A 141,745-nucleotide genomic window follows, 5' to 3' on the forward strand; every position below is an offset into this window, starting at 1 on the left:
GCTCTGAGCCGGATGGAAGGATCACATTTCCCACATGGAGCTGGCATGAGAGCGACACTCTGAGGCACAGCCACAGTGCTCAGAGCTCCAAGCTGCTGCCAAGGATAAATATTCCATGGTGGCATTGCCAGGGCCAAGAAGGAACCCTGCCAGTGCCAGCAGGTCTGGTCCCTTGGCAGATGTGTTCCTCAGGAGGATGCTCAGAGGATGGTTCCAATCAGGTTCTCTACAGACAGACCCCAAGGCTGCTGCAGGGACCTTAGATTTTCTTCCACTCCCAATTGATGCAGCTTTCTGTGGCAGTCCTTGATTCTGATTTTGATACAAGCAACAAAGAATGGTGCAACTGCTATCCCCTTCCTTCAGGCCCGTTCCTGCTCCATCCCATCCCAACAGGCCCATTCCTGCTGTATCCGATCCCATCCAGGCCCATTCCTGCTCCATTCCTGCTCCATCCCATCCCATCCCATCCCATCCCATCCCGTCCCATCCCAACAGGCCATTCCTGCCCTCTGTCCTATCCAGGCCAATTCCTGCTCTGCCCAGGGCAGCTGGCAAAGGGCAGAGGAGCTCTCCTCCCCAAAGGGCTCAGCAGTGGAGCAGCCAGCAGATAATACACCATGAGAGTAAGTGTTAGAGTTTGCTATTCTAATAAAAATGGATTTGATAAGGTATTAGGAATTGGATATTTCACATACTTTGTTCAGAGAAAGTTCAACAAAAAGAAAAACACAGAAAGGACTGAAAGAAGATCTGAGTTTTGCAAAGAACTGAACAGGACTGAAAAAAAAATAATCCTTTAACTCTGTATCCCCTTTCTTCTAGCTAAGCTGCTTAGAACTTCCTCTGAATCCCTAACAAAGATGTGTTTCCAGGCAGGCTGCGGGCTCGGGAGCTGCTCTGTCTCCCCCTAATGCTCCCCTGGTGCCAGCCTGGCTCCCTCACCCTCTGCTGCCAGGGAGGGAAGGAGTCTAGAGCCACAGACACCAAACTGCAGGGACAGAGCAGGAGATGGAACCTTGTTCTTATCATGCCCCCATCAAACATTCAACACCTTTTCCTTCCTCCCCCCTCTGACCTCCTCAAGGGCTGCACGTGGCTGGGATTAAAGCCAATTCCCCGGACTAAAACTTACCCGAGGAACAACTGAGTGTCATTATCCCCCACACCCAAACTTTTCAGAACAGACCAGCTGAAAGGAAGTAAGAGCAAAGAGAAGCACTCAGTAACATTCCTGAGAGGGCAGAGGAGCTCCAGCTGCTCAGGACCTGCCAGGGCTGGTGTCACCCACTTGCAGGGCTGCAGAGAGCCGGCAGAAATACAGGGAACGGCTCTCAGATATTTGGGGTGGAGGCACTGCTGGAGTGCTGGGAAAGCTGAGAATGGAAACATGGAAGTTTTTCCTTCCTTTGGTGATCACTGGGAAATACAAGACTGGGCCAGAGAAGTGGGAACCTCCTTGTTTTCACAGCTAACCTTGACAGGTTGTGTTTCTTCATGGGGTTTTTATTGGTGAATGTCACCCTGTGCAGGAGCTGAGCAGTGCACCCTCTGTAAGCACTCAGTGCCTGGGGACAGCAGCATTCCCCAAGCCCCACAGCACAGAATTCCACACTCCACACAGACAGCAGTGCCCTGCTCGCTTGGCCCAACAGGAAACATACCCTGGTAAACATTAGCTAGGAGGTAGTCAGGCACTTTTGGTGATTTGAATTAAAAGGCTTTTAATTGCTGTATTATATAACTTTATATAATCTTCTCCAGACAGTCAGTGATATGCTCACAGCATGCATATCCAAGAGGGAATTTTTCTCTTGCTGAAGCAAATCAACACATTTCAGCTGTGTGTGGGGGCAAAGGATTTGTTGAAAGGAGAATTCCTTTGTCAACCTGCCTGAAGAGAGGTGTAATTCTTCTGCCTCTTTGATCTGCTCCAGGGTAGCTTAAGCAGGGCTTGTAAAGGAGCCTCAGAAGGGGCCATGGATAATTTAAAGGGGCAGGAGAAGAATGGTGGAGTTTGGGACCTCTTTTCAAGGATCCAGGCTGAGCATCTTGTTCTCAGCTCTTCTGTGGCTATTATCTGTTCAGCTGCATGTCCAGATCCTCACCCAAATTCCAGGAGGTTTCCAGTGGAGGCTGGATCAGAACTGTGACAGTAATTTGTCATGATCCCTGCTGTGAGGACATGGGCAGATCAGAAACCAGAATTCCTCCAGATTTCTCCCCTTCACACCCATTCCCTGAGGTCAGGAGCCCCTTCTGCCTAAGGAGTGCAGGTGCAGCTCATGATGTACAAGGTGAGGCATCCCAAAATTTCACCCTGCCATTCTGGTAAAGCCAATGTTCACATTCCTGCAGAAAATGAACACAAGGGCCAGCTGAAGTTGGATGCTTTTGCACAGTAAGTCTAAACCCTGGAAATTTCATGGAATAATGTGCTGCACAGGAATATTTTATTTCTGTTCAAACTATGCATTAACATGGACATATTAAAAATGCATCAGGAAAATAAAACTTGAGAATTGCTCAGGAAAGTGTGACCTCATTCCCCTTTCCTTGAATACAGGCTTAAAGTTTAACCTCTGTCAGCTCCATATGCAACCAATAAATTCAACAGCAAAAGGGTGAAAAGGTACAGTACAAAGTGACCTTCATTTCTTTCTTTTATTGAGCAGGGGAGGAATGTGATTCAGTCCAAGTGCAGAAAGAAGGCAGCTGTAAGAGACATAGAAATGATTTTATTCTTAGGGCTGCTGATACTAACAAGGACATTAAATAATAGAATTACTTCTGGCTTTACAAAATGCAATTATTTTGTACTTAGTCTCTGTTCTTGATAATTTAATATTTTCTCTTTGCTACTGATTGACACCTGTGAAGGTGTTTTCTGGTGCCTGTGACTGGGTCCAATGGGAGGATTTCTGCTTTAGCCAGCTGAGACATCAGGCAGCTTCTCGAAATTAATATTACAGGGTAAAGGCACTTTGCCAAACAGCAATTCTTGACTTCATAAAGCTGTTGTGGTGGCAACAGCAGGGGACCCTCAGAGGGGCCACTTGGTGCTCCCTGTGTCAGCTGTACAATTGGCACCCACACTTCTCCAGTGTTTAAATGGCTTCAGTTAAATGAGACAAATTTCACAAGGATCTCCCTCCAGTGTCAAACAGCTCACTTGGGATTATCCTCAATTTGGACTTATGAAATTAGAGTTTAGGAGAGGTAAACAGGTCTTGCCACAAATACTTAAGCACATGAAATCAAGCAAAATTTGGGCAGTCCACTTGCCACCAATTTGAGCCCAAGCATTTTGCTGCTGACCAAAAGGAAGCCTGGGTGGGCTGGTGATAGGAGGCAGGGCTTGAGATAAGGGTGTAGCATCTTCAGCTTGCTCTAAAAAAAGTCATCCTTAAGTTGTTTTACTGTCCCTCCCTCTTGGAAGGTAAAGTAACAACAGAAACACAAAGCCCTCAACATCTCCTCATTCCAGGTGCACTCACAAGTTCTCCCAAAGGAAGCATCCCCCGGCAGCTGCAGGAACCCCAAACTCTCACTCTGTGTGCCTGGGGATTCTCCTCCTCTGAGACCCAGCAGGCTCAGAACAACCCTGTGTGAGTCAGCACCGGGAATATTTTCCCTTCAAGTTCTTTCTTTGTTTGGAAGCTGCAGCATTTTGCCCCAGGACATATGATCACAGCACACAGCTCATTCAGGCACTCGAGAAGGATTTTGTTCAACAAAAGCAAGATAAAAAGGCACACATGGGTCCAGGGGAGGCTCACTGTGCACTAATCCAACATCCTCTCTGGCAACCAAACACATTTTATGCTTCAAGAGCGATAAACTCAGAAATCAATTATCTCTAAGAACACTCCTAAGTTTTGGGTCAAAATCAGGCCCTAGGATGGCCCAGGAACACCCGAGGCAGTGTCTGACTCCACAGTGCATCAGCCTCTCCCCACACCTGTGTGTCTGAGGAGCTCCAAGACTGGAATTTTTCAGATGTAGGGTGATCCAAACTCCAGTCTGAACACATCTTTAGCATTTTCTCCATCAATGACTGTTATTCCCTGGGCCTCTTGTTAACATGGTTGGACATACAGGACAAAATAAGAGGGACAGAGAGATACACTTTCCTTTAAAGGATCAGGTTCAGAAACCCATTCTTAGTCTTAGCATCACCTTTGTGGTGAGCAAACACCCAAATTCTCCTGCTGGAGTTTCATCTTTTCTTTTGTTCTCACATAATTATCCTATTTGAGATGCTTGTGTGATTCCAGGGTCTGAATTTCACACCTCCAAACCCATCTCTAACCATGCTAAAAATAATGGTGTATCTGCCTTAATTATGCCTTCTGCATCTGCTCCCCTTTGTCCCTAAATTTCCTACCCACATTTCATCTAGGGTCTCCTAATGTCGAGATTCACACAAAACTGCATCAGCAGACCAGGATTCATCTCCTAAAAGGCAGAAAGTTCTCCAAACCCAGCAGTTTTCCCCACACATGCCCATGATGGAGTTATTGCTGCTCCAGTCTTCACTTAAACAACTGGGCACAGGACAATATTAACACTTGACTGCTCAGAGTTTATTGAGCAAGCCTAAATGATTGGTTTTTGCTGGAATGCTCCTTAGGCAAGGAACTCTTGAGTTTCCTCAGCAGTTTACTGGAACTCTTACCCACCAACTGCGGGAAAATATGCAAATTATATAACTTTGATCTAATCAAGGTCTTGAGCCTGTGTCAGAGTTTCCCCTGGCCTGCAGGCAGAGGTTAAACCCTCCTGGTGGTTGTTTCTCACCCTGCAGAGCCCTGGCAGCAGCAGGGATGTTCAGCTACCTCCGGGAGCGCTTCACCAGCCGCCTCCGGGAGCGCAGCCGGCGCCGGGCCAGGCTCGTCTCCAAGGATGGGAGGTGCAACATCGAGTTTGGCAACGTGGAGCAGTCCAGGTTTGTCTTCCTGATTGACATATGGACAACCATCCTGGACCTCAGGTGGAGGTACAAAATGACCATCTTCATCTCGGCCTTCCTGGGCAGCTGGTTCCTGTTTGGGCTGCTCTGGTATGTTGTGGCCTACATCCACAAAGACCTGCCCGAGTTCAACCCCTCCATCAACCACACCCCCTGCGTGGAGAACATCAACGGCCTCACCTCAGCCTTCCTCTTCTCCCTGGAGACCCAGGTGACCATCGGGTACGGCTTCAGGTGTGTCACAGAGCAGTGCGCCACTGCCATCTTCCTGCTCATCTTCCAGTCCATCCTGGGTGTCATCATCAACTCCTTCATGTGTGGGGCCATCCTGGCCAAGATCTCCAGGTCCAAAAACCGGGCCAAGACCATCACGTTCAGCAAGAACGCTGTCATCAGCAAGCGTGGTGGGAAGCTCTGCCTCCTGATCCGCGTGGCCAACCTCCGCAAGAGCCTGCTGATCGGGAGCCACATCTACGGGAAGCTGCTGAGGACCACCATCACCCCCGAGGGGGAGACGATCATCCTGGACCAGGTCAACATCGAGTTTGTGGTGGATGCCGGCAACGAGAATCTCTTCTTTATCTCGCCCCTCACCATTTACCACATCATAGACAAGAACAGCCCCTTCTTCCACATGGCAGCAGAAACCCTCCTGCAGCAGGACTTTGAGCTGGTGGTGTTTTTGGATGGCACCGTGGAGGCCACCAGTGCCACCTGCCAGGTGAGGACATCCTACATCCCCGAGGAGGTTCTCTGGGGGTACCGCTTCGCTCCCATCGTGTCCAAGACCAAAGAAGGGAAATACAGAGTGGATTTCCAGAACTTCAGCAAGACAGTGGCCGTGGAAACTCCCCACTGTGCTTTCTGTCTCTACAATGAGAAGGAAGCCAAAGCCAAAGAGAAGAAAGGTTATGACAATCCTGGTTTTGTCTTGTCTGAAGTCAATGAAACCAGTGACACAAAAATGTAGTGCCAGGTATTCCTGGGGCTGAGTTTTCAGAGAGAATTCAGTCTTGAGAGGATTAATAAATAATCAGTAAAACAAAACAGAAAGACGGGTTTGGGTTTTCTCTAGCCCAGCATTTGTTTTCTCAAAAGCCTCCAATCAAAGAGGAGCAGCATACCAGTGATCACTATTTAACTATTATATATATATTTCATAGAATTTATATTTTTATATCCATGGGACGTTTAATGAAGCTGCTATGTTGGAATGTCCAACTAGACGAAGTTTTCAGGGGCGTGCAAAGGTGTTAAAAAGCCTGAAAAGGTGGAAAGAAATTTTAGGGCAATTAAGATACACAGCTGCTGGAAGAAGAATGTGAAAAGGAGAGACAGAAGGCAAAGCTAAAGAAACCTAAAGGACTTAGGAGCCAAAACCTCAACAAATTTTCTGGTTGCTGAAGTCCTCTATGAAAACAGAGTCTGTGGCTCTGGAACTTGAGCACCTTTCAAGAATTCCTTCCCTCTTTCTGGAACAATTCCTTCCCTCTTTCTTTAGGGCTGGTACAGCTGCAGGACAGAGCAGTAAAGGATGGGACAAGCCTAGGAAATAGAGAAGACAGGGCTTGGGCCAAGCTGCTGCATCTCCAACTCCAAAATGTGACTTCTCCCCTCTGAAAGCCTTTGACTCCTTTCAGGGAAAAAGAGCCAAATGGAAATGACAACTGAAAAACCAAGGAGAAGCAGAGACCCACTCTGGGACAAAAGGAATTTTGCAGCTTATTCCCAACTGTCCCAGCCTTCATCTGCTTTTCACTGCCCCAGGAGCTGCCTGGATGGGGAATAGGGAACCATTTGAAGACAACTCTTCAGAAAGGTAGGGAGATGGAGAACACATTCATTCCTTCACACCTGGTAAAAAGCACTCCACTGGGAGAAGAGAGGAAGTTCCCAGCTCTGGATGTATCCTTCAAAAAAAAATCCCCAATGCAAACAGAGATTATCTTTCCCTTTGAAGCACAAAGGTCTTGTTCAAACAAAAACACAGCCCAGGAGCCTCCTACCAACATTTAGCTTCAGATTTGGCTCCAAACTGTTCATCCCCCCAGAGCCAGACATGCATCCCTACAGGAAACAACTCCTGCTCAGTGGGAGCTGAGGAGTGCTGAACATTTTCTGGGGGTGATTTCTGACATAAATGCAACAAGAAGCTTCAATACCTTTTTAGTGAATTTCTACTTCCTCACAGTCAGTTTTTTTTTCCCCCAATTCATTCTGTTACTGAGAGTCCTAGTGGCAGACCAAAGAGTTTTTGGGAACTCTTCCCAGCAATGTAACTCAACTCATCAGTTTTCAATGCTGTGGTAAAATGGAAATCCTGTTAAAAGCTGCTGGACTAAGTGGTTTTAAAAGAAGGGGAGAATTCAGCAGGTCAGATGATAAGAGAAATCTGTGCTGCAAATGAGCACAGTGTGAGTATGGAAATCAAACTCTGGGAACCAGGAGTGTCCAGGTCCTGGTCCCAGTGTAGCGTGAGCTTCTTTCTTGGGTCAGAACAAATCACTCTGCTCTGTATCTCCAATTGCCATCTGTAACATGGGACATAAACACTGACTTTGTACAGAGAGCAATGGTATGAACAATTATGTCACTAAAGCACTTTAAAAGCCAATTCTCAGCTGTGTCAATCTTTCCTCTGTGCACCACTGTCACACCCTTCTCCACTCTGGATGGGAAGGTCAGCACACAGAGTTCTGCTCTCATCACACATCAGAGCTACCAACAGTGGCTGTACCAGGGCCGGAACTGAGAATGGAGAAGCAGGAGTGAGACCTTTGAGGTAACTTACAGATACTGCCTGATATTTTAATTGTGCTGCATTGCAACTTTGCAAACCAACAATGTAAAAAATACTTTACAGTCCCAATCACCACAGCACCTTAGTGCCCTTCCTATAATCAGCTTGGAAGGGCAGTTTTGAACCCCCAAAACAAACATCAAGAAATCAGTGGCAAAGCACAGAAATCTCAGAGGGAGCAGGGAAGTGAAATGATGTGTCCAGAGACCCAGAGTGGTCTGAACCAAAAGGCTGCTCCATCCTTCCAGAGCTGCATTTCCTCCCAAGGCTTCCTGTACAGTTCCCTGGGTGTGATGTCTCCAGAAAATGGCACTGTCAGGTCTCAAGGCTCACAAGCTGCACCTCTTACCCCTGGGAGAAGAGATGCATCAAGATGCCTTTAATAGAAGCAGAAAAAGTGTCCCCACTGGACAAAAATAGCAAGTCCAAGGGAAATCCATTTGAAAGGTCAAACCCAGCTGTGCAATGAGGAGTCAGGGAAGATTCCTACCTTAAGTACTGGTTTGGGATGTTAGTGCTAGTGGGAAAAAGAAATCAAATGCTCTGCAGTGCCTGTCCAAAAGGTGGTGTACACCCTCCAAAGCCTAGAGGGTCCCTAAACGGTGCACTTCCAGGTACTGCCCCTGGAAAGGCTCCTCAAGATCCTAAACCTCAATGTTCTTCTGACCCAGCCATGGAACCTTTTGCCCTGTCTCTGCAGCGTGAGCATGAGGAGGTGTTGCTCCATTTCTAGATGCATGAAGTGCTCCCAGAGCTCAAAGAGAAAACACCTTATCCCCCTGTGGGAATGGTTACCTGTGCTGAGAAAACACCTGATCCCCCTGTGGGGGTGGTTGCCTGTGCTCCCTCTGCTGACAGTCACACCTGCCTTGGAGCCTGCAGCACAAGGGAGCTGCACCAGAGGAAGGGTGGCTGTTCTTTTGTGTATTTTGGTGTTACTGGAAGGGATCCAGGAGAAGAGGAAATTCGAGGGGATGGATCCAAAGCTGACAGGGCCATGGCTGAGCTATCAGGCTCCCTTAGAGCGGGATTGTGCTGGGAGCTGACTGGGAATCCCGGAGCGAGCCTCCCGCTGGTGCCACCCCAGGAAGCCCTGGCAGCCCCACAGCAGCAGCAGGAGATAGAGCTGAGGCAGAGCCCAGCAGCAGCACAACAATGAGTGGAATTTCCTCTGGCTGTCCAGGCAGAGCAGTTTGTCACCCTGCAGATAAAGGCCCGGCCAGGAAGGAGGTTATCGGGGACAGGCCACTCGGGACACGCTCCGGAGTAAAGCTATTTTGGGGGCTGTCACCCCTGCTGCCATTAAAAGAAAGTTCAGTTAAGAGGATGAAAATAAATTTAATCTTGCTGAGCAGAAGTGGCTGGAGGGAACCACAGAGCTGATACTGGAAGACAAAGGCTGGGCTCTTCACCCTGGCAGGGCTTCACTCCTCCAGCTCTGCTCAGGTCCCTGCTCCCTCGAGTGCCCTCCTGCCTTTGGGGCTCCCCACTCCATGGGACACCCTATGGAGCTGACAGCCTGGTCCATACCCTGCAAAGCTCTCAGGAGAAAGGCCTGCCCTTCAGGGGAGCAAACCAGACCATTGCTGCTGGATTAAGGCCTAAAGGATTTCACTGGGAAAGCCAAGCAGCCAGGCTTGGGAATAATGTGTCTGCACTAAACTTAATTCATCTTCTCATTTCACAAACAACATGTTTCTTCTACTGTATTTATTTTAAACACTCATTCAAGCTGTGCATAATAATTCAATCATTTTGAAATAGATTTACTTTCCTGCTGGCAAATGAATAAGGCATCCTGCTGACTGCTGGAGAAAGGGCCATGAATTAAAATAACTGCTTTTGGTAAACTGACATGTGCTGGTTTGCTGTCTGTCTGCACACATGCTCTGGAGGAGCTGGTGAAAAGACACCCCTAAATAATAATAACAACAATAATAAGAATAACAAAATCCCCTGGCACATTGTTCAGATGCTCCCACTGACTCGCACTGCTGGATTGTGGCAGACCACTGCTCACAGGCTGCCAGAGAATGCCTGGATAGCTCCTGCCTGGACACAATTCCCTGGAAACTCTGCTGCTCACCACAAACCAGTCAGCAGGGAGCAAAGACACAAGTGATGGCAGCTGGGGTGTCCCATCCCCTTCCCCCTCCCAGGCAAACCCTTGGGAATTCTGCTGGGACCAGTCAGGATTTCCACCTCGTTTCTTCCCCCTAAAATCACCCCTGCTTTGATCCATGGTTGTGGTGCTGGCCCAGCTCCTGCTCCCCACAGGAGCAGGAAGAAAACACAGCACCAGGCCAGGAATGTGAGTAGAGAGAGGGAAGCAGAGAGGGAAAATGTGCAGGTTCCTAAACCCTCTGGTGAATTCTCCTGCTGCAGCTTGGGGAACCTCTGACACCACCAGCTCTGGCCCTAAATCACATTTAACCCTGTGACAGCATCACTGGAACTAGAGTGAGGAAGGCTGAAGCTCTCTCCACGGCTGCTCAAAAGATAATTCCTGAGGCCAGGCTGACATTCCCGCGGTGGAAGCATCTGCCTGGGGACACTTTCACTTGAAAAAACTCACTGCTGCACATAAATTCTTAAATTCTGCCTACTCAGGGGAGGTGGATGAGTGAGGGGAGGCTGGAGATGAGACAGACTCACTTCGTGTCTCCTTTTTTTACACTGCTGGCCATATTTAAGCAAAGAAAGCATTAAGCCCTTGCTCTTCTGAGCAACCACGTCCCAACCAGCTGTGCAAAATCACCAGGTTCATTCATTGTGACAGCCCAGAGGCAGGTCGGGATGCTGGGGACTATCAGGGATGCTGGGGACCACCGAGGATGCAGGGATGCAGCCATACCCGATGTTTTCTGTGCCGCCGCCACAGGATGGCACCGCTCACCTGCGGATCAGCAGCTCCGCAGCCCCCAAACTCCGCATGGCGACCGCGGCAGCCTTGAAAAGCAAAGCAAGAATTTATTGGGACTGTTCCGTGTTTTATTACACAAAGTTCAATGCATTAGTGGCTCGGCTTTGGCACGGGCCGTGCTAGCAGGATGTATTTAGCCCCTTCACAGAAGTGTTGGAAATTCTCGGCGGTGAATTCGGAGCTGATGTGTGAGTGGAGGGCTGGGGGCTGTAAACATCGGCTGCCGCTGCACCCAGTGCAGGGGGGGGGGGGGGGTGTCAGGAAAGGCGAGGTTGGGTCTGGAGAGACCCATATTCCATAGGTAACTCTGCTCTGGAACGCCAGACCAAACACTGCTCCCTACTTTGTGCCTCAGTTTCCCCAGCTGTTAAAACCCAGCAGCACTGTGGTGCTGGGCTAATGCTTGGATTCCACGACCTCAGAGGGCTTTTCCAATCTCACTGATTCCATGATTCCACCACAGACGGCCCCGGGACAGCCCTGAGTCCTCGCTGTGTCAGTTTACAGCAGTGCCCAAGGCTCCTGCTCAGATGAAGCTCCCCCGTGCTCTGAGGTGCTCCTGGTGCAGCAGGGAGCCACCCCCCCAGCCCCCCCCCAAGGAGTCACTGTCACTGTGGCAGGGCCTGCAGAGCCATCACACCCCTTGGGATGGTTCTGGAAGCCCAGATGACACCCCTTTGTGCTGCTGTGCCTGGAGCTCCCCAAACACTGCTATGGAACCAGCCCAGAGTCCCAGGATGGTGTGGGCTGGAAGGGACCTTAAAGCTCATCTCCTTCTACCCCCATGCCAGGCCCCCTGCTCCCCTCTATCCCTCATGGAGAAGGAGGCTGCTTCCCAAATTCCCACAGCAAGGCTGGGGTGCTGGTGCCACTGGGTCTGCAGAGCTTGGAATGTTCTGGCTGAGGATTTGGGGGAGCTGCTCAGCTCCCTGTCAGCCTTGAGCCTCCAGAAATGAAGCATTAAGGGAAGTTTTAAATCCTCCACAGAAACACCTGCCCCAAGCTGAATCCCTTTCTTAATTTGTTTTGCTGTAACACCACAGTAGATTCTTTATATCAGATATGTGTATATATAAACACACACACACACAATATCAACCAGGTGTACATATACACACAATACTATCAAATGTGTGTATATATACACACACGATTGTATCAAACATGCATGTATACATATACTGTTCTATGAAATATACATACATCTATATGGAATCACAGAGGGGTTTAGGTCAGAAGGGACCTTAAAGTTCATCCCATCCCACCCCCTGCCATGGGCACTATCCCACGTTGCTCCAAGCCCTATCCAGCCTGGTCTTGGACACTTCCAGGGGTGTGGTAAGTGTATATATATAATAGATCGATGATAGATGATAGAGATAGATAGATAGACAGATAGACAGACAGACAGACAGACAGATGATAGATAGATGATAGATAGATATGTATATATTGTACATGGGTCCTGAGGCAGACAGAAAACCCAGGGAAGGTGTTCAGGTTTCTACAGGTGCCCTCTGCCAACTCCCCTGCCACAGCCCCCTTCAGCCACTGCTCGGGGACACCGGGAACACCGACCCTGTGCCCAGGGCTGGCCGTGTCCCTGTCCAGCCCGCGCTGGGGACACCGGGACACCGGGAACACCGACCCTGTGCCCAGGCCTGGCCGTGTCCCTGTCCTGCCCGGGCTGGGGACACCGGGAACACCGACCCTGTGCCCAGGCCTGCCGTGTCCCTGTCCTGCCCGGGCTGGGGACACCGGGACACCGGGAACACCGACCCTGTGCCCAGGCCTGGCCGTGTCCCTGTCCAGCCCGAGGGGACCGTGCCGGGCTGAGCGCGGCGCTCGCAGCAGCAGCCGGGGCGGGGCGCCCAGCCCTGGGCTCTCCAGCTCCGGCAGACACAAACTCAGGCAGAAGCCAAAGCAAAGAAGAAGTTTGCAGCAGTTCCTGGAAAGGAAGGAGCCGGCTCTGGTGGTGAAATCGCCCCGAACTGGCAGAGCCCCGGGCTCCTCATCCTCCACCGCTGCGGCTTCACATGAGAACTCCAGGACCGAGTCCTGTTGTGGCCGGCCCGGGTTAGGAGCAGCACGGTCCCTTCACCTGGGAACCTCCCCTGCCCAAAGCTCTTCCCCTGCGGTTATTGTCCGGCTCGGGGTGGCTGCTCGGCTGCAAACCCAGCTGCGCCCATCCCCTGCCCCACAGGGCAGGTCCCCGGGGCAGCTCTCGGTGTCCCCCGTGTGGGGTGCAGGGCTGAGGGGCTTATTGCTGAAATGGCCTCAAAACTGCTCTGCCTTTGGTCTTCACATACTGTGGGTTTGCTATCACACTCTGTTCGCTGCCTGAAGAGCTGATTTTTGCCAAGGATCTCTAATTCTATTCTGATATAACAGAAGAATCTGAGCTTCATGTGCAGGGATTTCTACCTGTGCAGTGGAAGAATCAGAACACATAAGCTAAATTATGTGTTGTCATTCTCCACATGACCTTAATCAGAGGTCTCTCAATTCTCTTCTGATTTGACAGAAAGGTCTGAGCTGTATTTGCAGTGAGTTCTGATTTCACAGATGAAAACTGTCATGTGTGTGTTGTGCTGGATATTGTGAAAAAATATACAAATAAGGTCTTTGAAGTGAATTCATAAACGCCAGCCCTGACGTGCCCCTGGACTGCAGCTCTAATTAACACCAAATGCAGCCACGCTCGTTTGATGTGGGAGAACAGACGTGGGCAGGCGGCAGGCTGAAGTCTCACCAACTAATTTCACAGGAGTTATTAAAAATACCGGATCAGCACAGCAAAGCAGCCTGTAAAAACTCTATTATTGTAATAGGATAATGAAGTGAAGCTGGCTGCTTTCATGCAGCATTTACAGACTGATGGCTCTTTTCTTGTGACACAGAGGTGGGAAACAGCAGCAGGGTCCATCCCTCCTTTGAGCACAAAGCTTCAGGCCCAGGCATTTACTGTCATGCATGTGGATGGAACACTGCAGGGCAACTCCAGCCTCACTTTAAATATTTACATCAACAGAAGTTATGGCAGATTTCCCTCATAATTAATGTCTCGTTTGGGCTGGAGTGTACTTGTTGGGCATGAGTATGAGAAATCTGGCTTTGTCTTAACTAAGGAAAAGTCTTGGCACAGAAAAATCCCTCTCCCCTGTCCTGGCACAGGGAAATCCCTCTCCTTTGCCACAGCACTCTGTTAGAAATCTGCAGCTGTTTGGAAGTTCATCCTCAGGGCTAAAATACAATTTTTAGGTATATAAAGCAGGAAGGCACCAGTGTGCACAGGACGTGGGTTCTGGCATTCAGGGATTGTGGACAGGAGTGATCTCAGGGATTGTGGACAGGAGTGATCTCAGGGATTCTGGACAGGAGTGATCTCAGGTGCTTGGCTCTGGAAGGATTTCTTATCCCCTAGACTAGAGCATCAAACAAATGATTAAGCTGGGAGCTCCTTCTTCCAGTGGGGTTAAAAAGCTTCAAAATCCAGTTCAAAGCAGGTTCTAAACCTGCTGGCTGTAATTAAGCAGGAGGAATTCACACACACAGAGACAGGACCAGCTCAAACAGAGAAAAGCACCACAGAGATCCAGCCAAGAGAGGCAGAGCTCTGAGCCTGTAAAGGCATCACTGATTCTACTCCATGTGCAGGCTGAACTCTCTATAGATGAGGAATGTGGAGTTAATTCCAGTTTGGCATGTCTGATTAGATCCCATTCAGGGTTTGAGGCTGGTGGAACAGAAATCCTGGGGAAATACCAGATCCCTGGAAATCAGCAGCTGAATTCACCCTGAGTGCAATGGGAGCTGGGTTTCCTGGGGAGCTCTGAGTCCTGAACATCAATCCAGGGAAGGTGTTCTGCTGCCTCTGCTGACTCCCAGCTCACAGCCAAGTCATCCCAACAATCTGCCTGTAAACTTTCTGATTTAAGCCTGAAATACTTGAATTCAATCTACCTTGCCCTCCTGGGAAAAGCAAAGAGTAGCAATAGGGCTGTCAAATTCCTTGTTTGCCTTTTCCCAGTGTGCCCTAGAAACTGGGGCTGGGAGGGCAGATCCCCCTGTTCCCATCCCTGCAGCTTCCAACGTGGCAATGCCAGGCTGATTTCGAGGGGTACAAATTAGCAGTCTCTGTCTTATTCCTCTTTCTCTGGGTGAGGAATGTAAATTATTGAGATCCTGTGAAAATGCTCCAAAAGGTGCCTGGGAAGTGCCCCAGTGTGAGGCTGTCTGCCACTCTGGGGGGAGATCGCCTTGCTCTAAGATCTCTGGATTCCATGGGAATGCCCAGAGTAGGAGGCAAAAAATCTGTCTAGAGCTAAATATTAGCAAATACTAGAAAAAAAAATCTTAAGATAAATATTAGTGAATACTAATATTTAGAAAGGATTAATGCCAGCAATGCCTGAAGGGAAGGATGAAAGGGGGCAGAGAAGACCTGAGCTGGGATGCTGCTGATCACCTCCCATCTCAGGAGGGCTCCTTTAACACCCTGAGCAGCCCAGAATCAGATGCTTCTTAAATTGCTAGTTATTTTCAAATGTCTTTTTTTTCCCTGCAAGGTTTCTAGTGGCCAAATTTTGCTATGAGGGACATCTTTGCACTCTGATAACCTTCAGATTCTGCCTTTAGATGCTTTTGTGCAATCTCATCTTCTGATTTTCCTATTACTGGCAGGCGGGCAGGACATGGTATTCAAATAAAATACTTGATATTTCCACTGATGCTGCACAGCCAGAATTAATCTCGCTGGTGCTGCGGTGGAAAACAACGGAGATAAGCAACAAACCACTCGCTCCTGTGACTAAATTGAGCAACTCTGTTGGAATCCAGAGAGGGAGCAGCTCTGGGGTGCTGCAATGGCCCTTTTCCCGAGCCAATCAGGCTTTGTCCCGGCGCTCAGCAACAAAAGGTTGTGTGCAGGAAGGAAGTGCTGTGCTTGTGCAGCCCTGCCTTCCCAAGGCTTTATCAGGTCTGCAGGAGCTCCAGATATCTCTCAGGACCACCATGCAAAAGTGCAGGAAGTGCCTTGGCTTGACCTTTATCCACAATCAGAAGATTCCTTGGCAGAGCTTGTTTTTGCAGCCTCCACCTCAGGAATGCTGTGGAGCACTGGCTTTCCCTGGGGTTTGGGGATAGGTGGGAAACAGGAGCAGGCTGGGCACACACTGACATTCCTGGGGGGCCCTGGGGCACCCCAAGAGCCACCTCGACACTTCAGCTTCTGAGCTCTGGCTACCCTCCCACTTTCTTCGTCTCTCCATGGACAAAAGCCAGAGCCTGGGTTTTAATCCCTTCAATGACCAAATCCAGTCTGACCATCTCTGGCAACAATTTTCTGGAATGAGTGGTCAATACACCAGGGATCAGGATGGGTTGCCACTACTGTGGAGCTGCTTTCTTTCCCTTTTTAGCTAAATTTAATTTCAAGTGCATGCAAGTGTGAGAGGGGAGGGAGAGAGTGGGACAATTTGATGCCTTAGAGAAGAAAACCACCATTTATTTTGTCACTTTTTTTTTACACCATCTTCTTCATACAACTGTTTCATTGTAACATTAATACATTTTTAAAAAAAACAACCCACCAAGATAGCTTGCAAAATTATATATATTTTAATATCCAAAAAGTACATTGCATATATATAGTAGCAAAAGCCCCATTTCCCATGGGTAGTTCCTTCATACTTAAATTTTGCGATTATTGCAGAAATGTTGCTTAAAAACACCCCGAAAGCACTAAGAGCTAACTGTATTAGCTTGATCTTCTCTTCCCACTTTGTTAAATAATGGCATCAGTGCTTGTGTTCAACGTTCTGAGCAGACTCCAATGCTCTGGTTTCAGACTCCCCTCCTGCAATGGGATGCACATGGACCAAATCCCGCCCCCACAGAGTCCCAGGGGTTGGTCTAGACTAGATAGTTGTGATCCTGTTAATTGGCTGCCACTTAATACAAGTCAGCTAATGGGTTGTACATGGAAATCTCACCCCCCAGACATCTGTTCCAAACCCCAAACACTTGTGGTTTACCCTCTGTTTATGGCACCAAACCGCTGCTTGTGCAGCGTCACATTCACATCTGCAAAGCTGGGGGTGGCTCAGAGTTCTGGAAGGGGTCCACAGATTTCCACAGAACCCCCCAGCAGAAGCCATCAAAAAGAGGAATATTTCGTCGTTTTATCTATGAAGTGGTTAAGATCTTCCCAAAGTTCAGGATTTGGGTGAAAAGCGATCACAGAATATTGCAATGGTTGCCTTGAGATGTTGGGCCTGTTTTCAATCAGCCTCAATGCAAACACAGGAGTAAGTGTAGTTAATCTGCAGACAGCTACAACAGACTAATACAGAAAATCCTCTCCTCTAGACAAACCCAGGGCAATCTGGAGGGTTTCTGGCTACTTTGGGGTCAGTCATGGATCCAATTGCAGGACTAAGCCTATCTCCAACAGATACATTACTCGTGTCTTATTTTTTTTTTTTTTTTTTTTAGTAAAAAGTACAAAGCTACAGCCCAAATGTACAGATTGAAAAGATGTACAAATTACATTAAAAAAATAAACAAAAAACAACCGAGCTGATAGTAAAAAACAAACCTGCATTTGTGACCGAGGTCAACTCGTTTTATTTACTCTTTCTTTTAAAACTGTGAGATACAGGGAAAAATAACTCTGCATAATTTATACAGTAATTTGCCTTCTGGTTTGTTGACCCTTGGTTTGACGGTCTGACAAACGCACAGCGTTCGCGAATCGGTGCTTCCAGAGCCCCGCGGCTCGGGCGGAGCCAGGGACCTGCTGTCGTTTATTCACTTCCCTTCTGTTCCCAGGAATGCCTGTGCTTGACTTTGCCTTATGCTTTGTTCAGGTTTCTGCTGCTTGCTGAGTTCACACACAGTCAAATGAAGTTGTACTCTAGAAAAGTTCCTTCAATGCCCTTTACTTCTTAAAATATACATTTACATATATATATATGAATATATATATATATATATTTAATTTCCAGTTGGGTGAAATTCTTCCTCTGCCTTAGAGCTAAGATTCCAGTTGTGGTTCCCTGCAGCCCAACGTCCTCCACTGAATGGTCAAATGGCCAGTGAGAAAAACCCCATTGTGGTCATCTTTTCCTATGACCCACTGCTGGGTCTATGCCTTGTCAAAAGCCTTTGAATCCTTAAAAATTGCTCTCATCCAAAAGCTAATAATCATTCCAGGGAATGGTGAACCATCTTCACTGTCACTTTTTAAAAAAGACACAAGCCTTAAACCCCAAGGAAAATGCAGAGTACTGACCCACAGGAGCTTCCATCTCTCAGTTCAAGACACAAGAGGCAAAGTTACAAAAGTAAAATGTTTGGTCCAGGAATTACAAATATCCAGTTTTAATTCTTCCCCAGAAAGGCCACAATTATCCATTAAGGGTCCCCCCAAAAACCATACAAATCCCAGGAGTAAAGAAAATGTCCAACCAGACTGCTCAAGGCCACTGGCAGATCAAAGCATTTAGTAATAGCTGCCCAAGTGCGGCGTGACGTGGGCATTGGGGTGGCGGGGCACGTTGGGGTTGGGGTAAATGCTTCCTGCAGGGGAGGTCCAATAGGGGGAGGCCGCTCCAAAGAAACTGGATGATGTGACAGGCATGGAGGAGGGGTGTGGGGGCACAAAGTTCACCTTCTGCTGGTGGGCATGGTAGGACGGCATGTAGGATAGATCCGACGGGTACTTGTACATGGAGGACTCGGTGGGGTGGGGCTGCAGGGCCTGGGCGATGCCATGAAAGTCAAATTTGTAGGCGTAGCGCTTGCCATGCACCTTGGTCATAATGTTCTTGTCGTAGTAGTAGCGCAGCGCCCGGCTCAGCTTGTCGTAATTCATGTTGGGTTTGCTCTTCCTCTCGCCCCAGCGCCGCGCCACCTCGTCGGGGTCCGTCATCTTGAACTCGCCGTTGGTGCCCTCCCAGGTGATGCAGCTGGCGTTGGAGCTGTCCGACAGCAGCTCCAGCAGGAACTGCCACAGCTGGATCTGCCCGCTCCCTGCAGACACAGCCAGGGCAAAGGAAATGACTCGGGCCTTCCTGCTCAGGCACACACAAAGGCAGGAAACAGAAGGGCTATCTCGATCTCGACTGGGAACTGCTCCTTCGGGCCTTGGAAAGGCGGCCCTAGCCGGGGATAAACTGTTCCCAGCAAACAAGTTACTCAGCCCTTTGTTCTGGGCCTGGGCCTGAGGTCACGCTGCATTTCATAATGGTTGCCTTTGGCTTAAAATCCTCGGGCTATTCATAAACAGGGCTTTCTGTGAGGACACTGCTCGGCGGCGTTTTCACTGACTGCCTAGCACAGTGTACTTCACCCCTCCACTGCTCCCTGTTTGCCATGGAGATTGTTTTGGATACTTCCAGCTCTCTTTCCAGTGGGTGATCTGAGTTACACGGGATGATTTGTTCCCCAGATGACTCCTGGTTTTACTCAGTGCAGTTGTACAAGTAGTTAAGGGTAAGTTAAGAGCCTTAGGAGTATATTGCCTTACAGGCAGCCCATGTGTACAAGTTTGGTTAGTTCGAGCAGGATTTGCTCCAGGCAAATTACTTACTCCCAAAAATGAGGGATTATTTACTGCAGATGATGTGCTAGGGACAGTTACACGATCACTTTCAGAGATGTTTTCTGCCTTTCTTCTTGTAAACCACAGCAGGCAGTGAAAAATTAATCTGTACTGCAAATCTGAGAGACCAGCACTTAAGCCCCCTATAAAACTTCTCAAGAATTGCTGGGTTTGGGTCAGAACATCCAGAATGGGGATTTTGTCCCAACAGAGATGTTGTTGCACCATTTTCCTCACTTTTCTGTAAGGATTTTGGCAGAAGCCCTTGTGAGGTCACAGCTGCCGAGTTCAGGCTCTCACAGGTCCCCCCAAGGCTGCAGGGGCAGCAGCTGCTCCCCCAGTGCAGGCTGGAGCAGCAGCTCCAAAGGAAAATTCCTCTTTGATAAGGGGGGTCTGAAATGTAAAATGAACTCACCTGGATTGGCAAGACGGCTGCTGGTAGGCCCCAGGATTTGGTAGGGATCTAAAAAATAAAATAAATTAAAGAAAAAAGAAATCACCCAACAAAATTTAAAGGATGTTTCATCAAAAAAAACTCCAGGTCATTATGTTTGTTCTAGAAACCAAATTTTCATTTTCTTTCTTTACTCCTTCTGTCCCTTCTCACAGGGCCTAGAAGTGCTCCTTCTTTCTTTCTTAGCAAACACCACCAGGTGTTTCTGGCATCCAAAATGGCACAGCCACAGTTTCTGGCTCTGCTCTCAGACCTGCCTGCTTTTGCAGTCTGGGATCTCCTTGGACATTCCCTGCACTGTGTGGCAACCACAGCGCATCAAACGTGGCAAAAACCTGTGGGACAGGAGAACAGCCACAAAGCAGAAGCAAATGTATTCCTTGTAACAAAAAAGAGCTCAATAAAAAGGAGAGCAGATGAGATTTTCAGATTCACTGGTTAGCAGCTGAGTTTGCAGCCCTGGGAGGGCAGGAAATGTTCACCCAAGTCTCTCTTTGTGAAGCAAACACAGCACTAGTGAGATGAGAGAAACAGCAGTTTGTGGCTGGCTCCACCAAGGCTGAGTGGTTCTTGAAAACCCCACAAAGCATTTATTAGGAATGAATTCCTTCCCTTTCTGTGGGGCCTCCTCAGCCCTAATCTCTACACTTATGCCTCTCTCTGGTTGTGGTGATTTGGATCTGAGTTTGCTGGTGGATTGAACGGGTTCCAAGAGCACCAAGCCCGGAGCAGGAGAAGGGATGGGGAGCAGCTGTGCCGGGCAGGGAGGGTGGGGAGGCAGCAGGGAACACCCCTGCTCTGCCCCGAGGGGCTGCTTTCCTCCCCGGCTGCTCTGGGCAGGGAAAGCCCTGCTGGGATGGGACAGGCAGGGATGCTCCAAGGGGATCAGCCCGGGGGGACCCTGCAGGTCCTGGCCCAGGGATGGGCAGGGGCAGAGCGGGCACAGTGCTCTGCAGGAGCGACGGGGGTAGGACAGGACAGACGGACGGGGATGAGAGATCTCTGAAGCCAGGTCGTGGAACTTGTGGTTTATTGCAAAGGGCCTGGGTGCAGGGCCCTGCTGGGAGCTGCCAGCCACAGCTCAGAGCAGGGCTGAGAGAAGTAAAGAGAGTGATGAAGAGAGAGAAGACAAGAGCGTGGTAAAGACGATGAGAGAGCGAGGAAGAGTAAAAGAGAGCAAAGTTCCCTTTACAATACCATAAATCTTCTTCTGTGTTGAATATTCTAATTTTCACTAACCAATCTAGTTCAAGATACAAATCCTGTAGCATTTACACACAGCCTATAAGAATCATTACATTACCATACTGTGTTCCATTTGAAACCCTAAAAACTCCTCTTTGGGCCCATCTGCCAAGCCAGCAGGGTCTGCTCTGACCCTTGGAGCTGTCTGCAAGCAGAAGGTGTTGTTTCATCCAAAGGGGATTGCCTTCAGCCAGCCATGCCATTGTTTTCCAGTTGTTCAGTAACTGAGGGATCTCAAGGCTTGCCTTCATTTCAATCTCGCTTACAGTTTCCATATTCTCAAAATCTTTTGCCAGGCAATCATATTTATAAGGTTTTCCTGTCTCATCTTCCCCAACAGAGCCCCTCTGGGAGAGCTGCTGGCACAGCCCAGCCCCCCAAGCCCCCCCCTGCCTGTCCCTGCCCAAGGTCTCAGACTCCACTCTCACCTGGCTGGGGCCGCTGCTGCTCCGTTGTCTTATTCACATTTTGTGTCCCTGCGACAGGAGGGCCTGGAAAGAGAGAAGGGGTTTATAGGGACAGAGAACAGGTACAAAGTACAAACCACATCCCACAGGAATCACAGCAACTGCAAGGGAAAGGCTTCCTCAGACTAAGGGCTGGTATTTTGGGGATTACACTACAAAATAAAGAGATGTCCCTAGAAATTTAAAATTTCAGCATAAAATGAAAATGCACCAATAAGGAAAGCATTACATAGACATTTATAATTTGCCAAATAGTCAGTGAGACTAGGAAAATATTATGTAGATACTTCATTAATTTTCTGTCTTTTACTGCAGCTGAACTTCCATTCTAGTTTGCATCCATGCTGTGAACAAAAAATTGGATTATTCAATGTACAAATGCCAACCTCCTTCCACACTGGAGCTTTTCCCATATTTTTTGTGAATGCAAGTTCTTTTTTAGGCAAAAAAAATTGGGGTTTATCAAACATTTAGTTGATAATATCATGGTGATTTGTATAAATCCCTTCAAGAGGAAGATCTGTTCTAACTCTTTGTATCATTTCTCAGAACAGAAAACTGTGACTCGAAGAATAATTCTCACATTTGGGGTGAGCACAGCTCAGGAAGCTGCAGAGAAAGGGAGGGGACTCTGCCAGGTGCTGCCACATGGATTCACAGCAGGAGAACCTCGCTGAGGGTCAGATGTGCCCACCCTGCCCAGGGAGAAGCCCCAGCAGTGGCACAGGGGACAGGGGACAGTGGCTCAGAGCCAGCAGGCTGGGCCAGCTGCAACACAGATTTTAGGGACAGAGAATTGGTCTGGGATGTCCAGAAATCAAAAATCAAAACTCAAATCAAACCAAACCAAAACCTTTACACCTCCCTATTGGAATCCGAGGCACCCTAAACCCAGCAAGAACAAGGTCTGGGTGTGAGCAGGGCTGGGGCAGAGGGGCCCCATCTGCCTGCTGGACTTTGCCTTTCTGCAAAGTTGGCAGAAGCTCTCAGAATGTGCCTGAACTGTCCAGATCTGTCCCTAAAACCATCACAGCAGGGGACAGGCCCGTGATTAACAGGGTGTCTGTGCAGAGGATTTGCTCCTGGCCCCTTAACCAAACCCCACAATATTACTCTGTCCATAACATCATTCTACTTCTTATCTGTCCCCAGTTCTACCCCTTATCGTCCCCAAATCTTCTGCCCCTCTGACCCAGGCCAGCTGTGCCCAAGTCTCATTTTAACCTTCCATTGCACAGTTTGTGATTCCCACTGGGACAACTTACTTTTGGAGAGACCAGAATTCCCATAACTGCCCCATCCTGCTCTCCTGACTGCATCACAGGAGGGATCTAACAACAAAAGACAACAGGCACACAGGGCTTGAAAAGAACATTTCCTAGGAAAAAACTTGTAAGACTCTGGCTTTGCTTTGTGGTCCCAGCTAGCTTGGCTTCTGTAGGGCTGTGTTTTTTTTCCTCTCCCACATCTCCAATGCTCCCCTAGCCCCTCACAGAAGTGTAAATAGGGCTGTAAATGCAGCAGTGGGGCTCTCTGGGCAATTCCCAACCTGACACATTCTGATCATGAAGTGCTGTCCCTGCACTCAGTGGAATTCAGTGTGACCCATCCCAGCCTAAAGGAGACCCCTTCCTCTCATCCCAAGACCACAGGCAGAGGAGGAGGAGATGAACCCTGTTACTATTTCACAGAAATTCAATTCCGATTTTAAACCTGGTGAGGCTGAGGATTTGAGGTGACAATAAGGAGGCTATTTCAAGGAGATGCCAAAGGGGGAAAAGCATCCTCCAGGGACATCCCAAGTGCTCCTCTACCCAGCACCTCCTGCCTGTGGGGCTGTGCAGCTCCCTGAGGATCCATCCCGGGCACTGGCACATTCCTCCAGCACTGGGAAAGCCACTGAGGCTTTGAAATTACAGCCTTGTAGTTATTGGCATGGAAAGGAAAACACAGAGAGACGAGAGAGGGGAGGGTGGGGGAGCCAGAGGAGGAGGGAAGAGAGAGGAATGGGGAAAAACAGAGCTCGTGTAATCTGCCTGGTTTTATTTTTATTTTACTTGTTTGTTTTTTTCCCTTTTTGCAGAAACCACAAACCCCACTGCAAATAGATCAGACTGGAAAACAAACCACTGTGGTTTCAGCTGGGACAAAGAGTGGGATGGGACAGCTTGGGAAGAGGGAGGTGACAGCTTCATCTACACTGTTCCAGTAGGGAGACCTGTCCCAAGAGGGATTCCTGTCCCCATTAGGGATCCCTGTACCCATTCTGGATCCCTGTCCCCATTAGGGATTCCTGTCCCATTCAGGATCCCTGCCCCATTCCAGATCCCTCTCCCATTCTGGATCTCTGCCCCATTGAGGATCCCTGTCCCCATTCAGGATCCCTGTTCCCATCCCAGATCCCTGTCCCCGTTCCCGTGGCCACACAAGCAGCAGCAGGGCTGTCCCCTGCCCTGGTGCTGTTGGGACCTTTCCCCAGCCCCAGTGTCCTGCAGCTGTCCCTGCTCCACCCCAGGGGCTGTTTGTAGGGGGCGTTTTCCTGCCTGCAATCCCGATGGATCCCAGTGGGACAGAGCTCTCCCAGTGCCCAAGAGCAGGAGAGCAGGGAGGGGTCTGAGGCAGGCCCTGCCTCTTCCATCTCCTCCCTGCAGCCAGCTCTGACTTCCCCTGCTCCCCTGGGATATCCCTCAGAGTTATCACATCATAGCTATCAGAGCCACGTTTGGGGAAACGCTTTGGAAAACCCAAGTTCTGCACTGAGAAAAGCAAACTCCTCAGCAATGTCCACCACCTGAGATGTTAATGTGCATTTTGGTTTGTTCAATCCATAAACAGTTCTGTAATGTAACATTAATGGAAATGTCATATGATGATCTGTTAAAGGAAGGCAGCAATTCTTTTTCAAAAAAAAAAAAAAAATCCTTTTCAAAATAGGGGAAAATTTCCTTCCCAAAAAGTAGTAGTGGAACTCACTGAAAATTTTCAGTTTTCTCTGATTTTTTTGGGGAGCCAGATCATTGACTCAAGGGAATCAACTGTTATAAAGGGTTTGCTTGATCCAGAGTCATCAGCACGCTTTGAGTAAATAAATAGGCCATGATTTGGAGAGATGATATTCCTCCTCCTCCTCCTCTTCCTCCTCAGGTTTAATCCAGGCTGAGTGACTGGATTCAGAGAGACTGAGTCCCTCTGCCTCAGTTTTTCCTCTATAAATATGGATTATGGAGCAAAGTGTGGGGATGTATAGGGGCAGCCTTGTGTTGTAGGATGAGATTCAGCCCTGAGTGTGACTTGGCCATAATAAGAAGGGTTAAATCAGATAATCAGCCCTGCTATTGAAACACCATGTGCACAGCTACTGCAAGTTTCCAACTCTTTCTCTCCCCCTCAAAAAGAAACCCCCCCCCCAAAAAAAAAAAAAAAAAACAAATCCAAATCCAAATGCAGGAAGCTATTTTTATTTCACAAAAATCTCTGCAACGTGAATGAACCCACCAGCCCTCCTGGCTTCCAGGCCCAGGCTCAAAAGCTGATTGTGCTTAAAGCAAAATGGAAAAGGCAGAGCCAGGGAACCCCTCCCGACTTTTGCAGGTTCCTGCAAAAACAGGATCATTCCCAGGACCTGACACCCAGTGGCTCGAAGAGATCCTACAGAACTGCAGCCAGACAGGAACAGGAATAGTCTTATCTGTCATTTAAACCACTCGGATTTTACACCAAAACTTGCCATGGGATGGAAATTCAATTAAAAGACTTGGACTGGGGTTCTCTCCTGGTGTAAATCAGCAAATGGCTACAGCGAAGTGGGGCAAATTTATCCCAGAAAGAATCAGGTCCCTGAGTCTGGTTTAGACTTAAAAGGCCCCGTGGAACAAGAGCCCTATGACAAATGTGTGTTCAATACAAAATGGAATTAAAGAGCAGAAAATAAATCATAGATGCTTTCAAGAACTGTCATTCTGCAGCTGTCTGGTTTATGTCCAGAAATTCCCCAGCATGAATGCTCAGTCTATTAGGAGGAAGGTAAAGGATATTAATAATGCTTTGCACTTTCACAGCACCTTTCAAGCGAGGATCTCGCAGCTTTGCAAACATTCGCACTCACAGCGCGCCTGGCAAGAAGGTTAAATATAATTTTATTTATTCACAGGCATAAATGCACTTTCTACAGGCTTTAGCTGCCTTTCCCAGATGCACTGCCTTCCCCAGCAATCAGGCTGTGTGGGGCAGGCTGCAGCCCTGCTCTCTGTGCCATTTTAGCCCTGCTCTCCACTCTCTCATCCCAAATCTGCCTCGGCTGCTCCCCTGGCACTCTGTGCTCAGCTCTCCAGACAGCCCCTGTCTCCCCTGGAGCTGGGTCCCCTCCCAGCACCTCTGGGGCATATTTAGTCTGAACAGACTGATAGATATAGCTGGGGGCAGATGGACAGACACACAGACTCCCTTCCCAGGAAACCAGCCTGAAAACCCCCAGGTGGATTCCCACACCACCATCCCGAATCCTTGTCGGTCCTGTCAGCCTGAGTGCAGCCCAGCGAGCAAGGCTTCAGGGACTCTGGGTTTGAGATATGATGTATTAGGGAGCAAACCCTTGCTGATAAACTTCAAAAAAGAACCCAAAAAAACTCAACCCTGCTGTTTTGTAAATCTGAGAGTTTGGGACAGAGGGGAGGCAAGGGGGGGTTCAGTGAACAATGGGCTCACAGTGCCTGAGCTTCCTGAGCTGCTGGGAAGTGCTGACAGCCCCTTCATCCTGCTCCCTCTGAGGAGCTTTCTCAGTCAGGCTGAGTCAGGCACCACTTTGTGCTACCAGCCTGATGAGGCTTTCCAGGAGAACAACGAGCTTGGGGTCTGGAACAGACACATTTCTTAGGCATTTATTTTTCTAGGATAGATACAGTGGGGCTGGGTCATTTATGGACTAAATGCTTTATGGCACTACAGGGGAATCCTATTTGGAATGCCACCCATGCTGGCACTACAGGCAAGACTGGGAAGGGATGGAGAGCCCAGGAATCTCTGGAGCGGGCACCTCCAAGGAAATTCAGCAGCTGGAGGGTGGGAAGGGGCTTGTCCTAAGCCATGGAGACAGAGCCAGGAAGGGAGACAGGGGGAAGGCAGACCCAGGTGTCCTGGGGGATCCAGACTTGTGATGTAGCCAAGTGGTCACCTGGGGTCTATTTTGTAGCAGCCACTTTATAGGGAGAGAGGGAAAGGAGGGTCAGGTACCTGGAGAATCTTGTGGATCTCATGGCCCACTTTAGATTTGCAGCCTTCTCCTTCCCCTTCTCCTGATCTGCATCACTGAAATCCCTAAGGCCATGTCCTGCCTGGAAATACCTCTGCTCCCAGTCCAGGTGAGTCAGGTCACCTCAAAACAGTTCCTCCTGCATGCCAGGTTTGGCCCATGGACTCTCCTTGCACAACACAGGCTAGGTTTTGCAAGGTCCTCCTGCTTCAGGAGGAAGAAAAGTCCCTGGCCTGGTGGCTGGAATTTAAATTAGCTTCCCTAAATGGGGAAAGCAGACCCAGGTGTCCTGGGGGTGCAGACCTGTCATTAATCCAAGTGGTCCCTTGGGGTCTATTTTGTGGCAGCCACTTTATGGGGAGAGAGGGAGAGGAGGGCACAGAGCACCAGGGCCTCTCCTGCCCAGGTGAGGCTGGGAGTGGTGGCACCTCCCTGGTGCCCTGGAAAGGTCCCAGCATGGGAACAAACCCAGCCCCCTCTCCTGCTGCCAGCCCAGCCTGTCAGCCAGGCCTGCCCAGGTGTGTGTGCCAAGCCCTCAGGCTGCCCCTTCCCCTCCTCCAGTGAGGAGCTGGGCTGGGCTCAAAGCCAGTGGAGAGCAGAAACCCAGGCTGCAGTTCCTGCAGGGACCAGGGGGCCAAACCCACCCCCAGCTGCTCCTCAAAGCACCCAGGGCACTGCTGTACATGGTGGCAGAAACATTGAACTCTGGGGCCCATACAGTCCCTCCCTGGCTCCAGGAACACACTCTGAGTGCTCCACACACCCCCAGGACATTTCTGACTGCCCCACACACCCCCAGGACATTTCTGACTGCCCCTCTCACACCCAGAACATTTCTGACTGCCCCTCACACCCCCAGGACATTTCTGACTGCCCCTCTCACACCCAGGACATTTCTGACTGCCCCTCTCACACCCAGGACATTTCTGACTGCCCCTCACACCCCCAGGACATTTCTGACTGCCCCTCTCACACCCAGGACATTTCTGACTGCCCCTCTCACACCCAGGACATTTCTGACTGTCCCTCTCACACCCAGGACATTTCTGACTGCCCCACACACCCCCAGGACATTTCTGACTGCCCCTCTCACACCCAGGACATTTCTGACTGCCCCTCTCACACCCAGGACATTTCTGACTGTCCCTCTCACACCCAGGACATTTCTGACTGCCCCTCTCACACCCAGGACATTTCTGACTGCCCCACACACCCCCAGGACATTTCTGACTGCCCCTCTCACACCCAGGACATTTCTGACTGCCCCTCTCACACCCAGGACATTTCTGACTGCCCCTCACACCCCCAGGACATTTCTCACCCCTCACCCAGTGCAAACCTCCCAGGTCAGCAGAGGAGCTCCAGTTCCCCTCAGCACAAAGCTGGGAAGGCTCTGGGCTCTCACCTGTCTCTGGGTGTGGGCAGGGATGGTGGCACAGGGACTGGAGCAGGGCAGGGTCTGGGGACTCCTGTGGCCTTTGCCAAAGGCTCTGCCATCACATTTACCCAGGTGCAGGGACATGTGTCACACTGAGCCTCAAAACCTCACAGCATCACTTGTCCTGCAAGGAACCGCTTGTCAACTTACTATCTCTGCTAATTAAAACAATTAATTAACACATGTGCCACATGTCTGTCATTCCTGGCCAGTGTTACTGTGCCTGTTCCCATGGTTACATGAGACTTCCCAGCCCTTCAGCACCAAACTCTTTCTTTTTCCCTTCAAGACACAATGTACTGTTCCTCGAGCAGAGGAACCACCACTCCCAAGGTCAGGGGAGGAAATCAGTGATTCTAAATCTCTTCACTAAGAGGAAGCAACTCACTGAGTGCAGAATTATTTCAAAATTACTTCTATTTTACATGATCAGGCAATTTGATTATTTCACAATTGAAACATATTATCTAGCCATCTTTTGCATCCATCTGGGTGCACTGTTGGATGATCTCAGAGGCCTTTCAGCCTGAATGATTATGGGATTCTCTGATCTCTACATGGCTGTTTCACAGATCCCAAATCCAGGAACAACACTGGGTTTTGACCTGAAGTCAACTCAAACCAAGTGAGAATGGACTGATTACTGAATGTAGGTGAGAAATCTGCTGCAGAGATGGATGTGAAGGACAGATTTAGCTTGGGGAGTGTCTGAAAGTGGCTATGAATTGCTGCCTTTATAGAAATACAAATCAGAGGGATCAAACCTTTCTGATTGAACTGCTCTAAATCAGTGATGGATCAAAGCCCTGTGGCTGAAGGCCACTCATTTCCAGAGTCAGACAGGATCTGGATGGTGCAGGAATAGAGCTGGGATTAAGGATTGCTGTTCCTGGCAGTGTCCAAAGCCAGGCTGGACAGGGCTTGGAGCAATCTGGGACAGTGGAAGGGGTGGGACAGTGGAAGGGGGGGCACTGGATGGGCTTTAAGGTCCTTCCAAGCCAACCCATCCTGGGACTGTGATTTCCAGAGGGGATTTCCTGAGGTAGGGCATGCTCAGGATAGGTGGCTCTGTTTGAGCCCTGAGCCCTGTCCCTGATCAGGAGTGCAGGGAAGGAGCTCCCACAGGGCAGAGAGCCCAGCTCTGCTCCCCGCTCAGCCCCAGAGTCACTCCCTGCTGCCCCAGCCAGAGACAGCCCCAGTGGTGCCTGGGGCTGGAGAACATCCCCAGCCAGCAGCGCTGGCACCTCCTGAGCCACGTCTGCCTCAGCCCTGCTGGCCTCACAACAACACATTATGGAGAAAAGGAGGAAGTAATGAGAAGATTTTTGTTCTTGTTGTTGCTTTTTAAATATCAGCAGCAGAAATCCCAATGCACAGCGCACAGAGGCTGAAGAATGTGTCCTGAGAACCCTTCCCAGAGCCAGCCTGGAAAAGCAGATGCTCTCCAGCCAGCAGAGATGTTCCTGAGCCACACAGAGCTGCAGGCACAGCCAAGGCACAGCTGCACATCCCCTGCACACCTACAGAGCCACCCAAACACAGCCAGGAGCAGGCAGGAATGTGCCCACGGCACTGTGTGGATGCTACCCCCAGCACAGGGTGTAAAACCAAACATTGACTTACTGCAGGTTGCTCTTGTCAAAAAACACACAAATGCAGAAGTAAAAAAACCCCAGACCTCACATCCATGGAGAAAAAGGCCATGCACACATGAGAGAAAAGGGAAGACACACATGCACAGCCATGGCAGTTTTACAGCTTTTAAGTCATCATCAGGAAACAAATTAACTCTTGTTTTAGGAAACAGCCCAAGCACTTCCAAGGCTTTGGGAAGGAGAGCCTGGCACCCCAGCAAACGTGTGACCCCCCCAGCACAAAAACACTCCTTGCACTGCACTCCAGGCAAAATAATAATGGCTCTTTTGCTGGGAGAAAGGAAGGATAATGGTTACTTAGAAAGTGCTCCAGACAAGCTGTCAGGTTGAATTCAGAGAACTGGAGTCTACTCTGGGACAGCGCTGGCTCGGGGTGATCCCTTGTGAGTTGGGTTTCCTGCCTGCTACAGCTTAAAGACAACGATTCTTTGTTTCCAGTTTTTCTGGTGAAAAAACACACGCCTGCCTCTGAAGAGGGTCAGGGAGAAAGCAGACAAAACACTAACTCTGGAATTTCAAAGGAAAACAATTAAAAAAAAAAAAAGAAAGTATAAAAAGCAAAATCCAAGCGCGCTGGCTACTGTCTCCCCTGAACTCATAAATCCCTGCTTGGCCACACAGCCAAAATGAAAAGAGACCTAAAAAAGCCTCCCCTTTTCTGCTGCCGAGCTAAAAATGGGATATTTCATCACCAGGCACACAAATATCATAGGGAAATGTTTTAGCCAGTACAGACAATTAGGAAGGCACAAAGCTGCAGCTGCTTTTCCTCTGCCACAGCTGAAGCTGGGGAATTTTAAACCTTTGCTGTGAAAAGGGGCTGCACTGACACACTCAGAGGAGAGTTTATTGGACGTGGTCAATATTTTTCACTACAACCTTTTAGATCTGAAAAATGGCCTTTTCAGGAGAAGAGATTTATACAGGAATTTGAGAAGTTTTCCTGTGGGAACTGTGCTTATGCAACCTCATTCCCTGCAGTCTCTGCCCCCCTCTCCCCAGTCCCCCCAAAATCTGAACCTGTTACCCCAAATTGTCACTCAGTTTGACAAGTGGGACAGAAGAGTTTTGAGGAGTTCCTGCCAGTTTAAAGGGAGCAGAGGCTGCAGCCCTGATGGTGAGAAAAGCAGCTGCACAGACTCATATTTTGTGAGGTAACAGGGAATTGGAGTGAGAGAGATTTTAACTGATGGTCCAACACCAGGAAACTCTTTCTTCGGGCCTCGCTATGAACATTGGTACAAAGTCCCAGGAAATCACATTGGATTTCAGAGTTCACTGATTTATTTATCCTCTTAAATTTGCCAACAGGCCCAACAAACACACAAACACACACCTTGTACCCAAACATCCTCATTGTTCATACAACAACTTCTATAATGTGAACATTAATATGGGATAGCCACAGAATAAACCCTTAAAATTCCCCCCTCCATCCCTGCTCATGCATTCACATAGAGATTTCTTCCCTCTTTGAAAGGTACCACATCCCTTTTTTCTCTGCTCTGCTTGAGTTTTGGTTGGATTGCTGAGACTTTGGGCTGGTTTGTCATTGTTCTCAGCCAAATCTGGAAGGCTCAAGAAAGATCAAATCCCTCTCTGCAACTCCCGGCCAGGAGCCGGGAGGGGGGGGGGGGGGGGCGCGGTTTCTCCCAGGAACAACTACAGGACAGGAGGAAACGCCCTCAGGCTGTGCCAGGAGAGGCTCAGGCTGGAATTTCCTCATGGAAAGGGTTAAGTTGGTAAACACTGGGAGGGGCTGCCCAGGGAGGTTTGGAGTCCCCATCCCTGGAGGGGTCCAAGGAACACCGGGAGGTGGCACTCAGTGCCCTGGTCTGGGGACAGGGTGGGGATTGTTCACAGTTTGGTCTGGGAGGATGGTCTGGAAGGGCTTTTCCAATTAATATGATTCTGGGATTCTGGATTCTGTTACCTTGGGCTGAGAATGGTGTGTGCAGAGCATAGACCTGTGTGAATGCAGCTTTTGAACCAGAATCCTGAACGACCTGGAGACAGCCCCAGGAAGCCCTCTGGTTAATTGTCACCTGTGATGCTGAGCCGCCCCTCTGCCACCTCCCTGCACAAACACCACTTCCCTGGGAGCAGCAGTGTTGGACCTGGGGGTGCTCAGCCTGGAGAAAAGGAGACTCAGGGGTGCCCTCAGCATTCTCTCCAGCTGAAAGGTGCCTGTGCTCAGCTGGGGCTGGGCTCTGTCTCCAGGCAGCACTGGCAGAACCAGAGCACACAGCCTTGAGCTGCACCAAGGGAAATACAGATTGGATATTAAGAAGAAAGTTTTTCCAGAAAGGGTGATAAAGTTCTGGAATGTTCTGCCTGGGGAGGTGGTGGAGTCCCCATCCCTGGGTGTGTTTAACAAAGCCTGGATGTGGCACTGGGTGCCAGGGTTTAGGTGAGGTGTTGGGGCTGGGTTGGACTCAATGAGCTTTAAGGTCTCTTCCAACCCAGTGATTCTGTGAATTTAATTCTGTGAATTGGAAAGTACCACACATCCCAGCCCAGGCATTCCCACAGGCTACATGGCCACAGGGAACTTCACACATCCACACACCAGGGTTCTGCCTCTCTGGGAGCCCCCAGCTCTGCCCTGGCCTCAGCTCCTGCACAGCATTCTGCTCCAGTCTTAAACACAGGAATTACACAGACCCTGACACACTAAAAACTTTAAAACTGTGCTGGAGCAAGGCCAGAGAGCTCAGAGCCCTTTGGGGACGTGGCCCTTTGGCCTCCCAATGTTGTTGTACGTGAATATTCTTTCCATTTCCCTGTGGAAAGCTGCTCAAATGACACTGTTCTGCAGGAGAGCAGTTTAAGGTCTCCCTGGACTGGGGCAGACCTGTGGGCTCAGATTCCTCTCCCTGTCTCCAGTACCCACAGCAGATCACTCGTTTCTCCAAACAGTCCCAGAAAATGACCCAGACCATGTCTGCAGTGGGAGGGGGCACAGCTCTTTTCATTCAGCCATGAGAGCAGCCTCATTTAGTTTCCCAGAAAATTGCTCTCCAGCCAAAAACCACTGGTGATTTTCATTAGAGCCATTTACTCCTCTGAGGCAGCTGAAGACAATTTGTCCCAGTGACGCTCAGTCCCATCCTTTGGAGTGTTTATGAGGCTGGCAGGGGGAGAAGCTGAGGCAGCGGGAGCCTTGGAACAGGACAAGGTTCTACCTGTCTGTTGTGAGAACACTCAGCTGCCCTGGGCCCCACTGTGGGACTTCAGAATCTGCTGTGAAGATTCCCAGAATTCCTGCTGCAGAGTTCTGCACTTGAGCTGCCCCAAAGCAGAGCTGCAGCTCCTGTTTGCAGAGCTGGCACTGCAGGGAGGGAGGGGGCAAAAAGTAGAAGGTAAAAAGGGAGTCAGGTCTGCAGCTGCAGCCAGGGCACCAAAGCCAGCCCAGGGACAGCACTGGGACAGGGCCAAGCTCCCTGTGCTCCTGGGGACATTGTCCTGGGGGAGGGAGCAGAGCCTGGGCTGCGTCTGGAACATCTGCAGCTGTCTGTGCTGCAGCTGCACTTTTTTTCTTTGACGTGTGGGTTCTTTTTTCCAGCCGTGGATGGAACGTGTTGTGTAAAGCACAGTGTCAATGTATGCAAAGGGCTCCTGTCTCTCCCTGCAATCTGCACAAGCAGCTTATTTGCACTAGGTCAGTAGAAAAACTACAGGAGGAGTGAGGAAAATGGTATTTTTTTCCTATCTTTGGCATGGTTGGTACTATTTCATTACCTGCTTTTGAACCCTCAAGGGAAGGTGGTTAGAAAAACTTGTCTGTTTTTATTCACAGACGTAGAGAGGAGAAATATTTACAGGATTGGTAGATTCCAGATGCATTGGCATGAAGAAAACTGTTTAATCTTTTGAGAAGTTAAAAAATCATTCCAAAAATCATAATTTTTAACCTGAAATTCCTTTTCCAAAAGAATATCATCTTTTGGAGTGAGAATATCATCTTGAAGTGAGCCCATTAAAAAGGAAACAAGGAAAATCTTGTTTCCTAAAAAAAAACAGACTGAGGAATTCCAAGTCCAGTTTTATGGGCAACAAGAGTTTCTGTTGTGCTATTGGATGAGCCACATCACTCTGCTCCCCCAGTGCTTTATCTGCCAGCCTGTCCTGCTCTCCTGTCCCTTTTTCTGACCTTATCTCAGTAACCTCAGCCAGCTGCAGTGGCTTGGAGTGGGGCAGTTTGTGGTACACCAACACCCAGTGTGGAAGGAATGGTGGAATTTATGCCCTATAGGGAGAAATGGGGGAGGAATAGGTGGGATTTCAACATTTCTATGTAGTTTTTAATTTTTATTTGCCTCTCTCCAGGGTGTGCTTGGTCCTTTATTGACACATGATGAAAGTTCCATGTGAAGCTGAGGGCTCCATGCTGACAGCAGTGAACCCAGAGCTCTGTCAGCTGCACTACAGAGACACCCTCGAGGCCACTAAAAATGCAGGGGGAGGGACACTTTCCCCTCAAATTTCTTTCAGCCTGAGTGACTCAAGGCCCAAGTCACAAAGTGTTTAAAATTTCAGAGGAGTGTAGTTCTACACAGAGATTTTCTCTTGAAGAAAAAAAAAAATCAGACTTTTCTTGGCTTTATTTTTAGCAACTGCCTGGCCTGAGACAGAATGAGCAGAGGTTTGGGTGTAAGGGGAAATTGTGAAGGAGCACATGTCCCTATTTTATTCTTTATTTTATTCCCTTTATCCAAGCAGTGCAAGCCCAACCTGGATGAACTTTAAATAGATTATTGTTAATGTCAAAGCAGCAGTCAGAGCACAGCCTGAGTGGCTCTGTCCCTGTATTGCCCCGGTTTTATCAACTGGGGCTGCCTCAGAGGAGAGAACAGTGCCAGGGAGCTGCAGTGGCATTTACTGCTGGACAAAAGGAGCTGCTGGAGGAGCAGCCCTGATCTCGTGTCCAGCTCTGAGACAGATGTTGGGGATGAAATGCAAGGAGAAAGGAGGGCTCTGAGGGCAGCACACAAAGGAGGCAGCCAGACCCTCCCTGCAGGAGCTGTTAAATGTGGGCTCTGTTTGCTGCAGCCCCTCAGTGCAATGGGAGGTTTTGTCTCTCCTTCTGCCTTTCCCCAATGCTCTTTTAATCCAAACTTGTGGCTTGTCCATGCAGCCATGTTCTCCTGAAGAGCAGAGAGCCGTTTGTGACAGTCAGGGAGCTGGCTCTGGGACAGGCTGACTCCAGGGGGGTGGGCAGGGGTTTCACCCCTCCCCAGAAACTTCTCCAAGGAGGAGCTGAACAGAGCCCAGGGAACAAACCCAATGTTCCTGCAGCAGCACAACGGGAAAGGAAAACCCCATTAGAGGCTCCTGTCCCTACAGAGGAGTTACAGAGCACAGAATGCATTTTTGCTCTTTATCACCCTACTTGGGGGTGATAAATTCACCCAAATATTCTCTATATCAATTCAACTTCTCTATGTAGATAAGGGATGTGCTTCATCCTGTCCCCGCCCATAGCCGTGGACTGGAACCATATGATCTTTAAGGTCCCTTCCAACCCCAACCATTCTGGAATTCTGTGGTCACACCAATACTCACAACTTTTTCCTAACTGAGAGTCCAGTTTGTCAATAAAAATAAGAACAAGGAGCAGGGCTGGAGCTGCAGAGGAAGACCTGAAATACCTGACTGAAGGACCCACAAACAACTCCAAAGCCTGAAAGAGCCTCAAGAGGGTTATTAACTTTTAAACTCCAAGGTTTCTAAGCTATAGCTACATGGTCAGAATTTCTACTAGATTTAAAAAAAAATAAGGGTTATTTGAAACAAAAGAGAAAATCAAACTAGTCCAAAATGAAAGTGTCAAAAAGATACATTTTGTCTTGTTTGCTGGTTGAAACGAGCTACAGATCCATGGATGGGTTTGGAATACCTGAGTGCCCTTTACAGTGGTGAAATTCATTGTGAGAAGATTTGATCCTTTCAGCTGTGAACTCAGAGAGAAACAGAGCCTCAGGCCTTGCTGTCTGTGTGAGAATCCAAACTGTTCCCATCAGGAACACAAAATGTGCCAGCAGTTCACCAGCTCAGCAAAACACCAGTGTGACAGTGACACTTTTGATGCCACGGCGCTGGCTGGACAAGCAGAGATGGCATTTCCAGCCTGGGTGGGGCTGCACAGTGAGAATTATTCCTTTTTAACTGTGCTGTGAGTGCAGCATGGAGCAGAGCATTTTCTGCCAAGGATATTATTATTAACAAGGTCTAGTTTGAACCCAATCAAACAAGGACATTTATATTCAGGACACTGACCTTCTTTGGTGGCAAGACGTGAGGAGTCTGTGTGGGATGGAGTGTTGTAGACCAGCAGTGAGCTACCTGCAAGGCAAAGAAAGGGAGTTAGAGCAGTCTGGGCACACTCTGCCACGGGGAGCCATCAGGGCAGGTAGGAAATGCTGTTAATGGCATGAAAAAAAGCTAATTTTGCTGTTAATTAGGCACACATTTTCTGTGAGACTCATCTAAAAGCTTGGTAGCTGCAGAGCACATGTGCTGCTGTTTCTTCACTTGCAAAAAATAAAGATATTTGTCTCCTTCACTGAGTCCCTTGATGTCTCCCATTGAAAACTGATATTAAGGGGTGAGGTTGTGCAGGTACAGGATCTATCCCAGCACAGCCTCCAGAAATGCCTGTGGCACAGTTTGTATGTCAGGATAAGGAAGAAGCTTTTCTCTCTCTGGCTGTGATAGAGAAATTTCCTGTTTGAGGAACAGGCAGGAGAAAAGACACAAATTGCACTGTCAGGACCTTTTGGGCCATTTTTAGAGTGTCACATGCTTGATTTGGGGCCAGCAGCTGCACAGCTCTCACTGGGATTCCAGCATCTCCCTGCTCTGGGGAATTTGGGAGCAGCTCCCTTGCTTCAGAGAGGCTTTTCCATCCAGCCCCACGTGACACACAAGTGCAGCACAAAAAGAACCTGTTGGAAGGGTCTCTGTTCTGCACAGTCTGTGGGGGAAATGTTCCTTTCTAAGCATTTCCCTCAAGTTCTCCTGTAAACTGTCCTGGAAATGGAGGAGGAGATCCTGGGAGTCCAGGGAAGGCAGCATGAAATACCTATTTCATGACCGTCTGGTTAAGTGTGCCCACATCACTCCTGGACTCACCTTCCTGCAGCTCTTGGAGCAGCTGCTGCCGGGTCAGTGACAGCCCTGACAAGGCACAGGGTCCTGTTTGTGCTGAAGCTGTGGCTGGAGCAGCACCAATCCTGCCCTGGGTGCTTTTACAGCTCTGCAGATCCCCTCCATGAAGGGAATCCTGCCCCTGAGCATCCCCAGCCCCTCAGCAGGCAGGAACCCCTCTCACCAGCTGAGCAGGACAGGCTGGGCCCTGCACTGCCACGTTCCTCCTGCCACGTGCACAGGGTCCCAAATGACCCAGCTGCCCCTCAGTGCTCTCAGAGTGTCTCTCCCATGAGAGCTGGGGCTTGGGCAGGTCCCTGCCAGATTTGAGAGCCATTGCAGGTGCTGGATGCTGCTGGCCCTGGGCTGCAGTGCATTTCTGTCCTCCCCAAGGCAAACATAGCCAGAGACCGCTCGAGCCAGCAGGACATGGAGGCAGGAGGTGCTGGGAAACAAAGCTGCTCGCAGGGAGGGGAGGAGGGATGGTACCAGATGCTGCAAGTCAGGAGATGCTTCCAAAGACCAGGATGGATGGTGAACGAGGAGGTAAAGAGTTCAGGGGGATCCCAAGGGCACCCTGGCTCTGAAAGCGGCCAATGGCCAAAGGGATTGGCTGGAATATTTAGAGAGATTGGCTGCTGGAGGAATTGAAACAACTCTGTCCACGTAACTCATGTTTTCATCGATGGTCTATGGCTCAGGCATTTCTTTCTTGAATATCTGTGGGGAAACTCCTGTCCAGCACTCTCTCCTTTTCAGGTTATTTAAAGCAATCCTGAATGCAACGCCCAGCCCAGCTTCCCCCTGCCAGACAGGGAAGTGCTGGGGAATTCAGAATCGTGGTTTTCTATGACTAAATGGGCTGCAAATGAGTGGCTGGGTCGGTGGGGGTGGGGTGATGAATAGCACTGAGAGAGGAGGATCAACCTACAGCTACTTTAGGGTAAAAAATGCAGCCCAAGCCACTGGAAAGGACCGGCGCCTCCTCCGGTTTAATTGCTCAAAGTTCTCACCTTTGCCCGGCAGTCTGAGGTTTCTGGTGGGAACACCACAGAGAGGGAAATGTGTTTCCTATTAAGGGTTTCAGTGGAGGAGGGAAAGGGAGAAAGGCAAAGACCCAGATCAGGACAGAAGGAAGCAGACAGACAGACACAAGCCAGGCTGCTCCTCCCTCTCTCCTTCGGGGGCAGAGTTTTGGGTGATGAATTTTCATTTTTGTTCCTATTCCCCCTCCCTGGGTGAGCGACATCATGGATGGATCAGCTCTGTGGTATGGTTAATGCAGGGCTGTTCTCCCATAATTAATGTTTAAACACGTTCTTTTATGGCACCCCCACCCTTCTCTTTCTTTTATTTCCCTTGCATTCATTAAAAAATATGGAGAAGGACTGAAAAGCAGGAGAATTTTTTCCCATAAACCCTTCCCTCTCACAAGGCAGCTCATCCTTCAGAGGGGCAGAAACATCTTGGTTCCACAGTCTCAGGTTTATTTAATTTGAAAGTCTTTTTCACCCTCAGCTTCCCCAGGCCCTGCACAGCTCTGCTGGAATCCAGGTCCTGCTGCACTTGGCAGGATGGTTTTGTTGGGCATTAACACATGGCTCAAAACCACTGAACAGTTTTCTACTTCTCACCACAGCCTCATTCTTTCCCCTTTAGGCTCTTCCCATTTGTGCACACCCCACAGCGTGGCCCCACCACCAGGGAGGGAAAGGATGGAGGTGGCAGCTCAGCTTCTTTTGATCTTCATCCCAAACACAGCAGGGATGAATCCAAAACTCCCTTCCCCTGCCCAACAGCTGCCTGGAGAGGATTCACCAGGCAGAATGTGCTGGAGAAAGATCAGTTTGGAGCCCCTAAGTGTGTGGGGATGAACAAAAAGAAGGTGAATCAAGGCATGGCTTCATGATTTTGGAGAGGGAACGAAAAGGAACATGCAAAGAAATATGATTGTTTGAGGGGGTGGGCAGGGAGTTCCCTGAAAGAGCCACTGGGGTGTTTTGGGAGGCTCCAAAGGATGGAGAGTGCTGCAGGACTGGGCTCTGCACTCTGAAATCTCCTGAGGGTCACAGAATCTCTGGAATTCCTGCCAGCTTCCATGGCTCGTGGCAACAGGAAACAACTGCACCATTCTGAGCCAGGCCTAAGCTGGAGACTAAAGGTGCTGTATGATGAGTTTGGGTTACTCTCCTCTGCATTACACAGCTCACCTTGAACCTTCCACTGCTAAAACTGAGACTGAGCTTTTGTTGAGGTCATGCAGATGTTGCCGGTTTATTTTTTCAGTCTTGACTCAGATGTGCCAAAATAATGTATTTCATAGACAGCTTTAAGGAAGTTTTCACCCTGATTAGGAGTGCAAAATGTTGAGAACCTTTTGAGAAAGCTCATTTTCAGGGGCTCTCCTTGTTGGGTGAGGAAACAGCTCAGAAAATTCAGATCAGCTTTGTTTCTTGGAAAACAAACCCCAAAGTTGAGGATTCATAAATCCTCACATATCCAGCTTAACGTCCCGAGACCACAAACACCTTTAGAGAGCCTGGGCAGAGGCAACCCAGCCTGTAGGGCTGCACTGCCCCCAAATCCTCCTGTGCTGGTGGCCATCACCTGTTCCCTACCCTAACCAGGGAATGTCTGTGGGAAAAACACTCTTCCAAAAGGGAAAAACTTGTGAAAATGAAAGCCCAAATCCCCATGGCACTGAGCTCCAGGCTCAGCACTGAACATCCACTGGAAGCTGCTCTGGAAAAGCCATCAGCTCCTCTGGAAGGGGTTTCTGCTTGCGGGAGACGCCCAGCAGTGCCCAGAGCAGCCTGTCCTCAGGCTGGGAGCAGCTGCAGGGAAGCAGGAGTGCTCTGCCCAGCTCCAGCAGCCAGGAGCTGCTCTGATGAGCATGTCTGGGATCAGCACACACAGATCCACCATCCTAAAGTGGCACAGACTGGCACTGAATTCCCTGTGAAACAGGAGTGAGCACTCTGCCTCAGTCCAGCAAAGCTCCTCGGGTTTTGCAGTGGCTTAATAGCACAGAAATCACTGCAGGCACTGCCCTGGCAGGACAGGATGTTCTGATGATCATTATTGCAGCAGCACTTAAATATTGCAGGTGCACCAGGGCTGCAGTGCTGGGCACAGCCAGCACTGTGAAGCACAGCCCCTGCTCCACAGACCCACCATCCTGTGGTAGATGAGGAATGCCATGGCTGACTCTCACTATTAAAAGGCAAATATTAAGTATATGTAAGACAAGTTTAATAAATGTATAGTTATGTTTTACCCTCCTTGCATTGTTATCAGGGGGTGGCCTGGGTTTGGGACATTTGGGAGGGTTGGCTTGTTACTATGGCAACAGCTGACCTCCAATGTGTAAGAAAGTGATCTCAGGGTATCAGGAAGTGATCTCCACCACTGGACACTGAAGAAGGAGTCAATGGACAGAACTTTGGCAGGGGCTAAAGGTTTAAAAAGGCAAAACCTCTATGGTGTGGATGAAGACATGGTGGGAAAAATCCTCTGCTCCCGGCACTGTAATATTTTCTCTATTCACTCTGCTGTTGTATTTTTTTTAATAAGGTTTTAATAAACCTTCTAAACTTTTGGAAGTGAGTATCATTCCTCATAATCCCAATGGAGGGGCCCAGAAAGAAGGCAGGATGGCTGGTGCCACCTTACAGACAGCAAAAACTCCTCATTTCAGGTATTTAAAGGCAGACCCAGGGACTGCTGTACTGAATGTCAGCGTGCCCTGGTGCTGCCTTGCTGGCCATGGAGATCAGTGTGACCAGACCTCAGTGTCCAAGGGATCAAGCAGGAAGCTGCTCCTGAGCAAATGAGCAGCAGCAGATGGTAAAAGTGGCCACTGAACCCAGGTTTTGGGGCTTGTGCCATGAGATCAACCATGCAATTCCCCTGATTCTGCCTTTGGTGAGCCCAAACCATGGGACACAAACACTGGGGATGGTCCTGGAGAATTCCACTCCTCTGCCAAGCTTTCCAAATGCAGCCTGCTCGTGTGCTTTGACTCCATCCAACTCCATCTCTCTGACAATTCTCAAACCTTATCAATAGCACAACTCAAGTGTCTCACTTGGGTGTTTATCTTGTGGGAATTGAGAAATGTTTCCGGTTCCAAAGTGCCCGATTTCCCCAGCCCCAGGCAGCAGGCTTGGCCCAAGCACTGCTGCCTGCACAAAACTGCCTTCCCATTTCCCAGGAAACTGTCTAATTCTACAGGCAATCCTTCAAAAGCTTCCTGTGGGCTAGCAGCTCTTTTCTGATGGAACAGAATTAAATTTGCCAATGAGTTTGGATGGGAAATTATTTTATTGTCCAGTCACAAGGGACAACTGTTCAAATCCAACAGTTTGGGTTTTTTTTTTTCATTGTGAATAATTTCCTTGGCTCGACTTCTCAAGAAAAATAAAGATGGGGCTTCCAAAGGCACCCATTTGTGATCTAACTTCTGTGCCACTGGAATCTATGAAACTCCCACTGATTTTGGGCAGGGAGAGATCAGCTTTGAAGAAACACCCTAAATTCTGTATCTCTGCTTTGCTGGCCAGGGGAGACATATTCAGCTGCCTTTTCATCACAACTGGATTTTCTAGTGGAGAAAATACACTTGCCTTTCTCTCCCTGCCCTTCCACCTTGATTTAAGGCACCCTCTCCTGATTTTTGAGTTCTTAAATAATGATACTACTATAAAAGCTGTTTCACTGGGAAAAACAGCAGAGCATGTGGGGCCCTGCTCCAGTTCTCTGCCTCATCAGAGCACCATTACCCTCAGCACACCTTTGTGGGGGAAAGAAATGCTTTTAGCTCCATTTATAGGTGAAGAGGAAACATTTGGAAGCTGTGGATGTGATCATGATTGCACAGAAGTCTTGGAAAAGCTGAAATCTAAGACTCCCAGCATCAGGTGCATGTGCCATCCCTAAGGTGATCATTCCTGTTTGGGTGCTGGGATAACACTTTTCCAGCCTGCTCACAGCTCCTGGGTTTTTGGGGCTTAATAGAGCAAAAAGGAGGATTGGATCCATCCCATACTTAAGTGTGGGGCAGAAAGGAGCAATAAAGAGCTTCCATAACCTTTTTCTCAGAGTCCTGGGTCATCTGCAAGCAGCAGATTTACATATGGGGAATCACTCTTGGGTTTTGAACTCCCCCACAAACCTGGGCCTGCCGGAGCACAGGAAAGCTCCAGCCCTGGCCAGTTGTGGGTCCTGCTTATGGGGAGGGCACAGCCCTCTAACTGCAGAGCTATCTAATTGTTTGCCTGAGACAAATCAGTTAATGTCAGGTTTAATCTCCATGGCAAATTTGTGTATTTTTATCACATAGCCACAGATGTTGTTATCTGTAAGACTTATCTAATCTCCTCCAGAGCCCTGCTCAGTTCTTCACCTCCCTGATAGCACCAGTAGCTCCATCTGTGTTCATTTGAACTTTCCAAGCCCATTTTACTCCCTGTTTCCCTGTTTGCTCTCTCTGCTTGCCTTTGGCTCATCTCCCTGTGCCTTGCTCCAGGAAGAGCCCTGGGAGCTCACTCCGGGGCGGGGGCTGGGGTGGGCAGGGCAATACTCACTTTCCCTGAGGTAACTGAGGTGAGACAGCAGAATTTCTGTGTTGTAGGGGGAGGTGGTGCGCAGGAAGTCGTCCTTGTTCATTTTGCAGAGCTCCTTGCCATCCATGTTCTGGAAGATGGTGGTGTCGATCTCCATCAAGCCGTACTCCTTGATTGCCCACTCCAGCCACTGGCGCACGTGCTCCTGGGTCCAGAGGGTGGGATCTGCCAGGGGAGAAAATAGGATGGGCACACACACACCTCCAGAGTCCCTGCAGCCCCGTCACAGCACCAGCCATTGTTTCCACAGGCAGAGATATTGAATTTACTGATCCCTGTTCAGGATGAACAGGCACCGTACTGGAGCAGGGCTCAGCATGGACAACCTGGCCTGGTCACTTCTGCCTTCCCCACCTGCCCAAAGCTCCCTCCTCTGCTTGGGAACAGCCCTAGTGACATTGGACTCTTCTCTGTCTGGAAAAAAGCTTCCCGAAGGAAGCTGAGCCCTTTGAGAGGGAGTTCCTGTCCCAGTGTGGCTCTGCAAGGCTGTGCAGGGACATCAGGGCTTTGCGAGTCCCACCGGGGGCATTAGGGAGCCCCAACGCTGGCACAAGAGACCCTGAGCATGGGGTGCTCATGGTCAGCAAAGGGACTCAGAAAATAAAATAAAAATAAAAAAAACATAATAAAATAAAAATTTAAAATTTAATTTAATTTAATTTAAAAAAATAAATAATAACAAAAGAAATAAAATAAAATAAAATAAAATAAAATAAAATAAAATAAAATAAAATAAAATAAAATAAAATAAAATAAAATAAAATAAAATAAAATAAAATAGAACAGAGCAGCTTGCCCTGGGTGTGAGTGGGAGTTGTTCACCCTGGGCAGGAGCACAGTCCTGCCTCCCCAGTCCCTGTAAGGCAGCCAGCTGTGCGAGGGCTGGTGCATTTTGTGCTGTCTGGGCGTCCCCGAGTGCCAGCAGAGCTCCAGCTGTGGGATCGTTATTGCTGCCGCTGACGTAGGAGCTGCTCCAGCCCGGCTGGAGCTCAGCCCCGTGGAGATGAGTGGTTAAAAACAGCAATCAGCCTTTGAATTCTGCAAAGGGCATTAGATCAGAGGGCCCAGCAAGAGCTGGTGCCACAGTGCTTGACAGCCATTTTCAGAGCATATCAGCATTCTCAGATGTTTCCTGTGCTGCTGCTCCCCACGGATCCGATTTCCAAGCTGGAGCTGCACATTCATGTTCTGCTGCAGCTGCACAGGATTGCAGAGGAGTTCAGACTTTGGAGAAGTCTTATGTGTCATTAACAGCTGGCCCAGCTCTGAGACAGACCTCAGACACTCTGATCCCAGGGAGCTGAGAACATGGATCAGGAACATGCCCCGGGCTCTGGGGGTGCTCTGGGCAGAACAAGAAATGCCTCTGCCTGGATTTAGGGGGTATGAAGCAATGCCTTAGCCCAGGGCTGGACATTGGGTGCCCAGGCTGAGGGCAGCCCTGGGCACAAAAGGTCAGGAGGTGCCCACACCTAGCATTCCTGGGCACCTCTGCAATAACAGCACCAAACAGGGAACTGAGACCAAGGGACCTGAAATGTAACTGAGACCTTTAAAACTGAACCCCCAGAAAACCTGGGCTGCTGGAAGCTGAATTCAGAACAGGAATTTACAACCCCACACATTTGCAAGTCTGCTCTGAGAACGACATGGATTTCCTTCAGGTTTTGGCAACAGTTAATTGAAATTCTGCTTTCTAAACACTGGCCAAATGCTGCAAATTTTACAATGCAAGTATTCAGGGAGGATTCTTTTTTTTTTTTTTTTTTTAATTAAAAGACTTATTTGTCTTGAGTTTTGAAAACAACCCAACATCTAGAGGGCAGAGTAAATTTGTGACTTCCCTTTAAACACTGTAAAAGACATTGAATGGTGTCTGAAAATCTGCCTTCTTGAAACATGGCTTAGAGCTCATTATTACTACTATTGTAAGCCTAATGTGACATTATTCTTGCTTATCTTCGCCTTAATGTGCTATAAATCTCCATTCTGGATTAAATTAAAATATCCAAATGCCTTTCTTGGATGACTGGGGCGTCCTCTCCTGCAGCCAGGGATCTGGGATGATGTTCATTATTGTCTTCCAAAGTCTGGTAAATCTCTGCTCTTTCACAAGGATCTCAAGGGTTTGATTTGTGAATGGTCTTAAGGGGGGGAAAAGTCCTTTTCTTCACTTTCCTTTAAAGAGGAGATTCCAAATTTTCTCTTGCACTGAGGGCACTGAAAGTAATTTCCCCTATCTCAACAATGCTAAACTTCAGTTCACCTTTGGTTTTTTTAAACATACAGAATAAATACTGCCCCTGGAACATCTTTAATTACAGGGACTGGCTGGTGCCAGCTGCACCTTTCTAGGCAGGCTGACACTGGACACAACTGTGCTGCTGTCCCCAAGCAGTTCAGCCAGTCTCTCAAACATCAGCCTGAACGGGATTCAGAGGTTTGCCATCAATCCTTTATTGGCTTCTCCTCACTGCATTCAGTTCAAACCTTTCCTTTTCATCCTAAATGGCAAACAAATGCTTGGGAACTGTCATCTGCTCGTGGTCAAGACACACTCAGAGAAAGGAGCTGAATTCCACGAGTGCATTTCCTCCTGCCAGCACTGTCTGCCTGCTCTCCTGCCCTGCTGAAAGCCTCAGAGCTGGGCCACTTCTGGGATGTCACTGGGCCAGCACTTGGCTCCTTTGCTGGAAACTTCCTGGCCCTGGCTGTTTATAAACTTCACAGGGAAACTGCTCCTCATTCCAGGTTCAGGCTTCCCCCCACAGCAACTCTCACCCCTGAGTGTCGAAATGCATCCAGAGCATCCTGCCAACCCCAGGCAGCAGATGTGGATACCAAACACAAACAAAGCTGGACAGCAATGTTTCTGGTGACAATTTTTGGAAGGATAATGCAGTTCCTTCAAAATAGAATTTTTCTGGGTTTCTACTTCTAAGAAAAAAAAAAAAAAAAATGGAAACAAAATAGCTCATTTTGAATCAATCAGTGTGACTTGAAAGTGCAGCTGGATCCTGAGAGCACCAGGGGAGTTATAACTTGGGCCCACTTCATTCCTCTTTGATCATCCCCTGTGTGTCCCAGGAAGCAGATTCTCCTCTAACACATGACAGGAGATGGATTTGGTTCAGCACACCAAAACAACACTTCAATCTGGGAAAAGAAATTTAAAAATAAAATGAAAAAAAAAAAAGAAAAGAAGAAGCACCAGTTATCTGCTGCCTGTCCTGATTCAGATCATGCACTGGAACATGGGAATTGCCACTAGCCAGAAACTCTGATATTTTCCTTATTTTTTGTGTTGTTTGTAAGACAGAAAATTCCTCTGGGAGCGGATAAACAAACCAAACAAAAATCTCCTCCAGGCAGAGCAGGGACAGCTGCCCCGGCCCGTGGCAGTACCTGCAGGGACGATGACCCTCCTCTCGTTGGTAGTCATGTTGGGGGGAGGCCCGTTCTTCTCATCCATGTAGGTGCTGTAGCTCATGGGGCTGGACTCGCTGCCTGCTCCCACCAGCTTGCCACACTTGCTCACGCTGCAGTCCACGGGGGACTCCCTGCAAGGCAAAGCAAAGCTGGGTCAGCATCAGAGCTCCTCCATCCCTGCACACAGGAGGGGCTGGCCCACGGGGTACACTCAGCTGTCCCTCTCCCTTATGGAGAGGCCATCCCTGACCTGTTACTGGGTGTCATAAGGGCTCTGTGGGGCACACAGGGGATCTCTGATAATGCAGCTGGAATCTCCAAGGGAATGACTCCAGACAAGGCCATGTGTGCAGCAGCTCTGAAATACCAACACTCCCAAACCAGGTAAGGAGCCAGTGCCCAGGACAGCAGTCTATGGGTTCCACCCCACTCCCTCACCCCTGGCTGCTCAGTGCACTCCAGCAGTCCTGCTGGCTGCTCCTGGGAGCCCTGCCGGGCTGTTCCACCCTTTGTGGTGCTAAAACACCCCTCGTGTTGCAGTGCAGCCTGGCAGTGGCACACAGGTGCTCTGCTCACCTGCCCTGAGGTGTTTCTGCAGAGCTCACAGGGACACAGAAACAGCCCTTTCATGACATTAACAAAGAACCCAGAACACCCACCCAAAGGGACAGGGCTGTCCCCAGAGAACACCCAATGGCAGCATAGTCTGATCTATCCGGGGCTGAATGGGATGGAGCTTGTCTGTTCTTGGAGCCTCCAGAGCTGCAGGAGCATTTGGATAACACTCAGGGACAGAGTGGGATTGCTGAGGTGTCCTGTGCAGGGACAGAAGATGGACTCGGTGATCCTGTGGGTCCCCTAAACACAGCCTGTTAAATTATTCTATTGTTCAATTAATCTGTTATTCTATTATTCTCTGATTAATAGTGCTACAGTTCACTACCTGGTGAGGAAATCTGGGAATCTTGGATGCCCCAGGCATGAGTCAGGAACTTCAGACCCCAGTACTGGGTGTGAAAAGGGCTCTGGCCCCAGTTTAACTCCTGAGGTGCTGGAGTGACAAAGAGGGGACATCCAGCAGCTCAGGTGGCACCGTGCTAAGGCTTGGCCTACTGCAGAGCCTTGGGAAGACTCTGGGAGAACTGTGAGTCTCCAAAGCCTGAGAGGGAGCAGGGATTCTGCTTTTCTCCAGCTGCAGGAGCAGCTCCTGCTTTTCATCCCTTCAAAGCCCAGCCCCAAGCCTGCCAGGCACACACAGCACATCCCACCTCGAGGGGCTTCCAGGGAAGGGCACATCATTGTCCTCACCTTCCCAAGGGGGGAATTAGTGCACAGCCTCTGCACACAGAAAAGCCCAGGCTTTAATCCCAGAGCCATTTCCAGGGCAGTTTAGGCCATGCTTTAATCCCAGAGCTGTCCTCCTCCTCTGGCAGAACCAAGAGCTTCAGGAGGGAACCATTCCCTGCAGGGTAAGCATGGTGACAGTGCACAAATCCCACCCTCTGAGCTCAGCTGGCAAGAGTTCCAAGCAGGACACTAAACAAATTTGTCTCTTAACCTGAGCTGGGGGGGAGGGAGCAGTGCCTGAAATTCAGTTATCATGGCCAGGAGATAAATGCTCCACCGAGATATTCCAAGGCAGACGGTAATTTTTTCCTCATGTCTGACGAAGGGAATGTTGCTGGAGAATGGAAATAAGATGTATAACTTACACATGTTCGAATTTAAGGGTTTACTAGTTCGCCTACTGTTTTTCCAGGCAGGGAACCAAAATCTGCCTTCAGAGAGGCAACTGCTGAAGGCTGGATGTCCCCGGGGCAACCGGGGAGGCTGAGCAGCTGCGAGGACACGGGGCTTTCACAGGGCGAATCAGGAGGGCTGGGTCCCTGGGGCACTGCTCCTGCCAGGTGGGCAAGTGCCTGTGCTGGCAGGAAATAGCCGTGGGGCAGCAGCAGGGAGCTGGGTGCTGCTGGGCACAGATCTGAGAGCTTGGGCACAGAGCTGAGACCTGCTGGGCACGGAGCTGTGACCTGCTGGGCACAGAGCTGAGACCTGCTGGGCACGGAGCTGAGAGCTTGGGCACAGAGCTGAGACCTGCTGGGCACGGAGCTGAGAGCTTGGGCACAGAGCTGAGTGCTGCTGGGCACAGAGCTGTGATCTGCTGGGCACGGAGCTGTGACCTGCTGGGCACAGAGCTGAGACCTGCTGGGCACAGAGCTGAGAGCTTGGACACAGAGCTGAGTGCTGCTGGGCACAGAGCTGTGATCTGCTGGGCACAGAGCTGAGAGCTGCTGGGCACAGAGCTGAGAGCTTGGACACAGAGCTGGGTGCTGCTGGGCACAGAGCTGGGTGCTGCTGGGCACAGAGCTGAGTGCTGCTGGGCACAGAGCTGAGTGCTGCTGGGCACAGAGCTGAGAGCTTGGGCACAGAGCTGGGTGCTGCTGGGCACAGAGCTGAGTGCTGCTGGGCACAGAGCTGAGACCTGCTGGGCACAGAGCTGGGTGCTGCTGGGCACAGAGCTGAGTGCTGCTGGGCACAGAGCTGAGACCTGCTGGGCACAGAGCTGAGTGCTGCTGGGCACAGAGCTGTGACCTGCTGGGCACAGAGCTGAGAGCTTGGGCACAGAGCTGGGTGCTGCTGGGCACAGAGCTGAGTGCTGCTGGGCACAGAGCTGAGACCTGCTGGGCACAGAGCTGGGTGCTGCTGGGCACAGAGCTGAGTGCTGCTGGGCACAGAGCTGAGACCTGCTGGGCACAGAGCTGAGTGCTGCTAGCACAGAGCTGAGTGCTGCTAGCACAGAGCTGAGAGCTTGGGCACGGAGCTGAGTGCTGCTGGGCACAGAGCTGTGACCTGCTGGGCACAGAGCTGAGAGCTTGGGCACTAGCTGAGTCCTGCTGGGCACAGAGCTGAGTGCTTGGGCACAGAGCTGAGAGCTTGGGCACAGAGCTGAGTGCTGCTGGGCACAGAGCTGAGTGCTGCTGGGCACAGAGCTGAGACCTGCTGGGCACAGAGCTGAGAGCTTGGGCATGGCCTGGGCTGGGGAGGGCCAGGGGGGCATCCGAGATCTGGGTGTGACAGTGTGATCCAGGTGTGACACTGCTCCAGGTGTGACACTGCTCCAGGAGTGCCAGCATGATCCAGGGTGTGACACGATGCTCCGGTGTGATGATCCAGGTGTGACACTGTGAGCCAGGTGTGACACCATGCTCAGGGGTGTGACCCTGTTCTCCCAGGTTTCATACTGTCCTCCAGTGTGTCACATTGTCCTCCAGGGCGTGACAGCGTGATCCAGGTGTGACAGCGTGATCCAGGAGAGACAGAGTGATCCAGGAGAGACAGAGTGATCCAGGTGTGACAGGACGATCTGGGTGTGATGATCCAGGTGTGACACCATGATCCAGGTGTGACCCTGTACTCCAGGGGCTCATACTGTCCTCCAGCATGTCACATTGTCCTCCAGGGTGTGACACCGTGATCCAGGTGTGACACTGTGCTCCAAGGAATCATACCCTGCTCCAGGGTGTCACATGATGCTCCAGGGTGTCACACAGTATCCCAGGGTGAGACACTATGCTCCAGACTGTCAGATCCTGCTCTAGGCTGTCACACTATACTCCAGAATGTTACAGCATGCTCCACGATGTGACACTGTGCTCCATGGTCTCACATTGTGCTCCAGGCTGTCACACTGTGCTCCACGTGTCACACTTTGCTCCATGGTGTGACACTGTGCCCCAGGGTCTCACACTGTTCTCCAGGGGCTCAGACTGTTGTGCTCATAGGTGACTGTCCCTGGTGAGTGACCAGCCTCCTCTCCTGCTCTGCCTGGGGACCAGAGTTCTCTCTCCCATCCTGCTCTGGAGTAAAATTTCCCTGGAAAATGCCCCTGCAGATGGGACAGGCACTATTTATGATCAAATAATTCTATATATTTCTCTCATGCAGCTCCATGGGGAACTGTTCCAGCACAGACCCCACCTGCAGTGCTGGGTCCAGCTCTGGGGCTCCCAACACAAGAAGGTCGTGGAGCTGCTGGGGCAAATCCAGAGGAGAAGATGGAGCTGCTCCAGGGCTGAAGTCCCTCTGCTCTGGAGCCAGGCTGGGAGAGCTGGGGATGCTCACCTGGAGAGGAGAAGGCTCCAGGGAGAGCTCAGAGCCCCTTGCAGGGCCTAAAGGGGCTCCAGGAGAGCTGGAGAGGGACTGGGGACAAGGGATGGAGGGACAGGACACAGGGAATGGCTCCCACTGCCAGAGGGCAGGGATGGATGGGATAGTGGGAATTAGGAATTGCTCCCTGCGAGGGGGGGCAGGTCCTGGCACAGGGTGCCCAGAGCAGCTGGGGCTGCCCCTGGATCCCTGGCAGTGTCCAAGGCCAGGCTGGACAGGGTTTGGAGCAGCCTGGAACAGTGGAAGGTGTCCCTGCCCATGGCAGGGGTTTGGATTTGGATGGTGTCTAAGGTCCCTCCCAGCCCAAACCTCTCAGGATTCTATGACTCTGGGATATCCAGACTCTTGGATACCAACACCTTGTAAAGAGCCTCTCCATGTTTCTGCTGGCTTGGAATGAGCACAGGGACAGAGCAGAGTCTCTGGCTGGCTGTGTTTCCTGCTCACATCATGCACAGTGACCCTCACAGTGAAGCTACCAAAATAACCCCAGGGCTGTGAGATCCCCTCAGGTTTTTGGGGTGATTTTTCATATGACAGACTCTGCTCTCCAGTTCACACCCTGCCCATCCCTTGCTCTGTCTCAGCAGCCCAACCTGGACAGCCAAGTCCCAGAAACCTCTGGCAGAAAGGTCTGAAGGGACTTCAAGGGAATGAGGTGCCCCTGCTGGGCACTGTGGGCAGAGGAGCCACTCCATGAATCCTGCAGGACACTGAATGTGCTCCAGGTGCCTGGCAGGGTCGTGTCCCTGTGCCTGCAGAGCTGCCTCCCTTCCCTCTGGGGAAGTTTTGGGGATGGCTGCACCCAGAGCTGACCCTGTAGGACACACATAACTGGAAATAGCTTCACCCAGCTGGGCAGGAGACTGAGCTGTCCCTGAGAAAGCACCATGGAATCTTCAGTGACAGAAAGGGAGAGGATCCTTAACTTTGTGTCCTCTGGAACCCAGCATTTCCTACCAAACACAGCCTTTTCTTGGGAATTCAGAAGTTCTGCCAGCCTGAGTCACCCCTGCAGCCCCTTCCCTGCCCCGGGTGAGGGATTTACCCCAGCAGGAGGAGGGGTGTAGCTGCGGCCACACACGGGAGGATTCAGCCTGGGGAACAACGACAGTGTCAGAGGAGAGCAGGGAGCTGTGAGCCATGGATGAGTTCATGGAATATCGCTCCTTCCTCAACTCCTGCATCACCCACGGGCAGGCTGGGATTCAAAGAAATATTCCCTCATCATTTGAAAGGGTTTGTGCCAGGGCATTTCAGCTGCCAGATCAATCCCTGGCTTTTCCCAGAGGTTCCAGTGGCTGTCCATGCTGGATTTGCTCAGGCTGTGGATGCCTGAGCAAATCCAGCACAGCTCATTCACAAGCTCCCCAGAGCACAGACCCTGTGGCAGGGGCAGAGTCCAAGGAATGGAAGCACAACTCATTCCCGCTGTCCAGAGGCTCCTTGTTCCAGCAGCTCTCTCTGGGGATGCCAAGAGTTTGCATCTTTTGTTTGGGACAGTTTTTCCTAGACTGGCCAAAATGGACAAACAGCTTCCGTGGCACTGGCCAGTAAATCCTCTGTACAGCTCCAGTCTGGGCTTCAGAGGCGTGGAAATAAAACCATCACTGTCCCAGGTCTCTGGGAACCACCTTTGACTTCTGCTTGAAAGAGCAAAATAATGGATTTCAGGAATTTCTGAACCTGACTCGGGAATATTTCCTCCTTTCTATCCCTCTTTTCCTATCCTCTCATTCCTCCTTTCTTCCACCCCTCTTTTCTTTTGAAATTTGCTGCTTTTTGGTGTAGAGCCCCATTTTTAATTTGTCAAATCTGACTACTGATTAGTTTGACAATAACTTCCCAAGAAAACTCACTCCCTTGTCAACCTATGACACTGGTGTTGAGTGAAGGAAGGAAGGACACTGGGGTTCTGCCTGTGGTCCCCTCTTACAGAGGGAACAGCCAGCTCCTCCAGACTTGCATCTGCCTAGGCTTCAACCCTGCTCTCAGGAATGCCTCGGGAGGAAGGAGACTCCACTGAAAGAGGCTGCAGAATGGCCAGAAGGATGGCAAGGTTCGGGCGGTTTGTCCCAGCCAGGTACAGGCAGACAGGAGGGAGATGCTGGGGCGGAAGGAGCCGGCAGATCCCACTAGAGGGCTCATACGGGGAGCTCCTCCCTGCCGGCACCAGAGCAGGTCCCTTGCCTTGGGCTGACACAGCCCCCGGGCACAAACACCTTGGGGGCCCCGAACCTTGGCGGTTCTGGAGCAAGAGAAACATCAAATCACAGAACGCCAGAGGGGTTTGGACTGGAAGGACCCTTCAAGCTCATCCAGTCCCAGCCCTGCCACGGGCAGGAACACCTCCTGTTATCTCAGGCTGCTCCAAGCCCTGTCCAGCCTGGCCTTGGCACTGCCAGGGATCCAGGGGCAGCCACAGCTGCTCTGAGATGTCTCTGCAGAATGGCTCCAAAGCATTCCCAAATTTCATTATTTCAGCTGGACAAAATCTGTGCCACAGCTGGGATTGTCCAGGAAAGTTTGCCCACATCCCTCAGCACAGGAGAACTTTCTTTCACATTTGAAGATTAGACACATTTGTAATATTTTTAAAAAATCCCTCACTGAGTTTAGCTGCAAATGCAGATTAGGGGAAACTCAGTAAATACAGTCAAGATCTGGAATTAATTTTGAATTTCTGTAAAATATAAGGAAAATTTTATTATTAACATTGGTTATAAATTGGGTTAAACTTTAGCCAGTATTCATCTAAATAATCCTCCTCCTTTATTCAGTAAAATTTCAAATGTGACATTTTTTTTGTTTATTTTGTTTTGTCTTTTAAACATTATTTTAAATGGGTTTTGCTCTGAGCAAGGTGCTGTCTGATGGCAAGGGCAGATTTGAGGCCATAACCTGCCTCAGGGTCTGATAACAGTAGAGGAGTTAATGAAATTTCTACATCTGAATATTGCAATAATACAGAATTCCCATCTTCTCCCCTAAAACATTGATGCCTGCCTCGGCATCCCCTACAGACAGTTAGGATGCACTTATCTGGAAAATTCTTTCCAGTTTGAGGCTAAACCAGGGGATCCTGGCATGGGTAGAGAGCTGGGTGAGCTTTCCATGTTGGCTAGCACTTGGAGAGGTCCTTCAAAGACCCTTCTGCCACCCTGCTGACGACCAAACCCTCACAACACCCTCAGCCCTGCTCCTGGTGTGAGGGAAAGAGCAAAGCCAGGCAGTGTCCCTGCTGTCCCCTGGCTCTGGCAGTCCCTGGAGCTGTCCCTGGCAGAGCACACAAACCCTAGCCCACGGCACTCCCTGAGAGCACAGCCCAGGCTGGCCCTGCTGGGGGGCAGCTGCAGTTCGGGGAGAGGACACTGAGAGCAAGAGAGGTAGGTGCAGAGGGGCACTGGGTGTTGTTCAGCCTGCAGCTGGAATTAGGTGGGATTAGGGTTGGCACTGGCACTGGCACTGGGGCTGGGATTGGCATTGGCATTGGCATTGGCATTGGGGTTGGGATTGGCATTGGCATTGGGGTTGGGATTGGCATTGGCATTGGGATTAGGGCTGGGATTGGCCACTCACACGTGTGTGGGGTTGGCCAGGCAGCTGATGGGCAGGGGAAGGAGTGGATAGAGTTGCCCAGTCCATCCCCACGGACTGGGATGGACAAGCAGGGCAGGGATGAGAGGATGGAGGATGGAGGGAATGTTCTCCTGTCCTGGGTGCCCTGGAGCTCCCATGCTAAGGAGTTATCCAGAGGCAGGCTGGGAGCTCTGGCAGTGCACGGCCCTGACATTCACAGCAGCCTTTTCTTCTCTCCTGACAGGGGGTTACCTCTCTTTAGGGATACTGAGCACATATTTTATGTCGAAGAACCTTGGAGTCTTGAGCAAATCTGTGATGAAGGATTTCCTGTTTGCCAAGAACCAACACAGTCCAGGGGCCTTTTCCATGGCACCCAGGGCTCCTACAGCTGTTCATGATTCAGTTTGTCCAGGCAGAGCTATTTCCCTTTCTTCTGAGCAGAGGAGGAAATGGCTACACAGGAATCACCACAGAAGGATAGCCCAGAATATTTCATTCCAGAGCACATGGAGCACTTGAACAATTTGGGTGTACAAGTACAGATACACTCAGGGTGATACAGAGCATGTGCTTACAGAACCTGCAGAGCCCTGACATGTGTGGTTTATGGCAGCTCAGGGGATGTGGAGGGCTCCTTTTCCTTGCCAGATTTCCCTGGGATAGAGGAGTGGAAAGGGAGGAACCCCTCTGTGTGCATGGGTCTGGCACTGGGGGGAGAGCAACTTCAACAACCACAGAATCCCAGGATTGTTTGGGTTGGGAGGGACCTTAAAGCTCATCCCATACCATCCCATCCCCTGCCATGGACAGGGACACCTCTACTACACCAAGTTGGTCCAAGCCCCAGCCTTGATTTGGGCAGCCTGGCAATGCTGCAAAGGCTCCTTCCTCCTTTTCCTGAGAAAACCATGCTTGGTAGCCAAAGGTAACCCCAGGCACTTTCAAGATCCATCCTTCTCTCTGTGTTCTCTGCTTTTCCCATGTTTCACCCCAGTTCTGAGATTGGCAACACAGTGCAAATACCCATGGGGTTTTCAAGGAGTCAAGAAATGCCACTGAGGTACAGGCAGGGTGAGATGAGTTCAGCCTGCAAATGATCCCCACGAGAGAGCAACTGCCACAAAGGCCTTTATCTGAGGGCAAAACCAGCATCTACTGTACACTCACGAGGGAAAAACACCATGCTGCTGTTTGATGTCTTTAACAGCATCATCTCTCTGTAGAGGTGCAAGGCTGCTTTCTGTTTCCAACTCTGTGCTCTGCTGTGTTCTCAGAAACCAGGAAAATGTGCTGCTAAACTCACCCTAAAGTAGAAAAACCCTTGAGAGTTTCACCATGAAACACTACAATGCAGAGATGTTTGTGACTTAGAAATTCAAATCATGTTTAAAATTAACAGGAGTTAACATGAATTAGCATGAACTCTAAAAGCTTTTGCTAAAACCCAAAAGTGTATCTATATTATATCTATATTTAAAACTGAAAAATTAATTGAAATTTTTGCACTTAAAAATTATGTTCAGGAAGGTAAATTTTGTTTCCAGGCTGTGCTCTTGTAGTAATGTTTCTAAAAGGGGCTACCTGGGCTGCTATAACAAAATGTTGGAACCCTGGATGTGAGAATTTCAGACTTTCTGTGCTGACAGGCACTGACTCCCAAGAGAACACTGCAGTGACCTGAGGCCATGGAGAAGCTTCCAGAATGGAATGATAGCACTGGGATTGTGGGTGTGGGGTTTGGATAGAAGTGTGTGATATCACAGGGTGGAAAACTTAGAGTTTAAGGGTTTAGAATATAGCAATATCTATAAACTGAGATGGAGGTTCTAGGGCAGAGGTTGGTCCTTCTTTTTCTCCTTCTTCTTCACCTTCTTCTCCATGGGTTTGGCTGGTTTTGTGTAATTGGACAGAAAAGTCCACATTGCAGGGCATAGGTGATTAGTTATTGGGTTAAAACTAAAAATAATTTAGGTCTCATTAATTGGACAGTTTATCCTTAAAAGACCTTGTAGAGAAGGATAGTGAGCCATTTTTTACCTTAGAGCAATGTGCTGTAGAACTCACAGCTTGTTAGACTGTAACATAGATAAAAACTAATAAACGTCTGAGTCCAAACAAAAAATACCATCTTGGATTTAATCCCAGCCTTAGCAGAAAAGAAGCAAAGAATCCATTAACAAAATGTTTTCAAGTCATTCAATTTCCCATTGGGCCAGGGAAAGGATTCACCTCTAGGTACAAATGACAGGGGCTGGGCTGTGCTGTGGCTGTGAGCTGGGCAGGTTACACCATCCCCCGGCACCCTCTGGGGGTTCACACAATGAGCCTTCTCCAATGGGTCCTGAATTCCCTGTGTCACCTCTACCCACTCAGAAGGGGTGGGCACAATGATTTTTATTTTTATTTTTATTTATTTATTTTTATTTTTATTTAATTTTTATTTCATTTTAATATAATACCTAATTATTCGAAGTCTGCAATGTGGACTTTTGTGTTTAATTACAAAATACTACTTAAACTTATGAAGAAGAAGGAAGAAGAAGGTGAAGAAGAGTAACTTGTTTTTGTTTTAAAACTTTTATCTTGTTTTATATCTATTACTATATTTTAAAAGTCTAAGTTTTTTACATTGTGATATTATACACTTTTAATTAACGATATACTTGTAATTTTAGTGTTATCAATTAATTTTGGAGGGTTTTTTTACGGCTTCAGGTTAAATGCAGTGTTCTTCTGGGAGTCAGAGTATGCTAGCACAGAAAGTCTAAAATTCTCAGCATCCAGAACTCCAACAGGCACAGGCCCTTGGTTTTGTTGCACCTTGCAGACTCCCATAAAGGACCTCAGTCTCCTCTTTCTCCCTTCTCCACAGAGTTCACAGAATTCACAGAATCACTGGGCTGGAAGAGACCTTCAAGATCATTGAGTCCAACCCAGCCCCAACATCTCAACCAAACCCTGGCACCCAGTGCTACATCCAGGCTTGTTTTAAACACACCCAGGGATGGTGACTCCACAATCTCCCTGGGCAGCCATTCCAGAACTTTATCACCCTTTCTGTAAAAAAACTTCTTCCTAATATCCAACCTATATTTCCCTTGGTGCAGCTTGAGACATCAAAAAGCTTTTCATTTCCAGAAGTTTGCTTATGGCCTGGTAGAGCACAAATAAAAGGTGTCCTTCAGAGAAGCCCTGGCAGCTCAGCGGTGCAGCTTTCAGTGCTTCACTGGCAGAAACTCCAGTTACTGCTGCATGTTCCCTCTGTGAGTCCCTGAAAACACAGCACAGCCATGGGGTGATGAAGTCAGAGGTAAAATGTGAGATTTACAGCAGCATTTGCAGCACAAGCTCTGCCCTGTCAGTCTCATGCCCAGTCTGTGGAGTGTCCATGGAGACTGGGAGGGACACAGCCTGCAGGACTGCACAAGCAGGGTGCTCAGGCTGTTAAAAATGAGTCACAAAAGAAGGAATTGCAGGAGACTGGGACATAGTCCTGCACGGAGAGGTTTGTTGATGTGCAGGACAAGAGCACAAATGGACAGAGTGTGCTTTGCTTTTGTTTGGGCTCGGGGTTTGGATTCAGGAGCTGGGTTCAATGATCCCTGCGGGTCCCTCCCAGCTGGGACATTCTATGATTCCATGGTTAAGACTCTAAGTGTGGAAAGGGTCTTTCCTTACCTGGATCCGTTCATGTGGTCGTACTCCCGTTTGACACTGACCCTCACGGGCTGGTTGATCCACTCCTGCTGGGGGGGCAGGGTGTTGATCTTGTGGGGCTGCCCGAAGTCGGGGCTGCCGGAGGCCGTCATGTCCTTGGGGAGCTGCGCGGCCGCGCCGTACGTGGGGTCAAACAGGGACTGGTCGTCGCTCACCACCGACAGAGCCTCCTGGGGAGAGACAGAACCAGCCCTCAGAGCTGTGACTAAAGCAGGAACTGCCCTCTGGTTCTCCCTCTGAGCTGGGAGCACCTGCAGGGCCCCACAGCTGCCCTGAGCTGGCTGCCACCACCACCTGCCCGAGGAGCAAGAGCCCGGGGTCCAGAAGCCCCTATGCAAACCAGGGGTTACTCTGCTCTGCTTTGCTGGCTGCCATTTCCACCTGCCAGGGGCAATCGGAGTCTTTGGGGTCCAGGAGCCCCTATGCAAACCAGGGGTTACTCTGCTCTGCTTTGCTGGCTGCTGGCTTTGGGTGGGAGCAGCGTTCAGGTTCACTGGAGCTCTGCAAACAGCAGAGGAGCTGCTGGGGCTGTCACCTCACAGGGGCTGTGTCAGCTCATGGGGGCCGTGTCACCTCACGGGGGCTGTCACCTCACTGGGGCTGTGTCACCCCAATGCTCACTGTGAGCAGTTCAGCCCCAGTTCCAGTGACCAACCTGCCCACCTGCTGCACTGCTGCTCCAAAGCCAACTGGAGTGTATGGGAACACCTCTGGAGTGGCATGTGAAGGTCTCTATGTCTCCTTTTGGAGGGTTTGTGTGCTGTTTGTGTTTTGAGGTTGCTGCTGAAGGAGAAGCAGCCAGAGCAGGTCACAGTTATGGGTGTTTGTGGTAGGGGAAAAAATGCATTACTTTACACTTTTTGTTTATTTTGTGGGAAATGAAGGGCTGTGTGTTACCCAACTGTGCATTTCTAGAAATGCTTAAAAACAGGAAATTGTTATCCCCTTTTTTTTTTAAATCCCCCCTCCCTCCCCACCCCTTGCTGAAACTCCAAATATTGACAAAAAGCTTTGGCTATCAATTTCCTTGTGTGGATGTGCTTGGGTTTTCCAAGTGAGGAGTGCCAGGCTCCTGATGGCTTTGGCGCAGCCCTGCCTGACTCAAAGTGCATCTGGCAAGGCTTGCCTGCTCTGGAGGGAGCTCAGCTAACCACACACAACACAACTGCCTTTATGAGTGGCAGGGCAGAAACCGAAGGAGGAACCTCCCGCACTGAAAGCAGCCCCCACTTTCATGTGAGCTGATGGAGCAGACTCCAAAACAAAGCTACAGACTCACCTACTCTGGGCTCTTAGTGCTCAAAAGCCACCCAGCAGTGGTGCGTGGGCTGCAGAGGCTTGCTGAGCACACAGCTGAAACCTAGTGTGTGCTAACCCCAACATTCACAGGGCACAGCCTCAACAGGGAGCTTCTAAAAATAATAATTTATTGCTCTCTATCCGCCCCCTTCCCCCAAGTAGTTGTTTCAGAGGTTTGTTTTGTAAATTCTTCCATAACCAGTGAGGGAAACAGAAATTCTGACAGCTTAGAGAAGTGCAGCTCCTGGAATGATACAAGAATCTAAGCACAAATCAGATACAACCAGGCTCATGATATTGTCACAAAAAAAGTCAGTAATTCAGAGTGTGCTGGGTAAACATGAAAACCCCCCTCAAGTTAACCCATTTAAAGAGAGCCAGGCCTACAAAAACCAGTGCTTTTCTATCTCTGATCTCAGATCATGTAACAAACCCAAACAAGCCGAATTGGCCTAGAATTGGAATGGGCCTGGCTAAGCTTGAATTCAGAGGAACCCTCAAACATCTGCATAAATCCTGCTGAAGTTCCAGCACTTGCTGTACTTTGTGGCCAACCTCTCACACTGGTTAGAGCCACTAAAGAGCAAAAAGGAGTTTTACCCCACACTGCCCAGTGGTGGTTGGTGAAAGGAGCTCACACTGTGTTCAACTTTTCCTGCAGCTTTTCCTTGGTGGATTCACAACCTTTCAAAAATACCCCTCCCTTTTTCAGCTTTAGAGTAAGGGAGGGAGTGGAAAGTGTCCCCGGGAAGGATTGGTGTGAATTGTGTCAGAAACCCCTCAAAGGGCTGGCTTTATCTCCAGGCTGCAAACCTTGCCTGTGCAGGAAGGTACAAGATCAAGAGATGATTCAGGCTTAAAGTGGAGCAAAGCCTTCCCATCAGAGCTCAAGATTTGCTGTTCCTCTGATTCACTGAGGTCAGGATTCACCCTAGGTAGGGGTTTCCAATGACACATTTTCTGAAGGCTTCTACTTCCTCACAGTACAGAAATGTCAGGTTTCCTACCTGAGGAGGTGGATGAACCCCACACTCTGCTGCAGGACTGGCTTTGAGCCCTCTAGACCCAATCTCAGCTGGGCAGAGACAAGGGAAAGATGAATACCACTGCAAATTCATCAGATAAAGATTCTGCATGTTTGGGTTTGGAGATTTCCAGTCTAAAAACATACTCTAAAGCATACAAAAATTGGTTTTTGTTTTAGGGAAACAATATCTGGGAAAATAACGATAATGAGAGTTATTCCATAAAATCAGTGTGAGAGGTTTGGCAGGACTTATGCAGGGATTGGAGGGCTCTTCTGAATTCAAGCTTAGTCAGGCACTCTTAATTCCAGGCTGCTTGTTCTGCCTAAAGACATTTTTCTTTTGAAGAAGTTTTCTGGTGGTAAAGAAGTTGGAAGCAGGGATCTCTCCGGCTGTCACAAAAGCCCCCAAACTTATCAACACTCCACAGAGTAACCCTGGACCAAGACTGGGGCTGCACACAGTACAACTTTACAAATACAAGCAAGTACACACACTGCTCTGTGACACAGAGTATGTGGCAGAGAGCCTCCTCAGATAAGGATCTTCCTTGAAAGACCAAGTGGCTGCTCAGAGTTGCCTGCATGCAACTGGTGTTAACTGGGACAGCAATAACCTCACTGCGGCACTGGGACCGAGCTCTGCCTCGCGCTGCATGAACAGTTTCATCCTGAAAACAGGAGGAGAAATCTGAATGCTCTGGCTGCTCTTGGCAGCTCCTGGGCCAGGAGAGGCTCGAGCTAAACCCGAGCTGGTGGCAGCACAAAGGCTCAGCCCCAGGGGAGCTGAGCCACCAGGCAGATGAGGAGAGATAGGGCTGGTGACACCTGCTCGGCTCCAGGGGCACAGCAGAGCAATTCTGGTGACATGCAAGGCAGGTCGGGTGGCACTGAGCCAGCCCCGCTGCCACCAGCTCAGCCCTGTGCCCACATCCAGCTCAGAAAAAACACGGGGGGTGAGCAGCAGGCAGCCTTGGCTGGTGGGGACCCCTGGGTAGGGCCAGGGTTGCCTGGGACTCGGGCCAGCACTCCTGGAAGGGGCCAGGGCTCGGCCCTAGCTGTGGGGACGTGCACAGCCCTCCCTGTGCTTGCTGTGGGCTGCGCTCCCCGGCAGAGCTGGCCAGGCCCGGCCTGCTCAGGGGCATTGCCTGAGGCACAGAGCGGCAGCTCCCTGAAACACCGAGCTTCTCTCCCCTGGAATCGAGAGCTGCTCAGTGTTTGGAGACTGGGGAAGCACTCCGAGGTGTGCAGTTGCCAACACAGCCTGCCCAGACGGGCACAGCCCGCCAGGTCCCCCCATGGAGCTGCCTCGGCCTGTGGCCTTGGGCCAGCCAGCCTGAGGCCAAGACAGGGGCTGTGTGTGCTACTCTGGCATATATGTTAGCTTATAGTGCCTCCGGGAATAGGCTGGCCTCAGTTTTTCCAGGTTTTAATCACATTCCTGGCATAAATGTTGCCATGGCAGCTCGTCCAGCTCCCTGGGCAGCCCAGCCCCAGTCCCTGCAGGGCAGCCCACCAGTGGCTGCCCCAAAGGACGAGCTGGCACACACTCCTGCATCCCTCAGGCAGGAATCTCTCGTGGGCCTCTTATTTGTACAGCAGTTTCCAGTTGTAAGAGAGTGAATTATCAGGTTTGCCTTTATTTGAATGAGCCATCCTGACCCAGGTCCCAGGTGAGGGGGACATAGCAGGAGCCACAGTTTGGCCTTGGCCCTGAGGGCAGGAACAGCCAGTCTGACATTCTGGGAGGGCTGACAAGCCACCAGTGCTTCAACTAAGTTTTCCTGATCTCCTTGCAAAGGGAGATTACACACACACTTTAGCAAAGGTTTCCATTAGTTAATGAATTGAACAGGACATTTGAGACAGAAGAAAGGCCAGGGGAACAAGGGCTGGTGAGGTGAGTAGTCAGTGCTGTCACCCCAGATGTCCCCAGTAACTGAGGTGTGCAGTGTGTGTGCAATGAGATTTCACCAAACATCAACCTTTAGCTCTCTACAATCACTTTTCTGGCCATAACCACATTTAAAAGGCATTGCTGAAGATCAAAGCTTCATCCTCCTCCACAAAGGCTGCCTTAGAAGAGAAGACAGCGCTGAGTACCTGAACCATTGTGCCATGGAGAGAAAACTCCATCGCTAGAGAGGTGGCTGGTTTTTTTTCCTTTTTCCCCCTTCCCAAAATTCCACCACTCCTGGTCCTGTGAGAAAATCACTCCTGAAATATTTTTGTAAAGAGAATGTTGCCAACACAGACCTGAAGAGCCCAGACCTAACGAGGTAAAGCACCAAAATCCAAGGTCCAGCAGTGTCACACACAGCCCAAGGTTTGCACTGAGGAGCAACCCTGGAGTAGAGATAACTTTGGCACTGCAGTGTTACAAGTCAGCATTTCTGCTGCCAACATCTCATACGAGCACAGAGATAACATCAGACTTACAAGAAAATGAGTCAAATAAGAAATTCAAAAAGGAGCGGGGTCTGTGCTGATTGTGGGGCAGCACATTAGGGAGGATTGGGCACTGAATTGGAAGACAGAGTGTTCTCATCCCTGCCCTCAATCTTTGGGAATATTCCCCTCCTGTGGTGCCCTGTACTGTGCACACTGTGGGGCCCTGAGCCCCGGCCAGTGCTGCCTCTGGGACACACACAGGAATCCTTTGGGCACGCTCTCAGATTTCCACTCTTCCCTTGCTCCCAATCAAACCAAGATTTCCCGCTGCGGCCTTTCCAGACCACTTTTCCTGAGGCTTGTTCCTGCTATTCCACCTTCCTTAGAGGATGTGATTGGGGCAGAGACTCCCCAGAACTCCCCCTAGAAAACTGGAATAATGAACATTTGATTGCCAACAACCACTATCCAGTCTTGTGCCCTTCACAATCCACTGAAGTCTGCTTAGGAGCGTTTCCTGGCTGCAGCTGGAGATCCATCATCCCCCTGGGTGAGTGCAGCAGAATGTCACTTGTCCCTTCAAGATACCCTGTTCTTCCCCCGGTACCTGCCTGCAGCACTGCCCAGTGTCCCCCACTGTGCTGCTCACAGTATTTCCCCACGGAGTTGCTGGTGGGACTGGGACATCCCAGCTGCTGGAATCCCTGCCCAGAGCTGGCCCTCCCCAGGAGAGATGGGATGAGATGCAGGTTGCTGTCACAGTGTCATGGAATGGTTTGGTTGGGAGGGACCTTAAAGCTCCTCCTGCCAAGGACAGGGACACCTTCCCCTCTCCCAGGCTGCTCCAAGCTCCCTTCCCTGCTGCTGCAGCAGCACTCAGGGTTAAGATGGCAGTAAACCTTTAACACTGTGTCCAAGTCTCTGCAGATCTGAGGTTTTCTGTGGGTATAAAGGAGGCGTTTCATTCATTAATTTTAGGGCATCCCACACTGCAGGTTTTTGCCCCAGTCTGCACTGGAGACTTGCTCAGAGCCACTGACCTGGACAAAGAGCCACCCACTCAGCCCAGGCTGCCTTTTCTTCTCTTTCCTCCTCCTTCCTTCTCTTTCCACCCAGGCTACTCCACTCCATCAAAGGGTAGCTTGGCAGCCTTGGAACACACCATAATTCCTTCACAATTCAAATGAATGGGAAACCACAACATGGTAACTCATATTAGGCGGAAACAAAGCAGGAGTAAGAGCAGCAGAAACAGCAAAAACACTGAAAGCCACCAAAATCATGCTGAAATTAGACAGCTCAAAATTGGGGCAAAATGATTTGGCAAAACTCCTCAGAAGGAAAAAAAAATACATATATCTTTATCTTTATCTTTTGGGGGTTATTTTTATGCTCACTATTCCCATGAAATTTTGTATCAAGTGGGTAAAAGAAGGCTGCTAAAATCAATGCTCTATTATTTTCATCTCAGTATCCCCAAAAGCAGACTCAAAAAGGATAAAAATATAAATCATTCCTCTGTACTTCACTTCTCAGAAAAACTCTTTACTTCAGGCACACTTTTATAGGATCTGGACCAAAGACTTTTTTTCCTCCGTCTAGACTTCACATTAATGGTTTCAGGGCCTATTTTGGTTTGTTTCCAGCTGACTGGGAATAACCAGGTGACAGTTTCTCTTTCCCAGCAAGTTGCTGCATTAAGCATAATGATAAGGAGGCTTAAACCAGGCCTGGAACTGTGGGAAATCCCCAGGAAAAGGCTCTGTGAGGTCTCAGTACAGGCCCAGGAATGGAGGTAGAATTTAAAAAGAACCTGCCCAAATTATCTCTGTGGCCCCTTGACCTCTGGAAAGTAAATGTTGTGAAAGCTGAGGCTGGAGGGACTGTCCCATCCCCATCACCCTGAAATCCTGGAGTGTGCTGCAGCTCTTCCCTTGGAACATGAGCAGCAGCAACTGTGCCTGGAGCAGGATCAGCCCTGTCAGCCCCCAGCTGGCTCATCCTATGCCTGGGCTGTGGACAGGGAGCTCCCCAAGCACTCCTGCCCTCCCCAGTGCTCCCCACCCTGCTGGGACTGACACTGGCATGAGATGTGTGTCTGCTGGGACAAAGCACAGCTTCTGGCTGCCCTTCCCAGAGAAGTCCCTGGCTTCTGTTCCCTGCCTGGCTCTGCCAACCAGGACACACGAGACAATTCAGGATGAGGCCAGAGTGAAACCTGTCCTGAGTGCTGGAAGCTTGACCTTTGGCATGGCTTGGGCCAGGTTTCTTACCTTGGCAGGTAATTTCACTGCATCACTGGAAAACTGGCATCTGATAAAAGCCAGAAACTGGCTCTAACTGGGATGGACAGTCCTGAGCTTGAGATTTTCCCAGGAGCCTGAAGTGACACGGAACTCAAAAGGATTCAGCTCTATGGATTAACCAGCCTGACCCTGCTCAGGCTGAGGACTGTTCATGATCTCACAAGATCCTTTCCAAGCCGTGTCATGTTCCCAGAAATCAATCAGCCTTTGCCAGGTATTAACACTCCCCTCAGTCACTTTCCTGTGCTGGTATCTCCACTCTTCTGTGCCCACAGCTTTTCTACTCCAAAGCTGTATCCCCTTCTCACTGAGACTGACACTGTTGGGTGATTGCTTCCCAGGGCTGAGGACTCAAATCCAGCCAGCTCTAGCTCACCTTCCTTCTCATTTAATTTCTCTGTCCCCTCACGCTTTTAAAATAATTGCCATGCTCTGAGCAGATGTGTTTGTAAACAGAGACACATGGACCTAACTGGGAACATGCACCCTTCAGTAAATATTATTGTAGCATTTTTATGGTCTTCTCCGCTGAAGAAACAGGGAGGGAAACTGCAAGATAATTTCAAAGTCTGGCTTGCTGACAAACCCCAAGAATCCCAGAGCAGAAATGCAGAAATGCTGCGCTGACCTCAGCTCTGTCCTGGAGCACCCCATGCCCAGCCCCTCGCCTTGATGTGCTGCCAGAGGCTCTTCCCAGTGGCCAGTGTTCCATCAGGACTTTGCAGACTGACCCAGCACTGTGTCAAGAGAGCTGAGCTCACCCCGAGCTACATCTTCCGCTTCAGTAGTATCACCCTGTCCCTCAAAGCTGAGCTTCTGGGGGGTATTTTTACTCGTGTCAGAAACTGAGACTGTGACAATCCTGCTTGTTTTGTTTCCAACATGCAGAGATAAATTGAAGCTTTTCAATATAAATAATTTGCCCTAGAAAGGAAAACAACAAATGGAGAAACCCAAAAATACTGGGGGTTTGTTATGAGATAAGGTTTGTGCCATCTCTGGGCTTCCTCTCAGGCTGCCCTAGAAAAGGACAGAAAGCAGAGTCTTAAAAGCACGAAGGAATAGGTGCAAGCCATGAAACCTCATCTTTTCTCTTTGGGTTCCTACTGCCAAAGCACTGGAAACTGTAAAAAGAGTGTTCTCCCAGGAATTCAAGAGGTGGGAGGGGGCAGCTTTGGGAGACACAAATATTTCAGGTTGTGACTCAAGGCTCCAGCAGTGCCCATTCATTATTTTTATTCCACTTTGATACCATTGTCCCCGGTACATTCACAAGCCCGTGCCGTATCCTGTTTTGTTCTCTGACACCGTTCCCTGCACAATCGCAGGAAGCCCATCAGGAAGTGGCCATCGGGGGCTGCTTTGTTTCCATCCACAGAGAACAAAACAAGCTCCTGCAGCCTGACATGACTTATCCCAGACTGAGGAAAAACAACAGCATGAAAAGATTCCAGCAGCATCTCCAGGAGCGAGCACAGCCTGCGCTGCTCCCTGGGCCAGGAGCTTGCAGCACCTCAGCAGCTCTTGAGGGAATGCTCAGCTAAAAGGAAGTATAAGGAATAATCCATCACTGACACCTACAGTGCATAGTGAAGGTCTGGACACTCTGTGGGAGCAAACACAAGTCCAACACAATTCTATAGCTGAATCCAAAATGAGATGTGGCTTGGGTTTTCCAGTCTGAGGGCTTGAGTCTATTTGTGTCCTGAGCCCTGAGCCAGGTTTGGATTAAATCTGAGCTCAGGCTCTGGGTGCCCAGGACATCCAGAGTGCAAACTCAGGGTTTGAGGCCAGAGCTGGGTTTGGGTTAAATCTGAGCTCAGGCTCTAGGTGCCCAAGACATTCAGAAGAGAAACTTGGGGTTTGAGCCCAGAGCAGGTTACTTGGGCTGGATCAGGGCCTGCATCCCACAGAGCCCCGAGATAAGAGGAGAGGGGGTAGGTGGTCCAGGACTCACAGGAGCCTGTTTGTTTCCCAAGGAGCAGATGCATGCTCCTGATCCTGCACTGGGAGTCTGATCTCTATCTCTGCAGCAGACAAATAGCTCTGACTGGGATGGACAGGTCCTGACTCCCTGATTCCCAAAGAGCCTGAATTCACCCAAATCACACTCCCATTTACAGGTGCTGGGAGCCGCAGTGCCACAAATGCCTCTGAAATATCAGGTTTAAATCTCGTGACTGGCCCAGGTTTGTATTTCCCTGCCCCTGGGCACACTCAGGTGCCCCTGTTCAGCACTGCAGCATCTGCTGGCTCCTGACCCACACCCCAGCTGCTCTGCTGTGCCTGGCAGTGGAGCTGAGGGCTGCCACCCTGCTGGGATAGCAGAATCTATGTTTTCTTTGTGCAGCGAGCCCAGCCCCTGTGGCTCCAGTGAAGGGATTGTTTCTGCCTACGCCTATAGCAAAAGCAGAGATTTTGAACAAGCCTGCCCATGGCATTCCAAGGAAAACAGCTCGGCAGGATTACACTGAGATATTTTCTTTGTCAATCTCCATCGAAATATTTGAACAGGAAAACCCAGTTTACACCGGTGGAAATTCCCAGGGGCTTTTGATTTCTTTACAAAGGAACACCAATGTTTTAACTTTGGTGCAAGAGGAAAGTCCTGGAAGGATTCAGGTATTGCCATCACACTTACCTCTTGGACAAAAAGGCTGAATCCAATCCTGTCATCTGGGCTGGAGCCCAAAGTTAATATTGCCATACAAAAAGGAGTTGACAAGGTGCTGTTCCTTCTCCTGATATCAAACATGGCAGAGCAAAGACCACCCCACCACCAGGTCCAGGGAGCTGCAGCAGGGAAAGAGCCTCTGCTGTATAAACGTAGTGAAGCTCTTGCTGAGGATAAACATTCCCACTAAATAAACACATCCAAGACCTTCTCTGGTGTTACACCTACATGAACCAGGCTTGAATCAGCAAGAATCTACAAGAACCAGGCAGTGAATATTGGCTGCTGGCTCACCCAACAGTAGATGTGAGAGTAAAAATGAAAAAAGGGCTCTTTCACAGCTGTATTAATATCCCCATGCCTCAGTTTCCCTGTCTGTGTGATGCTGCCCCCCAGAGAGCTCAGATTTTATAAATCCCTTGTCCTTGGAGAAGGAGGCCACAGAACAGCCAAGTGTTATCCCAGGGGTAGGATTGATAGACAAAGCAAAACTGACTTTTTTCTGAGACTGAGCAAAAAACCCTCTTCAAAATTTCTTATCAGTGACCATTAACAGAAAGGCTGTTGGCTTTATCAGCATGGTACTGAGAAGGGCTTTGGGCCTGGCTCAGATAAATGAGGTCCCTTGGCACCTCAAGAAGCCCCAGAATCATTGAATGGTCCAAGTCTGTGCCCAGAGATAGTTTTCCACGCCTGGGAGATCCAGTGTCTGGTGCAGCACGGTCCGTGGGTGAGCCCCTGGCAGGGATTTTGGATGTTCTGCTGCAGGGAGGGCAGACAAGAGCTGCAGCAGAGGCTTCTGGTGAGTTTGGGAGGGGCTGGGAGGCAGGGCTGCCAGGAGGCAAATCCCAGCCCAGAGCTTGCTCAGTGCTGTGGCTTTGGCCAGGTCACTCAGCTCTGCATCCTTCTCCTTCTCTTTCACATTGTTCCCAAGGGCCAGTCTGGGGCTGATTCTGCAGGTTTCTGCCATCCCCAGGACCTCTGCTCAGACCTCATCAGATCCCCACCTGTACAATCAATATAATGGGTCTGTCCTGGTTTATTTTGTTGTATTTTAAATGAAAATCGTTAGCTCTGAGTCAATAACTGAAGTAGGGGCAGTCAAGTTCTGTCACAGCAATGATCCCAAAAAACAAAGCCACCATCTCAGGGGTGCCCTGCAGACACAGATGAGGCTGTTCCAGTAATTTTGCAGCATGGGAATGAACACAAAGCACCCAAACAGCACTCCAAGTCATTGTGTCAGTGTAACTAAACCAAGACTAAACCCCACGTTGCCCTCAAAGTTCTTTCTCCTATAGAGCAGAGGATCTGCCTTTCCCCCTGCACTTTTGGGTGTTTTCTGAGCTGACTGCAAAACAGAGGATCTGCCTTTCCCCCTGCACTTTCGGGTGTTTTCTGAGATGACTGCAGAGCAGTGGATCTGCTTTTCCCCCTGCACTTTTGGGTGTTTTTGGAGCTGACTGCAGAGCAGAGGCTCTGCCTTTCCCCCTGTACTTTGGGGTGTTTTCTGATCTGATTGCAGAGTGTCTTCCTTTTGCTGGACAGTTTCTTACACTCAGCCTGGGCTCAGGAACACAAATAAGAAGCAGAACCCTCGGCACATCTCCATGTTCTCAGCAGAGCTGATAGTGCTGCTCTTATCTCCAGCAGGGCAAGTCCCCTGAGCTGTGTTGAAAAGCCTTTTATCAGATGCAGTGTAAAGAGAGTTCTCTCTGAGATGTAGCTCTGCAGCTTTGGCAGCAAAGTGGGGCTTCTAAATGAACCTTCTCTGGTTTTGTTTAGTGTTGGGGTGAGGGAGCAGGGCAAGGTCCTGTTTGTGGGGCTGGCAAGACAGGGCTGCTCCTTGGCCTTCCCAAACAACTCCCCACTCCCTGAGCCAGAGGAAAGCCCTGTCAGAAATGGCTTAACGATCTTCTAATATTTCCCTGCAATTAAAGGGCACATCTGTCTTGCAGACCTTGTCCTCCTTTGCTAAAGCACAGACATGAACTAAACAGTTTGTGGTGTCGGGCCCGGGGTAACAAAGGGGCCCATTCATAACACAGCACTCAGCCACTTTGTGTATGTGAAGTGAAGGAGAGTTTGCATTTGGAGAATAACCTGTGCTGGAGCACAAGAGACTTCTGCTCTCATAAATCAATCAGCTTTCCCTGCTAATAACCCAGGCTGCTCCCAGCCCTGCCCGCGGCGAGCAACAGCCACCCTGCAGAGAGCCAGCTCTGTGGCAGGGCTTGGGGCAGAGCCTGCAGGCTGCCAAAGCTCTGATTGAAGAGGGCTGGAACAATTGGTACCAACTGGGGTTCCTCAAAGTGTGGGGAGAAGGGGCCATCCCAGCCCAAGGAATTCAGAGGGCACCTCCATGGCCTGAGCTGTGCCAGTCCCTGGGCTGGTATTTCACACTGTCCCTGTGGCTGGGTCACAGCCAGGGGTGGCCCTGCTCTTGTCTTGGCACGAGAATGGGAGCACTGCAGAGCAGACCAAACCAAACCAAACCAAACCAAACCAAACCAAACCAAACCGAACCAGACCAAACCAAACCAAACTAGACCAAACCAAACCAAACTCAACCAAACTGAACTGAACTGACCCGAACCCAACTACACCAAACCAAACCAGACCCAACCAAACCAAACCACACCAAACCAAACCAGACCAAATCAAACTGAACCGAACCAAACCAGACCAAACCAAACCAGACTGAACCAAACCAAACTAGACCAAACCAAACTGAACCAAACCAAAAAAAACCTGAACTAAACCAAACCAGCCCAAACCGAACCAAGCCAGACCAAATGGAACCAAACCAAACTAAACCAAACCAAACCAGACCAAAGCAACAGACAGGCACCCCTCAAAGACCCATTCCTGATTTTAGTGAAACTGAGGGCTTAAACCCAAAGAAAATCAGTTGAGGCACACCTTGGCAGAGTCGTAGGCCAAGGCCAGGTTCTGCCCAGGCTAGAAGCATCAGGAAGTCCCTGCAGGCTAAATCAGGTGCAGTGTTTAACATTCATTTGTAAATGCCTTAGGAATGGGCACTTAGGGGTTTTTTCTCTTTCCTGAGCCCAGCACCTTGGTCATGGGCTGTATCTCTGTCTCTTAGAGCTCTCCCCATACAAACAAACAGAGTTCACACCTCAGCATACCTCATTTCCTCAGCTTTCAAGCAAGCAGGAAATGGCCAGGAAACGGCGGCAAGATGGTCCTGTGGTTTCAGTACTACAGTGACATTTGGGAAATGGGGGCTCATTTACCATCTCGGCAGCAAAGGTGTTTGTTCAGCTCTAGCCAAAGATTTTGTGTACAATGAGGAGTAAAGAGGGTGTCAAGGCCATGGGGTAAGGGATGGAAAAGTCTGGAATGTGGTAGGAGATCCTTGATGTATCCTGAGAAAATTTTGGAGGCTGGGGGAAAATTTTCAATCCTTATGTTGAACAGAAGGTCAAAACAATTATCCAGAGAATTCCACCTGAAATTAACCAAAGTTTATTTTGGATATTCTGAGTGCTTCATTGCAGTTTTAACTGTTTCAGTTTCCTTAAAATATTGATATTGCTTTCCAACTGAAGTGGAGTTTTGAAGGAAGACTTGAAAAACCTGAGAAGGCACCAGCTAGGGCAGCCTGTCAGAACTCAGCCTTTCCAGGGAACAGGAGGGCTTGCATCCATTTGCATCTTTCTGAGGAAAAGACACCATATAGGAAAAGGTCAGACTGTCTCTCACAGGAATCTCCTGTGTCTGTCCCTGGTACAAACACAGTGAATTCTGTCACAGCCTTTGGGGACAGGGCCAAATTAAGGCTCCCCATGCCAGCACAGCCACTGGGAGATTTGCCTTTGCCTTTGGGGTGATGTGGGATCCAGCCTTCCCTGCAACTCTTTTTGTATTGGTGTGCTTTGTGTGAATGCAAGAATGATTTCAACTCACACAGGATCTGTCCTGGAAAACTTCCAATAGCCAAGCAGTTGGTATATGTAGACTTTTAATTATATTTTTAATACTTTATGCAAATACTAAAGAAGCAATTGAATGCTTAGAAATAACTAAGGCTCTGGCTGATGCCATTTGAATGCACAGGTACCTCAATACCACTAACATTTGGCATTTTGATATCATGGTGACTCAAACTACGTCAGATTCTTATCCTGGCCAGACTATGGAGGTCTCAGAGAGACCAAAGGAAAAGTGGATCCTCTCAGGATACCTGGCACAGACTGGTCTCAGCAGCTCTTGCAAACCTGAGTTGAGTTTTCTGGGGGTCTAATTTTCCTCAGCACTCAGGGAGCTCAGTGGGGCCCCTTTGAAGGCACTGGTTCTCCCTGGTTGGGAAGGTCCCACAGGAGCATCCAAGGGAGGAAACAGGAGTGCCTCATGGCAGGTCTTACAGTCACCTTCCTCATCAGCATCCTCTAGGAGTGATATTTCAGCAATTCAGCAGTGCCTCCCTGGGGGCTGCCCTGCCTCTTCCTGGGGGTCTCAGGTGAGCGTGATGATGGAATTTCTCTTCCATGGGGGCAACAAAGAGATCTCAACATCACTTCAGATGATTTTTATAAGGGACTTGCTGACAAAACACCTGATGGAGCTACTGCAAAATAGGAGGAAGAGGGAAAATGGGTAAAGCACTTCAAAATTGGAATTGCAGAGTCACAGCAGGGTTTGGGCTGGAATGTTCTTAAAGCCCATCCAGTCCCACCCCTGCCATGGGCAGGGACACCGTCCACTATCCCAGGGTGCCCCAAGCCATGCCCAACCTGGCCTTGGGCACTGCCAGGGATGTGGAGAGGAATAGGTTGGAAGTAGGAGTCAGCTCCCAGGAGAAGCTGGTGGGGCAAAATGTTCTATTGGTCACATTCTCATTACACAGATAAATGCAGGTTTGGGGGAGCACAGGCTGTGGAGATCAAGATCATTTTACATATCTTACACTGATGTAATCACTGATGCTTTACTGTCTCCTCCTCCTTCTCCATGCCACCCCAGACAGAACATGTTTGGGAATGCCAGGGGACCTCAGAGTTAACCAGGGAGACAACTTTTTCCCTGTCATCAAGGAAAAATGTTGGTGGGGATTGTTAAACATGTCAAAATATTGCCTGCCTCTCTCTCACACACTCAAGGTCACCCTTAGGGGCAGATTTCATGCTGCTTTTCTCATCTCTGAACAACTTTTCTGTAACACAGTCCCAAGAGGCCCAAGAACGTCACTCTCTGGGGGTCACACAGCACAACTGCAGCAAAATTGGGCTGAGAGCACAAGGGTTTGTGCTCCCAGGGCACTGCCTCAGGTGCTGAGCCACAGTGGGATGTGCAAACAAGGAGTTTTCCTCAGGAGCATCTTTGAGGGGGAAAATCTGAACCAGGCAAGCAAATACATTTTATCCTTCATTTAAACCTTCTCAGATCCTAGTCTGTGCCTTCACTCAGCCCATATAAAACAGCACAGAGGTAAAGCCTCAACCAGCCAGAGCAGGGACAGAACATTCTGTCTCTGTTTCATTCATTATGCCTTTTCTCCCCAGCCTTGCCTGCAATTCCCATTTCCTTGCCTCTCATAGCAAACAGCTCCATTGCACACACCCACTCTGCCTCACTGCCTTGCAGTCACAGGGAAACTGGTTTACAATGATTTTTTAAAAGAATATTCTTCTTCTGAGCATTCCTGCCTGATTTTGTGGGCAGGAGCAAAGGGATCAGTGGGGCCCTGGTTCCTTCCCCAGTGGGGCAGTTCCAGTCTGTCCGTGATCTGAAAAATTCCCTTCCCATTTTTTCTTATACACTGAAGGAACAATTTGTAATTTCTGGAGTTTCATAAAGATGGGATTGACCCTCTGGTTAGAACCAACCACAACAACAGGTCCAAGCTTAATAAGTCTGGGCAATGTAAATCCGGGTTTGTTTTTCACTTTGGGGAGGAACTTTTAAAGACTCAAACAGCACAGTATCTTCCTTGGATGTGCCCAAGTTATCTTTAATGTATGACCCTAAGTTTTTAGCTCTATTTAGGTGGAAAGCCTAAGGCAAGTATTTGTAACCTAGGCTTTCAATTCATTCTGTTTAGCAAAAAGAACATTGCCAACACTATTAAAAAAAAAATTTAAAAAATAATTAGTGGTTTGAATGAAACTGCTGAGCTAAAAATTCTGTAGTTGCAGGAACTTTCCATCTGGTTCTCTAAAGACTTAATTCATACATGAGGATCCAGGGCCCTCCCCTCAATTTGTTTCCTTTCTCCTTGAGGTATTTCTGTGATTAACAAGCAGAGGGGAGTGTGACTTTTGCTTCCATTTTCACTGAAATAGCAAATCCACTTAAAACACAAAATTCAGTAAATATCAGGCATAAAACAAGCCAGGAGCAGTTTGTATTTCTGCTTCTCTCAATTCAGGTTTTAATGTGCTCGATTTCCTTTGCCAGTCAAAATTAAGAATGAGTACAAATTGAAATAACCTGAGATAGATATGTGGATGAATGTGACAAACCATGTCATGGGATCCCTGAATGGTTTGAGTTTGGAGACCTTAAAAATCATCTTGTTCTACCCCATGGCAGGGACACCTTCCACTATCCCAGGTTACCCCAAGCCCCATCCAGCCTGGCCTGGGACACTTCCAGGGATGGGAAGTGTATATTAAACTGTAATTAAGTAATGAAGTGTCATTAATTTAACTGTAATTAAGTGCATATAGACATTCAAGTCAACTCATCACAATAGCAGGAGAATGTACCATTTTGCTGCCCTGAATTCCTTCCATAAAGAATATTCCTGGTTCATTGAGGATGAACATTCAGCTCAGTGGCACAAACCCCAGAGCGGCTGATTTTAAGCAGAAAAAGCCATTTTCACTGGAGCACAGAGCAGGGGACATGTATGTGACTGTGTGGATTCAGTCACACCCTCAGCCAGACACAAACCCTGTGCAAGCTGCAGTAAGAACAACAGGAAATGGCCGGGGGTATTTATAGCAGGATTGTGTTTATCCTGAAGTGATGTTTGCACAGATTATGATGAAGCTTTTCGTGGGAGAGGACACAGCTTGTGTCAGCTGGAGGTTCGCATGCACTTCACCCCATATGCTCCTGCCAGACTCCTTCATCCCCCCTCGGCTTTCCTTTGCCTTTTCCAGCTTTGCTGAGCACCAGGAGTTCCCCTCACTCCCCTCTCCCAGTGAGCCCTGGTACCACCGGGGGTAGCCCAAAACTTGGCTTCTGCAGGTTTGCAAATCCCGCCTGAGATGGCACGAGAGGAAAACAACCTCTCACACATCAGTGTCCTGAGTCACTGAGAAATGCAGGCCCTGTTGCAGCCACACAAAAGATCTTCTCACATTTTGGGTCCTATTAACAAAGAAACTGATGGCACAAAATGCCTTTTATCAGAGCTCAGCTCTGCAGCACAGACTCCTCCTTTCCTGCAATTCTCCTGGGGGATAATTTCTGTGTCCTTTATTTTCAGATGGGGGATTGAAACACCTCCCCATGTATCCCTTTCTCGAGGGGAGGCATCTAGCAAGAAGTAATAATTTTCATGGACAGATCATCTCCATATCCCCAGCCTCACCTTTACCATCTCTCTCTGATTTGAACATGTAAAGAGACTTTTTCTAATTCACTCCCATTATCTAAATTTCCCTGAAGAGGCAAAAAAAACCCACCCCAAATATGGGAGGTGGAGTAGATAGGGCAACAACTTAATGTCTCTGTGGGAGAAAGAGCCCTTCACCCTCCCACACAGCCCTGCAAGCACATGTCCATCCCGGCCGAGCAGTTTATCTCAGCCACAGGTATGGAATGGGGAACGCTAAAATAATAATGATAAAAAGTGGAACTTGAGCAGCAAAGAACCTGCTATTACTTCATTGTCAGAACAGTTCTTCCTTATCTGAGTCACATCTCCTGAGGTTTGTTCAACTCATGAGCGCTCAGCTCATTTCTCTGTTTACACCCCATGATATCTGAAAACCTTGATTAAAAGCAATCAGAAAAATCCATCATATGACACTGAGAACGTTTGCAGCCTGTGGCAGTTATTAGCAAATGTTAACCTTTCCTTTGAGAAAACAGAAGGAAATCCTGCTTTAATTTAGCCTTTCAAAGATCACCCTCCTCTATCTCTGCTGTAAATCAGAGCATCTCCACGAGGCCATTGTTTGCAAATATAATAAGTCCCGGGTTTGTGTGTTTAAAACCAAACAGCGAGAGCAAAGCATCAGGAAGTGCCCGTGAATGGGAGCTGCGGCTCGGGATGGGCGCATTAATTACTGCAATTGAGCCAATGCCCCGCGAATGTCGTGCGAGGCATTATCAGTGCTATTAGTGCTTCATTAGGGCTGCAGGAGCGCGGGCAGCTCCCCGGGCTCATTTGCATCCTGCTCTGACAGGTGCTGGTCCAGGTGTCCTATTGTCATCCCGAATTAATAAACATGCTCTGAGCCCTGCTCCTTTCATCGTCTGTGGGAGAGAGGCAAGAATAGAGCCCGAACGGGCTGCCGGGGGGGGGCAGAACAACCTGACCTCATCTCCCAAAAAGGCTTTTACTGGGGCTTTGCCAGCTTTAATTTTGAAGTGATGAGCTCGTACCTGTCAGAGCTCCCATCCCTGCCGGAGTGCCGGCTGAGGCAGGACTGACACCAGCCCCGTGCTCTGCCCCAGGGCTTCTTCCTCCTTCCTACAAATCAGGGGGGCTCGAGGCTCCCCAAGGTGTATCTGCTTTGGGTCCTCTCAGATCGCCTTTATAAACTCATCCTTGTCCATCCCTGACCTCCCAGGTTCTACCTAACCCTCCCTTGCCAGTTCACCACTCACAGAAAATTGGACTCCTAAAGCCCTCCTGCTGTTGGTTTTTACACTTTTATTCATGGCAGGTGCTGATGATCCTTAGTAGGATGCACACAGCAAGCCACAAGGGGCTTTAATTCAGCATAACCTTAATTGAACTTGGAATTGTATTTATAACTGGCTTTTCAAACTTTTTAGGATATCATTTCAAGCTCTTCCCTGCAATCTTAAGAAATTCAGTCCTATTAAATAAAAGGTGATATTCTTATGCAGTTGGAGCAGAAATCAGCCTTTCCAGATGAAAACCAAATCCCACAAGAGCTGGCAGCAGCACAGCCATGTCACCCAGCGTCCCTCTTTCCATCCTTCTGCAGCAGCCTGTTGGCTCCACACTGTCCCTTCTCTGGCTTTTCTGTGTCCCCTGATTTCCCAGAGCCTCCCTGGCCATGTGGTGTCCAGATCTCATCACCTCTGGCCTGGGCACTCCCATCACACCTGGGCTTTGTGCTGGGCCCACCTGGGTGCCAGGGGAGCAGTGGCTGCCAGAGCCTTGGTGGCTGCTGTCGCCTGGCTGATCACTCCCACCAGCTCCTCATGCTCCTCAAGCTCTTCTGGCGAACATGGAATGCACTCCAGCCTCACCCCAGGGCCTTCTGTGCCTTTGGGGGGTGCAGAAGCTTCATTGAATCTGCAATATTGCCGTCCATAAAAAAACACAAATTCCAGGCTGTCCTCATTGCCTTCACTAAGGTAACAATTGAAGCTCCTGCTGTTTATGTGCAAAGAATATTCCTGAATATCTAAATATTCCAGAAATTCATCCCAGCCTGCCTCACTCCACTGAGGTACAACCAGAGGGAGGAAAACTGGGCTTCATGGCACCTTTCTCAGCTCCTGCACTAACAAATGTCCTTGACCTAGTGAGATAATAAGCACTTTTCTAAAACACATTAATTCATGCCCAGAAGAGCAGGTGAATGACCTTATCAGGGGACCAGGTCCTCCCAACGCTTCAGGTTGCCTGCCTGGCTCACCTTTTTATTTAAACTGGGCATCTTTTTATACAATTTGGGCATCTTTTAATTAACCTTGTGCATCTTTTTATTTAGGATCTGCATCTTTCTGTTTAGCTTGTGCATATTTTTGTATAACTTGTGTATCTTTTAATATAACTTCAGCACCTTTTTATTTGCCTTCTGCATCTTTTTGTTTAGCCTGTGCATCCTTTCTCTTTGAGTGATGAAGCAACAGCCTCCCACACCTGCACTCACTCTTGCACTGCCCCTGTACCCAGCCAGGGCTCTGAGCTTGCTCAAAAACCAAAACTCATTTCAAGTGCCTTTTTTTCACCCCTTTGTCTTTTAAGAATCAGCTTGCCACAAATGGCACTCACTAAATGACTGTCCAGGCAGACACAAAGGTGCAGCAGAGGAGGAAAGGCCCTGTCAGGTGCTACAGAAGAGCCCCCAGTTCTATGGAGCATTGAGAGACAAGAGCTGTTCCTTTTTGTTGCAGCCTCTTGGGAACATTTGCCTGCCATGTACCAGGGTGTAATCTGGAAACAGATTTGCACCTGTCCCTGCAGCCCAAAATCAAACAATGACAGCACTGAGAGAGCCAAGGCACAACCAAGGGAACTCTGCTCCTCTGCTGCTCTCAGGTTCTGGGCACCACATCACCAGAGCTTGGGTTTTCTGTGATCCCAGACACCCTCCACACCTCTCTGCCCCAGAAGAGCAGCCCCTGGCTAATGTGGCCTTTGCTCCTCTGCTTGTCAGGGCTGGAAGGAGGAAGAGTGTCCTGGGAGGACTGGGCAGGCCATGCAGCTCCATCCCAGGGCTCTGGGCTCCGTGGGATGCATCCCCCCTCCCTGCTGGGGCTGAGGGCTCGGGTTGCACAAACCCAGTACCAGGTGTCCCACAAGGCCCCTCTCAATGCATTGCTTTAGGCTGCAGGGCTGCAGAGCACAGACTGTTTCTCTCTGTGTTTCACAAGCACCAGAACACTTCATCTCCTATAAATAGTTCTTTCCTAGTTTCAAAAGCGGCAACTCTTGCATCCAGCTGCTTTGAACTGGATTTCAGAGAGATTTTCTGCTGACATTTCAGGCACCTGCATGTTCTTTATCCAGGGCTTACAAAACTCTTTGTGGAGATTTGTCACTTCTCAGCTTTACCTCAGGAGAGCATTTCCCATTATTATTTTACAATTAGGAAAATCAAGGCACAGAAACCTCTGATGATTTGCTCTGGGTTTCTGGATAAGGAGGAGGAATAAAGTCAAGGAGACTCCACTTGCAGGGTTTGATTCTGCCCAAAGCTGAGAGTTTCTAAAGAGGGCCATGTGAGCTGATTGTTATCTGCTGAGCAGAGCAGATACCAGCTGAGAGATCTCTCCTCCTTATCTTCTCACTAAATAATAGATGTCTGATTAGGATCTCATATGCTAAGAAAACTTTGTCACAGATAATGGCAGGTTTCTGAGCATGTTTCTCTTCTAGAAGTATCCTTTTCTCCATAACCCTTTAAATGAGTCAGAACAGAAGGTGAATATCCAAGGGCAGGTCTTGGACACAATTCCTGGAGAAATTCTCACCTCCCAACACAGAATGAGCAACCTCAAGCTGTCCCTGTGCTTGTGCTGGGCAAATACACCCTGGGGATGGCTCCTATTCCAAACAGCTCAAGGATGGGCAGGCAGGGGACAAACATGGAATGACCAGGCCTGCCTGAGAGTTCAGTGGCTTCTCCAGGCTGCACAAAAAGTCACTGGCAGAGGCAGGGATGAATGTCAAGTGTCCTGGATCATAAATTCGTATTTTGAGACCTTGGCACAGATTGCCAGAGAAGCTGTGGCTACCCCATCCCCAGAAGGGTCCAAGGCCAGGACAACCTAGTCTCCAGGAAGGTGTCCCTGCCCACAGCAGGGGGTGGAACAAGGTGATTTTTAAGGTCTCTCCCAACTCACCCCATGCAGTGATTCTGTGATATATGAAATCAGCATCAGCTGAGACTGAGCCGTTTTACAGATGTTTGCTTAACTCCACCACTTTACCCTGCTCTTTGTACAGGGTGAGAGCACATCCCTTTAATCCCTGAGCTGATGACACTCCAGAGCCCTTTGTTTACTCAGGGCATTGCCCATCCTTTGAGCCCTGTGTGCACAAACCCTGCACGTGCCCACCTGTGTCTCCCACTGCTGCATTTGTGGGCACCCCAAACACCCAGGAGGGGGAGAGGAGCCTGGGGAGGATATGAGGCACTGATGGAAAGGGGAGGGAACCACAGAGTGGTTCTTGTGTGCTAGGAGAGGCTGTGAAAGCAGCACACACCTTGTGGAGGCTCAGCTCAACCAGAATGGAGCCCTCAGGACCTGAAAACAGCTGAGGTCATGATCTGGGTGAGGAGAGACCTTGGTGGCACTTGGGACAATGGTCTGTCAGGACTTGGAGGGATTTCTCTGCACAGCCAGCTCCCCCTCTGCTCCTCTGCTACCTTGTTCCATCCACATTTCCCCTCTCTGCTGAGTGCCCACACCTTCCACATCCCACATTTGGAAAGGTTTGCCCGGCCACCTGAGCTCCCCCAGCCTGGCACAGAGCTGCACGTGGTGAGCAAAGGGCTGCTCACAAGGTGGAGTTTCTGTGGCTTAGGGTTATGTTAATTCATGAATTCTTTTTTATTTTTGGAAGCCTGCAGCTGTTAGTTTTGAAACAACAGAACCTCACACTGCAAGAAATGGATGGATGAAAGTGAGAAGCAGAGCAGAGTCCTGAGCCTGTGCTGGCTGCTGGCTTTTAAACACATCAAGTTTGGCTTATGCAAGAAACCATCTGGCATTTAGGCCCTGCTGAAATGCTGGCAGTGCTGTGTGTGTGGATCCATGGAGCGGCTCCACAGGCACACACATGGACTCTGCTACCTCCTCTTCCTCCTACAGGGCACTTGCTGCAAACCCCTGGAAAACCTGGAGGCCTTCACACCCTGCCTCCTCCTCTGGAATGGCCTTTGGTCTATGGGAAAGCATTCCTGCCATTCTCCAAAGGCACGCTGCAAATACGTGCAGGACCCCAAAGGCTGGGAGCTACACCCACCTCTCAGGACAGGCAGAGGGCTGTGGGATGGTAGTGAAGGACGAGGATGGGAACGACCACTGGTCTCTCTGTCCATGCCATGGCACTGCAGGACAGGCCTGCGCTGAGATCTCTGCTGCTCCTGAACACAGCCAAAGTCATTCCCAACTTGGGACAGCATCGCTGCAACTGGAGCAGAGGAGGCAGAGAGGGAACAGAGGATTTGCTGGGTCCCACGGAGTGGAAGCTGAGGTACAGAGAGGTGAAGTGCCTGAGATCCTACAGTGGCACCACAGCTGACTGAGCCAGGCTGGGCACTGCTGACACAAAGGCTGGAGTCAATTACCAGCACAGATTTTTCTGATTCACCAGAACCTAAAAAAGCCAAAGCATCCCAATCCCAGGATTGCATCAGGAGGGCATTTCCAGCCAAGCCCTGGGAACAGCCTGTGCCACTTTTTGAGAAAAGGCAAATCCAGATGGCATCAGGTGCAGCTGAGGGCTAAGGAATAACCAGGAGAAGGAAGGTGTGAAGGGATCATTAGGGCTTTGTTTGTCCCAGCAAATGCCAGAGGGAGGTCCAGCAGTGGTCTGTAAATGCAGTGGGGACAGAAGTCCTGGGAAGGGAAAGTGCTGCAGTGGTGCTGGCATGAGAAAGGCATGAATCAGTCATGAGCAAATGCCACCCCCAAGTCAGAAGAAAGTGCCCAAACCTCAGAAGGAAGAAGTTAGGGAAGTCCTGCTCAATGGGGAGCAGTGGGGGTGAAAAGAAAATCCTTTACAGAAACCTTGGAGATTTTGGGAAAGGAATGACAGAACCTGTTCCTGTCTGACAGCAGAGCAAAGCTCTAGAACTGCTCCCACTCTGGAGTTCAAATTAAGTGCCTTAACTTTTCTTCACTGTTCAGGAATTTGGAGGAGGACTCTCCTGTTACACACGGCAGAGACCACACTGGTCTCCAGGCACTGCTGCAGCACAAATAATTCCTCACACTAACGACCAACCATAATTACATCCTTCCTGCAGCAGACATGACATAGGAGAATACCAAAACTGAGGAGCAGGGAGCAAACTGCAAGTTTATTCCATCCATTACTGAGCAGGCTGTGTCCTGTGGGGATGAGAGCACGTCTGCTCTCACATGCCGGGGTGCAAATCCAGAGGATTTATCACAAGCCAGCTTGAACTTGAGGGCATTGCTTTCCCTTTCTGAAGGGGATGAACTCCCTTTGTTGAAACCTTTTCTTGCTGCTCTGGGAAAGCATTCTTGTAGCCATGGAGCTGGGTTTGGGGTGCCCTTTGAAAAGCAGCAAAGGGAGATTCACAACTTCAACACTGACAGACAGAAAATGTTGTCCCTGGCAGGAATGAGTTTGAGTTTGGAGTTAAGATTGGATTCACACTTTTCCTGCCACAAAAAGGATCCTATGAGGCTGCATGTGAGTAAGGTTTTACCCAGCCTTGCACACTCTGCTCACACTCCAGAGGATTCAGTCTCACTGCCAAGAGCAGCACAGAGGAAAAAGCCTGAAAGATGCCAGGGCAAAGTCCTGTCCTGCATCTTCTCTGTCCAGTTCCTGTGTGGGCAAGAACACTTTCCATCCTGGACCTGCCCACGCTCCTGCTCCCCTTTCTGCAGCCCAGACTGCAGGACAAAACCATGTCCTGGGAGGCTGGGCCCAGAGGCTGGATGAGGGTGGGTAGGGCAGGAGCTGGAGCCATGGCATCCGTCCCTTCACCTTCTGGAGACATCTCAGATGTCCAGCACAATCCCAGTGTCCTGGGGGAATTCACCATGGCTGGGGTAAAGCGTAACACACGTGACACTTGCACACCCCCTTGTCCGACAGAAAAACAGATTCAGGAGAAATGTGTGCAGCTCAAAGGACCCCAGACCCTGACCAGGGACTTGTGCTCCTCGTCCCTCACTGGAGCTCATTCCTTCTCCTGTCACTGGAGCTGTTAAAGACAATTTTGGTAATATTTGCAGGATGATACTGAGACTTTTGGCCTAACAAATCACTCCAGCGAGTGCTTATTTTAAAGCTTGGTTGGTTCTAACAAAGTCAGATGTATGAGTTTAGAAGTATCTGCTAAATATAAATATTTGTGCTGTGCAAAGATATACATGGGCATATTAGATCTAATTAAGGAAGGCTGTTACAGCTCGTGTCATGTGAATTCTGCTTCGGGTTGGAAGTGTCTAGGACAGAAAAATTGTCCCTGATGCAGCAAAGTGGCCCTGAAGGAGCTCTGGTCTGGATCCTCAGTGGCCTTGGAGACACCCCCAGCAGCTACTCAAAACAGCTCTCAGGCTCTTGGGATCAATGTTGAAGGGATCTGTCCCCTTTTCAGCCTGTACTGTATCAATCCTTGCTGCCTCTGGTGATTTTTCTGTTGTAAAACCATGGAAGGTGTTTAAAATTCACCAGTCCCTGGGCAATTCTGACGCCAGGAACTTGTGAACAGAATCTTTGCATCTCTGTTGGTGCCTTGCTGAGTGACCAGATGCTTCCTGCATTTCATCTCCTGGTTGTTTTTCCTTTTCCCCTTTGCCTGCTTGGATTTTGGGCTCTTATTCTATCTATGTGCCAGGGTTTTCCTTGATGGGAACCTCTGGGGACAACTCCCATAATACAGGGAATTAATCATAGAGCCACAACTTTTGGTTCTAATCAGGAGCCAGTCCTAAGGGCTGAGCTGCAGAACACCCCTCACAGACAAATCCTTGGAATTTAATAGGGATTAAATCAATGAAGTTTTTATGAAAATTGAATTACACTGTATAGAAATTGTTCCATAAACAGAACACAGCAGAAAAGGCAAAACTTCCTTGATTTTCCCCTGGACTTTGCAGGAGGGTATAATTTTCTGATGCCTTTTGCTGGGCAGCCCAAAGTAATTTGATTAAAAATGATATTTCTGACTGTAAAGGTGCATGAGAACACCTCAAAGCAGTGCACAGAAATGTACAGAAAGGCAGTTCTGTAGGGGGGCAATGATGTTAATTCTTTTCCTGCATCAAAGTAATGCAGCTCTTACTGCTTCCTCAGTCTTGGGTGAGCAGGATTCCCTGGAAACTCTGCCTGAATCCTCTGCTGCCTCAGCCTGGTGTAACCAGGGCCTTGCTCTGGCCACCCTTCCACACCATAGACACAGGTTCAGGCATATCCAGGAAACAGCCAAGTCCAGAATCTCCAATCCTGTTCCATATTCTGCCATTCCTGAGTGCTGATGGTTTGAATAAATAAGCCTTGGATTTCAGCTGCCTGCTCTGGGCAGGCTGAGTTGGCAAATTCCCTTTGCTCCACACCCACCTGGGTGGCCAAGGGGCTGCACAGCCCAATTTCCCTTCTCCTTTCTAATCACAGAATTCACAGAAATCCTGCTGAGCTCCTGGGTCTGGATGAAGGGATAAAACCTCAGCATGAACTCTTTACACTGATTTCAGTGGGAATTTGTAGCTATCCAATGTCTATTCCTGGGAATCAGGCCCAGTTTGCTCTGAACTCTGCACTAACATCAACTCTGCACTTGTCCAGTGGATTCTGGTTGTGTTTGAAGGGTTTTTATAGGCATCTGCTCAGTCCTGATCTGAGCTCATGTTCCTCTGTCTGACCAGGAAAACAAGGCATCCTTGTCAGTCAAGTGAACAAAAACTTGGGATTTCTGTGCAGAAAAAGCCTCAGCTCTGAGATATGGGGTTACAAAGGATGGAGCATCTCAGCAGAACAGCTGGGGACAAAGGGCTTTCCCAAGGAAAAGGGTCCTCACTGCAGGGCAGGATTTGGATTTTGCAGCCATAGACTGTTCCTTGTGTGAATGGCAGAACTGAAGGAGAGTTGCAGCCCCTCACAGCTGAGGAAAAACCAGTGCAAGGAGAGGGTAATTGCCCTTCAGTGGGTGGTTTGAAAATAATCCAAATTAAAATATAATGTACAGGTTTGCCGTTCCCTGTGTGCCAGGGCAGTGACTGTGCATGTGTGACCTTTTTGGGAATATTTCCATCAGTGGCCCACACATTTCAGAACATGAATTCCCGGGTTCAAGTATCAAAGTTCACAACATCAGCCTGAGCAAATCTCTGAGACCTCAACACCTGATATTTGCTTCAGCAGGACATTAAAAATCTCTTATCTGCAGTGACACACTGAGCCTCTGGGTGAAGAGTTTCCCTTTCTTCTTTACTACATTTTAGCTACTCAAAGCTGCCAGTGGCAGTGGTTTCCTTTCAATAGCGCTGAGTTCTTGCCCCTCTGCAGCTGGCAGAGATGAAGAGAGCACTGGAGCTCCAGGGAGAGAAAAGACAAGGCAGAGGTTAGATGGTGAGAGTGTGTGCAGTCTCAAGGAGATTGGGAACAGGAGCAGCAGAGGAGTTACAGTTTCCTTTGTTCTGTTAAAAGGAAAAAGGAAACACATCAGGAAACCAGACTGCGGAGCACAGGAAGTCTCACTCTGGCTGATAAAAAGGAACTGATGTGAGGTTGGTTCAGATGCAGTTATAAGTCAATCAAGCTTGGAACAACAAGAAGAGATATTCAGAAGAAACCAGAGAGCCAAATTCTGCATTTAGCTGTAAAAAGAGTATTTTAACTGCTCCTAATCTTTTCCTTATCTCATTTTTTTTGAAGAAAAGCTGCTATAAAAGCCATTCAAATGAGTATTTTCTCATCATACAGAAGTCGGTTTCCTGAACTCACCACACCTTCCCCTGACCCCACCATACCTTACTCCAGTTTCTTTCTTTCACTCATCAACCAACTTAAAAAACTGTATTCTTGCTGATTTATCTCTTCCCCTCAGATCAAAACCAGCAGTATTAAGAAGGGCAGTTTTTTTGCTGAATGAGGAATCAGCAGATGAGTAATGAGAGGCTCTGCTGCCCGCTGAGTTATTTTTCACTGCCTCTGGATGACTGACAAGGATTGTAACGTTCAGTTCCTGGGTGTGCAGCTTTGGCAGCCTGGGCTTAAGGCTTTCTAATTTATTTTGATTGTTTCTGACTCCTTCACAGCCCTGGTAGAGTCTTGGGTTGGTCTATGCTGGAAGAACGAGAACAAAATAAACACAAATAAAGCAGCAAGCTTATCCATGACACTTCCTTCCCTGGGCTGTGCTTCTTACTGGATTTTAGTAAAAAATCAGGAAAAGAAAGAACGCTGAACACACATGAAGGATTATTTTCTGTGCAGCATCCTGAAGAGAAGCAAAGGCTGGAATTTTGCACAACCCCTGGGTGACTGAACCTCCTTCCTCTATTTCCCCTGGTCCTTGCCAGGGTGTCATTCCCAAATTTTGCCTTTGGTGCTGTTTGGAGAAGCAAGAGGTTTGTCAGGAGAGCCTGAACCTCCTGCTGCACATCCCTTTGGTTTGGGGCTCTGCCTCGGGCTGAAGGAAAGCTTCAGGTGGGGGAGGAGGGCAGGAGGGAGGCACCGTTTGTGGTAAACTCAGAGCCAGGTTTCCAGGTGGGTGTTACCGGCGGGGGAGATACACATCAGTAATTATGTGGCCTGGTAATGAGAGGGAGGAAGAAAACAAGCAGAAAATGCATCAACATCTTAAAGGCTTTGATACCTGGAACTCAGCAGAGCAGAGCAGGCACTGTCCTGGCACATACATTGCTGTTCATAGAGCTTGAAGGGTGGTAAGGGCACCCTCACTGTCCAGGGCACCCCCTCACTGCCCAGGGCACCCTCACTGCCCAGGGCACCCTCACTGCCCAGGGCACACCCTGCCTGCCCAGGGCACCCTCACTGTCCAGGGCACCCTCACTGCCCAGGGCACACCCTGCCTGCCCAGGGCACACCCTGCCTGCCCAGGGCACCTTCACTGCCCAGGGCACCCTCACTGCCCAGGGCACACCCTGCCTGCCCAGGGCACCCTCACTGCCCAGGGCACCCTCACTGCCCAGGGCACACCCTGCCTGCCCAGGGCACCCTCACTGCCCAGGGCAACTTCACTGCCCAGGGCACCCTCACTGCCCAGGGCAACTTCACTGCCCAGGGCACCTTCACTGCCCCGGGCACCCTCACTGCCCAGGGCACCCCCTCACTGCCCAGGGCACACCCTGCCTGCCCAGGGCATCCTCACTGCCCAGGGCACACCCTCACTGCCCAGGGCACCTTCACTGCCCACGTGTCTGAGGTGACACAGCACCCACGACTCGGCTCCACCTCAGACAAATGATTCCCAAGGGAGGCAGAAATCCACATTTTGGGGGGGGGGGGGGGGGGGGAGGGGGGTATTTTAGGCTGTATTTCAAACCCAGCTATAAATGTGCAGCCACACTCTTGTCTGAAAATTCTTGTTGGCTCAGAAATTTCCTTGACCCTCGCCCAGGGCTGTGTGACACACCCCTGTCACTGAGGTGCCCTCAGGCAGCTCCTTTTGATGCCAGAGCTTCATGGGGCACCTGTGTTCAGGTGTGCACCAGAGCACAGGAGAGGCACAGGCAGAGGAACAGACCTGCTGTCCAATTCAGGTGAGAGATCTGAAGAGGATTTCACATTTCTGGAGCAAATTGGCTTCAAACCAACTTGTAGAATTTAACTGGATGTGTTAGACCTGCTTTTTCTAGGGGCACATCCATGCACACCAGGCTCCTGCAGCTTCAGGGGTTCAGCAAACCCCAAACACCTAAAACCCTGAAGATAATTCTCCCCTGGCTCCTTTAATGCTCCTGCTGGTGCATGTTTGCTCTGAGGTGGGACACAGGGTCTCTCTGTAAGTGCTCAGGTGAACCAGGCACAAGGAGACACTTTTGTTTTTCAAGGGCGGCTGATGAGGGGCTGTAAAGGAACCTCAGACACTGATGGGCTGTGGGGGAAAAAGGCTGGAAGGTGCTCTGTGCTGGGGCTGTACATTCAGGTGTTCCAGACCTGACCCTTCAGAGCAGATGGGAGCTGAACTCAAGAGGAAAACGCTCCCATGAGTCCAGGAAGGGGAGACCTGAAGGAAATAAATTCTGCTGCCTGCAAACTTTGCTCCAAGTGCCCTTCCCCCAGCACACCTCAGCTCTCAGGGTGTCATCTGAGAGCTCACTCCGAGCTGCAGCCTCCCCTGTGCTGCTCCTGGTGGTGTCCCTGCAAGGAACAGCATCCTGCACCCCACAGAACTGCCAGGGCAAGAAATGCTGCGAGCAGGGACAGAGGCTGTTCCTCCCCTCATCTCACAGAAGGAATAGCCCAGAATTAAAATCAATAACTCAAATAAAAGCATGAAATCCTCAAGATACGCATTGCTACTCCTTTGAGTGACCACATCCTGTGGAGGTGAAGAGAAACTACACCAGGCTCTCAGCACCTCCTTAAAGCCTCACAGCAAAACCCCAAGGGCTTCAAATCCAAGCACTTGCATTGTTTGGTTGGGTAAAGGTTTTCTTCAGAGAAATCCTCCTTTTTTGAGGAAATAATTCTTTTTTGAGCAGGAAAAAGGACACTAGAGGCTCAGAAAAGGCTTTCCCAGTGTTTGCTACCAGCTGGGAGTCAGCACTGAAAGCTCTGAGCTGGCAGCACCAAGCAGGACACCAAGGCTGGAGGTTCATGCTAAGGCAGGAGATGTCCCTTTGCACACGGATCTCGAGGGGAAAATTCAAAATATCCCCATCAAAAAATATCCCCAAAATGTCCCCATCATACAATCTTTCTAAATATTTTTTGATGTTAGAAAGTTATTATGCAATATAAGTCTTTGAATGGGAATTAGGGTAGGAGGGAATATTGCTGTTCGTGCCCTGGAAATTCCAGAGGCTTTTGTTCCAAATTGCTTTTGAGGGACAGCAACATGTAAAGTTGTTGTCCCTCAAATTTTTTGTGATTTTTAAAATTATTTTTCCAATGTGGAGATTAGGAGCCTTGCCCCAGGAGTCAACACTCTCTAGCCAGGAAAGGCCATCCCTCTGAGGCCAAAGCCGGGGTGATTAAGAGCCAAACAGACTAAAATTGCTCAAAAAGGAAACATTTTCTTAGTCTGAGATCCCCACGGCCAAGTTTGAGAGCGAGAGCAAACGCCTCCAGCTCACAAACGACAGTGATTGCTCCAAAACCCGGCCCCACCCTTTGCTATGGCAACGCCAACACACCAGTCCTCCATTCAAGGACACTGCTGTCCTCCTCTTAAATAATGCAAAATCCTCGCTGAACGTCCCTCAGAGGGGCTCTCTGATGGCCACAACATCAGGATAATTTTATTTTCCTGGAATGAAGGCAAGAGCCACACAAAATGTGCTTTTTTGTGAACAGGCAGGCTCTGGCCAGTATATTTGCTTTAATTATTCTCCACACATAAAGTGGAACTGAAACAATTAAAGCAGCTCAAAACCACACCAGTTGTTATTGTGAGGAAGGCCATGCATGAGCATCTTGCTGTTGATGAGATGTGCCCTTTTCTGATTTATTGTGAGGCAATGAAACCCAAGTCCCCCAAACACAATGCAAGTCAGTCAAAGTGGAGTGTTAACCCAAAGAAGATGGGATTTGAATGTCTAGGGGCACAATAAAAATGTTGGTGACTATTTAAAATTAGTTCAAACGCAAGAGTCAAAAGTTTCACTGGCTCCAATCATCATCTGCCAGTGCTATTGGCAGAATATGAACAGAAGGTGGAAACAACTCAGATTTCCTGCACTTCTTCCTCCACAGAGCTCTTTGAGCATTGCTGCAGGGGACACTTCCCAAGCCAGTTCTGCTCACAGCAGCTAATACACAGATTATTTAGAGAGTGCGGCAAAAACGGCCACCAACCTCCTCAGCAGGTGATCTGATTATCCTCAAGATAAATAATCCTTTGAGAATAAATACAAATGTGTTCATTTTTATGGGGAGTTGGCTCAGCACTGTCACATGTGATTTCAGTCAGTGCATGGTGGGCAATGGTGACTTAAAATCCCGAGCTGATCCTGTGGTTTATGTTTATATCCATGGAATTCCCTACTTGGGTTGAAAGCCTGAGGACAACTCAATTCACATTTGCACTCAATGTCCACATGGGATCCATGTCCACAAGGATCATCCCAACCACATTTATTCTCTGCCCATGCCTTGTTCCCCAGAATGGCTCTGAGCCCTTGGGACAGCTCAAGGCTCCAGTGGATTCATCCCTTCACCTGCAGCTGGGCAGGTGTGCAGGTAAATTACTCTAGGGAGGTAAAACAGCAGTCAGAGAGTCATCAAGATCCTTTCTGATAAAAAGATGAAGAGGAAAGTACAAGCCTGTCTTGGTAATGCAGTCTAAGACAAGCCAAATACTGGAGATTGCAGGCAAAGGGAGAGATTTGCGAAGTAGGCTGGACCCAAACCCCTGCATCTGCCAGCCTGCAGTTAAAGGCTTCAGCTCAATTAAAACAATTAGTCTGTGCAATAGCGTTGCATAGGCTTAAAAAACCAGCCACTTGTCAAATTTAAATTGCTCAAGAAGAAAATGATCTAAAGGGCACAGCCCTGTCCCAAATCCAGCACTTGTCCTCTCCAAGGACAGGAACATTTCTGAGTTTGGGGTGGGAAGTGCCTTTCCCCACACCAGAACTCAGATTTCATCTGGGACCGCCCCGTGTTCTTGCTGTAGATGATGAAAGAACCTTTCTCTGTGTTCTTCTTGCTCTCCAGTCACTCGTGTGCATTTTCTGCCATATTTTTCCCAACACAAATGCAGAGCTCTGAGATAAATCAATGCCTGCATGGCAGAGCAGAGCTGAGGGCACAATTGCTGTTAAATTGCTTTGCTCTGGATGTGCCCTCGGAGTCACACCCACCCTGCAGCACGGGTTAAAGACAGAGCTCAGCACACCAAAAGCATTGCAGCATCTCCAGCCACATCCTCTGTGCTGCCCTTCACCTGTGAGGAGCTAGGCAAGGGGCTCTCACCCTTCCCTGCAGCCACTCTCTCCGTGGGGAGGCTGGCACTGCATCCAAGCCATGGTTTTCTGCCCAGGATGAGAATTTACAAGAAGTCTTAGCTAATCCTTTGGGCAGGACAGGAGCACAGAAAGAGGGTACATTGGCAGAGGGGACAAACAGGGCACGGGGACCTGCTGAGCCTGGAACAGCTTGGTAAAGGAGCCCAGGAGCAGACCCTGTCTCTGGATCCTATCTCTGGATCCTGTCTCTGGATCCTGCCTCTGGGTCCCATCTCTGGATCCTGCCTCTGGACCCTATGTCTGGATCCTGTTCTCCCAGCCCCAGGAGTGTCAGATTCCTGCCCTGGCAGGGCAGCAGGACAGCAGGGCAGTGGCAGAGGCTGCAGAGCAGCTCCAGGGCAGGCCCAGCCCCGGGCAGTGACCTGGGCTGTGGCCGAGTTCCTCCTTTGGCCGCAGCTCCAGCGTGACTGAGCCCAGCTCGGAGCGCTGCAGTTCCTCATCCCCAAACCGCAGCCGGGGGGAGCTCAGGGCAGCGGGGACAGGAGCAGCTCCTGGGGGCTCCAGGGGAGAGGGGGAGGGGGGAACAGCCCGGCTCTGCTCAGGGATGGGGCAGGGTGCTCCTGGCCTGTGCAGAAAAGCAGGTCCACGTGTACACCACAGCAAAGGCACAGATGGGGAATTTCTGCACTTTCACTGCACAATATTTAGGGCTCCACAAATCAAAGAAAGTTGTAGCGCATTAAATGTATCCTGAATGAGGCCCAGGTTACTTTTGCTACAGATCTGAGGAGGTGGAGGGGAAAACCTGTCTTATTCCAGCCATACCTCCCAAATGTTGTGCTTTTAACACTCCTGCTTTCCCCCTTCGATTCTGACATTCACCATTTCATTCTCTCTTTCCTCTTTCCATTTTCTCTTCCTGCCCATCTCCTTCCCTCCCCCTTCCCTTGAGACCTTTCCAAACCGTGCACTTGTCACAAGCTGCAATCTAAGGGAGACAGTTTCAGTTCCTGCCCGTTTGCAGCTTTGTTCTACCCAGGTCAGCAAAATAATAATAAAAAAAAACAAAAGGAAAAAAAAAATTTAAAAAAGAAAAGGAAAAAAAAAAGGCACTTTTAAGGCGAGCTCGACACCCCACCCAGGCAGGCGATAGGCATCTTTCGAAATCCTCCAACCCAAACACACCCACAGCGTCTCTCTCTTCAAGGCTCCTCTGTTCGAGCGGCTTCTGTTCCGCAGTGCTCCCCAAGAGCCCGTCACAATCACACAAGGGTCCCCCAAAGGCAGCCCGGTGCTGCCTCGGCTTGGAGGAGCACTCGGGGAGCTCGGAAGGGCTCGGTTTATCCCTGCAGGGGCTGAAGGAGCGGCCGGAGGGCATGAGGGCAGGAGGGGGAACTGCTCACAGCCCCAGCAGCGTCCCTGGTTGCTCAAGGCCACCCGAGGTTGGTTATGTTGGTGGTTTATTTGCCTCACTCTGCTTCCCTTTCCCCCAAGCCAGGCTGATGGTTCCCCTCCAGCCCGGGGCTTTTTCCCTGCCAGAAAACCCAAAAAAGCTGCTGGAGGAACACTGGCGACCGCCAGAGCCAGAGTGCCTCGGCCAGGGCCGGGCGAGGGAGCAGGGCCAGGGACAGACGGACAGCGGGGGCAGCTCCGAGCCGCGCCAGGAACGGAGCTGCTGCTGGCACTGCCCCCGAGCCGGGCACTCCCCGGCCCTCCTCGGGCCCTAAACCAGGGCTACGAACCGGCTGCGAACCCCCGAGCACCGGGGAGGCCACGGGAGAGCCCCGAGACGCGGCGGCGGCCAAAGAGGAGGAGGAGAAGGAGGAGGAGGAGGAGGAGGAGGGAGCCCGGCCGGAGCCGGCCCCCAGCCCCGCGCCCCTTCCCAGATCCCCCCCAGTCCGAGGGGACCCCAGCCCCTCCTGCCCCCTTACCTTAATAGTGCCGTCCATCGGGAATAACTTCCAGCCGGGACCAGCAATATTCCACACATTGACCCGGTTTAGCCTGCGACTGACGCCTCCTGAAGTTTTTTATCCTTCTCTCTCTTTTCGCTCTTCTCGCTGCCCTTCCAGCGGTTTTGTTGCTCTCTCCGTACCCCCTCTCCCCCTCTCTCTCCCTCCCTCCCTCTCCCTCGGTCTCTCTCTTTTTTTAACTTTCCTTCTTGCAGCAGAGCGAAAAAGAGACAGTTAACCGGATGAAACGTTTTTTTCTGCTAATTTTGGGAAGTGAAGTCACTCGAGGAGGAAACCTTCGTCTCTACGCTGGTCCTGCCTTCTTGGTGAAAATATATATATTTTACATACAGGATATTTGCTCCATTTAGATAAGAAGGAGCAGAACAATAGCCACCTCTGTCACAGCTCCTGTTTGTGGCTGGGACAGCCCGGCCAGCGCAGAGCTTGCCTCGCACCCCAGCCCGTGTTAGGCAGCCTGTGTCATCTCACGGCTTCGTTTAACGTGGGGTTTTGCCTTTATTTTTTTTTCTTTTGGCTGGAGCAGCTTTAGCCTGACTCACTGAATTTCCGTCTCTTCCCACAGATTTTTTTATTAATGCGTTTTCCAGTCAACGGGAAAAATTAAGGGGAGAAAACCGTAAATGCAATTCGGTGACGGCAGGCGGGGGGAGAAAAGAAAAACTCTGGCGAATAAAACGTATGTAAAGCATATTTCGATCCCTCTTCTTCACGCCTCCCAGCACGGAGCGTGAGCCGAGGGTGCAGCCGCTGCCAGGAGCGAGCCCTGAGAGCAATAATACAGGATAGACAGACGGATTCAACAGAGTGCAATAATGCAGGACAGACAGACGGATTCAACACGGGCTGCGGGCAAGCCGAGGCTCTCGGCCACTCTCGCCCCTTCCCTCAGTTCCGCTCGTCTGGCTGGGTGGGCTGTGGGGCTGGGAAGGGAAAGCACTGCCATGGATGGGTTTCTGTCCTTTCTTTCAGGTGCCGGGAGTCCCTTCCCAGCCTCCTGTCCCAGTGCGAGCTCCTCGCGGAGATGTTAAACCCCCTAGAGCGGGGGGGACACCCCCACTTGATAAGCATGTCAGACCCTCACGAGCCGTACCAGAACAGCCGAATGTGCCGCTCCGGTGCCGTGTCCTGGCGGGCACAGCAAACAAACCCCTCAGCCAGCAGCCCTTAAACCTCGCTCCAGAGCTGGCGAGCCCCTGACGTGCGATCCTCCCTCATTCAAACCGCAGCGAGCCGCACAGGAGAAACGCGCGTTCTGCTCTTTCCGGGAAAAGCCGAACCCTTCCAAAGGGCCGGGGAAATGAGACAATACCCGCCTGCCCCGCTCCCCGCCGGTGCCAAAAGAACCACGGCGGAACACATCATGCAACAGCCGGGCGGCCCTCCTGCCCCACTCCCACAAACCGGGGCAGGGCAGAGAGGGAAAGGAGGGTGAAGGCAAGAGAGGAAAGTGCCAGGGCAGGAGGGCACCCTGCCCGTCGGTGGAGAGCGTTACCTGGTCCAGTGCCGGTCGCGTCCAGGCTTTTTGTTGCCCCCTGTCTTTAGTCCAGCCACGGGGAAGGGGATGAGGGGAAGCAAAGTTATATCCAAAGTTATCCTGCCCCTGCTCCTTCCAAAAGGGAAATGCAATAATACCACCAGTGTTTCTCCCCGGCTGCGGCAGGGATGCTTTATTAATGCTTTATTTCTCCGAGCCCGAAGCTGGCAGGAGAGAGCCGCAGATCCCCCTTGCCCCTCCCTCCCCTCCCTCCCCCTCCTCTGAAATTAGCCTCATCAATTCAGCTACAATTTTTCAGTTCGGATGCAGACACGGGGCTGAACGTGACCAGACCTGGAGGTTTTTGGCTCGCTGCTTGCCAGCGATTGAGGCCGCCTGCAGCGGGAGGCGCGGGGGGAGCGCAGGGCCAGCCCGGCCGCCTCCCCTCGCCCCGCGCCCCCGGCCCCTCCTGTCTGCTCCGCGCTCCGGGGCTGCGCCGGGGTCCCCCGAGAGCAGCACATCTGGATGCTGCTAGCGGGGTCAGGTCCCCCCTTGCCTAGGGCCACAAAACTGGAGTTCAATTAAAAGAAATCACCGTTAACCCTTTGCTTTCCTCATTCCTCTTGCTTTTCCGTCCCCACTGTCCTGCCCCCCGCCCCGGCAGTGCTCCGGTCCCGGCTCCCCCCTCGGCGTTCCCACATGGCAGGAGGCTGCAGAGACCAGAAAAGCGAGAGGTTAAAGGGAAGAGTGAAACGCATCCTTTCAAAACCCGAATGGTTTCCTCTCTAGACAACGCTCCCCACCAGCCCCGACAAACAACGCGGGTGGGGGCTGAGGGAGAGGACAGGTTGAGGATCTCAACCACGAAAGGGAGGGGACAAAATGCCCTTGAAGGAGCCTCTGTCACCCGCCGACCTCACAGGGCACTTTGAGTCGGGCTGCGGGACTGACAGTGGGGGAGCTGAGGACCCTGGAGAGGCAGGGGGAACCACCTGAAAACGGGCCCAGCTCGTGGGAGAGGAGCCCGACACCCTCAAATACCCTGAGGCCAACATCTTCAAAACCCTCTGATCCCGACAACCCCAAAAGCCTCTGAGCAGCACACCCTCAAATCCCCTGAGTCCAACACCTCAAACCCCCTGAGCCCGACAACCCCAAATCCCCCTGAGCCCGGCCCCTCAAAGCCCCTTTGCCCAGCTCCCGGCTGAAGGGACAAACAAATCCGACCCCCGCCGCGCATCCCCGGTGCTCCCAAAGACGGGCAAGTGCCACACAGACCCCCCCGCCATCCCACCGAGAGATATTTTTGGAACCCAGATCTACATTTTATGGCCAGACGGGCACCGTGACCCGCAGAGGTCTATTTTGCATGTCTGGGGATGACCGGAGCGGAGCCTGCTCAGATCACTTGTGATACCGGGTCTGGCAGGGGATGCTCCGCGCTTCTCCTCCTGGGTTTGGTCTGAAGCAACATTTGGGAGAATCCAAGAGATAAGGGAATGAGCGAAGGTGTTACACACTCTAAAGAGAAGCCGAACAATCTGCTCTTTTCCGCCCAAATAACGAAAAATAGAAGCTTTGCATTATTTTTTCTTGCTGTTTCTGTTTTAATCCCCCACCTTCCACCTCACTCCCACCCCCCTAAAAAAAACCCAAAAAAACCAAAACAACAAACAAACAAAAAAAAAACTACCCCAAAAAACAAATACCCCCTAAAAACCTCAAAACCAAACCCAAAGCCACCTTTGAAGTTCTGCCATACTTTTTGGAAAAGGCTGAAATATTCATAACCTCCGGACGCCAAACTCTGAATCATCCTAGGTGGTTGTGCCGTGACTCTGGGTATCTAACTGTTATTTAACTGAGTATTTGACTGAGCTTTTAACTGGTATTTTACTGAGTATTTAACTGTTATCTAACTGGGTTTTTAACTGTTCCCGCATTTAACCAAGGAGGGAGCCGAGACAGGCGGGGAAAGGCGGGCACGGGGCTGAGCAGGATCTGTTGCCACTCTGGATCCGTCGCTCGCCCTTCGGATGCTCATGTACGTACAGCAAAGGAATTGGGATCTGTTTCATGTGGTCACCGCTAGACAGCTGGAAAATCATTTGATCTTGGCAACCACGGAAGATTTCATATGCTTACATCAGGGCAGGCTGGTAGAAATCAGTTACTCCTCTATTATTATTATTGTTATTTATTATTATCATTGTTACTTTTCTGTTTCACTCCGTTAACGGAATTGTCGAACGGCGTTGTTAATTAGCTGAATATTGATCTCGGGCGCCTGGCACGTCCCCATCTCCTGTCCCCGTCCTTGGGGCTGCTCCCAGCGGCTGCAGCCCCACACGGAGAAGGTGAAAACGCCGCGTTCGGGGCGATCCGAAAGGAGTGAGGAACCACTGGGGGGACGTGGCCTGGAGCTGTTTCGTGTCCAGACCCAAAGAAGTCAACCCTCGGTGTAGTTCTGTGCCAGTCCCTCGCAGAACCCCAAAGATTTGGATTTTCTGTCTGTTACCCACACGGGATTAGCAGGCATCACTTCATAATTAAAACCGTCCGGTTATTCCCTAGGAACAAACACAATGAAAACCCTCCCCATTGCAGGTTGAGAATCTGATTTTCGGAGGAGGAGAGAGGGGATTGGCTTCTGTCAACCTCTCTGACACCAACAGCATCAGCTGAGCTCTCGTTGAGCGCAGCCTGGAGCTGTGGCTGTGAACTAACGCGGGAATAAAGGAGGGGAGCTCAAAAAACCCCAACATCCACGCCTTGTCTTTGCGGCTAGAAAGAGCCTCATTTCCCACTAAATGTGACAGAGTGTCCCCTTTGTAAAACGAGCTTTCCACACACGTGTATTTCCACAGCCTGAGCGGGTGCACTGTGTGTGTTATATACCTATTAATACCGCTTTACAGATAACCTGCCATAGGTTCTATTTCCTCTGAACGTGTGCACGATTCCGTCATTCTGGATTTGCAGGGGGACAGAGTTTATCCCGCTCCAGCCTTCCCTGGAGAGAAACTCTCCCCCAGCTCCAGGGAACGTTTAAAATCCCCGGCTCTGATTCTCCTCTGGCACTGACCCCATCGCAGAAAGAAAAACGCGACGTGTTTCTTTTCTAACCCCACATTCTTACAAGCAAAAAGCCCAAACTGCAGCCCTGGGATTTGATCCCCCGAAACGAATCACAATTTTAGACCAAATGAATTGGGCAAACCTCCGCTGCAGCAATAAAAGGGAATCGGGAGAGGGGATCAGAACTGAAGGATCGGGTCCCTCCTCCCGACAGGAACAGCCCAGGAGATCTGGGAGCTGAAGCCGGGAAGTTATTTCCCGCTAATCGGTAGTAAGTAAAACATAACGTCTTAAAAGTGGGGTGGAGAAGATGCAGGAGCTTTGAAGCTGCATCGCAATGAGTGGCGAGCCAGGGGTGTCCTGGATGCTTTTATTTGAGTTCCATGTCCCAGTAAAACAGCCCCCGCCCTCCCTCCCTCCCCCATCCCGCAGTTATTGAAAAGCTGAGGCACAAAAAACAAAAATACTGAAGGCCAAAAAAACAGACTGCAGTGCACTAGCTCCGAACGTCTGGCCCCTCGCTTGAGGCCATAATTAATTTGAGATTTATTTTTATTGGAGAACCCAGTCTCGTCTGACCTTAGCCAAACAAGGCTTCAGCGAGACCCTTGATGCGCTTGAATGGAACAGAATATTTCTCTCTAACTTCTCTTCAGGAGGCCGTGCCTGCTTTGAATTTGTTCCTCAGACTTCATATATTTGGAGATTTACAGGAAAGATTTAAAGCATTTTTCCCCTTAGCATTCACTCTCTCTTTTCTTCCCTTTTCTCTCCTCTTTCCCTCCACACCTCCTCTCCTTCTAACCACGGGACTGAGAGAGCATAGGGAGGGCTGGAATACAAAATTCCCCGGATCCCGCATATTGGGAGGGGGGCGTTTTTCCTGTAAATTGGGAAAGAATGGAGCCATTAAAAGGTCGCAGAGCCGGGGAGGGGGTTGGTTGCTGCTGCTTGAAGACGGAGGTCACTGGAAAAGCTCGTCCCTTGTGCCCGATTTATTTTAGAAAGCTCCAACGTGCCACAATTCCAGGAGAAAAACAACTTTTCTCCCACCTCGACTTAAATCCAAGCCGTGCTTTGAAGGTAAAGCGGGAAGGGGCAATGCCAGCCCTTCCCCGCAGCGCGGGGCTGAGCACGGGAAAGAGGCACGGGGACATGGAGAGCGATTTTTCTCTTTAAAGTAGAGAGGTCGGTGCGAACAAGACCTAAATCCTTAAGCACCAAGTTGTCATGAGGCGTTAATCAATGACTTGCTAAAAGTCCGACAATTTAGCGGCGTTTGTACCCCGAGAAACCAGTGTCAAAAGGGGAAGAAAGATAAATGAATGGGTATAAATGTAATTAGTGAGCGCGGAAGGTGAGTGAAAAGGAGCTCAGAGCAGCTCCTGCCCCCGAAGCTACCGCAGTGCCCACTCTGGAGGTGCCTGTCCCCTCCTCCCGAGCTCCGGGGAGCAGGACTGGAACCCTCCGGGATGCCAAGAATGCGGAAAAGGAAAAAACTAGCAAAAACGGATAAAGCACTGGAGGATGCACTCAGTAGGAACATCAGCGCCCGGAGCGGGGAAAAACCAGTCCAGGGAGGCTTTGGTTCTTTGGTTTTGCCTTTCCTGCCGGGCTCAGGCTCTCAGCTGCTCCTGGAGCACGGGCGGGTTTCTGCTCGCTCCAGCCGCGCATCCCTGAGCACCTGCGGGCTGACCCCGCACGGTTCCTCTGCAGCGCTCGGTCCAATCCCGCTGCAAAACAAACGAAATCCCGGGATATTCTTTCCTGACAACCTGTCCTCTGCTCCTGTCTGGCGGGAAAGGGACGTGTCCGTGCCAGGGTTTGGCAGTGCCCGCTCCAAAGAAACCTCCACTGTTTTGTCCTTAAAATAAGAGTTTACCCCCTCTCTCTTTAGGGCTTCTGTAAACTTTCCAGGCGGAGGAGAGCAAGAACAAACCCAATATTGTTCCCAGCCACGCAGCCCCTTTTCCCTGCATGAATATCCTTCTTTGTGCTGCGCCACAAACCTTAGGGCTGCGTTAAAGCCGGGCTTAAAGCGGGAACCCCACGCTTGCCCTGAGGTTCCTTCCCGAGCAGAATCCATCTCCGTGCTCTTCCCGAGGGCTGGGGCAGCAGAACTGCGGGGGTCACTGCAGGGGGACAGGAAACGCGGGGATGACACCGGGACAGCCGCTCCTCTCCGCCCTGGGCTTCCCTCCTGCTCCAAGGGACCTTCCCGGCGGGGTCTGGGAGTGGGAACTGCCCGAGAGGAGAAATGCCAGGGGCAGGGAAGGGGCTCCAGGGGCAGGGAAGGGGCTCCGGGTAAAGAAAAGGAACTCCAGGAGAAGGAAAGGGGCTCCAGGAGCACGAAAAGGAGCTCCAGGGGGATGGAAAGGAGCTCCCGGAGCAGTGAAGGGGCTCCAGGAGCAGGAAGGAGCTCCAGGAGCAGGAAGGGAGAGAGGCTCAGCCCGGCCCCGGGCTGTCTCGGGGAGGGCAGGGCACAGGAAGCGAAAGCAGAAGCGCTGAGTGTGCCAGGAGGAGGCGATAAAGGGGAATGAAGCGTTTGGATGTTGCCCGAGGGCAGAGGAAAGCGCGGGTGAACAATGAACCCCCAAATGATCCTTGTGCCTTTACACACATCTGAAAGCACAGACGGGGGCAGTAGGGGAGCGAGGGCTGCTGCAGCCTGGAGGAGCTGTCGCAATGGTAATAATTAAAAAATCAGAATTCAGAGGTCATGTTGCTTTGCTTATGGCTCTAATTCTTTCCATATCCCCCCAGTCAGGATTCCAGTGCTGTCTTCTTTTAAAATTTAATTTCCCAATTATATTCCATGTTTCATTCTCTAAAGTCAAGTCCTCGTGTTTAGATGAGATTAGCACCCTCTGATACACTGTGAATTATTAAATATTCACAGATCAGCAAGTCCCTAATGGTCTGAGGAAGAGAAATTCTTCAACAGTTAAGCAGAATAAGCCATGAAGGATCAAAATTATTTTTTGTTTCTACGAGTTCCCAGCTCTCAATTGAATTAAGGCCCCTACAAGAAGTGGGTGTGAGAGAGAAGCTTGGATTCCCTTGTCAGGAGTTCCACGGAATTCGTGTTCTGTGGGATTGGGGTCCTGTGGCAGGAGCTCCGTGGGGTTGAGTTCCCTGTCAGGAGCTCTGTGGGATTGGGTTCCCTGTCAGGAGCTCCGTGGGACTGGGTTCCCTGTCAGGAGCTCTGTGGGGTTGGGTTCCCTGTCAGGAGCTCTGTGGGACTGGGTTCCCCTGTCAGGAGCTCTGTGGGGTTGGGTTCCCTGTCAGGAGCTCTGTGGGGTTGGGTTCCCCTGTCAGGAGCTCTGTGGGGTTGGGTTCCCCTGTCAGGAGCTCTGTGGGGTTGGGTTCCCTGTCAGGAGCTCCGTGGGGTTGGGTTCCCTGTCAGGAGCTCCGTGGGGTTGGGTTCCCCTGTCAGGAGCTCTGTGGGGTTGGGTTCCCTGTCAGGAGCTCTGTGGGGTTGGGTTCCCCTGTCAGGAGCTCTGTGGGGTTGGGTTCCCTGTCAGGAGCTCTGTGGGACTGGGTTCCCTGTCAGGAGCTCTGTGGGGTTGGGTTCCCTGTCAGGAGCTCTGTGGGGTTGGGTTCCCCTGTCAGGAGCTCTGTGGGGTTGGGTTCCCTGTCAGGAGCTCTGTGGGGTTGGGTTCCCCTGTCAGGAGCTCTGTGGGGTTGGGTTCCCTGTCAGGAGCTCTGTGGGGTTGGGTTCCCTGTCAGGAGCTCTGTGGGGTTGGGTTCCCTGTCAAGAGCTCCGTGGGACTGGGTTCCCTGTCAGGAGCTCTGTGGGGTTGGGTTCCCCTGTCAGGAGCTCTGTGGGACTGGGTTCCCTGTCAGGAGCTCTGTGGGGTTGGGTTCCCTGTCAGGAGCTCTGTGGGGTTGGGTTCCCCTGTCAGGAGCTCTGTGGGGTTGGGTTCCCTGTCAGGAGCTCCGTGGGACTGGGTTCCCTGTCAGGAGCTCCGTGGGGTTGGGTTCCCTGTCAGGAGCTCCGTGGGGTTGGGTTCCCTGTCAGGAGCTCTGTGGGGTTGGGTTCCCCTGTCAGGAGCTCTGTGGGGTTGGGTTCCCCTGTCAGGAGCTCCGTGGGACTGGGTTCCCTGTCAGGAGCTCTGTGGGGTTGGGTTCCCTGTCAGGAGCTCTGTGGGGTTGGGTTCCCCTGTCAGGAGCTCTGTGGGACTGGGTTCCCTGTCAGGAGCTCTGTGGGACTGGGTTCCCCTGTCAGGAGCTCTGTGGGGTTGGGTTCCCTGTCAGGAGCTCCGTGGGACTGGGTTCCCTGTCAGGAGCTCCGTGGGGTTGGGTTCCCTGTCAGGAGCTCCGTGGGGTTGGGTTCCCCTGTCAGGAGCTCTGTGGGGTTGGGTTCCCCTGTCAGGAGCTCTGTGGGGTTGGGTTCCCCTGTCAGGAGCTCCGTGGGACTGGGTTCCCTGTCAGGAGCTCCGTGGGGTTGGGTTCCCTGTCAGGAGCTCTGTGGGACTGGGTTCCCTGTCAGGAGCTCTGTGGGGTTGGGTTCCCTGTTCCATGGGATCTGTTTTCAGTGCTCTCAATGACCCCTCTGTGCTGAGATAGAAATCGAAGTTCCAGCCCTGAGCTCCAATCTGAGTGACTCCACACAAAATCCTTGTTAAAGCATTTTCAATGAAATCCTGCTCTGCCTCCTGCAGCTCCCTCACCTCACCTCACCCTCCGCCTGCTTTTTGAGAGCCATGATGAGAACCCCATGGCCTGAAGGTGTCCCAGGATATTTGGTGAATTTGTTCCTCCTGGGATTCCTGTGGAACACCCTGTAGGTGTCTGGGACACCCTGGAGCTGCCCTCTCTGGGCTCCAGCTGGGAGGGATGAGGCATTTTCTGTCCAAGGCAAGGAGTAAACCTGAAGTGAATGCACACTGTCTGTTGGGGAGGATTTGTAGAAAAGATCAATCCCCATCTCTCTTTTTCTGGTGGGGGCAGTCTACACATCCCACAAAAGTAACAAAGGAAATACTTCTCCCTTCCACAGGAAATAAGGCTTTGTGGAAAAGGAACAACATTATTATTATTATTATTAGTAGTAGTAGTAGTAGTAGTAGTAGTAGTAGTAATAGTAATAGTAATAGTAATAGTAATAGAAGAAGAAAATAAATAGGAAGAAGGGAGGAAGAAGGGAGGAAGAAGGGAGGAAGGAGGGAGGAAGGAGGGAGGAAGGAGGGAGGAAGGAGGGAGGAAGGAGGGAGGAAGGAGGGAGGAAGGAGGGAGGAAGGAGGGAGGAAGGAGGGAGGAAGGAGGGAGGAAGGAGGGAGGAAGGAGGGAGGAAGGAGGGAGGAAGAAGGGAGGAAGAAGGGAGGAAGAAGGGAGGAAGAAGGGAGGAAGAAGGGAGGAAGAAGGGAGGAAGAACACACAAAGACAGAGGAATTGGGACTCAATCATCTCTCAATCTCCTTTTCAATCTCTGCACTCCCCAGAGCCAGGGAAGCCCTCCCAGGTGAGGGTGGGGCAGCAGGGAGGGAGGGAAGGCAGGGGGGTCTCAGTGGGACCTGGTTGAGCTGCACCCACCCTCAGAGATGGGGAGGGGCAGCAGCAGAGGGTGGGGGTGCCCTGCCCAGGAGCTCCCTGCACCAGGGAGGGGATCCACACCCACATTTCCACTTCCTGGAACCTTCATCATCCCAGCCATTCTGTGACAAGCACTGCCAGAGCCTCTCTACTGCCCCGGGGTGCATTTGGGTCACTAGAAGTGCCACCAAACCCAGCGGGGCAGGGACTGACCTCACCCATGTGCTGAGGGTTCAAACTTCCTGAATTCCAGCACACTCCCACCTTTATGAACTGCTCTGGATGAGCTGCCCAGGCACCTTTTGGTGCCACTAGGACAGAGCTGCCCTACTCAAACCCCTCAGAGCCAGTTGCAGGCCTTTCCTTTGTCTCCAGAGGATTTTGGATCAGACTCCATGGAAATCCTGTTGATTTTTTAAGCACAGAAACAAGTAATTTACCCCATGCCACCAGAGGGGGAGAAACTCTGCAGACAAACCAGCAGAGACAGAATGCTTGCCCAAAATACCATCAGCTGAGGAGGAAGGGCTGTGGCAGAGGCAGAGTCCAGCACCCACAGCTCATGCCTCCCTCCACACTGCGAGTCCCGCCTGGGGAGCTCTTCCTGGTGGATACAGCACAAACTCCTGGGAGGAGAACCCTGTTCCAGCCCTTTTCCTGCAGCACTGCACTGCCTGAGGCTGACACAGCCAGGGACAGGCTCCCCAGTCCTGCTCTCCTGGTCACTTCTCCAGGCCTGGGGCTCGCTTCCACGAATCCAAAGGAATTTTGCTTCGAACAGGAGCAGCCCTGGATCTGCTCCCAGCCCAGGGCAGTGACACCACTGCAGAGGATGGCACAGGGCCTCCCTCTCCTCATTGCAGCCAGAGCATCCTGGGGCATTCCCTGCATCCCCCGAGTCCACAGCCAGACACACACTGGGGAACCTTCCCTGTGCCTGAACTCCCAGGGGATTTGCCTTCCCCAGACTGGAATTCCAGCTGTTTTCCACCATTTCTGTTGTTCCAGAACCTGACCCAGAACTATGCAAACTTACTGAGCAAACATACCCCAAGATTCCCTGAAACACCAAGGTGGGAGTGGGATTTGGGGGGATATCAACCCATGGGGAATCCTGCCCATTCCTGGCTGGATTTGTTGCAGTGATGTGGAGCAGCTGCACAAGCTCAGCCAGTGCCACACAGCCTGGGATCATCCCAAATTTGCATTTCCACTGCTGATTGTCCCAACCAGTGCCCAATCTTAGCCATTACCTCGGGATTATTCACAGGAATCATTCAGTGGATCATCCCCAGTAATCCTGGGGCACAGATCATTGAGAGAGGGAAAGGAAAAAAAAAAGAGACCAAATTCCTGTAATAAATTATTCATTACAAATTATCCACCCAGCTGTAGTTAACACCCTCCTGTGTTTCTTCAGGGACAGGAGAGGCTTGTGGTTTAGATTTTCCCTAAGTGCTGCTGCATGCAGGGTTTGCCTCAAACGTGTAACCCAGATGTCCCAGGCTTGGTTTATTTACATTCTTGGGAGCTGTTGTGAAAAAAAAACCCTATATGATGTCAAATATAATATAGAGCTCAACTGAGGTGTAAAGGGACAAGGCTGTGCCAACCCTGCTTTGGTTTTTGTTTTAATCTTCAAAAAAGAAAGGCAGAAGTGACCCATCAAAATACATTGTAAGATCCCTTTTTAATAAATAAATAAATAAATAAATAAATAAATAAATAAATATGCATAAATGCAAACAAATATTTAAAGTGCAAGATCTGGTAATATCAGTTAAAAACCAAAACAACTGAAGGTAATTTTCCACTAAATTGCATAGAAACATTCAAGCACAGAAAGAAACTTCAGGAGCACAGAAAGAAATCCCAGTGTCACACAGCACTGCCTGGTGTGACAATCCACTGCTTCAGCAGCTGAGAGGTGTTTGCCTTTAACTCATTCAGTATTGTCCCCTCTAAATCCATTCTGAAATGGACCTTGCAGGAACCACCCAACTCCACAGATCGTTGTGCTCAGGGAGCTCAGGAACTGGCACAGCAGAGAAGAGAAAGGAAATTCAGCCCTGGCCCAGGACTAAGGGGGGCTGGGGAAACAGAAAGCTGGAAGGAAATGGAAGAACCACGGTGGCAGCTCTGGGACAGAGCCCGGGAGCACAGCCCATGGGTGTGCTGGTTCCAGAGCAACAAAGCAGGAGCACACTGGAGTTAACACAGCCTGAGCACAGACAGCCCAGCAGCAACGAAGGGCACAAGAGAAACCCACTTGAACTCATCGTTTATCCCTGATGCTACAACTTCTGGCTCAGCCCTGCACGTTTCCAAAGCGATAAACTCGATGTTTCCGTCTCTGACCCCTCTCCCACTGAAGATCAGGGGATTGTTTTCCTGCTAAATTCAGTAAGAAAGGGAATGAGATTTTCAACCAATACAAATGACTGTGAATTTGGGAGGACTGGAATTTTTGACATTACCTGTTTAAAGATGCTGTCATGTCTTACCTTGACGTAAGACGAAGTGTCTGGTACAGTCTGAAACATCCTTACTTGATTATTAGATATATTTAAAGGTCCTTAATTTGACCTGAAATAAATCACAAAAATACTCCCAGTTATATATTTGCATATAGAAAAATAAAGGAATAAAGCCCGATCTAAATAATAAGATTGGTAATAAAATATAGAGGGGAATGATCAAGCATTTAAGTGTTACTTTTAAAGGACAGAGAACCACATCAACACAGTAACTAAAATCAAGTAAGGGACTCTGAGAGCAGGGGCTTACTTCTCTTTTTTAGCACCAGTTTGGTTTTTCCTTTGGATTCTCCCTCCTCCTCAGGAAAAGAGCCTTCTTCACGTTAGACCAGAGCAGAGGGAAATGTCTGACATTTGATTAACTGAATTTCTTAGCCAACAATTAAAAGCCAGCTGAAATACTCGTGTTTTCATGTCGAGCCTAGTTAACCCCATTGACTCGTACCCCGAGGTTTCCCCGGGCTGAGTGAGGGGCAGTTGCCTCTCCTGGCTCATTGAAACCATCCCGAGCCATTAACCCGCCGGCCCCGACTGATTTAAGGAACCTTCCCCACCAACAATAATTAAACCATAAATTAAAAAATACTCGGAAAGGAAGCATCGCTGCAAATATTAAAAGAGCTCTCAGGGTTGTCAATCCCGTTTCTCTTTAGGGTCCTGCTCAGACTCAAGGCACCCCATCTGGTTTTTTCTGCACTCCCCAGATTTGATGAGCTCCTGATGAACCGGGAGTTTTCTGCCTGCAGCCCCCAGATCGTCACTGCACAGATTGACAATGATGGTGCAGAACGCGATGCTGTGCGGGAAAACAAACCCGCAGCCACCAAAACATCCCACAGAACGATTTGATTCGTCCACCGATCCTCCCGGGGTCTTCAGCCCTTCTGGAACGAGCCAGAAACGATTAGCTAAGTATAATTAGCGAAGTGTAAGTAGGGAATCATTAAGGATCACAGGCACCCCCACACACATCCCCGCCTGCCGCTCTGTGCTGGAAGGAAGAGTCCGAGATGGAGCCGGGAATTCCCGCAGGGAAAGGACCCGTCCCGCCGGGAAGGATGCGCAGGAGCCGCGCAGGAGCCGCGCAGGAGCCGCGCAGGAGCCGCGCAGGAGCCGCGCAGGAGCCGCGCAGCCCGGGGGCTGGGCGGGGGCTTTTCTCCAAGCTCCTGAGGAAAAGCTGTGGGGTCGTGACAGCTTGTCCCGGTCTGATCCGAGCCAGCCCAGGGTTAATTACAGCCCCGCGTTAATGAAGCTGAGACCCCGCAGAGACCGGGAACACCCCGGGCCCTGGAGCCGCGGAACCATCTGTGGAGTTCAGGGAAAGGAAAACAGAAATAAAAAGAAGGAAAAACCCCACAGCTCAACAACTGGAAAATAAAAGCTCGCTATCTGCACGTAACTCCCGTTTAATTGATTTTTAAAGTATTTATTGCCCGTCCAGCTGGCATGGAGGGCAAGCGGCTCTAAGGCGGACAATGTGTTTCTGATAAGTACAATTCTTTTTTTTTCTGTCGTCCTCCCTCCTAACACATTCCAGTTTCTGTTGCTTCTGAACTTGCGACGGGGGGGGTGGGGGCAGGCAGAGCGGAGGGACAAGGTAATTTTTCCTCGCCAGTAAATTTTCTGGGGTCAAGGATTCCCATATTGGTTTTCCCCTCTCTCCTCTTTACCCCGATTAGCGTCCCCCTCCCGCCTCCTTTACCTCCCTGCTGTAATTACGCCTGTGCATGTAAATAAATACATCTGCATATTTTGGAGCGGTTCTCAGGAGCCTGCAGCGGATTATTTATCAATCGGCTCTCCCTGCCAGCGTCAGCCGCCGCAGAAAAAGGCCTCTTAAATTACTTTTAGAATAGCTTATTCTTATTGCTATGGTTGAAAGGACTCACCTTTTAGAGCCTTTCCCCTCAGCCAGTGGCAGAGCAGTTTGTAAAGATCCAGGTTGAGAGCAAAGCCCAGCTCCCCCCCGGCTGTGGAGCGCTGCCCTTGCCGCTGCAGTTTTGCGGGAAGAGAGATTTCAACTTGTTGGATCCAAAGCAGCTCTGAAGTTAAAATTCCCAGCCCATCCAGACAGGCTGCATCAAGCAGGAATTTCCTCAGGGGGCTTCTGTGCTGCTCGCAGCTCCAGGACGTGCTTTGCTTTCCTTTCCCTTGCTTCTCTGCCCTCTACTTTTCATTTGATTTCCGTTTTCCCCCCTTATCAATATTCCAGCTGTTCCCTCAGATTATTCGTGGCCATGGGACATCCTCGCCCCGTGAGCCCTCCTGGCGCTATGAGCGACTTTAAACAACACACCAAAAACAGAAAAAGAGAAAAAAAAGAAAAGGAAAAAAAAAATCACAACTTAAAAAAATTATATTGCTGAGGAGTCAAGTCGAAAAGAGACGCTGAGTGGAGCTCAAGTGCTACTTTAAATCCCCTTTTTAAAATAAGGAAGTTTCAAATATCCGTTTTAAAATCATCGGTCCTTATTTTGAGGTTTTCTTTCCTGACTCTTACCTAGAAAAGAATTAACCCAAAGCATGACGGAGCACGCTGCGGATGCACAGGCTGGGAGAGCGCGATGGAATCGGCTCCAAACGATTCTTTCGGTTAAAGAATTCCGCATTTCTCCCTGCAAGCCGAAACCTCCAGCTCTTTTTAGCTATTTCACAAGAGCCTATCAAACAGTAATGTGTTCAGGAGGGAAAGGAAACACATCTTCAATCCAGGGATGGTTTTTCCCCATCGGAGTCACGGTGCATTTTGTCATCTCAGAAACCTTCACAGCCAATATTTTGCGCTAACCTGGGCAAAAACTTCCCGGGATTTTAGTACAACATCAATTTTAAATACAACCCTCAGAAGGGTTACCAAAACTATTTGGAAAATGTTCTTCCATTCTCTATTCTCTTTCTCTCCTTCCCGGCTTTGCCCCAAATTCCAACATATTGAAACATTTTTCTCCTTAATAAGAGGAACATATAAAGTGAAGGGGTGAAAGGGCAACCTGGGAGCCGTGCCTTGAGCTCCGCACACAATTTACTCCCTGGTAGACGAGGCGTTTAGCATTCCTCCCAATTTCCAAGGAAAACAGACTCAGACCTGGACCCGGCAACCAGGGACCTCGCCACTTTTTAATATAGAAATTCTTCGGATTCTTTGTTGTTGTTATAATTGTTGTTGTTTGGGGCGAGATAAAGCCTTTCCCAAGGTGAGGGGACGGGTTTTAAGGAGAAGCTTCCTCGGGATAGAAGGAAAAGCAAAGCGACAGGAGGGACACGCAGGAGGGAAGGGATCGGGGCAACGATCAGGACAGAAAGGAAATAAGGAATAAAACCTCTAAAATCAAAAGCAGCGTTGTCATCATTAAAGGCTTTTTAATAATCGCGTGCAGGGGTTAAAAATGCTCTTTCCAAGCCTTAATCTCATTATTCTGCGAGGATGGGAACAACTCTGTGCCCAGCCGGGACCGCACGGGCTCACGTTTCAAAGCCATCGCTCAATCTTTTCTCACGTTTCCACGTGTGAATTACACAGAACCCGGCTCGGGAGGAACCCGGGGCTCCCCTCTCGTGTTCACCGACGCCTCTTCCCCTTTTCCTGGCGGGGCAGGGAACCCGCGGGTGCATCTCTGCCCCGATCTCATTTTCCTCTCATTTTCCTGCACTTTTGAAGCAATCCCAGCCTGGCTCCGGCAGGGAGCCCTGAGCACACCACAACCTGCCATGAAAAATCCTTGAAAGGTTGGCGTTAACAGGAATTTGGGATGTAAAGCACTCCCAAGTTCAGGGGAAACGCCTGCCCCGAATCCCGAGCTGGATTTGCTGCCCCTTGTAACCAAACCCCAGAGCCGAAGGGAGAGCCCATGTGGCCAGTTCCAGCCATCCTGGGAGCTTTACTAGCCCAAAAGAAAATTGCTGGCAAATTGGAAACAGCTGTAGCGTCGGAGACTGGAAACCCCCAAGCACCACCCCCCTGCTCCTGGGCAGGGAAATGGCAGGAGTTTTGTTTACACGAACATCTCGGAGGCAGAGCCCCATTTCAGCTTCTCCTGCCCAAACCGTGGCTGAGTTGTTCACAAGCGACACCGCAGCCTCCATCAGCGGCCGCGGGTTTTTAAAGATGCCGATGATATCCTTCCCTCGGCTCCCGGCCCTGTCCGTGTCCCCTTTAACGGGGGGGTGAGCGACACAAACCCAGCGAGTTCCACCCCACAAAGGGATTTATCCGGGCACTGCCAAGTGCCGCGCTCCCACCAGCCCCGCAGACAATTGCTGCAACAAACGGGACGGTGCAAAAGCTCCGAGCCCTGCAAAATGTGCTCTTTTCATGTTTCCTATTTATTAGCTACGTTAAGAGAAAACAGACTCATATGAGTCCCAAATGGAGGCAGGGTATTAAAAGAGGCATGTGAATGCTCCAGCAATTACAGCTGAATTTGATTAAAAACGTCATGAGGGCTGCAAAAGCAGGAGTTACCTGATACACTCACCCCGAGGTTGCTTTAGGATGAATTATAACACAATTCATTTTATTTTAATAGGTCACTATAAGATTAACTGTTTAAGGATGGAGCTGTGCTATAAATGTTTACATCAAACCAGAGAGAAGCAAGCTTTCCTTTCGGATTGTTTAGAAATAATGTTTATTACATTTTAAAATTCCTCAACATGTTAATTAGGAATAAGGGGAAAGTCTAGGAAGGCAGATGGAGCTCCAGTGCTTGACATGGAACCACACACATGCTGCTGTGCTTCAGTTTCTCCTTCCTGGCAGGGAAATGTGGGGTTTAGAACTGTTCACCACTGCTCCCACACGCCATGGACAAATAATGACAATTTGTTGGCCCCTGCTCCTCTGCCAGGCCTGGCCCACAATTTAATGGCACCCCAAAACCTGCCGAGGAGGGCAGCCACAGGGGAGGTGCCACTGTCTGGGTGAAATTGGCCACCACAGCACCCAGACTGGGGTGTTTGGGGGGCAAATGGGAGGATCCAGCAGTGACCAAGGGCAGAATCTCCCTGGGCTTCTGAAGGATCCCAAACACCTTCCACACCCTGCCCCCACTGCAGGCACTGCCACTCTGTGCTTTAGGGACACAAGGTGAGTCCAGGAGCTGGGGTAAAACCAGCCTCCTGAATTCCCCTGAATCCCTGGATTTGGGGAAGAAATGGTGGAACAACTGCCATGGAGAGATGTCCAGCTGGGTTTGCATCTGCTGTGCTGCTAGGGGGTTTGGACAAGATAAAAACCCTCTGTGGCTGCAATTTTTGCCTTTTCCCTGTGCTACCTTAAAGCAGCATCTGATACAAAGGTACTTTTGCCTAGCTGGAGCTGCAAGGAGCAGTTAAATTAAATTAAAATTAGCTGAAATAAAATTATTAGTCTGAGAGAAAAATCCTCTCTGTTAGAACTGATTCTCATTTTCTGTTGTTAAAAAGGACAAATTTAGAATTTTAGCATGAAAAATATTTTCTGTCATAAATTACCAATGCAAAAATTTTTCATTCAGAAAGCTCAGAAAGCCCCATTTCAGCAAGGATCTGCTCCTTTATTTCCACTAATTAATTTAATCATTAAAGGCACCTTGATGAAGTCCACTGAAAATCAGCAAACCCACTGTAAATATTTTTGGGACAAATTTTTCAGCTTTGCTAAATCACTCTCTAGCAGGAAAACCACCTTTGAAATAGAATACACTTCACCCTAATATTAGTGATGGATGTGACCAGTGTATTTAAATAAATAATCATAAATTCTTGATAAAATCATTATCACAACACAGAGAAAGCTTTAGTTCCAGAGATAAAATGAGGGCATAGGAAAAAAGGGATTGCTGTCATGCTATATTATTCCTGAAAAAGGAATGTTAGGTGAAGGTTCATGAGTGCCCCAGGAATTTTAATTTCCTTGTTCCCTGTCTGTTGGATGGGAATGAGAACCTTTCTCTTTTCACTGCCTGGATTTGAGGACATGTTTGGAGCATTTACTTCAAGGAGTGTTTATTGTGGAGTTACAAAAAGTGAGAGTTTGGTGTTGTTAAACTCCTGATCATTTACAGAACATGGGAGTTTCACTCCCCTTGTTTACAAACACCCAAGGAAATGGTTTTCTGTCTGTGGGACGCCGTGGAACTCCCCTTAAACCAGGCCGGGTCAGGGACTGGTGTGAACCTCATTTCCTGCGGGTTTTTACCAGCCCCTGGAGAGATCCTCCTGAGGCTGTGTGGGGTGGGACAGGAGGGTGACAGTGACACTTCCTGGACAAAGAAAGCCTTAGGGACAAAAGGCAGGAAGGAAAGTTCAGGGATGGGGTGATAAGACCTCAGACCCCAAGGCAGTGGGGTGGGCAGAGGTGGGACAGCAATCCCAGGGCAGAGGGATCCAATCCCTGGGCAGAGGGGGGACAGGAATTCCTGTGGGAGAGGGATTTAATCCTGTAGTGGCTGAGATGGAACAGGAATTTCATCCCTGTGGCAAAGGGATTTAATCCCTCTAGCAGAGGTGGGACAGGAATTCCTGTAGCAGAGGGATTTAATCCCACAGTGGCAGAGGCAAAACAGGAATTTCTGTGGCAGAGGGATCTAATCTCATAGTGGCAAAGGTGGAACAGGAATTTAATCCCTGTGCCAGAGGCAGGACAGGAATCCCACACAGCCTCACCCCACAGCAGCTCTGTCCCTCCTGAGCAGTGCCCAGCAGGAGCCCCACTCTCCTCTCTCTGCTGGACACGTGGCCCTGGACATTCCTCCTCTAGCCCAGGATTTAGGTGTTCAGCCCCTTCAGCATCCATTTAGTGACTGGACACCTGTGGGCCATGATGTCACCCTCACAGTGGCACCTGCAGAGGCTCACCTGGGTGGCCCTGGTGACAGCACTGCCACCCCTCTGAGGTCCCTTCCCCACAGAGATCCCTGGCCAGCTGATGCTGACTAGAAAAATAGAAGAAAAGAAGGAAAAGAAATGTAAAACAAACCTCTTCCTCCAGAGGAGTTTTGCCTCCAGAAGAGAGAAGTGGCCCCCAGTGACCCCAGGTTCCCTGCAAGATTTGCTGTTGCTTTGCTTTTTAGTAAATTTTACATGAAGTCCCTCTTCCAGAAGAAATAAAAATCTTCTTTGGGTTATAAAACTCAAGGTTTCCCTTGCCTTTGGCAAAGCTTCCCCTCCTTGTATAGCCCAGCTCCACAGCTTGAGGACTTTACTCACTCTGAGATCGCTTCTTTCCTCTTTTTTTTTAAGCAAAATCCTAAATTCTTGTTCTGATTCTCCCTTGGGGCCTCCCTGGCCAACCTGGACTTGAGCTCTCCAGCTCAGGAGAGAGACCAGGCATCCCCTGAGGACTTTTCTGGAGCTCTAAATGGGCTCCACCTGCTCTGATCTCCACAGAAAAACAACCAAGCAAGCAAACACATCCATTATTTCTTCCCAGAGATCAATTCATTGAAAATATCTCACCTTGTGAGATCCACTGTGGCAGGTGCAGGAGAGCAGGAGGGAAGGGAGGGACAAGAAAGGCAGCCAAAACAAAAACAGCCATCAAAAACATAAACAGGCAGAGGAATGAAAAGGATTAAAACAACCCCAACCCCAAGGTGAATGAAAGGAAAAGAAATTACTAAAGCAGCAGCTTGATGCCATTCCAAGGCTTTGACGTAGAAGTGTGTTTCCCATTCCACTCCTCCACAGAGAAGGTTTCTCTCTGAATCTGATGAACCACAAAATAAAGAGGAAATTTAGAACAACACAGAAAAATGGTGTTTTAGCCCTTCCAACTCAGCTCTGGTACCTCGGCCCTTGTCTCCACACTGTCCCAGCAGCTCGGGGGCTCCAGGCCCATTTAAGGGCTCCTGGAGCAGCCTCTCCATGGGAAGGTTTGAGGGAATCACTGCTCCCAGCTGGAGAGGAGCCACGATCTGGGAAATGTCCCTGGCTAATGCTGTGAGAGTTTGCTGCACCACGAGATGGCTCTGTCAGGGCTCTGCCATGCACTGCCAGGGCCCCCTGGGCATCCTGAGCAGGACAGGGACAGCAGGAGAGGCTGAGCCCAGCTCTGACCAACTCTGGCCCAAAGAAACTGCCTGGGACAAGAGGGGAGAGCTGCTCCCTGTTGGAGCTCTGGATGTGAGAATTTCCGACTTTCTGTGCTGACAGGTACTGACCCCCAGGAGAACACTGCAGTGACCTGAGGCCATGGAGAAGCTTCCAGAATGGAATGATAGCACTGGGATTGTGGGTGTGGGGTTTGGATAGAAGTGTGTGATATCACAGGGGGGAAAACTTAGAGTCTAAGGTTTTAGAATATAGCAATAGATATAGAGCAAGATGGAGGTTGTGGGGTAGAGGCTGGTCCTCCTTCTCCTTCTCCTTCTCCTTCTCCTTCTCCTTCTCCTTCTCCTTCTCCTTCTCCTTCTCCTTCTCCTTCTCCTTCTCCTTCTCCTTCTCCTTCTCCTTCTCCTTCTCCTTCTCCTTCTCCTTCTCCTTCTCCTTCTCCTTCTCCTTCTCCTCCATGGGTTTGGGTGGTTTTGTGTAATTGGACAGAAAAGTCCCCATTGCAGGCACGGGTGGTTGGTTATTGGGTTAAAAGTGAAAATAACTTAGGTCTAATTTCTTAATTGGGCAGTTTAGCCTTAAAAGACCTTGTAGAGAAAGGCAGTGAGCCATTTTTTTACCTTGTTAGTGAAGAACCGTAGAGCTCACTGCTGTGAGACTGTGACATTGATAAGAGAAAATAAATACCTGAGTCTGAACACAAAATATTTTCTCAAGAGCTTCAATCCCGACCTCGACAGAGAAAGAAGCCAAGAACCAACAGTTCCCTGTGCAAGGAGAGGAGATGGCAGAAATGCAGATTTCACAGAAAGGTTTGGGTTGGAAGGGGACTTGAAGATCACCTCATTCCAAGCCCTGCTGTGGGCAGGGAATCTCCCACCAGCCTCAGACAGCAAAATTTGGAGGGGACAAAACCTGGATTCAAACCATTCACAGGGGAAGGTGTGGGGTGAAAGAGGAATCTGTAGGAAGGGGGAGGGAAGGCTTGGTTTCCTCTGTGCCAGTGCTGGAAAGCACCTGAGGAATATCCTGGGATCCACAGCAGGGATGGAACTGGGTGAGCTTTGGTCCCTCCAGCCCAAACCAATCTGGGATTCTGTGAATGCCCTCAGAGGTGCCTGGGGCAGGGGCACTGCCTGGGGCAGGGGCACTGCCTGGGGCAGGGACACTGCCTGGGGCAGGGACACTGCCTGGAGCACTGTTCAGTCCAACACACCAGTCCTGGGGCCGTGGGGCTCACAGCTGGAGCAGGGACACTGCCAGGGCTGTGGCAGCAATGGCAGGCTCACAGCTGGAGCAGGGACACTGCCAGGGCTGTGGCAGCAAAGGGGGGCTCACAGCTGGAGCTGGGGTGTGCCAGGGCTGTGGCAGCAGAGTGGAACCTGCTGGAGCGAGGTGAGGGCAGAACAACAGCATCCAAAGCAGGGCTGGAGCAGTGCACGGGAAAAAGCCCATCTGCAAGCAGATCAAAATGCTGTGAACCCAGAGAGTTCAGCCAGTAAAAGCTGACCAGGACAGAGCTGGGGTGGCTCAGGGCCCTGCACCTGGAGGCTGTTGGACATCAGTGGCACTCTGCTCTCTGTGAGGCTGCCTTTCCTCTCAGTAGCTCAGATATGAAGGCTCTGTCATAAATTACAGAACAGCTGCCCCAAAGAAGAGTTTGCAGAAGTTTTCCTGCTTAGAAACAGCCATCAGAGCCTGAAAGCTCCCTTCAGTTGGTTTTCCAGAGGAGAGCAGACAGCCTCACTTTTCCATTCCACAGCCATGCTTACAACAGTTTTTGGGCTGCCAGAACAATGTGAGCTGCTGTTCTTGGATATAATTAGCCCAGATATTTTTGTGTTTGAAATACATTACAGACGAAGTCCACAGGCTTTTCCAGTTACCACCAAACCCCTCGTGCACATGGGGATAACAGGTGATTATAAAAATAACGTGGTGGTTATTAAAATCTCCTGGTGCCCATGTGAGCAGCTCCTGCCTTGTGCTGTGGGTTCTGAGCCACACTGGTGGCACATAGACAAAGACCAGGACATCCTTTGGGGCCCAGGGAGCTTCCAGATTTACACAGCACATTTTAAAGCCCAGGTGGGACCCACTGAGCTGGGAGCTGCTGCTGGGCCCAGCGTGTGCTCCCTGTCCTGCAAAACCAAGAGGGTTATTACAGCCACTAGGGTTATTTCAGGGGCCTGCTTATGGGCTGAGGAGCTTCAGTTTGGGTCCTCACTGGCAAACATTCCAGGTGTGTGACGAGATCAGATGTTTCTGCTCTCCACGGCAGACAGGGACACTGCAGGCAAATCCTCTCTGCAGTCGTGACAGAGTTGTGACATGGAGTCACATCCCCGGCACTCCTGAGGTGTCGGGTTGCTCGCTCAGTTTTGTTGACTCTCTCCAGCCACCAGCCCCATTTCCTGGACTTATCTGGCCCAGCAGATTTCCCCTGCTCTCCCTCCTCCCGTGGCCATAAACACTGAACCTCCTGCAGGCCCAATCTGGGCTCGCAGCTTGTGGGAGTAGATAGCAGCAGATAAGGGCCAGGCCACATTGTCCTTCTGCAGCCTGCACCCGGAGCTCACTTTTAAATCTGAAAATGTTTGCTTAAGGAAAAGGAAATGTGCCTGTGTGTGCTGGGGGGCAACAGGAGGGAGGGGGAAGAGGAAGGGAGCTGGTCCAGAGACCAAACTGGGGCACACGAGAGGGAGGATTGATGGAGATGGATGGAGATGGATGAGGGGAGTTCAGCACAGGCCCTTGGAGCCCCTGTGCTCCTGTGGTCCTGCCCTGGGCCCAAACTTTGGGCCATTCCCAAAGGAGGGCAGTGCACAGCCCTGGCCTGAGCAGCTCCCCCAGGCTCTGGAGGCTGAGTTTGGCTGGAGTGACACACAGCTCCTCACACTGGGGAGGGACATCCCCTGAGAGGAGCTCTGCCAAGAACCATGGTGGGACTTGATCCCTAAACCAGCCAAAAATCCCAGTCTAAACACATTTATACCCAGTGCTCAAACTGGGACAGCAGGAGACCTCTATCCCTGCAGTCTGTCCTCCTGCATGGATGAAAAGTGCTCTGTATTCCATGTCCCTGCAGCACCGGGTGATACCTCGTCACTTGTTCTCGTCAGCAGAACAAACTTATTTCATTTCCCAGGTCCTGAGCAGGCCAGGACTCACTGCAGGCTTTGGGAAGCTCAGGAAGGGCTCAGGACTCACAGCAGGATTTGGGAAACTCAGGGGGAGCTCAGGACTCACTGCAGGATTTGGGGAGCTCAGGACTCACTGCAGGATTTGGGGAGCTCAGGAAGGGCTCAAGACTCACTGCAGGATTTGGGGAGCTCAGGAAGGGCTCAGGACTCACTGCAGGATTTGGGAAGCTCAGGAAGGGCTCAGGACTCACTGCAGGATTTGGGGAGCTCAGGAAGGGCTCAGGACTCACTGCAGGATTTGGGGAGCTCAGGAAGGGCTCAAGACTCACTGCAGGATTTGGGAAGCTCAGGAAGGGCTCAGGACTCACTGCAGGATTTGGGAAGCTCAGGAAGGGCTCAGGACTCACTGCTCTGGGGCTCTGGGGGTGTGGGAACACTCCTGTGCTGGCAGAATGCTCAGGGTGGAGGGAAACTGTGGAGCTCCGTGGCTATAAACCCTTTTCTCCAGTGGCCCGGTGTGAGGCAGGGGTGATCCCTTCAGCTCTGTCACTGCAGCCCACGAGCAGAGATTTCCAGCACAGGTTTGGGCACAGTGACAATCGGTCACAGTGACAAAGCTCCCACGGAAGAGAAGGTCAGGGGGAGCACATCCAGCAGCCCAGAACACTTCCCTCTGAGTGTGCAAAGCTTCCTTTTGATCTCTGACGTCCCGAGATACTCCGGATTCCCTGGATCAGGTAATGGCTCAGGGCCCAAGGCAGCCCGGGGCTGAAAGGAACAATAAGGGAATTCCTGAGCCCGGCATTGCTGTGTTAATTTATGGATTGATTCCTGGTGCTGCTGAAGTCAACAAATCCCAACAAATCCCACTGCTGTCTCCACTGGGGGCTTGAATTTGGAGATTCAGATATGCATTCCCTGGGAAGCTGGGATCCAGCAGGGATGCAGCCAGCACAGGGAAAGCCGAGGGGCTGATCCTCCTCTCGGGACACTCTTTAGATCCAGGCAGCTCTGAGGTGCAGGAAACACCCACATTTTTACACAGCTTTGGCAACAAACACATTGGAAACAACCAGAAGCAGGAGGAATTGATTTTTACACAGCTTTGGCAACAAACACATTGGAAACAACCAGAAGCAGGAGGAATTGATTGTGGAATCCCAGAATCCCAGAATGGTTTGGGTTGGAAGAGTCCTTAAATCCCATCTCATTCCAAGCCCTGCTGCGGGCAGGGACTCCTTCCTCCCCTCATCCATTATGGGGCCTAAGAAAGCAAAGGACAAATTGGGCTGGCTGGCCATTGATGCCTCTTTATCAATGGGCTGGGCACGGCTCATTTGGAAAACTCATTTCCTGGGATCAGAGAGAGCTCCAGGAGCTCCAGGAGCTGGGAGGGGAATAGGAGCTGCTGTCTGAGCTGAGGACCAAGCAGCAGCTCCTCGAGCTGCAGCAAGTTGTGTTCAAGGAAAAATCTGAACCCGTGGAAGTAAAAGGGTCCTGGTGAGACTGACAGAGCCTCTGGACCCAGGGGATGGCTGAGGGGATGGATGGATGTGGGGATGGATGGATGTGGGGATGGATGGCTGTGGGGATGGATGTGGGGATGGATGGATGTGGGGATGGCTGTGGGGATGGCTGGATGTGTGGATGGATGGATGTGGGGATGGATGGCTGTGGGGATGGATGTGGGGATGGCTGGATGTGGGGATGGATGGCTGTGGGGATGGCTCTGGGGATGGAGGTGGGGATGGATGGCTGTGGGGATGGATGTGGGGATGGATGGATGTGGAGATGGATGTGGGAATGGATGTGGGGATGGATGGATGTGGGGATGGATGGATGTGGGGATGGATGGATGTGGGGATGGATGGATGTGGGGATGGATGTGGGGATGGATGGATGTGGGGATGGATGGATGTGGGGATGGCTCTGGGGATGGAGGTGGGGATGGATGGCTGTGGGGATGGATGTGGGGATGGATGGATGTGGAGATGGATGGCTGTGGGGATGGTTGGATGTGGGGATGGCTCTGGGGATGGAGGTGGGGATGGATGGATGTGGGGATGGATGGATGTGGGGATGGATGGCTGTGGGGATGGATGGCTGTGGGGATGGATGTGGGGATGGATGGATGTGGGGATGGATGGCTGTGGGGATGGATGGCTGTGGGGATGGATGGCTGTGGGGATGGATGGCTGTGGGGATGGATGGATGTGGGGATGGATGTGGGGATGGATGGATGTGGGGATGGATGTGGGGATGGATGGCTGTGGGGATGGATGTGGGGATGGATGGCTGTGGGGATGGCTGGATGTGGGGATGGATGGATGTGGGGATGGATGGCTGTGGGGATGGCTGGATGTGGGGATGGATGGCTGTGGGGATGGATGGCTGTGGGGATGGATGTGGGGATGGCTATTGTATTTGCAGGGATCCCCGTGTCAGGCAGGAATGATGGATCTGACTCCATGTTCTCAGAAGGCTCATTTATTACTTTATGATACTATATTATATTAAAGAATACTATACTAACTATACTAAAGAATACAGAAAGGATACAATGCTAAAAAGATAATAAAGAAAACTCATGGCTCTCTCCAGAGTCCTGACACAGCTTGGCCCTGATTGGCCAAAGAGTGAAAACAACTCCCAGCAGAATGCAATGGAACAATCACCTGTGGGTGAACAATCTCCAAACCCATTCCACATGAGCACAGCACAGCAGAAGCAAATGAGATAAGAATTGTTTCCCTTTTCTCTGAGGCCTCTCAGCTTTCCAGGAGAAAAATCCTGGGTGAAGGGATTTTTCAGAGAATATGAATGTGACGGATGGATGGATGGATGTGGGAAGGGCTGTGGGGATGAAGGGAATGGCTGAGGGGATGAAGCACTGATGTGCTTTGTTCCCAGAAGTTTGCAATCTGCTTCTCAGGCCTGCCGGGCAGCCTGGAGATGAAAGCAGGGCTTTGTTCCCCAGTCCCTGAGGGATAACTCTGCCCAGTGCCATGGCAGCCATGGCTGGGTGCTGCTGGGAGTGCTGAGGGCAGAGCTGGGAAAGGACAGAGTGAGCAGCAGAGCATCCCTGGCTTTCCCTATGTGAGTGCAGTCTCACACAGGGAGCTCCTGGAACACCACATGGGATTTTTTAGGAAGGATGAACAGCTCAGTCCATGGGGATTCTCTGCTCCATCACCTCCCCACACCATCTCTGGCCTCTCCCAGGAAAATCCTTCACCTGCTCATGTTTCCACAGTGCCATTGAAGGAGGGCAATGAGACCAGAGGGCAGCTGCAAACTCCCAGCTTTTATGGTTGAGCCATCAAAAAATGGCCTCAAAAGTTCCAAGGTGGGATTCTGAAGGGCTGGGGAGCTGCTCAGATAGCACCCTGAGTGTCTGGGTGAAGGCAGATGAGGCCTGTGAGGGTTTCCCTTGCTGAGCCCCCGTGGCAGAGTGGTTCCAGCTCCCGTTCCCATCCCACCGTTTCCTGCTCCGAGCCTTTGATTCACGGTGCCCGGCCACCCGTGACCACCCAGGGAAATGGGAGCTGGCCAGGCAGCCAGGGCCCTTCGTGGTGCCCCCAGGGGAGGAACAGAGGCCATGATAACATCACTGCATTTCAGCCAGAGCCCATTTGTCACTGGTCTGTTCCCAGTGACCCCCCGGCAGGAGCTGCCACTGTTCCCAACACGGCCAGCACCCAAACTGGGGGCAGAGGTGACCTCAGAGCCACCTTCCCTTGGCTGGGCCCCCAGACTCTTCCTGGGCGTCAGGACATTCAGCTCTGCCACACAAGGAATGGCTCTGTGGGCAGGGACTCTGCGGGCAGTTTCCCCACCCTGTTCATTGGGACCTTGGGGATACAAAACCACCAGGAGCTTCTAGAGGCCTGAGGAGCCCTGGGAGCTCCTGGAGAGCCCTGGGAGCTCCTTTTCAGCCTAGGAGCAGACAGGCTCTCTCCCACCTCCCATCCCATTTTTGTCCTCATAAAACGAGCTCTCCCCAGGCCCATTTCCCAGTGTTTGGGTTTGGTTTGCTACTGGAATCCTCAGCCATGAGCAGCAGCCAGATGGCAAAGGCAGCCCAAACCAGCTTTCCAAGGAGCTTTCCAAGGAGCTCTCCAGTTTCCTGGCTAAGACAAAGACACACTCGAAGACAAATAAACAGAAACAGAGGAGCAGAACATCAGTGAGAGCAGAGCCCCAGGAGGGCTCTCCCCCAGGAGGGGGAGCAGCCTGGACTCAGGATCTGTCAGAACCCAGGACATTCCTCTGGCTGCCCTGGAGGACTCCAGACCCTGGCAGGGGGCTCAGAGACCTTGACACAGAGTCAAACACACCTGTGCCTTCATTTTAGCCCATGGAAACAATTACCAACTTTGTGTGAGGAGTTACAAGCCACAAGAGTTTGAATAGAATGACAGTGAATTTGTCATGGGGTGAAAAAGTAGAATTTTGGGGATTTAGAATGGGGTTCAAGAGGCAAGATGGAGGAATCTGGGCGTGTCCTGTCCTTCTCCTTCTTCTTGTCCTCCATCTTCTGCTGTGATGGTGGCACTTCTGGATTGGTTTAGAGTAGAGACAGACTGTCTAACACAGGTGATGGGTATTGGGAAATTATTGTAAATAAAGTACAGGTAGTTCTTAGTATAAAAAGCCAACACCACCCCAAGGGCAGGGACTGTGCCACAACCTGACCTGCTGGACAGATCTCAGCAGGGCAGAGAGAGAATGGAACAGATGAGAGAAAATAACCCTGAAAAGCAGAACTGACAAATCTCGACTTCTTCGGTCACGGGGCTGGGAAAAAAGAGACTTTCTAATACCAGGGAGGTCATCCCAACCACAGAAACCTGAGAGGGATCAGAGGGAGGAGACTGCAGCCTTGCCCTGGCCCTTGCCCACCCCAGCTCCCAGGGAAGGTACCAGGAGTGTCCTGGAGAAGGATGAACAGCACTAATGGCCACTGCTCTTTGAGTCCTTTCTCAGTTACACAAGTCCTGTGGACAGCAGGATGAAACTGGCCTGTTCTCCTGTGGGATCCAGGGTGAAACCTGGATGCAGGATGAAACCAGCCTGTTCTCCTATGGGATCCCATTCCTGCTCATGCCCTTCTCCCATCGTGTCCCCTCCCACCACCCCAGGCTGGGCTGGCCCTGCTGAGCTGAGCCCGTGTCACATCAGGGCCCGGCCTGGCTCTCCCCTCCAGCCAGCTGCTGATCTTTATAAAATCTGTAGAAATGTAATCATGACTGGGACATCCATGCTTCAGGGTGTGGCAGGGGAGGGGAGGGGAGGGGAGGGGAGGAGAGGATTCTACATCAGAAATCACAACAGCTCAGGATTTAGGTGGTTTGATTCTGTCAAAAATAAATATTTCATGATTAAAAAATAAATAAAAAGGAAAATAAAATAATAATAAAAATTTTCATGATTCCTTCCCACTTTCTTCTTTTTCTTTATTAATTTTTTTAATATCTTGTTATTTAATAGTCAAATAGATTTAATGTATTAAATATATTTAATATATTTAATATCTGGTTATTTTATTATTTTAATATATGGTTATTTAATAGTCAAAGCTTCAAAATCACTGATGAATCAGGAAGTGTTTTTCTCACCCTGCTGGCTGGAGTGGCCTGTCCTGGGGTGCTTGGCCCATGGCTGTTCCTGGCCTGCCCCCCCGGGACCAGAGCACCCCCAGTGTGAGGGTGGGGAGCCCTGGGTTTGGGGCTGGGAGCTCGGGGGGACATTTCTGCTGTAAACAGCACGATGGTGACACTGCTGCCATGAATGCCGGGAGTTACCAAAGGTGCCTTTTTCCTGGGCACCCTCAGGGCCAGAGGGCTTGGCCAGGGCTGGGCTGAGGGGAGAGGATGGACTGGCTGAGCCTGGGCAGGGCAGGGCAGCGTGGGCACCCTGCCCCAGCTCTGTCTGCCTGGGAGTTCTGGAATTCAGCCCTGATGTCACCCAGGGTGGAGATTTGTGTCCATCAGGGGAGATTTCTCCCAGCAGGACCACAGGAATCATCCCAGGCCAGCAGGTCTGTGAGGGAAACCATCATCTCCCACCCCACACCTCCCTCTTTCCATCATCTCCCACCCCACACCTCCCTCTTTCCATCATCTCCCACCCCACACCTCCCTCTTTCCATCATCTCCCACCCCACACCTCCCTCTTTCCACCCCCTCCTTGAGAACTCCTTGTGCTGCTGTAAAAATTGATAACAATGATGTTCTTTTGTCTAGAAATAATTCTTCTAATTTTTGTATTTGTAATTTTGTTAAGATTATCTGGTGTGATTTTTCGTACTCTGCCCCAGTGACATCCCACCAGTTAATTAAAACCAATTTACACAATGTATCACAGACTCTCACCTATTCCTGGAGCAGGACGATGCTCCAGGTTTGGTCCTGGAACGAGCCCAGATCCCCTGGGGGTTTGCTGTGGTGCTCATGGAAGCTCTGGGTGTCTCCAGAACCCCTGAGAAAGGAGCTCTCCATCCCCAAGAGCTCCTTCCCCTTCTCTGGGCAAACAGCACCTCCCCAGCCCTGGGGAGGGTGAATCATTCCTGGAGCTTTTCCTGCTGTGGAGGGCACAGCCAGGCCTTCCATGCTGGGGGAGGCTTGGCACGGGCTGGGGCAGGAGCAGGTGCCACCCCTGCCATGGGCACAGTGACCTGCCTGCCCTGGCTGTGTCTGTGTGTCTGTCCAGGGGCTCCTGGCACTCTGTGACACCCTGTGACACTCTGTGCCCCATCCTGTGCCTGCTGGCCCCTGGCAAGGGATCATTGCAGAGCCTGGATGGCCTCACTGCCCACCTGCTCCAGGAAAGCAGCACAGCTTCCAACTGGGCTGCACCCTGAAACAGCAACACTCCAGGAAAAGTGTGTACCCTCCCCTCCTGGGCTGCCTCAAACATATCGAAATCCAGATTTCCCAGCATACCTGGGGTCACAGCTCTTCTCAAGTTTCCCCACCTGTTGCAGCAAGGTAGAAAAATCATAAAGAAAAGCTTCATAAAATCCAGCCTGCTCTCCTGGAATCAGTGGCTGGCCTTGTCAAAGCCAGCACTTTGCAAATTCCCACTGAAAGCAGTCCTGGTGTGAGCAGTTAACATAACGATCTATTCCTGGGGGAAAAACAACCAGCACCTGTATAAAGTGGTTTTACACTGTTAGACAGAAAAATGAAAACTATTTCTGACAAACAACTGTCCCTGCATGTACACACCAAGGGTTTGAGTGACCAATGAATACAGAATAAAAATTGTTACTGACCAAGAAAGTCATTGGCAAGAAACTACCAACCTGTTGGAGACACCCACGAGGTCTGTAAAACTGCATAAAAAGGAGTTGTGTGAATAAAGAAGGGGCTTTTTCCACCATGAAGAAAATGGAGTCTGTGTGATTTAATCCCATACCCACCCATTCATGCACTCTAAACTCAGATCCCCTGCTGAGGATGGTCCCAGCTCCAGACATGTCCCTGTCCCTGCACAGGGGCACAGCCAGCTCCTCTAGAATCAGATTTTTCTTCATTTTTACAGAAATTCACAGTCACTGAGCAGGATTCTGCTCTTGGTGATGTGTGGAAACACTGGGAAATCTCTTCAGTGAGGCTGGGAGCTGATCCCTGCCCTGGTCAGGCTCCTGCCCTCCCTCATGGCAGTGTCCCAGGAGCTTTTCCAGCAGCTGGAGATTGTTCACTGCATGCCCAAAGTGCCAAGGAAAGGTGCTCATCATCACAGCTTCCACTTGCTTGGGCAGCATCAGCTGGGCCCTGCTGGAGGTGAGCAGTGCTGGCAGACAAGGAGAGGGATGTGAAAGACATCAGGCAGAGACAGGACAGCAGCACCCACAGGAGGAAATGTTCTTTGTGCAAAAAAGCCAATTTCTGCTCTCTGAGCATCTTAACTCTACTCTTCCCTATTTATTTTGCCTAACTCCTCACTCCAGTGGGATTCAGCAATGCACAGAGGATGGTTCTGGCCTGGGCAGAGTGGCAGGGAAATCAGGTTTCCCTGCATTTCTGCCTGGGCTTTTTCAAATCACTGGGAATTCCAAATCGTGGGGGAATGAGCAGGGCAGGCTCCAGAGGGACTGGGGGAAGGCTCCTTGGGGGATTCCTGTGTGTTTGAGCTGGCAGCAGCTCTGCTGTCCCCTTTCCATTGCCCCTGTGAGCACATGGCTCCTGCAGGCTCTGGCTGCTTGATGAGGTCTCTGGTGTCGAGATGACCCCGAGGTGTCGGAAAGTCTCTTTTTCCCAGCCCCGAGACCGAAGAAGAAGACAGAGTTCCTTGCCTCTGGTTCTCAAGGTTGTTTATTTGTTCTTATCTAATGCATGGTCCCTCTCTGACCTGCTGAGATCTGTCCAGCAGGTTGGGTTGTGGCACACTGACCACCCTTGGGGCAGTGTCATCTTTCTACACTAAGAACTACCTGTACTTTATTTACAATAATTTCCCAATACCCATCACCTGTGTTAGACACTCTGTCTCTACTCTAAACCAATCCAGAAGTGCCACCATCACAGCAGAAGATGGAGGACAAGAAGAAGAAGGAGAAGGACAGGACACGCCCAGATTCCTCCATCTTGCCTCTTGAACCCCCATTCTAAATCCCCAAAATTCTACATTTTCACCCCATGACAAATTCACTATCATTCCATTCAAACTCTTGTGGCTTGTAACTCCTTACACAAAGTTGGTAATTGTTTCCATGGGCTAAAATGGAAGGCACAGGTGTGTTTGACTCTGTGCCAAGGTCTCTGAGACCCCTGCCAGGGTCTCAAGTCCTCCAGGGCAACCAGAGGAATGTCCTGGGTTCCGACAGCTGCTGGGACACTGCCCAGGTCAGGGATTGTCCTTAGCAGCACCAGGCCCTGGTGTGGAGAATTAGTAGATTGAAAGGAAAAAAACCCGGGAATTGTAGGCCCACTGTTGTGATTGGGATGGGGCTGAGCCTCATGCCCCACGGATACAGCTGTGAGCAGCACTGACAGCACTGAGCCATGGAGAGCCCAGGTGGGATGAGCCACCACAGAGGGAACAGAGGGCACACAGGTGTAAGGCATGGACATGAGGGGTGTGAAAGCTTGGGCTAAAGAGCAAGGAGGGCTGAGCTTTAAGCCTTCTGAAGGGGTGTGCTATTACTCTGTGTGGGCTGAAGCTTTCTGAAGTTGCCTAGAGACACTCTGGGCATCGTGGCTGTGTCACTGTGACCCCCTGGTGTCCCCAGGAGAGCTGCTGGGCAGCCAGAGCTGACACCAAAGCAGAGCTCCCCCTCTGCCCAGTGATTTGTTTCTCCTGACTTCAGACATGGAATGTATTTCTAGATGGACATTTACAGAGACAAAGCCACCTCAGTACTGGCTGGGGGGTGACAGTGTCCTGCTGTCCCCAGCTCTGCTCCAGGGATCCCTGTCCCAGGCCTGGGAGGGGGGTCCTGTTCCTGGGGCAGCTGCTCTGAGTGGGGTCACAGGGCTGGGTTCAGATTCCAGCTGCAGCAGAGCTCAGCCCAAGCAAGACAAACCATCCCTGCCCTGCCCCCAGCCCCACACAGGGGGCTCAGAGGGGCAGAGCCCACACTCCACTGGGGGTGAGCATCCAGACCCTCCAAGGACTTTTCCAGCATGAGTGATTCCATGAGTCTGTGACCCAATCCCAACCTGCCAGCTGTGGTTGCTGGATTTCCTTAGCCAGCCCCATGCCCTGATGTGAACACTGGAAGCAGAATCAGGCCCTTGAGGTGGCCAGGGGCACTGGGAGCACACAGAGGCAGGGGCAGGGCTGGGCTGTCCTGGGACCTTTCACTGATTCATGAAGTCAGGCTGGGCAAAAAGTGGGAGTTTCCCATGGATTTACACCTGGAGAGCTCCAGGGCTGAGCTCAAATCAATGAAGCAGAGCATGAGGAGGGCTGGGCTGAGGCTGAGAATGGCCCCATTTCAGCAGGGCTGAGCTCACCCAGGGGAGAGCACCAGCCCAGAGTGTCCCCATGGGAGAGAAAACTGGATGAGGATCTCCCTGCAGGGGAGGGACACCTGCTCAAGATGTCACCATGGGGGAGAACTCTGGATCGGGATGCCCTCATGGGGGAGGACACCAGCTCAGGTTGTGCCCAAAGGAGAGAACACCTGCTCAGGATGTCCTCAAGGGGGAGGACACCTGCTCAGGGTGTCTCCATGGGGGAGGACACAGCTCAGGATGTCCTCAGGGGAGATTGCCCCAGCTCTGGTGGAACCCAGCTCGTTTCCCTTTCTGGGGCTGTGCCCCCTTGCCTCTGGAATGGGGGTGTTGGTTTTGGGGCAGTGTTTCTGGGCAGGCTCAGGGACACCCCCTGGTGCTGTCCTGTGCTCAGAGCATCCAGGATGATCCCAGCAGGACCCAGGGCTTGGCTGGACACTCCTGTTTTTTACATCATGGGTGATCCTGGCCGAGGTTTGGGCAGAAGGCATCAAGGCCCTGCTGAGCCCTGCTCCCTTTGGCTCCCAAATGGCATTTCCCTGGAGCATGGGGCCCGTGTGCACTTTGGGATCAGCCTGCAGGAGGGGATGAGGACACTCCTCACCCCCAGGGGCACTGTTAACCCCCACCCCATTTTGTCATGAGCAGGAAGGGGCCCTGAGTGTCCATCCAAGGCTCTGGGGCAGTGGGAGGGATGCAGATCCCCATGGAGCCCCCTTTGGAGTGTCCCAATAATCCCCCTGGGTCCCATGGCCTGCTCAGGGCTGGGAGTGCTCTCCCTGGGAGCAGAGATGTCACTCCCAGCTGAGCTGTCACTGTGCCACAGCCTTTCCTGGGGACCCCCCCACGTCAGCCAGACCCTGCACCATGCAGGATCCATGGCTGCTCCTCCTTTCCCTTTTCTTTCAGTTATTTGTTTTTGTTGTTTTTGCTTTGTTGCTCTGAGCAGATGTTGGACACATCTGGCCCCAGCATATTGGCTCTGCAGGCTGCTCTGTGCTGCCTTGGTGACAGTAGTAGGGGGGATGGTCCTGCCACATCTGCAGTCCAGAGGTTCTGGTGCCTTTGCTGCTGCCCAGGACACCCTGTGGCTGGGGGGGGGGCAGAGGTCCCAGTTAAACGGGGCAGCCTCAGGGTTCCCAGTGCCAGGCTGGGTTTGGGGTACAGGGTGATCAGCGGGGCCAGGGCTGAGCTTTGCTCACTGACCTGGGAAAGTCTTTCCAGCTTGCCACGTCCCAAAGCTCTGGTGGGAAGTGCTCCCTGAGGAAAGGTGATGGTGAAATGCTCCTTTATTTTTTGAGTGCAAATCCTGCACAGCCTCAACTTCACAATGGAAATATTATCAGGAAACTACAAATCAATAATTTTTGGTGTCTTAAAGGAGGAGATAAATTGCTCTCTAACAAAAATCACTTAGGAGCATACGGTAAAATGTTTGATTTTCCACTCTGGAGCAGAGAAGCCCATTTTATGTGAATGTGTGTGGAAAAAAAAATCAATTTCTGAGCATCCCTGTGTGCCACAGGCCAGCCCATACTGTCAGCTCCAGCTGAGGGTTTGAACTGCCAGCCTGTGGTGAGCAGGATGGGAATTATTGCACAGCCCCATTTCCCAGCTCTTTTATGGAGACAGCATTGTCTGGAAGCAGTGTCTGCCTCCCTAAATGTTCCCTGATAAAGCTGTGGCTCACTGCTGCAGGAGAGAAACAGGAAATTTATCCAACACCTCTGTGGAGCCGTGGAAAGCAGAGTGCTGGAAGACTGGCAAGTGTAAAATCATGGTAAGGTACAAAAAGTCCTTGGCCTGGGCTCCAGGCTGTGAAAATTGAATTCTTTGCTGACACCAATCCCGATTTTCTGCAGTGAGGGGAGGAATTTTGTGATTGCAAAGACAAATTCCCAAGGAAAATTGTCCTCCCACACTGTGGTCTGGGTAATAAAGCTCCAAACCAGCTGGCTACCCCCAAAGTAAACGGGGATTTGGGTTTTTAGTACATTATCCATCATTTCCAATTATCTGCCTTATCCCTCTGGGTGGGAAGGGAGATCCATGAAGCAAGAAAAAAAGGGAAAGGAATACATTTATTAATAGAAACAAATATTTATAGAAACATGGGTGTTGATTCTCCCATCTCCCCATCTCTGGGGGAATGGACAGAAAAGGGGATGGGGACTGCTGGATCTTACTGAGAGCTTTTGCAGGGTGCCAAGGGGTGTCCTGCAGCCCTCTGCCACCGTGTATATGTTGTACAGGGGTCACAGAGGAGTCCCGAGGGTTTCAGGTGCCGTGGGCAGTTCTGCACCCCTGTCCCTCATCCCCTGCACTGGGAGGGCCCACGTGGGGTTTGGGATGTTTGGAGGATTAGGGGAATTACCCAAGGCTTGCTGGCAAACAGGGGGGGTCAGCAGGTTATCAGTGGGAGGGAAGAGCTGTGTTTCTTCCATGTCTTTCCACAGGAGCAAAAAACTCATCTGAGTTGGAAAACCCCTTCAGCTGCTCCTTCTCAGTGGCACTCTCAGGTTTAGGGACATCCAGGAGTTCTGTGCCCCTGGGCAGTGACTCCTGAAGGAGAGCTGGGCCCACAGAGTCCTTCACCTCCTGCTGGTATCTGCTGGAGGGCTGAGGGTGGAGCAGGTGGGGCAGAAACAGAACTGAAAGAGAGCTGGAAGCTCCCCAGAGCTGCCAGGGATAACTGATGGGAGAAAATGGGGAACTGCTTCATTTGGCTCTCTCTGTTTGGGGAAGTGAGAAGGAAAACTGCTACTGCAAGTGCCTGGGGATGCTGAGGAAGGATTCACAGAAGCATGTGCACAGTTCAGGAGGAGGAGGTTTCCTTTGAGCATGGAAAGAGGCAGCCTCAGCCGAGCCTCAGAGTCTGTGGCCCTGCCAGGCTCAGGGATGTGCTCCATACCAGGCTGGGCACCAGCAGGGAGCTGCAGAGCTGCTGAGCCTCCTCTGCAGCTCTGACAGCCTCAGCTTCCACTCCCAGGAAGGGGCTTCCCTCCATCTCCTGTGGAAGTGCTCTCCTCCCCTCCCAGGGAGATGCTCTCCTCCATTTCTCAGGAAGATATTTTCCTCCATCCCCCCCGAGGATGCTTTGGTCCATCTCCCCGGGAAGATGTGTTCCCTCACCTCCCATGGAGATGCTTTGCTCGCCTCCCACAAAAATGATTTTCCTCCCCTCCAAAGCAGATTCTTCCCTCACCTCCCATGCAGAAACTTTCCTGCACCTTGCCCACCCTCGTCCCCTGCCCATGAGGGGACAGAGGGACTCGGTGACATCCCGGGGGGAGCTGGAGCAGCCGAGGGGGCTCAGCCCGGAGCTGCGCTCCCTCCGCCCGGCTCCCAGCTCAGGAACTCTCTGAAATGCTGGCATCTTGTGGCAGCTCGGGAAAACAACATTTCTACTGAGGCCAAAGCTGCCGCTTTGAGAAAGCCCTGGCTGTTTCGGATCCCGAGGAGGGGGATGGAATTCTGGTGAGCAAAGAAAGAAATTGGGCTCATTTGTTCGGGGGGAAGAGGGGATATGGAAGTCCTCCTCCTCCCAGCCCAGCCCCGTCCCTTTCAGAGGATGTGGTTATCAAACCATGAACTTCCCAGATGGGTTTGGATCCCCATTCTTCCTCCATGCCATGTTTTGCCCTGCCTGTGGTCTCTGGGCTGGGAGGTTGTGTCAATCACCCGAGGAGCTGAGACCACATGAGACATTTTCCCTCATCCTGGAGATCTCTCTCATCTGATTTTAGAAGATCTGAGGGAGCTGAGATTTGATGGCAGCTCTGTCCCCTCCAGCCAGTGCCAGATAGGGGGTGAAAAATCTCTGTGGGTTTGGCTTATATCTTCTCCAGCTCCTTTTGCAGGTGCACTCAGCTGCAGTGCTGGGAATCCTCGTGCAGCAGGGGAAGGGGTGTTCAATCCATTGGAACAAGGGAGCTCCCACAGCTGCACTCTCAGGTGGACTTACCCAGGTGGTCAGTGTGTGCCAAATTCCCTCCCTCAGAGCCCTCCTGGATGCACAAATTCTCATCTCAGAGCATTGAATCACCAGGAGCAGCTCCCTCCCTCCTGCTCTGTGCTGCTCCAGGCAGGGACAGAGGAGCTCCAGGAGCTCCTGTGGCCCTCACTGCTCTGAAAAATGACCTGGGGACCTGGAGCCTTGTAATAAAACAGGAAACATCAAATATTCCAGGGATATAAGTAACCCAGGAGAGCATCTGGTTCTGCACACTCCGTGTGGCCTGAGGACACCAGGACAGGAGCTGGAGAGATCCCAGTGCTGCCCAGCAGGGCCCTGGGGTGCCAGCAGGGCCCTCTGAGCCTGCCCAAGTGCTGGAGTCCTGCATGCTGAGAATTTCAGCCTTTCTGAGCTGACAGGCTCTGACCCCCAGGAGAACACTGCATTTGAGCTGAGGCTGTGGAGAAGCTTCCAGAATGTAATGACAGAACTGGGATTGTGGGTGTGGGGTTTGGATAGAAGTGTGGGGTTGTGGCCAGGTGGGGCTGGGCTCTGTCTCCAGGCAGCACTGACAGACCCAGAGCACACAGCCTCAAGCTGCACCAAGGGAAATATGGGTTGGATATCAGGAAAAAGTTTTTTACAGAAAGAGTTCTGGAATGGCTGCCCAGGGAGGTTGTGGAGTCCCCATCCCTGGGTGTGTTTAACAAAGCCTGGATGTGGCACTGGGTGCCAGGGTTTGGTTGAGGTGTTGGGGCTGGGTTGGACTCGATCTTGAAGATCTCTTCCAGCCTGGTCATTCTGTGATTCTGGGAATTCTCTGAATATCACAGGGTGGAAAATTTAGAGTTTGGGGTTTTAGAATACAGCAATGTATATGGGACACCTCTCCTTCACCCTCTCCTCCATGGGTTTGGCTGGTTTTGTGTAATTGGACAGAAAAGTCCCCATTGTAGGCACGGGTGGGTTATTGAGTTTAAACTAAAAATAATTTAGGTGTCATTTCTTAATTGGACAGTTTAGCCTTAAAAGACCTGGTAGAGAAGCATAGTGAGCCATTTTGTAGCTTGGTAGTAGAATGCTGTAGAACTCATGACTTGTGATTTAGATAAGAAATAATAAACATCTAAACCTAAACATGGAATTCCATCTCAAGAGTTTCAATCCTGACCTTGACAGAGGCAGAAAAAAGAAGCTGAAAACTGGCACTGAAGAACAAGTTCCCTGTCAGCTCCAATGGAACACAGGAGTAAGGTGAGTCCAAGGCAGGAGCACAGGGAGGGGACACAGGTCCTACCCCCAAGGCACGTCCCAGTTGTCAGCAGCTCTCCCAAACCCTGGCCCTGCTCCCCCGTGCCCTGTCCAGGTGAGCTGAGCCCTGGCTGGGGCTGTCCCACCCCTGAGGTGCTGAGGGATGGAAGCTCAGAAACCTGGAAAGGAGGAGGCAGCCCCAGGTGTCCGTGTCTGTCTGTCCTGATAGCCCAACAGGGCTGGGACCAGAGGGCTCTTCCCTGCTCCTCCAGGAGGGTGGGAGAGAGGCGGGAGGAGCCATGGATGGATGGGGACTGGGGGAGTTCTGGGGCTGTTTTCTGCAGAACTTCTGCTGGTCTGGCAGCCCGTGGGGGCTGGAAGGACCAGGGTGGCTGAAGGCTCCCAGGGAGGATTTCTTGTGTGCATTGGCAAAACATGCTGGGATTTTTTCTGGGAAAAAGAACCAACTTCTAAGGAATGTGCTGGGGGAATGTTTTCACAGCCACAATGGGCTTCAGAAGATGAAGCTTGTAGAGAAAAGACCAACTTAAGGTTCATCAACTGCAACATTGGAGAGAACAGACACACCTGTGGACAAATCCTTCTTCTGCGAGTGCTCTGTGCTTTGTCTGGGAGGGGAGGCAGCCTGGGAGCCATCCTTTACTCAGAGAGGCTCCTGACATGTAAGCCCAGCTCTAAATCACTTCCTCCTGTATTAGAAAGAACCATTGGCACAAGCTGCCATGGGAAGTGATGGATTCTCCATCTCTTGAAGTCTTTAAATCAAGACCGGATGGCATTTTGGAGGAGAAGTGGAGCTGGAGCAGGGTGAGGGGCTGCCTCATCTGGCCTGAGTTAGATGGGAAGTCAGCCTGGATAATCGATGGTCCTCTCTGGCTCCCAGGGTTGTGCAGGTTCAGATCTGCAGCCAAAGTGGGAGGCTCCTCACATGCCTCTGGCAGAGCAGCACCCTGGGGTGTGGGAAAGCCTCTGAACTGCCTGGAAAGCTCCCAGTGCTGCAGATTTCCCCTCACTGGCACCTGAGGCAGTGTCACTTCCCAGGAAATGATCTCTGCTCTGGACTTGGTTCACTCTACCCCAAACCCCTCCAAATGTTCCAGCTTCCTGCTCCCAGCTTGGGCATTCAGTGATTGCCAAAGGTTCTCCACCATCCCTCTCCTTCCCAGCTCTTCAGCACCTCTCCTGCATCCTGTCATCCCAAGCAATCTCATAATAATTAAACTTGAGCTAATTACCACAGCAGGGGAAGCTGGAGCAAACTCCCCAGCCCTGCAATAGAGTGGCCAAAAGGAGATGAGCTTGGAGAACTTATTTTTGGCTCTTTCCAGCACTTAGGAGATGTATGTGGAAAACAAGCCAGGAAAGCCAGGAGGGAGGGGATCCACTGAGCTCAAAATGAAGATGAAAATCTCAGCCCAGGAACTGTTAATGGCAACTTTGTGCTCCAGGTCTTACACAGGTGAAGCCAAAAGCACAGAGACCAAAGTTAGGGAGTTTGGGAGATTTAATCCTTGGACATGTTTGCCATGACTAAATAGGAAAAGAGCATCTCCCTTGTGACTTCTGCCTCCCTGGATGAGAAAAGGGTGGAGAAAAGGAGTCTTTATTCAGCCCCGAGACTGTCTGCACCTGCCAGATCTCGTCACGGAAGGTGGTTTGTGCTGCCCTTGGCTGGGCGAGCTCATTCCTCCCTTCCTGGAGAGCAGGGGGCTCCAGCCCCATCCCTGCCGTTCCCAGGGACCAGGGGGACTCCAGCCCCATCCCTCCCTTCCTGGGGAGTGGGGGATTCCAGCCCCATCCCTGCCCTTCCCGAGAGGTCAGGGAGCTCCATCCCCATCCCATCCCCATTCCCATCCCCATCCCCATCCCATCCCCATCCCCAGCCTCATCTCATCCCATCCCATCCCCATCCCCAATCCCATCCCCAATCCCATCCCCATCCCCATCCCATCCCCATCCCCATCCCCATCCCATCCCCATCCCATCCCCATCCCCATCCCCATCCCATCCCCATCTCCATCCCATCCCCATCTCCATCCCATCCCCATCCCCATCCCATCCCCATCCCATCCCCATCCCCATCCCCATCCCATCCCCATGCCCAATCCCATCCCCATCCCATCCCCATCCCCATCCCCATCCCCATCCCATCCCCATCTCCATCTCCATCCCATCCCCATCCCCATCCCATCCCCATCTCCATCCCATCCCCATCTCCATCCCATCCCCATCCCCATCCCATCCCCATCCCCATCCCCATCCCCATCCCCATCCCATCCCCATCCCCATCCCCATCCCCATCCCCATCCCCATCCCCATCCCCATCCCATCCCCATCCCATCCCCATCCCATCCCCATCCCATCCCATCCCATCCCCATCCCCATCCCCATCCCATCCCCATCCCATCCCCATCCCCATCCCCATCCCCATCCCCATCCCCATCCCCATCCCATCCCCATCCCCATCCCCATCCCCATCCCCATCCCATCCCCATCCCCAATCCCATCCCCATCCCCATCCCATCCCCATCTCCATCCCATCCTATCCCATCCCCATCCCCATCCCCATCCCATCTCCATCCCATCCCCATCCCATCCCCATCCCATCCCCATCCCATCCCCATCCCATCCCCATCCCATCCCATCCCCATCCCTTTCCCTCCGTTCCTGGGCTCAGCTCCAGCCCTGCCTCGCGGCGCGGCCGGACGGGGGCAGGCGACTCCCAGGGACGCTGCAGACTGTAAAAAGCCCCAGAACAGCGGAGCGGAGAGCGTCACTTCAGAGAAAAGCAAAATGTGAAATCTATGCATACATTTAGCCGTAGAAAAAAAAGGAAAATACAGCAAAAAATAACGAGAGATGCCAGGAAAGGCTGCAAGTGTTGAGACGCGCCAGGAGCGCTCCCGGCTTTGCTGCAGCTCGAGGCTTTTCATGTAGGATTAAAGCTTTAAAGTGAAGTCGACAGTTTAAAACTGCCTTAAAGAGCTCAGATCCACCTGAATCTTCCAAACAAGCAGCTCCATAGCGGAGAAATACCTCTACATTTCCTCCTCTTTTTCCTTTAATTTAAACAAAACCATAACGTTGTAAGCGCTTGTTCTGATGGATGAGAGCTTGGAGGTGGCACTGATGGAATGCTGAGAGCAAGGGGAAGGGAGAGAGAGAGAGGTAAAATGGGTTATTGCATTGCCCCCAGGGCAGAGACAAAGGGAGAGAAAAAGAGAGAAAAGAGAGAAAGAAAGAAAGAAAGAGAGAAAGAGAAAGAAAGAAATAAGAGAGAGAGAGAGAGAGGAAAGAGAGAAGAAAGAGAGAAAGAAGGAAAGAAGGGAAGACAGAAGGAAAGACAGAAGGAAAGAAAAAGAAAGAGAGAGAGAGAGAAAGAGAAGAAAGAAAAAAAAAAGAAAGAAAGAAAGAAAGAAAGAAAGAAAGAAAGAAAGAAAGAAAGAAAGAAAGAAAGAAAGAAAGAAAGAAAGAAAGAAAGAAAGAAAAAGAAAGAAAGAAAATAATTCTGATTTTTAAGTGTAGGAATGGAGGGGCTTTGCTGTAACATCAGTGGTGATTTTATTTGCTCTCGCTTTGACTTGGAAAATGGGCTTTTAACACGATTTAACTGCCAGCAGTGTGTGGTGTGTGTTGGAGTGGAGGGGCAGCACTGGCAGCATCCAGCACGGAGCCTGAGGGGTTTGTGGAGCTCAGGGGACTCAGCAGCAACTCTGCCAAGCAATGGGTGACAGTGACAGATCCCTTTCCTTGTGCTCCAGTTTCAGAATAGTGAAGATATCAAAATCCATAAAGGAGCCACTGGCTTGTGCAGGGGATGAGAACTGGAGCAGAGCAGGGGCTTTGTCCTGGCTGTGCCCAAGGACTCTGCTGTGTGTGGATGCCCTGCATGGACCTGGCCAGGCCCGTGGGTCCCTGGCAGTGTCCAAGGCCAGGCTGGACGGGGCTTGGAGCAGCCTGGGACAATGGGAGGTGTAGAGATGAGTAGAATGAGATGGGCTTTAGGGTCTCTGCCAGCCCAAACCCTTGTGGCACTCTCGCTGTGCTGGGGTGCTCCAGCACCGCTCCCTGGCGCTGCCTGCCCTGGCACTGCTTCGCTCCGGGCCGGGCTCCCGAGCTCTCCCTGCAGCTCAGCTGCCCACGATCGGAAAGTCAATCCCCTGCCCGCAGATGTGCTGCGGAGATAAACAGCCCGAAGGCTCTGAGCTTCTCCAGATGCTGCGAGGGGGAAGAACAACCCAGCAGGGCAGGACAAATCCCCACCTGAGAGCTGCCGGCCTGAGCACAAAGCTCCGGGCAGCGTCGGGCTTTCTGCCAAAGCCGGCACCGGGCACGATCAGTTCCTTCTGTCGGAGGAGAGCGGAGCCTCCTTGAGCAGCCCCGGGAGCTCAGGGGGAACCTGGGCGAGGATCGCCGTCGGGAGGCGGCCGTGTGCTTGCGGAGCCGCTCCGGAGAAAATCAGGAGGAAATTCCTCCCTGTGCTTCCCCGCGGCTCGGGAGGAGCGGCACGGCCGCAGCAAAGCCTCTCTGGGCTCGGGAGCTGCGGCGTTCGGGGAGGCGCTGCCGCCCCGAGTTCAGCTGAAGAGCTTTTAATGGGGAGCTACAAAGGTCTGGGGCTTGGAAAACGCAAACGCAACTTTTAGGATGCCAAAATGGGAGCAAACTCCGGGCTGCAGTGCTGCCTGCGGGATGCGGGGTTACCCCGACCCCAGCGGGGTCTGAGGTGAGATGGGGTCACAGCCCATGGCACATGACACACGGAATGTCACCACAGACTGGCAGAAGACTTCAACCCATACACAGTAACACCACACCCCTTCAGAAGGCTGCAAGCATCAGCGCTCTTGTTCTTCAGCCCTCTCTCTGTAAATGTCCATCTAGAAATACATTCCATGTCTGAAGTCAGGAGAAACAAATCACTGGGCAGAGGGGGAGCTCTGCTTTGGTGACAGCTCTGGCTGCCCAGCAGCTCTCCTGGGGACACCAGGGGGTCACAGTTGACACAGCCACGATGCCCAGAGTGTCTCTAGGCAACTTCAGAAAGTTTCAGCCCACACAGAGTAATAGCACACCCCTTCAGAAGGCTTAAAGCTCAGCCCTCCTTGCTCTTTAGCCCAAGCTTTCACACCCCTCATGTCCATGCCTTACACCTGTGTGCCCTCTGTTCCCTCTGTGGTGGCTCATCCCACCTGGGCTCTCCATGGCTCAGTGCTGTCAGTGCTGCTCACGCTGTACCCGTAGGGCATGAGGCTCAGCCCCATCCCAATCACAACAAACTGTGTGCCCACACCAGGGTCCCTAAAACAATGTTATTTCCTCGTTGGATGGAGGCTGAGCTCATGTCCCCTCCCCACAGGGTGGTTTGCAGGGCTCTGGGTCCCTCTGGTGACCCAGAAGTGGCTGCCCTCTCCTCACCTGCCCTGGGCCTCAGCAGGGAGGGAATGCCTGCTATGAGCAGAGGGAGGAGAAAGGGGCAGTGCCTGTGGAGAACTGAAGGAAAAATAAAAATAATTTGGAGAAAGTTAAAGTCTCAGCCCCAAACGCCCTTATTTCTTTCCCCAGGACTGCATGCCGTGTTGGCATCCCCTTCCCCAGTTTGGGAAGCAGCTCTGGCAGTGCTTGGATCCTTGCTTGAGCCTCACATATTTGTCATGGTTCTGAGCAGGATCACAGAATTTCAGAATGGTTTAGGGCAGAAGGAATTCAAGCTCATCCAGTCTCACCCCTGCCATGGCAGAGACACCTCCCACTGTCCCAGGCTGCTCCAAGTCCTGTCCAGCCTGGCCTTGGGCACTGCCAGGAATCTAGGGGCAGCCAGAGCTGCTCTGGGCACCCTGTGCCAGGGCCTGTCTACCCTCCCAGAATATCCTCCTTGATTTCCAATCTGAGCCACCTCTCTCTCAGTTTCAGGACCACTGTGAAAGCACCAGGTGGAGCTGGGGGGACACAGCTCTGGCTGAACTCTGCCTTGGATGAGGACCAGTGGGATCCTCAGCAGGGAGGCAGAGTGAAAGCAGGGCCTCACCATTGGCTCCTCTTATTGAATTGCTTCTGATTCTCAGCAGTGTCCCAGGGCCTGCCAAGGGCTGTGTCCATCACACGGGAAGATAACAGCCATCATAATTAATAAACTCTAATGGGAATGCACAGAAGCCAGAGCACAGGTGAATGACAGGGGCACAGGAGCCTTTTAATGTGCCTAGGGCTCGCCCTGCACTGCCCTCAAAGCCAAACTCACCACAAATATTTTCATGAAATCCAGGAATGGGTTGGGTGGGAAGGGACCTTAAATCCCATCTCATTCCACTCCTGCCATGGCCAGGGACAACTTCCCCTGTCCCAGGCTGCTCCAAGCCCTGTCCAGCCTGGCCTTGGGATCCAGGGGCAGCCACAGCTGCTCGGTGCCAGGGCCTGCCCACCCTGCCAGGGAACAATTCCTAATTCCCACTATCCCATCCATCCCTGCCCTCTGGCAGTGGGAGCCATTCCCTGTTTCCTGTCCCTCCAGCCCTTGTCCCCAGTCCCTCTCCAGCTCTCCTGGAGCCCCTTTAGGCCCTGGAAGATTGAAAGGTCTCCCTGGAGCCTTTTCTTCTCCAGGCTGAACAATCCTAATTCTTTCAGCCTCTCCTTGGAGGAAAATCATTTCCACATTCCCTTGCACCCCCATACAAACAGGGCAGCTGAGATTCCCAGGGCTGCCAGCGGGGAACATCCATGGATTTGCTGTTCCAGGTTAGCCTGGAATGGGCCAGATCCTGCTGTGGTGCTGGGTTGTCCTCTCCTTTCCTGCCAACCCCATCCCAGAGCACCCCTGTCCTCTGTGTGAGCACGGCCAGAGTAGATGGGGGGGGGTGGGTGGGTTGGTGGCCACTGGGGCTGGCAGGAAAGCGTCAGTCAGGGCGCTGGGAATAACCCCAGCCCACAGAGTGTTATTGCAGCCCTTCTGGGTGAGGCCGGGGCTGTGGTGCTGGAGAGGAGTGCTGGCTGCCAGCAAAAATCCTCTTAACAACAATTAATGGCACCTAATTACTCTTTCTTTTGTCTTCTATTTAGCAACGGGGCTCAGCCCAGGAAGTCCCCGTTTCCACTGCGGGAGTGTTTTGACTCGGGACTGCAAAGGGCTCATTTCTTACACAAACACCAGCAGCCAAGTCCCTGAGCTCCTTCAGGTCCCCCCTGTCCCCCGGGTATCCCTAGGGTGTCACAGGGACACACCCTGGACCATCAGCACCCCCTCCACTGCCGTGTGTCTTGCCATGGCCCAAGATGGAAAAGTTCCCTGCCCAGATCCCTTTTTCCCAGAGTTCTGTGTCTGTCCCAGAGAAGAGAGCCCCCAGGTCAGAGGAATGTGGAGAAATGGTTCTGCTAAGCCAAACCAGCAGCTCCAGTCTTGGCTCCTACTGGGAACCAGAGATAAAACAGGAGAAAAGGGCCTGATCCATCCCTGGGATCCTCTCTGAGCTCCAAGAGCCACAGCTCTGGGATTTCCTCACCCAAAGCTTGTTTCTTTGGTAGCCCTGGGTGGATTTTTCTTCCTTGAATTTCTTGAGCTGATTCCTGATCCCATGTCAGCTTTCATCTGTCCTGGCAGTTTCCATTGGCATCTCTTTTGTTGTCCTCCTGGGATGGACAAATGGCCCTGAGGGTGGAATACAGCAAGGTCTGGAGGTCTGGCTGCTGGCACAGCCTCGCTGCAGTCAGGGGTGAAGGACTGGGAGCATCTCCTGGGGGCAGAGGAGCACAAGGATCTGCTTAAACTTGGAAAGAGCAGCCCGAGCTGAGCATCAGAGTGGCCAGCACGAGCAGGAAGAGGTGTCTGGGATGTGGAAATGTGTTTTTTTGGGAAATGGTGAGGGATAACCACAATCCATGCCAGAGGAAAGGCTGCAGGGACTCCCGTGTACGGGAGTCCCTGCAGCGCGCATGGAAAAGGGGGCAAGAAGTTCTGCTTCCAGGGATTGGAGGTGAAGCAGCATTTGGAGAGGCAGAATGGGGATGAAAACGGGGCCATCTCTGCCCTGGAGCTGAGGGCAGGGCATTGACCCCTCCTCTGGCACGGACAGGGCACGGGAGGGGATCAGGGCAGGGCAGCAGCCACACGAGCAGGCAGGAAGAGGCAGCTAAAATAAGCGGAGGGGTGGAAAAGGGAGGAGAGAGTATCAGGGAGATAACAGAAAGGTTAGAGAGGAAAGGCAGCGGAAGCGAGCTGAAAACAGCCAGGATGTCACCGAGAGGTGAAGCTGCGTCTCCCGCCCAGCGCCGTGAGCAGCCCAGCCCTGTCGTGATGCTCGGGCTGCGTCAGACACACCGAAATCTGTCCTCTGGCCTCGCCCTGCCCCCGGCAGCGACCCGGGGGCACCTGGAGATCCTCCCGGCTGTTCCTGCGCTGTCGGGGGCAGGAGGCAGGCTGGGGCAGCGCCTGTGCCGGCCAGGCTGCTCCTGCCCCTGTTTGTTCCCTGCAAAGGACACGCAGCGTGTCGCTGCCATTCGGGAACAAATCCCAAATCAACGAGCGGCTCCAGTCCTTTCTACGTGGGATGTTTTTCATTTCCACGGCTCATGCCGGGGTGGGAACAGCCGCTGTAAGCTTTGCCGCTGCTTCCACCTGACCGCGAGCCAGCGAAATCCTCGGGGGCGATTTTGTGTTTGCAAACGCGGAGCAGGCTCAGCGCTCAGCCCACAGGTGCCATTACCTCATGGCTGTTTGCTCGGGCTGGGAATAACCCGGCAGCTCTCGGAGTCAGAGCCCTGCCAGACACCTTTTCCCTGGCTGCGATCCCGGCGGCAGCGCCCCAGGGCCGGGGATGGAGGAAGGAGGAGGGAGGATGAGGATGGAAGGTGGAGGATGGAGGGTGGATGATGCTCTTTGGCCCCCACGCTTTACTCCCATTTCCTGGCTGCCAATCTTGATTGAACCCCTCGGGCTCTGCATCACGACACGGCCGGGGGGGCTGAGGCTCGTGGGCTCGCAGGGCTGCAGCAGCTGGAGGGAAAGGAAGGGGAGAGGAGAGGAGAGATAAAGCCCCCTCCCCAGCAAGGCTGTGCTGCAGCTGATAAGAGCCCTGCCGGGCTGTAATGGGAGCCCTGGCTGGCTGCTTCCTCACAAAGTCATGACTCAGGGATAATGTTCGCATCCTCCGAACGGCGAGGGAGCTAAAAATACAGCCAGGAAAATGAGAATGAGCGAGCGAGCATGAATGAGAGCGTGAGTGAGAAATGCACTGGGGAAAAGAGAGAGGAAGCATGAATGAAAGAGCCTGGGAGAGAGAGAGAGAGGGAGAGTGAAACCAGCCGGAGCCGTCCAAGTTTCCAAGCTGCAAAGCTCTGCCTGCAATCAGCGCTCTGGCAAAGGCAGCCTGCAGGAATGTAAACGCAGCCCGGGAATTCGGCTTTGCAGGCAGCGCTGCTGGCATCGCCTCCCTGTCACCTGGGGCAGGGGACACCTGGTCCAACCGCGGGGACATCCACGGGACCCCTCGTGCCACCAGCACCGGGGTGTCCTGCCCACTGGGGTGCACCTGAAGGTACAAGGACATGTCTGTGTGTCCATGCACAGATCCAAACCCATTCCAGCTCTGCCATGGATCCTTGGTAGATTCCCTGGGAAGGAGGGACACACCTCTGCCCTTGGTGGGGCTCCTCACCAGGGTGGGGAGCCCTGGGGAGCCCCACTGCCCCCCAGCCCTGTTTCTCCACATTTCTCCTGTTTCTCCATCAATTCCTGTGGTTTTCCCAATATTGCTGTGAGTCCATGCCCTCCCCCTGTGTAAGCCCCAGCACCTGCACACAGCCCCGAGCTCGTTCTCCTGGAAAGACAAATGATTTTGCCCCCCACCGCTGCCCTCTCATCCCACAGGCATCCCTTTGGAGCTGAAATGTGTTTCACAGATTTATCCTAGTGCTGGGCTTCCACCACAGCCCCCCAGGCACTGGGCACTTGCCCCCATCCCTTACAGCTGCCTTGCTGCAGAGCCAGGATTGGTGAAGGGGCCTTGGAGATGTTCAGGATTTGGAGACCCCCCTTACCTGGAGGAGAAGGTGTATGCAGAGCAGGAGGGTTCTGGCTGCTTGGGAAGTGCCTGAAATGCTTTTCTCTCTGGCTTTGGTGGGATTGAGAGGAATCTCCTGGGGAAAGCAAAGCCCCTTCCATGGAGACTGAGGACCTCAGTCACAGAGAGGATTTTCCACCAAAATGCCATTTTCTGGTCTCTCCCTCACCCTCTTGTGGGCTGGGGCAGGGGAATGGCTGCTCCTGCCTGCAGTGCACGGAGAGGGCTGGCAGGGAATGATCCTGGCACATCCCATCCCATCCCATCCCATCCCATCCCATCCCATCCCATCCCATCCCATCCCATCCCATCCCATCCCATCCCATCCCATCCCATCCCATCCCATCCCATCCCATCCCATCCCATCCCAGGCACATCCCAGAGACTTGTTCCAATTATTTCCTCCTGGGGCTTGGGCTGATCTGACACAGTCCTTGGCCTGCCTCTTCCCTGCTCTTGGATCTCCTTCGGAGCTTCTTTTGTCCAAGGTTTCCCCTGCTGGACCGGGTTGGGCTGGGCTGGGCTGGGCCGGGCCGGGCTGGGCTGGCAGAGGGATGCCGGAGGGATGCCGGAGGGATGCTGCGGGGATGCCGCTGGGTGGGGCTGGGAGCAGCCGCTGTGCCCAGCCGGGGCAGCGCAGGGCTCTGCCGGAGCCGTCGGTCACACGCCGCCCGTGTTAGACACATCCTCGTGAGCAGCTCTGCAGTGCTGCGGGGCTGCTGGGACCAGGAGGATGCAGGGCCAAGGCTGAAAGCTGGGGAAAAACGTTCATGGCTGATGGGAATGTGCTGCCATGCTGGCCCCAGCCCCCGGTGCTGCTACAGCGGCTTTGCGGCAGAGCCCCTCATGATGAGAAA

General features: G+C 50.9%; 2 protein-coding genes across 5 annotated transcripts; one reads left to right on the top strand and one right to left on the bottom strand.

The window, feature by feature from the left end:
* Positions 1 to 4,754: 4,754 nt before the first annotated feature.
* KCNJ1 (potassium inwardly rectifying channel subfamily J member 1) lies at positions 4,755 to 5,942 on the top strand. Its single transcript, XM_059867200.1, has one exon. The coding sequence runs from the start codon at positions 4,827 to 4,829 to the stop codon at positions 5,940 to 5,942; it is 1,116 nt and encodes a 371-aa protein (XP_059723183.1). The 5' UTR covers positions 4,755 to 4,826.
* A 10,229-nt stretch (positions 5,943 to 16,171) lies between these two features.
* FLI1 (Fli-1 proto-oncogene, ETS transcription factor) lies at positions 16,172 to 106,858 on the bottom strand. Of its 4 annotated transcripts, XM_059867020.1 has the most exons (10): positions 106,366 to 106,858; positions 104,444 to 104,525; positions 57,437 to 57,645; positions 45,986 to 46,140; positions 42,542 to 42,745; positions 36,087 to 36,152; positions 22,732 to 22,797; positions 21,428 to 21,490; positions 19,716 to 19,763; positions 16,172 to 18,729 (listed from the first exon to the last, which is right to left on the bottom strand). In XM_059867020.1, exons 2-10 carry the CDS (start codon positions 104,480 to 104,482, stop codon positions 18,200 to 18,202), a joined length of 1,380 nt encoding a protein of 459 aa, XP_059723003.1. In that variant the 5' UTR covers positions 104,483 to 104,525; positions 106,366 to 106,858; the 3' UTR covers positions 16,172 to 18,199. The 4 variants fall into 4 exon arrangements, with proteins under 4 accessions (XP_059723003.1, XP_059723005.1, XP_059723006.1 ...); XM_059867022.1 differs by lacking the exon at positions 22,732 to 22,797 and having other exon boundaries at positions 106,366 to 106,850; XM_059867023.1 differs by lacking the exons at positions 104,444 to 104,525; positions 106,366 to 106,858 and adding an exon at positions 93,345 to 93,494.
* Positions 106,859 to 141,745: the final 34,887 nt, after the last annotated feature.

The sequence above is a fragment of the Haemorhous mexicanus genome, chromosome 24 (assembly GCF_027477595.1).
Source record: "Haemorhous mexicanus isolate bHaeMex1 chromosome 24, bHaeMex1.pri, whole genome shotgun sequence".
Taxonomy (NCBI): Eukaryota; Metazoa; Chordata; class Aves; order Passeriformes; family Fringillidae; genus Haemorhous; species Haemorhous mexicanus.

What these genes read in the sequence shown, in the direction of transcription:
- KCNJ1 (XM_059867200.1), top strand. Translation starts at nt 4,827, where the DNA reads ATGTTCAGCTACCTCCGGGAGCGCTTCACCAGCCGCCTCCGGGAGCGC.
- FLI1 (XM_059867020.1), bottom strand. Translation starts at nt 104,482, where the DNA reads ATGTTTCAGACTGTACCAGACACTTCGTCTTACGTCAAG. An exon ending in GAATTCTGGTCTCTCCAAAA is followed by an intron (nt 21,491 to 22,731) that starts GTAAGTTGTCCC and finishes CTCTCTTTCCAG; the next exon opens with GCCCTCCTGTCGCAGGGACA. An exon ending in GCAGCAGCGGCCCCAGCCAG is followed by an intron (nt 19,764 to 21,427) that starts GTGAGAGTGGAG and finishes TTTATTTTTTAG; the next exon opens with ATCCCTACCAAATCCTGGGG.